This window comes from Electrona antarctica, assembly GCF_951216825.1.
Source record: "Electrona antarctica genome assembly, chromosome: 5".
NCBI classification, from domain to species: Eukaryota; Metazoa; Chordata; class Actinopteri; order Myctophiformes; family Myctophidae; genus Electrona; species Electrona antarctica.
The window spans coordinates 7,619,865-7,763,031 of NC_136810.1; the positions used below are offsets into that span (position 1 = coordinate 7,619,865).

A 143,167-nucleotide genomic window follows, 5' to 3' on the forward strand; every position below is an offset into this window, starting at 1 on the left:
ACACACACACACACACACACACACACACACACACACACACACACACACACACACACTCACTCACTATCTATAAATCTATATACTCATTTTCACGATTTTTCAAAAATAGCAGACCTACAAGCTCGTAGCGCGCCACCGCTTGCGGGTCTGCTATTTTTCTAAAGTATAACATAATGCACCAAAAAGGGTTCCCGTCCAGAATGGGTTAATAAAACCCAAAAGACTGACAGTATAATTGTGTTGACCTCTTGACCTCCGGCCTCTTCACCCCCACCTGAACATCCTCTAATGAAACGGTGGGTCTGATTATTTACAAACACACAACTTGTGTGTTTGTAAACTCAATCGAGTGACTCGCTGAGTGTCTGACCGACTGACTCTCTCTCTGTCTGTCTGTCTGCTCTCTGGGGAAATAAAGAACGGAGGAGACATCATGCAGTGTTGTGTTTTTGGCAGCAAACTCATTTCAGTCCCTTGAATAGTTTTCATTTAGTCACATTTTAGTCACCTGGAATGTTTGAGTGTTTTAATGTGTTTTAGGCAATGCCTCTGTGTGTGTGTGTGTGTGTGTGTGTGTGTGTGTGTGTGTGTGTGTGTGTGTGTATGTATGCTGTCATTCTATGAATGTGTTTAAATGCCAGTGTAGCTGGTTCACACACACACACACACACACACACACACAATGCAGCAGGCATTAGACAACCTGACAGCCACCAACCTGGCAACCCTGAATGAGCCAATCAGCTGCCAGTCTCTGGTGTGTGTGTGTGAGAGAGAGAGTCCTCACAAGTACTGTTAAACCAACTCTACCCTAACGTCACGTGAGGGATCTTTGGTGGAATGCATTGACTTGTATATCTTATATGCATTCATATAAGTAGACATTGATATTTCTAACTAGCTAGTGTGCTGGTTAGATTCCTGCATTTTCCAAAAAAAAACAAGACGATAAATATACCCTCAATCCTTGGCTCAGAGTATTCCACGGTGGCTCAGTGGTTCTGTCAGTCGCTTACAGTGCCACGACACGCTGGTTCGCGACAAGTCAAGATTCGTGACCTCGGACAGAGGATTGAGGATAAATCCAAAATAAATCCACTCTTTACTTTTTAGACAACTATCATATGAATCACTCTTTGCCTGACTCACACGGTCACAACAGATTCGGACCGAGTCTCAGACCTCAGACCAGTATCAGGACCAGTCTTGAGGATAAATCAAAATAAATCACACTTTACCTTTTTGTCAACTAAATGTACAATTGAAATGTATTTAAGACGCGCCGTCCGAGTTACGTCCCGATAGGCAGAGAATAGTATATATTATTAGCCCTTAGTTTATTAGTTTATTAGTTTATTAGTTTATTAGCCCTTAGTTGGAAATGACACGTCCACCAGGGGGAAACCTTGACCAGGCTATGGTGAGTATGCCAGTATGGCCACTATGCATGTACTATGTTGGCAGCAGTGCTCCATTCACGTTTGTTTATTATATTAGTGCTGTCTGCCGTGATACCTGGCTTAATATGGTCAATACTGAATCAGTCTAAAATATGCTTTGGCGCCCCCCCCCCCCCTCCACCTCTTGCTATAGATTGACATGACATGACATGACATGACATGACATGACATGATGTGTGTCAAACAATAGTCACACATGGATGGATGATTATCCTTGTTTATTTATTTATTTCCGGGGGGAATGAATGAATGAATGAATGAATGAATGAATGAATGAATGAATGAATGAATGAATGAATGAATGAATGAATAAATAAATAAATAAATAAATAAATAAATAAATAAATAAATAAATAAATAAATAAATACATACATACATACATACATACATACATACATACATACATACATACATACATACATACATACATACATGGATGGATGGATCATATTTCCGGGGGCATTTCTCTCCAGGTGAGGACAACTCCATCCAGTCAACCAACTATGGATGTCAGAAGATCAGGCATCATTACTTCTACTACTACTACTACTACTACTACTACTACTACACACACACACACACACACACACACACACACACACACACACCTCACATTTTGCTTATGCAAATTAGTGGGCTGCGTCCCACCTGCTTTGTGGGTGTGGTTTTGACTACTTTGTAGTTATACAAATGAAGGGGGTGGTTCAAGCTACTTTGTGGGAGTGCTTATGCAAACGAAGGGGTGTGGTATGCAAATTAAGGGGCATGGTTTCGGCTACTTTGTGGGAGTGGTGTGGTATGCAAATGAAGGGGAGTGGTTTCGGCTACTTTGTGGGAGTGGCGTGGTATGCAAATGAAGGGGTGTGGTTCCGGCTACTTTGTGGGATAGGCTTATGCAAATGAAGAGGAGTGGTATGCAAATGAAGGGCGTGTTTCGACTACTTTGTGGGATTGGCTTATGCAAATGAAGGGGCGTGGTATGCAAATGAAGGGGCGTGGTATGCAAATTAAGAGCGTGTTTCGGCTACTTTGTGGGATTGGCTGTGGGATTGGTTTATGCAAATGAAGGGGTGTGGTATGCAAATTAAGGGGTGTGGTATGCAAATGAAGGGGCGTGGTATGCAAATGAAGGGGCGTGGTATGCAAATGAAGGGCGTGGTTTCGACTACTTTGTGGGAACGGTTTATGCAAATTGGTTCAGACTACTTTGTGGGAGTGGGTTATGCAAATTTGATGGGCGTGGTTTCGACTACTTTGTGGGGGTGGTTCATGCAAATGAAGGGCGTGGTTTCGACTACTTTGTGGGAACGGTTTATGCAAATTTGATGGGCGTGGTTTCGACTACTTTGTGGGGGTGGTTCATGCAAATGAAGGGCGTGGTTTCGACTACTTTGTGGGAACGGTTTATGCAAAATTTGATGGGCGTGGTTTTGACAACTTTGTGGGGGTGGTTCATGCAAATGAAGGGCGTGGTTTCGACTACTTTGTGGGAACGGTTTATGCAAATTTGATGGCCGTGGTTTTGACTACTTTGTGGGGGTGGTTAATGCAAATGAAGGGGAGTGGTTCCGACTACTTTGTGGGAGTGGTTTATGCAAATTTGATGGGCGTGGTTTCGACTACTTTGTGGGAACGGTTTATGCAAATTTGATGGGCGTGGTTTTGACTACTTTGTGGGGGTGGTTCATGCAAATGAAGGGCGTGGTTTCGACTACTTTGTGGGAACGGTTTATGCAAATTTGATGGGCGTGGTTTTGACTACTTTGTGGGGGTGGTTAATGCAAATGAAGGGGAGTGGTTCCGACTACTTTGTGGGAGTGGTTTATGCAAATTTGATGGGCGTGGTTTCGACTACTTTGTGGGAACGGTTTATGCAAATTTGATGGGCGTGGTTTTGACTACTTTGTGGGGGTGGTTAATGCAAATGAAGGGGAGTGGTTCCGACTACTTTGTGGGAGTGGTTTATGCAAATTTGATGGGCGTGGTTTCGACTACTTTGTGGGAACGGTTTATGCAAATTTGATGGGCGTGGTTTCGACTACTTTGTGGGGGTGGTTCATGCAAATGAAGGGCGTGGTTTCGACTACTTTGTGGGAACGGTTTATGCAAATTTGATGGCCGTGGTTTTGACTACTTTGTGGGGGTGGTTCATGCAAATGAAGGGCGTGGTTTCGACTACTTTGTGGGAACGGTTTATGCAAATTTGATGGGCGTGGTTTTGACTACTTTGTGGGGGTGGTTAATGCAAATGAAGGGGAGTGGTTCCGACTACTTTGTGGGAGTGGTTTATGCAAATTTGATGGGCGTGGTTTCGACTACTTTGTGGGAGGGGTTTATGCAAATGAAGGGGAGTGGTTCTGACTACTTTGTGGGGGTGGTTTATGCAAATTAGTGGGCGTGGTTTCGACTACTTTGTGGGGGTGGTTTATGCAAATGCACACCACGCCCCTGCATTTGAATAAACAACTCCCACAAATCAGCCGGGGGAAAAAAGGGGAGGCGGGGCTTAGGTTTGAAAGAGGCGGGTCTTAAAAAATGGGGGAAGGCGGGGCTTAGGTTTGACAGAGGCCTAAGTTAGCGAGAAAAGTCGTGAAAGTCACTTTGACGCGCGACAACGCGCCAACGATAAAACATCACGGTCCGACGTTCGGATATGTCGGAGAGCTAGCCGAGACAAACGGTTCGGTGTCTCGGACGTATGCCTCCGACAGTCGTACAAAACGTCCTTCACTTTGGCTGTGTGCATAGGAGACCTCATAGACACATAGACTCTAACTGCATCCAGGCTGAAAAAGTGAAACGAGACCGCGCCTCCTAGAAAGGTCGCCCGAGGACGTTCTATAGATCCACACGTGCGTCTCCGGGAGCTCTATAACATATCCGAAAATCTGACCGGAAGGCCTCACCGTCGTGGCGTTCTAGTGAAGCAAAGGTTTTACGTACACGCGCGCCTACGCCGACGATCGTAACTCTGTTCGGGATGGGCCGAACACCTCTGCGATCGCGCGACGAGCCGATCGTCGTGATGGTCTGTGTTTTTTTCTGCAACCTCGGGAACCTCAAATCTGACCCGAGGCCTAGCGTTGCAGTGTAGTTCCCTTTATCGGACGCTTGTAAGAGTCCCACAAAATCGAGACCAACTCCATTTTATTCGTCATGTCCTGAATATGGATATTCGGGGGTGTTGGGTATTTTTAAAAATATCCTTCACCCCATTTGTAAGGCATTTGGCCCAAAGGTCAGCGTGGCTGACCTTTGACCTTTGTAAACGTCGTGGAAAGCCCAGACCGGCTCCATTGGATTCGGCACGCTCTAAATATGAAGAGTGTGCGAAGAATAGGGTTAGGGAACATGTTTTAAAGGTTTGTTTTGTGTATTTCACACTTCTGTGGAGAGGAGAGGAGAGGAGGGAGAGGAGAGGCAGTCTTTTGGCGGACCTTTGACCTTTGCAAACGTCGTGGAAAGCCCAGACCGGCGCCATTGGATTCGGCATGCTCTTAATATGAACAATATGTCTAGTGTGTGAAGAATAACATTAATGAACATGTTGTGTTTTGTGTTTGGTCTGTTCAATGAAAAAGAGAGGAGAGCAGAGGAGGGGAGAGGCAGAGGCCTCCATTCATCTCACTGCCCATGTAATATCTATATCTGGCCACAGAGTGGGTGTGGATGGGCTGTGGCGCTGTTCTGAATTTCACTGCCAAATTACTCTGTAGTTCTTCTCTAGTTTCTCTGACTTCCTGTGTGTGTGTGTGTGTGTGTGTGTGTCAGAAGACAGCAACAGAGGCAACAGAGACACAGGAGGAACACACCCATGACTGCCAGTACCACCACTAAAACCTACCCATGCCCCACCTGCAATAAAACATGTAATTCCAGGATTGGACTCTTTAGCCACCAAAGAACTCACCGTTAAGGACATAAGTGGACGTCATCATTGGATTCGATGGACAACCATCAGCAAGTAAGTAAGTAAGTAAGTAAGTAAGTAAGTAAGTAAGTAAGTGTGTGCGTGCGTGCGTGCGTGCGCGTGTTTGTGCGCGTGTGTGTGTGCGTGCGTCTCACAAATCTAAACATATTGTAGACGTGTGCATAAATATGTTTGTGTAGTTCAACATACAGTTTAAAGATGGAGTGCCATGATTTTTTTCCACCCTAAAACATGATCATCGGGTATTATTACAATATAAGGAGGAAGAACTTTTTCCAAAAAGTGTACAGTATTTGTTAAAATCTTGCTTTTATGTGGACACGCCCACCAGTTCATTAAGTTTGCCTCTTGGGTGGTGATGGGTGGTGATCCACCTAAACTGAAGCCACACCCACAGCTGTAGTTGTATGATAAAGGGGGAGGGGTTAGGGGAGGGGCTGATAGTGTGATGTCACTATATTACTGTTTATTTCATTGGCCCGTTTGACTGTCAAGGGTTCAGCCTCCAGGAAGAAACCATTGCACATAAAAACGACTCCAGGGTGTCTAATGAAGTACTGTCACCTCATAGACACGTGAACAACTTGAAAAATACAAAAATTGTGGCACTCCATCTTTAAGGATGCCCTAGCTCTTCCAGCTAAGCGCCTCACTGATACTTTTACTACGTCAGTTAAAGAGAAGTACCAGGTGATTCCACGTGTATAGAAGTAGGCGTGTGCTTTCATTACTATCCCTACTTTAACCCATTCTGGGCGGGAACCCCTTTTGGTGTTTTAACTAAGCATTATGTTATACTTTAGCTTTTGAAAAATAGGCTAGCGGACCTACAAGTGGCACCGAGTGCCGCGCTGTGAACTTGTAGGTCTGCTATTTTTGAAAAACCTCATGTTTCTCTATCAGTGGTTCTCAATATTTCCCGCTTGTAGGTCTGCTATTTTTGAAAAATGGTGAAAATGAAAAACCTCATGTTTCTCTATCAGTGGTTCTCAATATTTCCCGCTTGTAGGTCTGCTATTTTTGAAAAATAGCAGACCTACAAGTGGCACCGAGTGCTATTTTCTACAGAAGCAAAGGTTTGACGTTCGCGCGCGCCTACGTCGACTAGAAAGGTCGCCCGGGGACGTACTACAGTTCCACGCGTGCGTCTAGAGAAGCTCTATAACATATCCGAAGATCAGACCGGAAGGCCTGATTTTCTACGAGCTTGTAGGTCTGCTATTTTTGAAAAATCGTGAAAATATTTATTTCAGAAAACTGGAGGATTTAGAAGATTTTTTTTTAATTTTGAGGTCAGGCCTAAATGGGTTAAAATAACCTTTCCTCCTAGGATCCATCCAAATCTGCGTCCCACTGTGTACTGCAACGCCATTGCAGCAGGGGGCAACAGGTTAGCGCACTTAAACCTAAACCTCTATTTAAGCCTATAAAACTAAGGCCTAACCCTAAAACTAAATCTACCGTAAGCCTAAACCTAGTCTCGGTCTGGCCATGTGGCTCGCATCTTCAAATGCTTCCGGTCATATTGTCATGGATGGTCACGTCCTCCGTTTGTCCATGATTTTCCTGTCTCTCCCAAGCCATGCTCCTCTAACTCTGATTGCCCTGAGTGCCATCACCTGTGGGGACCAGCTGAGCCAGGTTGGGTGATGAGCTCCAGTGACTATTTAAACTCTGCCTTGTGTTTGTTCAGTGCTGGATCTTAAGTTAGTGTCAGGTTTTATGTTCAGTGTATGTACTTCTGTTATCCTATGTAATTTCCCAAGTAAAGTCAAGTTTATGTGATCTTCTTGTCCTGCCTTTGTTTGAGTTTCCTGCACTTGGGTCCTAACACCTGCAAACCGTGACACATATTCATAATATCAATCAAGTCAACAATCTGAGGATCCCATCGGCAAATAACGGGAAAACAGCGATCCTTGAGTCAACAGTCTGTCTTGAGAGACTATCATATACAATATCAGAGTTACAGACCTGTTAGGGCAGTGTTCCCCAATAGGCGGCCCGCGGGCCATTTGCGGCCCGCGGAGCGCCCCCTTGTGGCCCCTGGAAGAATTTCCAAAATAGATATAAATGGCATTAAATGGGGGTCAGTAGCCTATGCATGTCAAACTGGGCACCCCCTCAAGGACCACTGGTGGTCCCCGGACCACTGGTTGAGATTTTTTTTTAATTAATTAATGAAAAAATAAAAAACCCAATTTTCCGCGCGTGCGGACTCGGCCCCCAGCCTGGTTCCCTAGTCAAAATATGGCCCTTGAGGAGAATTAATTGGGGAACGCTGTGTTAGGGTCTATTTGGAACCCCCTCAAGGAACCCAGATTCTCCCACCCCCTGGAGCACCACTATCCTAGATTTGTTTAAAACCCATTCTGGGCGGGAACCCCTTTTGGTGTTAGCATTATGTTATGCTTTAGCTATTGAAAAATAGCAGATCTACAAGCTCATAGCGCGCCACCGAGTGGCGCGCTACGAGCTTGTAGATCTGCTATTTTTGAAAAATCGAAGAACCACTGACATAGAAACATAGCTTTTTCAGAAAGCTGTCAGGATGTAGAAGACATTTTTAGAATCTGATCTCAGGTCAAAATGGGTTAAACTACACACTGGCATCACTGTATCGGTACTCAGTATTGACCAAAGCGCAAGTTATGAGCATCGGAATCGGCATCGGGAAGGAAGGGTTCTTAACTGTGTGAGTGTACGAGTGCATGTCTGACATTGTGCTGCTTGTCTCCTCTCCAGGTATCTGGAGTACACTCTGCAACCAACCATGATCCGCAAGCAGGATGCCACCTCCACCATAGTGTACATCGCCAACAACGTGGTGGGTCAGTCTCTGGCCTGGGACTTTATGAGGGCCCGCTGGGCCTATATCTTTAATGAGTGAGTACAACAACATGGTGGTCTGAATGTACTAACCTAACCTCGCTCCCACTGCATATAGAGCATCGCAGTCCCGCCCTCTTTCATGACGACGCCAGGCCCAGGAAATGAATCCCCGTTCATTTTCCTCATAGACTTTTCAAAAAGTATTTATTTAAAGACCTTTTAAGCGTCGTACGAAGCCAACTCGAGTCGTGACAAATCATGACAACAAACACAATATTTTGGACCAAACAAATAATTACAAAGAAGAAAAACAACAAAAAAAGTGTTGTAACCTGCCGTTTTTTTCTACTTTCTAATTCTTTGTTTGGCCCAAAACATTGTGTTTATTGTCATGATTTGTCACGACAAGAGTTGGCTTTGTCCGCGGCGTAAACGTCTTTAAATAAATACTTTTTGAAAAGTCTATGAGGAAAATGAACGGGGATTTATTTTCCGGGTCTCTCCAGGGGGCGGGACTGCGACGCTCTATATCTATTCTACGTCCGAGCATAGACATGGTAACGCCCCGCCTGCCTCTGATTGGCCTACCGACACTGCCCGTCTTGCCTGTCCACCGAGATGCAAGGGTACTCCGTGGTGGGAAATAATACAAGTACAAGAGAATGGCAACACGCGACAGTAACTTTAATTTCTGTAGAAGAGGCAAACTAATATTGTTTGTGCCGTTTGCTTTGATTGAATAATTGATTGAACACGTAGGCCTATGTACTATGATTTGATTTGGCTGTGTTCTAAATTAAAGTGTTTTAGTGTTGTGTATTAATCTAATTATAGTAAACTAATACTATTATACTAAAAAAGATAAAGATCAAGGGAAAAGAGGCCTTTTTACAGTACAATAATGTTTCAAGTGTACACATGTATACAAATAAACGGCATAAACAATATTAGTTTGCTTCTTCTACAAAAATAAAAGTTACTGTCGCGCGTGCCAAGCTGTCATTGTCTTGTATTATATATGGTACTTGTATTATTTATTTATTTATTTCCCACACGGAGTAACCTCGCGCAGCAGACTATCCAGCATGTATCTTCCACCTCGGAGACACCGGCTGTGTCGGTAGGCCAACAAGGCGTTACCATGTCTATACTCGGACGTAGAAAAGATATACGCGCTCCCTGCACTCTCTCTCTCTGCTGGGCCTTCCTGGTTGGTCCTGCCGCGCCATTGCAGGAGGTCAGTGGGTGTACTAATACACTAGGCCCTTCTCCTTCCATTTAGTGTAGGTCGTGTCAGAAGCGGAAGGTAAAAACAGGTGATTATTACAAATAGGGGTGAGGACTGATGGTGGTTTCAACTCAAAATGTTGTCTAAACTGGTTCCAGTTTGCAGCCCAGTAGTAAAATAGCATATTGGGTGAGGGCGAAGCCGTCGTCTTGTTTGGGTCTCTGAAGGGTCGATATTGGGATCCTAGGTGATTTACCAGCCCAGATGAAAGATGATAAAATAGTATCTAGGGACTTAAAAAAAGATTTGGGCAAAAAAGAGGGAGGGTCTGAAAAAGAAAACGTGGTAGAATGTTCATTTTTTGTTTTCGATGCGACCCACCAGTGAGAGGGGCAACTTATTCCATCTCTGAACATCAGTTTTAATTTTATCAAGAAGATTTCCGTAGTTATCCTTGTGGATTGAGCCAAATGAGTGGGAAATAACAACCCCTAAGTATCTGAAACTCTGGGAGAGTTGAAACGGTAGTGCACCAGGAAGGATGGATTTGGCCAGACTATTGACAGGGAAACACACACTTTTTGGAATGTTCAGTTTGTAACCGGAAAATTCTCCGAAGGTCTTTAACAGATTTACAATACTATGGTATTGTTCTTCTAATGTGTTACTTTTTCATTTTTTCTTTTTAAATGAAAGTAAAACAATACAAAAAAATCATCATACCAGTCTGAAGCGAGTGGTGCAACAGCACCCCCTATTGGTACTCTAAACATAGTAACACAGTCACATAGTCCCATAGGGACAAAGCTGTTCCTTGGAGTGGTTGCACCACTCAAAAGTAATAATAATAACAGTGCCCGGAACTGCCGGTGAGAATTGACACTGTGGGAGTAATCCTAAGGCATATACAGGAGGGAAAGAGATGCACCACCTCCTTCGTAGACACACTGTCTACGTTAGAGTGAGTTGGTGTTGGCTAATATATTTTATAGCCTTGCATAAAAAAACAAGCAAACTATAACCTATATGTTCCGATACAAGTATCGGTATCGGGACATGCCTAGTTATAATATACTAAGTGTATGTTCTACTTTATTGATCTATCTATCTATCTTCCATATAGGTATGGTGGTGGCTCTTTCTCCTTCTCCAACCTTATCAATGGAGTCACCAAGAGGTTTTCTACTGAGTTTGAGCTACAACAGGTTAGTTGTTTGAAATAATGTTGTCAACAATGTTTAGAATTGAGATCACTGCTTTTGATATCCCCACTCTGGTCATTCTCATTCACTTGTATGGCGAAATATCAAATACATTTCACTGCATGTTTATAATATCACAACTTAACAATTTAAGAATGCATGTTGCCAACCACATGAAACCAATTAAAATTGTCAAAATGTGTATTATGAATGTGTAGTATTGCATCGTAGACGCAAGTTTGTAGATCAGTTTATTTTTTACAAATGGAACCCAGTTGTCAGGTGGAAGGAAATGGGGGTAGACAGTGACAGGGACCACAGTTACTCATGAGGGAAATTGTCAATGATGACCATTTTGTGAGAAAGGTAGTATTTTTAGGATGGCCTCCAGAATAGATGAAGTAGTGATTTGTGATCTGTTCTGTTGTTGATAGCTGACACAGTTCAAGGCAGACAACGAGGGCGGAGATGGCTTCGGGTCTGGGACCTTGGCGGTGGAGCAGTCCATCGAGAGAACCAATGCCAACATTAAATGGCTGGCAGAGAACAAACTGGCCGTTCTGGAGTGGTTTGTGGCCGAGGCTAAAGCATAGGGAGGCCTGACTTCAGGTCTGGGTTACAATTTTATTTGACTTCATTGAGGAAGGTTCTACACAGTCCCTTTAAATCCTTAGTTTAACCCATTTTGACCTGAGATCAGATTCTAAAAATGTCTTCTATACATCCTGACAGTTTTCTGAAAAAGCTATGTTTCTATGGCAGTCGTTCTTCAATTTAAAAAAAATAGCAGACCTACAAGCTCATAGCGCGCCACTCGGTGGCGCGCTATGAGCTTGTAGATCTGCTATTTTTCAATAGCTAAAGCATAACATAATGCTAACACCAAAAGGGGTGACAATAAGATTCCATTTTTACATTTTTAGAGTTAACAAAGGATTTTGCTGTGCATAAAAATAAGAGTTCCTGTTTTTGTTTCACTGAGTTGAAAGTAAACTGACCCCCCAGGCCTATTGAAATGGCCTTGACACCTTTCTCCGTCATGCATTCTTAAAACATTGTTTGGGTTTTCATGCTAAAGAGATGCCTAAAGAGAAGTTAATATCTTATTATACGGAGCCCTAATGTAGATTGTTAATATATTACTCTGGATATACTGTTAAACTGTATCCTCGGAAAAGAAATTGTACATAAAATCAATTTTGATACTGCATTATTATTATTATTATTATGGATATGTTTTACATATTTTGGTTTCATAGGAATTGAGGTTTTGAAATCCATTCCCAAATAAATCCAATAATAAAGCTAAATCAATCAATCAAGATGTTTATCAATTTCTGAAAGCGGACCTTTTGGAAATATAATAGTTATATAAAAGTTATTTCTTCTGCTAGCTAGCCTAAAACACATTTAGTATAGGGGTATCAACTATCATACTTATACATACTTGTATATTTATTATTCAGAATGCTACAAAATACGTACATATTCTGGTTTGACCTTTTATTTCTTCTCAAAGTCATACTGAATCATATTTGGTTCTGCCTTTATTTTCTTGAAAGCTAAGTATTTTTATTACGAAGAACTAAGTGAACACAGTACTGTAAATATGAAGGAACCATGGAATGTTTCCTCTTATTCCTGATTTGCATAATTAACGTATTCAGATTGGTCTTAACCCTTGTTGACCGGAGTGACTGCAGGGCTTTGTATTTGGTCCCCTCCCCTGCTTTTTCCTAACCTGACTCCGCCAGATGGGGCAGCAGAGAGTACACTGGGTTCCCCCCAGTGTACTCTCTGCTGCCCCATCTGGCGGAGTCAGGTTAGCTTTTTCCCCCCACACAACAAATCTCTGCCGAAAATAGCAGATCTAGACTACAAGCTCACAACATACGTAGCTTGTTGTAATGCGTTTTGAGCTTGTAGATCTGCTATTTTTGCCTATTATGATATGCCCAGAATATGGCCGATATAGGGTTCATGTGGTTAACCGTACATTTTTGTACCTGTAAAAACAATCTTATTGATTGTCCAATTTGCACCTCTGTGCCCAGTCCTTTATCAGGAATATTTGAATGAATTCTCCTTTTGCATTATTGTCAATAACTTTACCTGCAGTTACTTTACTTTAAGTGATTGTAATTTCAGAAATGTGGTCTCTATTCTTGTAAAATTTTAATAAATAGATTTTGATCATTTGTCATATTACGTCTCTGTCTGGTACAGTATTTTACTGGACTCATTGAGCATTAATAGGCTTATTTTATTTTATTTTGTAATTAAAATATATAGAGAAATAATAGCTACATGTTGGCTGATGTTGATTAGTTCCTCCTAATATTTTTGAGAAGTTAAAAACACATCACAATACAAACCAAATGACAGTTACATCCATAAATACATACATCCACTATCTTTCCCTAGACAATATAATAATGCCACAGGTATGCCGATAACAAATTCATATGAAGTTGAACTCTAACCCTGATCCTTTGTTTGCATATCCTGCAAACCATAATTACATTTATTTAGTCAGGTTCTTAATTAGACTAGTATATAAAGTAAAAGAAGAAAAAAATCAGGGATCAGAACTAGTCTGGCAAATGGAGGAGGAAGTAAGCATATTGCAGTCAATGAGGGCAAGCTGGACCTACTGTAGCCTGGTTAACCACTCCTCCTTGAAAATATTTAATTTCTTTTTGCAGAAAGAAATTCAACGTTTTCAAGGGGGAGTGGTTAACCAGGCTAAGCTGGACCAGTTTATGAACAAACTATTTTTGAACGACTGCATGCAGCCTTTGCCATAATAAACAGTTCAGGAAAATATTGAAGACATATCACAAGTTGTTTTTTGCTCACTTGTTTTTGTGCACAGTGCACACTTATGTAATTTTATTGAGGCGAATCGTTTCAGATTCGGCAGTATCACGAGATTTCCTTGTCAGGCTGTCATTGATTGACAGTGTCGTGATAACAGCCCGTTCTTACTGCAGAGTCAGAAAGGTACTTTGTGCTCTTTAGATGCCTCGAAATGAAACAGCAGAAAACAATGTTTGATGATCTCTTCTTTTATTTTCCTGACTGTACCAATTGGTTTTTCGAAATTGTTCAGAAATAGTGTTTGTTCATGGGCTGGTCCATCCGGCTCTCATTGATTGCATTGATTCCATCGAACTTCTGGCTCCAGTTTCCTCCCCATGATGTGACCTGTGGCTGTGTGACGTACTGTATACAGGCCCCCCGCTACCTCTCTGAACTCATCAAACGCCATGTCCCCCCACCCACTCCCTCAGGTCAAGCACTGCCAATCAACTTGATCCCCACAATTCCAACAAGCGAACTTGTGGAGACAGGGCCTTTGCCGTGGGCGTTGCCCTTCACTGTGGAACTCACTCCCAACTCACATCAGCTTCGAAATGTTCAAAAGCACACTCAAAACCCACCTTTTCAGACTTGCTTTCCCTACATAACCCCCCCCCCCCCCCCCCCCCAAACACACACAGACACACACACACGCACACGCACACACACACCTTTTGTGTCTACCTTTTGGTTTCTAGTTTTTAACCTTTATTAACCCTTTAAACTAGTTTATTTTTCTAATATTTATTTTTATTATTTCCTGTTCTGTAAAGCGACTTTGAGTACCTTGAAAAGCGCTATATAAACTGTATGTATTATTATTATTAGTATCTGCCAGCTGGAAAAGATAGATAGAGAGAATTACAATTTAGATAACCTTTACCTTCTTTTATTTAAAAAATCACACCCGTGTGAACTGAGTGGTGTAAGGTTTTATATAGCATGATCAGCTGTGGTCTGACGTAATGTCTGACGTCCGATGTGAGGTATTATATAAGGTAAGGTATTATATAGCCTGATCAGCTCTGATCTGACGTAATGAAATCACACCCGGATGTGATTTCACAACTGGCTTTTTTTGTGCAGAAAAAATGACCATGGTTGCTACGGTCATCCAGTTCACCCGGGTGTGATTTAATTACGTCAGAAATTATTTTGAACATAGCAACCATGCTCATTTTTTTCTGCACACAAAAGCCAGTTGTAGGAGTGGTTTACACCACTCAAAAAAATACCTTGAGCCCGAGGCTTGGGGCTCCAATTTCGTCTCCGACTTTACCCGCAGCGCGGCCCGCAATTCAGCCGCTGCCCGAAAATTACGAATATAGGAGCTTTCTCTGTCCCTTAATGGTATTTGTCCAGCATCACCCGCTATCTTTTTTGCCGACACCGGTATTTGTGCCTAGAGGTGTGGTCATGGGCGTGTTGGCACTCTTTCCCCTAAATTGCTATTTTGGTCACACACATTTGGGAAAGCGACAGTGGAGTTTAAAACCACCCGGTTTGCGTGCACCCCTCACTTTGAGCACAGAGCACTCTATGGGCATGATAAAAATACTTTTTTCTTTAGTCTGTCTAAAGGAGTCTTCCTTAAAGGACCACTTCACCACTTTTCAACATCTTCATATAATTGGTCCTCACTAATGTTCATGATAAAACACAACCATTTTTTCCTACTCAGTCTGTGTCTCATAGGAGGGCTTTGGGCAGTTCGGACACCCGTCCACCAGTGACATCATCATTAGGCAGATGTTTTTTTTAAACAAGATTTGTTTTAAAATATATTTAGATTTTTATTATCGTGAGATCGATGGCTTCAACTTTTGCATTGCAACTTTTCAGGAAAAGAAAGCCTGCCGTTTCTATTAGCTTGGATTCACCATCGATGATGTCACTGGTGGACGGGTTTCTGAACTGCCCACAGCCTTCCTATGAGACACAGACTGAGTAGGAAAAAATGGTGGTGTTTTATCATGAACATTAGTGAGGACCAATTATAGGAAGAGAAGTTGAAAAGTGGTCCTTTAATACTTTATGCAGAGAGCAAGTCTTTTTCTTCCAGTTTAGGCAATGAGTGAAAACAAAACGCCTGTGGTTCCGAGGCTAGGCAACGAGTAGGTTTTAAGCTATGTGGTTCTGGTGATGTGACAGTAAGTAAGTAAGGGCTCTGACAGACGCACCACAGCCTGTCACCACCTCCATCATGGTTCCTCAAGAACAGTGGCTCTTACAAAGATCATATCCCCTTTTTTCTTCTTTCATTACTCTGGCTGTTGATACCTCTACAAGTCTACAGTATGTATGTCTATATAGAAAAACAGCAGCTTCTGTCACGGTTCGCAGTGAAGGACTGAACCCAAGTGCAAAGACAAACGCAGAATAGTCTTAAATAAACGTATTTATTAAAGCAGAGAAGCAAATAGCCAAAGTAAATAGTCAAATGCAAAATGTAATATAATATATCTGGAAATCCAAAAATGCAATACTTCAGGAGCAACGAGATAAATCTCAGGAAGTCCAAAAATGCAACACCTTCAGAAGCATAAATGCATAAACTCAGAAGTCCAAAAATGCAACACTTACAGAAGCATAAATGCGTAAATTCAGGAAGCCCAAAAGTTATACAAATCCAAGATACCGTTTAGAAGACCAAAAATAGCAAACCAGAAGTCCGAGGCAGATCACTGGAACAACAATGTATGTACTGACAGTGTGTTTGTGGAATGAGTCCAGTCTTATAGGGAGCAGGGTGATTGCAGAAGTGTTCTTGGGCTGAAGAGGGGGTGGAAACAGGTGAGTGACAAGGACTGAGAGAGGGAATGGAGAGTGGGAGTGGCTGACGTGGAGACATGGCCTGTAGAGCGACAGACCATGACAGCTTCTTGTTCACATAATTTACAAACTGGCATTGTAACGCATAATCTGTGGCCCATAAAAGCAGCACTATAGCATTCCAGTTGAATGTACTGTACTCTGGTAGGTGGACGAAACTCCCTTCACCAGGCATAGACTAAATTAGCAGTATTTGTCTCAATCTCTCTCACCAGTCACCATGCAGGGTCTATTTCTATATATTGTGTTAAAATACTCTACCATACATAGTTTAAAATAGAGATAAGATTCAAATAATTATGAGCTTTAATTCCTGAAGAAGAAACTCGCATTGTCATTTCCAGCACAGACACATCCACATAGTCATACACATCCACATAGTCATACACATCCACATAGTCATACACATCCACATAGTCATACACATCCACATAGTCATACACATCCACAAAACAGAAAAAAAGAAGAAGAAGAAGAAAAGATGATGTTAATACCCTTGGCTGTCACTGCTCTGCTAGCATTGCTTGAATATGGGCTTGCTGGAATCCTTTCTATTTTCCTTGCCTCAATTGCAAGCCTTTCCTTCTTTTTTTTCCTACATTTTTATCCCTCGATTTTGTAACCCATTTTTTCACCCCTGTGCCAATTATCTAATGTGATCCTGGGCTCTACACACCCTCTGCCAACCTAGTCCCCATATATGGGGGACATGGGGAGAGCAACGGACTTGAACTCATGCTTCCTTCCTGCCTGAGTGTCCAAGTTGCTCCTTTACACCTGACAGGGGGGAGTTTCCCTGGTTGGACGTAGCGCGTGGAAGGAACACGTTATTCCAACCAGTTCCTTTCCCCTCCATCAGGCGCCCCGGCTGGCCAGGGGGAGGCAGTTTGTTTAGAGACCAGGATTACTGCATGTTTTTGTGAGGGTACCTACCCTAGGGGACACGGGGAGAACGTGTCCCCCTATCCACATCACAGTGTGGGCTTCCTTCCTGGTACAGCTGTCCACTGAGAGTGCGTGGGATTGGGTGTATGATCCCCCATCCACCCCAGATGTTCTCGTATCCTCATCGTCAGCCAGCGCCGTGCGGAACACCCCAGCTATGCTCTGTCTGCACTTGGCCTTCATGTCCACCCCCATAATGAAGAAGAGCAGTGGGTTCACACAGCTATTGAAGTATGCCAACGCCTTTGCCACTTGTAGCCCGATCTTGACCACAAGACTTTTGTTGTCCCTCATACTGACCAACTGTAAGCAGTGGTAGGGCGCCCAGCACAGAAAGAAAGCAATGACCAGCGACGCCAAGATGCGAAGTCGTCGAGGTGTCTTGTCGAGGCCTGTCTTCTCGAGGCCATTGATGCCAATGCCTGTCAGGATGGAGCAGAGAAGGATGACGATGAAAGGCAGCAGGAAGCCACACGAGAAGCGAACTATATTCAACGCTAGAACGATGACTTCGTCTGTGTTGTTTGACCCTTTCACAAGCGCTCTACATTTGGTCACGTTGTTACTCCCCAGGTACACTTCCCGGTAATGGAAGTATGGAGCGCTCAAAGCGGATGCCAACAGCCAGATGCAAGCGCATATCACCCTTGCAGCTCGCACGGTTCCTGGGGATTTCCGATTGGGAGCCAACTTGGGAGCCAACTTGGGAAGCCAGACACACAGCACACGGTCAATGCTCATAACAGCCAGCAGGAAGACGGAGCAGAACATGTTGGCGTACTTGAAGAAGCCGTTGAACTTGCAGCTGATGAGAGAACTTCCCTCGACGAGAGAAAGGGCACGCGTGAAGCAAAAGATCAGGTCAGCCACGGCCAGGTTCACCAGCCACACGTTGTTCACTGTAGGCTGGAGATGAATGAGGAAGCAGGAGATAGACAATATTGTAGAGGAGACTACAGCAAGGGACACTTTAAAGTTATATTTTTGTTCCAAAATCAGATACTGTATGCAATCCCTCAATTGAAAAAGAAGAAGAATAGAAGGTGCATCTGCTTTTAGAAAATAATGCAGTTAATCAGTTAACACAAATCATGGTACTACTTTTCAAAGCACATTTTATTACTAATCTAGATGAATTTCATGAATAGTCTACTTTATTAAAACAGAAGGAAGCGCTGCTTGGGTTCAGTCATAGTGGCTTTCTCAAACAGGTACTCTTCAATTAAACAGGTGGGTAGAAGAAAAAAAGTTCTGCTTGTGGTGAGGCAGACTCATTAGCCTCCCTATACAGTCTGCCTTCACCATAAGCAGAACTTTATTTTGCTTCCTAGTGTATGTTACTGAGACTGAATTAAATGGGTGCCAAAACGTTTTCATCCGTTTTCATCTATACACAACCCTCCTGTGCCAGAACGTGAAAATCTGTTTTTTTATTAAAATTGCAAAAAAACTAAATGTATTTATTTATTTATTTATTTGTTAACACTTTACAATAAGGACATGTTATAAAGCATTTATAAACATTTATAAGCAGTTTGTAGATGAGTAATAATCATGAACTGACTGTTTGACTGTTTGTTGACATCCGTAAATGTTTACCTAAACATTTATAACTATGTGAATAGTTTACTACTTACTAATACCTTATAATAACGTATAAATGATGTTTAAACATAGTTATAAATATTCAGGTGAACATTTACGGATGTCAACAATGATTGTTCATGATTATTACTCATCTATAAACGGCTTATAAATGTTTATAAATGCGTTATAACATGTCGTTATTGTAAAGTGTTACCATTTGTCCTTGTTCTCTGGCACCTGCACAACACTTTCTGTCCACCAGGTGGCACTCATTTTAACCTCAGGAAATTACCATTCCCCAAAGATTCATGAATAGCATTTCTAAAGTGAAGATTTCATATAGGCTACCTTGAGTTTGAAGCTGACAACCCATATCACCAAAGAGTTGCCTGTGATTCCCAGAATAACAGTGAGGGTATAGATGACATTACAGATTGTGTCTACAATGGCATCGATGTCCATCATAGTGTCCTGACTCTCCTTACTTGACAGGAGTTCGAAGAGAGAGATGGATGAGTTGTTGAATGATATTCTTTACCACTGAAGAGAAGAACACACGTTATTTTCTATTATTACAGTATTTGGATTATACCATTGACCACCCATCTTCTGTGCATGCAAGCTAATAAACCTATCTCACAGAATTTCCCCGCCCCCTTAATACGCCCCCTTTCGGGGTTAGTGGTGATAGCGTGACGTCACTCCATAGACGCTACATGTTAACAGAGGTAATTTAAGAAGTCTACAACTTTTGTTTTCTCAAGGTAAGGTTTGTTCTATCTGTTCGAGCTGATTTACCATCTTGTTTGCTTCATAATAATATTGGTCTGTCACATTTTTACATTAGAAAAAGTACTTAGATTCTCCAGAGAAAAAAACGTGTAAATGCTAATGTTAAATTACACCACTATTTACCGGAAGTGGGCGTGGAAAGCGGGCTGTGAGATAGGCCTACTGTCTCCACCAGCCGAAGGCATGGGGAGAATATGTTTTGCATGTGTGTCCGTCCGTCTGCATACAGCTAATCTCCGGCACCGTTGGCCCGGTCGATGCCAAACTCTGCTCACTGGATGCCAACGACGAACCTCTGCCCCAATTTTTCCACAATGACCTGTTATAGCGCCACCATGAGGCCGATTTTGGCAAAACACATTTCTGTACATTACTCATCCATATTTCATCCATGCATCTCGCAAATCGGTATACACCATAGTCAGGTGATCAACACGGACGCTTCCCCATATTCCATCCCCATTGGCTAAGGTTGCCTTCCAAAGTTTGCAGGATTGGTCCGTTATGAACAAAATGCCTCAAATAATGAATGCAGAGTGCAATTTATGTGAAATTATGCACACACACATTCCCACTAGGCATGAACAAATGCCACTTAAAAAACCCACATCAGCCTCATGGTGGTGCTATAACAGGCCAATTCATTTTTTAACCTATACCTGCACCGATCTGTAGACAACTTTATGCGCATTCCCTAGTTCATACTAAATGATGTATGTATCGTTGCTGTCTGGCAGAAAGGATCCTATCTCTATATTTTAACTTTTGGTGATTTTTCGTGAATTAAACGGCCTACAGTACGTGATCATACTGCAGCGTCAAAATAAAGCCTCAAAAGTAGCAGATCCACAGGCTTGCAACACGTTTTGAGCTGAGATCTGCTACCTTTGCTGTTTTTGAATCCTGAAAAGTAACAATTTTGGACATATGAGGTTCCCATCCCACCCAACAGAGACGATATCTAAACCCATTCTGACCTGAGATCAGATTCTAAAAATGTCTTCTACATCCAGACAGTTTTCTGAAAAAGCTATGTTTCTAATGTCAGTCGTTCTTTGATTTTTCAAAAATAGCAGACCTACAAGCTCATAGCGCGCCACTCGGTGGCGCGCTATGAGCTTGTAGATCTGCTATTTTTCAATAGCTAAAGCATAACATAATGCTAACACCAAAAGGGGTTCCCGCCCCCCGAATGGGTTAAATATGCAAACCTAACAATGTCATTCTAATGCCTTTTTCAGAACACTACTACTTACTGAGACACAATAGGGCAGCATATTATGACTGTTATAATGCAGTGATGACCACTTATTGCATATACTGCATAGTGGCATATATATTATATTACATTATATATATTATATTAACCCATTTAGGCCTGACGTCGAAATTTAAAAAAATGTCTTCTAAATCATGACAATTTTCTGAAAGATTAGAGGCACATTTTAACAATTTTTCAAAAATAGCAGACCTACAAGTTCATAGCGCGGCACTCGGTGCCGCGCTATGAGCTTGTAGATCTGCTATTTTTCAATAGCTAAATTATAACATACCGTAATGTATGTAACAACAAAAGGGGTTCCCGCTCGAAATGGATTAATTCTATATTATTACTAGTATTAGGCTACTATTTAGTAACTAACTATACATACAATATGTGTAAAAAATTGTTGACTTTACTTCCTGAACAGTATTAGACTTGACTTGTATTATGAAATGTTTACAAAGCATGTTTAGCTGTTATAACTGTTATTATGCTATAGCCTAACTAATCCTTTGTAGTAGTAGCGGGACCCACACCTGCTGCAGATTGAACTGAAGGATTTACCTGAATTAGCCTGACAAAACAGAAATAAAAAAAGATTGCGCTGGCAGGTTCATCAGGTTTCCTGGTTTCTGAATAGCAATGACTATAGAATGCTCAATGCTTGTAGAAGTTGCCTTTGCAGGAACAATAACGTCGCCTCAGCTGCAGAATACAGAAGTACTGTAAGTCGTGTCACTATTTATACTGGATTTACTGTAAATTTACAAATGTAGAAACCAAAATGAAGTGCTCCTCCTAGTGATACAATTCACTATGACATGCCAGTTATTTCCCTGTTCCTGTTCTGACATTATGAATTAACCATTTGAGCTCCTTTTCAAATATAGTGAATTTGAGCTTCTATTTTCACTATTGATACTTTTAGAAAATAATACAGCGATGCATTGATATTAAAAATAAATGTTGTAAAGGACCGATATGGGGATCTTGGGCAGTGGTGGACAAAGTGCTCAATATTACTATTAAGTGAAGGTTGCTCTGTTAAATTTGTATAGGCTACTTGAGTTAAAGCACTGGAGTAGGCTACTTGCTTTTAAATAAAGCACATTTCTTTTTAATATCAACTAAAAAATACATTGCATGGATGCACCTGGGACGTATCCTCAGTGATGTATCCTGAGGTCAACGGGGTTTCGGGTCTACCAACATCATACCCCTCACTCAGGCGACCCAGCCGGGGTGATCAAGTCCCGACTTACGTCCCAGTAGCTATGCCCTCGATCAGTCCCACTAGGGCAAAACCAGGGCCACACAAACTACTCCAGAACTACAGGGCTGGGAGGTACACTTCTGGCGCATGGACTAGGACTAGGCTCTGTGGGTTGTCTCCTGTCCGGGCCCCTCCTACGTCTCACCAGATCCACTCCTGCTCTCACCAGGCTCATGCAGGACCTGTGCGTTGCACCAGACTCCCAGCACCATTTTAATGCATTGCTGTATTAAAATGTAGACATTTTGCCAACATTTCAAAGATTTTCAAGACATTTTCAAAAAATCACACCTGTGTGAAGTGAGCGGTGTAACTGTACCGTGGGGGTCCCCGGGGGGTACATCCAGACCCCCAGGAACGTGCCATGGGGAGCGGCCCGGTTCCGGCGAGCCGCACCACATCCGAAACCGTCAAGAAATGAAAGAGTTTCAGCTTTCCGTGCTCGGACAGACACAGGGACATGGATTCATACATACATACATACATACATACATACATACATACATACATACATGCGGTCTAGTCTAACTTGGACTCAGGGGGGTGGACGCCTCTGCCTTGCATAGTCCCCAGTGAATAGGCAGGTTGCCCTTCACTGGTAACCTTACTTTGGATTTTAAATATATGAAGGTATTGTAGGCTGGGATTTTACAAAAAAGCCCCCCTTTTAAATACATACATACATACAGACATACTTATAAGGTATGCCATCTGGTGGCTAATGAACCAAACACATTCTCATAAGTTGAAGCAGTTTTAGAGGACCCACTTTTAGGCCAGTGCAACAGAGCATGCTTTTGCCTTTTTTTTAAAACCTTACCCATTTTAACCAAATACATACATACATACATACATACATACATACATACATACATACATACATAGCCTTCATAGCTGTGCCATTTCACACCAGAATGTAGTAGGCCTATTGGATGTCTATGTTTCACAATATAACTTTGAGGCAAAATGGCAGCAGGTGCCCAAGCCCCAAAAGCCACTTGTCTGTTGAGTCGCTTGTTTTTGGCTTGTTTTATAGACCTGCCTGCTGCCTCATGGTTGCTTATTCTCTGGCAAAACTAACAATCCGAACCCCACTTCTGTGAGAAGTGAGAACCAACCAGTGCTGCTGCTGCTGCTGTTTTGGAAAGAAAGATCCATCATCCAGCCGAAGCCGAAAACAAATTGGGGAAACATGGCACAGTTTAAGTGTGTCATGTTTTGGAGCAGCAGCCTGCAGCCCTGCAGCCCCCGAAAGAGAAAGTGTGCATGCCACCGGCCGCTAGCCAAAGTTGAGTAAAACAACAGCGTGCAAAACTCTTTGACTTCATTGCGCCTGCCTGTTACGGTGAGTGTTTTAACTAGGCTACGTGTCTATCTTAACAGCCCAATAAAACGCTGCTGTGGACTGTGGTTAATTCATTACTATCCTTATCTCTTAAACCGACTGTCATCATTAATCTTCTCACCAACGGACCAACCCAACCCATGGGAGATATTCTGCGCCAATACATGATTTACATAGCGCTAGTGATGCGTGTTGTTGTAGCTCAGTGCAGAGATAGGGAAACATAGAGTGAACAGTCAGATTTGAGTAGGCCTACAGGCTACAGTTTATAGTCGTGGCGCACCTGTACTTTCCTGTACTTTCAGTGTTGGACGTTTATAGCAAGTGTTGTTAGAATGTAACTTTTTTAGTTGGTTTATATTTCATGTTTTAGCTATTTTAAACCAAGTGCTTCTTCAGGTGATTGTGTGTGTGTGTACCGTCCTAGCTGTGCCACTGAAACCATGGGAAAACGTAGCTGCCATGTTAACAAATGGTATGTATTCGCTGCCGTTCTAGCCATGGTATCTGTGGCAGTCCTCGTTGGCTTGTGGACTGTTGCCCTCACAGCTGGTCGTCCTGTCGTCAAACCTCCGTGGCAAAGGTAGGACATGGCTATTTCCTTCCATGATTGATTGATTGAAATATTTATTAACAGTTTGCAGAATTACAGTAGGCTACATTTCAAGCACAAACTCAATACAAAGACTGTTAACTGTGAGTGGACGACCCAATTAAGCATTACACTTGTTTACAAGAGGGTCCACCTTGTTCAATTCATCAAAACATTTAGAGACGTACAAATAGACACTTCTATATAGTCAAAGAACAGAACAGGAATTCATCATAAAGGAGGTAAAAAGGGAAAAGAAACATATACAGTGAGGGGAAAAAGGGGAGGGCGGTGTGGAGGGATTCAGATTTTACGAGGGCCAGTTTCGAATTGCAGCCATCCGTAGGTGCCCTTTGAGAGCGGTTTTGAAGGAGTCAAGGGATTCACATGTCTTAATGACTGTTGGTAGGGCGTTCCACATTTTGGTGGCATAGGAGCGAAATTAATTTAGTCCCTTGTTCGTGCCGAATCTGGGTTGTAGCCTACATGGTTTGTTGCACTTCCTCTGGTGTTGGAAAAACTGAAATAAAGGTATCACTACTATACTGTAATGTAGAAAATAGTAAAAGTACTCAATCATGATTGATTGATTGAAAATTGTATTGTATTAATATTTTTTGAATTGCATGGCCACCCATAAGTGGTCATTATGCAGAATGTCCCATTCACAATCACAAGGTATCCAAATGTATTAAAATATTTTGAAAATAGCAGATCTACACTCCCACAACGTGACGTATTGTAATCTTGTATATTTTCTATTTTCAAATAGCCAAAGTTTAAATAGGGCTGAAGTGGTGTGTTTTGTAAGAGTGTGATCTGTTGCTAAAGATCCGTTTACTCAAAACTAGGCCTACTACTTCTGAAAAAATTATAATATATATTGCTATTAGTATTATGTTTACACAGCAAAACAAAACAATAGTCAATATAGCCTACATATAAATAATGAAACTTCTGTCTTCAAAACCTGTCTGTTCTGTCCGGTTCTCCTCAGTTGATCTGAATTTGCATAAAGGCATATGCACCGTCCGACACCCGTTTTTCACTTTTCCAAAATGTAAGCTGTTTATTAGTGTTTTTATATCCCAGTTTGGTTCGGGCTAGGAGAAAAGGAGCCAGCTTAGGTGGTTCGGGCATCAGGTTAGGATGCCTCTCGGGCGTCTCCCTAAAGGCCTATTCATAGTTTGGATTTTCGGTGGTGAGGTGACCACCGCTCCGGTGGTGAGGTGACCACCGCTCCGGTGGTGAGGTGACCACCGCTCCGGTGGTGAGGTGACCACCGCTCCGGTGGTGAGGTGACCACCACTCCGGTGGTGAGGTGACCACCACTCCGGTGGTGAGGTGACCACCGCTCCGGTGGTGAGGTGACCACCGCTCCGGTGGTGAGGTGACCACCGCTCCGGTGGTGAGGTGACCACCACTCCGGTGGTGAGGTGACCACCACTCCGGTGGTGAGGTGACCACCGCTCCGGTGGTGAGGTGATCACCACTCCGGTGGTGAGGTGACCACCGCTCCGGTGGTGAGGTGACCACCGCTCCGGTGGTGAGGTGATCACCGCTCCGGTGGTGAGGTGATCACCGCTCCGGTGGTGAGGTGATCACCACTCCGGTGGTGAGGTGACCACCGCTCCGGTGGTAAGGTGACCACCGGAGCTGTAATAACGTTGAGCGGTGATTAGTAAAAACAGAGAGAAGGGCTGGGGAGAGCGGTGGTTTGCTCTTCACCGCGGCTCAGTGACGTCATGTTGTAGTTCGGTGGTCACCTCACCACCGAAAATATTAGACTATGAATAACGCTTAAGAGGAGACCCCGGGGCAGACCAAGGCACAGATGGAGGGATCACATCGACTCACTGACCTTGGAACGTCTTGGGATCCCCCAGGAGGAAGTTACTAATGTTGATCTGAAGAGGGAAGTCTGGAGATCTCTGGTGGACTACAGATAAGCGCTTTAGATATCATCTTCATAGCACTCGCACGCAGATTCACACAACAAGTGCAATATTCTAATCTAGGTTTGAGAGTGACGGGTCACGGCGGTCGGGTAGATTTAGCTTAACAGTATACATCTTGCCCATACATAACTAAAAGTCTGCAAATTCTTTGACTGCACACATCCCCTCGACCTACCTAAAAATATATATATATATATATCTGAATGGTGCTAATGGTTTCTACGTCTACTTTGTTCATCGATGTTCAACAATACAAATGCAATGCCTGTACAACCAAAAGTCTACAAATGCTTTGAGTGTGTATACATCCCCCCCGCATTTTGTGACATCACACCTCCATATATGGTCACATGTCGTGACATCACGCCTCGTGACACGTCATGCCACCATATATGGCCATCTCCATATATTAAGATCACGACAATGACCTCATCTAACCCTGGATAACCATACATGGAGAAGACTGGATCATCACCTAGATCTGCATTTATGGACCCGGCCAACAACTCTACATCTGACATCAAACCTCAAACCCTTAGATCTCCATAATATGGAGCTGACCTGTTCTGACATTCCATATGTTGATCTGACTTCATCAAACCCTATTACACTCAAGACACGCTCCATATATGGCCAGTACAGAATTCATTCCATACGTTGATCTAACCCCCAATGCAAAGCGCCGGCGCTCGCCCAGCAGTCTGTCGTCACCCAGGCTGTAGCTTTTAATCCATGCTTTATTGATTATGATGAGAGCAGTTTTCGCCCAGAACGCTGTTTGTTTTTCCTTATTTGTACATTTCTCACAGATATCGTCTCCCAACTGCATTGGTCCCACATCACTACAACGTGACCCTGTGGCCTCGCTTGACCCCTCTCCCCACCAGGGTGGTAGGTGAGGAATCAACGGCATTTGTGCACTTTGTACATTTTAGGGGTTTCCAGGATAGAGTATTAAAATAAACAATGAAATCATTGATGCCAGCATCACTGGGTCATCATGCAAGTCTGCATGCTCATATAGCCTCAGAAACCCAGGCGTTTTTATTTCCAGGGAGAAAAAAAAAGTCTGGGTCCGAGTCCACTTCAAATCGGCATAGAGTAGCGCAAACATCTCTCACTCTCTGCTGATTTCTGATCGTCTGCACCTTTGTTAAATTGACACACACGCACACATGTAGCCTACACACACACACAGACCTACAAGCTCGTAGCGCGCCACCGAGTGGCGCGCTACGAGCTTGTAGGTCTGCTATTTTTGAAAAATGACATAGAAACATAGCTTTTTCAGAAAACTGTCAGGATGTAGAAGACATTTTTAGAATCTTATCTCAGGTCAAAATGGGTTAAGAGCAAAAATGCCTAAATTGTAAATTGTAATTGTAAATTGTCTCCTTCGATTGGTCCTGTTCCGGATGCCAACGCTAAGTCCACGCCTGAATGACGTTGTAATACTTTGTTTAACAGCCCTCTGTCTACAGACAGCAGATTATCATCACCATCTGTCTTTACATTAATAACACTGCCATGCATCACAGGTCACTCTACGGTGGAGTTTGAGTGTGTGGAACCCACCGATCTGATTGTAATCCATTCTAACAGGTCACTCTACGGTGGAGTTTGAGTGTGTGGAACCCACCGATCTGATTGTAATCCATTCACAGGTCACTCTACGGTGGAGTTTGAGTGTGTGGAACCCACCGATCTGATTGTAATCCATTCACAGGTCACTCTACGGTGGAGTTTGAGTGTGTGGAACCCACCGATCTGATTGTAATCCATTCTAACAGGTCACTCTACGGTGGAGTTTGAGTGTGTGGAACCCACCGATCTGATTGTAATCCATTCATCACAGGTCACTCTACGGTGGAGTTTGAGTGTGTGGAACCCACCGATCTGATTGTAATCCATTCTAACCATCACAGGTCACTCTACGGTGGAGTTTGAGTGTGTGGAACCCACCGATCTGATTGTAATCCATTCACAGGTCACTCTACGGTGGAGTTTGAGTGTGTGGAACCCACCGATCTGATTGTAATCCATTCACAGGTCACTCTACGGTGGAGTTTGAGTGTGTGGAACCCACCGATCTGATTGTAATCCATTCACAGGTCACTCTACGGTGGAGTTTGAGTGTGTGGAACCCACCGATCTGATTGTAATCCATTCTAACAGGTCACTCTACGGTGGAGTTTGAGTGTGTGGAACCCACCGATCTGATTGTAATCCATTCATCACAGGTCACTCTACGGTGGAGTTTGAGTGTGTGGAACCCACCGATCTGATTGTAATCCATTCTAACCATCACAGGTCACTCTACGGTGGAGTTTGAGTGTGTGGAACCCACCGATCTGATTGTAATCCATTCACAGGTCACTCTACGGTGGAGTTTGAGTGTGTGGAACCCACCGATCTGATTGTAATCCATTCACAGGTCACTCTACGGTGGAGTTTGAGTGTGTGGAACCCACCGATCTGATTGTAATCCATTCATCACAGGTCACTCTACGGTGGAGTTTGAGTGTGTGGAACCCACCGATCTGATTGTAATCCATTCTAACCGGCTGATCTACAACACAGTCAGACTCGCCACTACAGGTACTGTACATACAACATATCTCTGCTGTCGGGCAGAAACCAGCCAAGTCCAAAATATTCACTTTCAGGAAATGAAAAGCAAAACAAAACATGTTTTAGAACAGGGGTGCCCAAAAGGTAGATCGTGATCTACCAGTAGATCACAAAGGCTGCAGGTAGTAACATGACATGCCCTAAAAATACATTATTTAAATGTAAAAATAAATAAATAATCTGCAACTTGTAATACAACGCAATACTTTGTTTTCAAGTATTGTATCACAAACGTTATATGCAAGAAACCCCTACCAATTCAAAATGTTCCCTCTGTATTTCCAATTCCAAGTGCATTAGTCTTATACTGTATGTAAGGCCATCGCCACTATTCCAAAGCCACTCAGGGACATTGTTTAACTATTTTCAGCAATTGGATAATATTTTTTGGGTGGGTAGATCTAGTTGAGCTTGTCATTTTGAAAGTAGCTCTCAAGTCAAAAAAGTGTGGGCATCTCTGTTTTAGAACAACACACTACTACAGTGGTAGGCAACAGGTGGCCCGCCGCCCTTGGGCCAGAACTGACCTGGCAGCGATAATATCTGGCCTGTCAAATTATTTTGTAAATAATTTCCAATAGCTGACTGACTTGAAACTTCTCTCAAGCTGTGTTATACTGTACATGTATGCCTTAAATGATACATTGTTTCTCTCCGTTCTAAGAGACCTTGAACCATGAAAGAGCTCTTGTTCCAAAAGGAGCATGACTCTCTCAGAGGGCAGTATTATGCGTGTCTTAAGTACCAGGTCTTATTACTTAACTTAAGACCTGGAGGCGTGATCAATGCCATTTGGCTATTCTGAGTGGCCAAACAGCATTGACCACGCCTCCAGGTCTTAAGTTAAGTAATAAGACCTGGTACTTAAGACACGCATAATACTGCCCTTCTAGAGTCTGTCTCCAGATAAAAAAAAGACTATATACCAAATTTCCCACCCGTCCACCTCGACTGCCGGACTACATTGATTGTGTTCTGGCTCACCATCTAATGTCTTTGAAAGAGTTTGGCCCAAAGCCAAACTTACTTGCCGACCCCTGGCTGGCATCAAAGTTGGTATGGTGACTTTATACATGGTCAGATACTTGGATGGAGTTAGGAGGTTTATTTAGAAGTGCTTTTTAATACTTTTCATTGGTTCAATATTTGTAAAACCCACACACAGACGTGAATGGTGTTCAATAGCACTGATAATTAAAAAAAAAGTTGAAAATGGAGATACAGGGGGCGTGGTCAGCGAGCTATGGGGTAAGCTGTGTTTCCGTGAGGCTCCGCTCCAATACTAGACATTTACTAAATTAAAAGTTAATACCGTGACTTTTTTCTGCTCAACACTTGCCTTAAATGACGGACAGAAAGCACTCGAAGAGTCAATATCACCTTCGAAACAGAACAAGAGAGAACACCGACGTGGAAGAGGTTTCAACCGACGCTGTTGTTAACGACCGCATGCTAATGGAGGTGCTAACTGGGCCTACCGCCGAGAGCGGCGCAGCTAACAATCCATCTACGGCTGATTTGATGAAAGCGATAGCCGCTCTACAAAAGTCTGTGGATACTAAGCTTACCACCATTTCATCTACTATGAACTCCATGCAAGCTTCCCTGTCGACAGTCACTGGAAAGGTGCGTGAAATTGAAGAAGCTGTATCCAGGCATGATGATCAACTTGTAGCGCAGGAAGCCATCAACAAGTCACTCCAAGAGGGATACAATGAGCTCCGCAAAAAGCTACTACAGGCTGAATTTCGGTCAAGACGACAAAACATAAGAATTGCGGGAATCTTAGAGGGGGAAGAAAGGAACAATCCTTCTGATTTTGTGTCCTCTCTGATTCCGAAGCTGCTCGGAGATGAAAACTTCCCTGCTAAGGTTCTCGTGGACATTGCACATCGCGTGGGGCCTAAATCAGCTAGTGGTGGCTACAATCGTGCTATCATTGCGAAAATACACTACTTGAGTGAGAAGACGCTCATCACAAAGCTGGCTGCACAAAAATCTCCTCTTCAATACAACGGCGTCAAAGTCTCCATTTTCGCTGACCAACCAACGGAGGTGTATCAACAAAGAAAGAAGTTCCAAGATGTCCGGAAGAGATGCAGAGACGCCGGGTTGCTGTCGGGATTCGTGGGAACGTGGCAGACTCGTCTTCGCGTGACCGTGGAGGGAGCTACAAAATACTTCGAGGATCCCGAGGCGGCTGGTGGTTTTCTGGATGACAAACTGGGTACAGTGGTTGCAGATGCAGACGTCGACACAGATGAGGTGGGCCCTTGATTCTTCTGCTTTTCAGTCTAGGCTGTGAAGCTAACGGTATGTTGCACTACACTCACTAAAGATGTGCCTGGCTAGGCACAAATCCTGAGGAGATGCTATTCAACAAGACTTTTATTTTTGTTTATTCTTACTACTACTATTGTTATGAGCACTTGGACTTGAGGTGGCCCACCTCACATTTTATTTTTTATATATATTCGTGTGCTAATCTTGAACTGTGACACTGGAAAGTAAACAAAAGAGCTTATGCTATATATTTTTAAGAAGGTGCTATTTTCATTTTTTTTCCCAGTACTACTTGACAAGATGTGGTTTCTATTTTATTTTTTAAAGGTGGGCTACACTGACTGTTTGTTCATGGACATAGCTGGATGTTTTCGCTCCGCAATTTTTCTTTTATTCGTTTTTTTATTTTAATTTTTTATTTAAAAAAAAAAAAAAAACTTTATTTCCTACTGCCTATTCAACTCAAGGTCTATTCACGACAGTGTTTACTGAATTGTAGAGTGTATAAGTTGAATTGATCTCTTTTATTTTTATGTAACACATTTAATTGATTTATACATTGTGTGTGTGTGTGTGTGTGTGTGTGTGTGTGTGTGTGTGTGTGTGTGTGTGTGCGCGCGCGCGCGTGCGCACATTATGCGTGATTACACATCTTGTTTACATTTTGTCTTTGATTTCCATTATATATATTATTTTTTGCTGCGGAGTGGGTTATTCAGGTTTCTATATACTGCTTGATTGGATTGGGTATGCATCCCCTGACATTGATGCTTTACTATGTTCTTAGTTGATTTCTATTCTACAAAAAAAAAAGGGTTTGTTCTAAAAAGCCAGGCTGGCGAGTGCAAAGGGTTAGACTGATTATCACTGACTGTATACACAATTTAGGACTTCTTATGGTCTATTTACCCTATTTTCACTGTCATACCATACGGTATTAATACTTTAATTTTTTTATATATATTTACGTTCTACGTTGGAGCGGGGTCGTGGGAGGGAACTTTCCTATGCCTTGGATAGTATTAGGGTGGTTAGAGAAGGGCTTCGTTGGGGGAGGTCCCTCTACGTGGGGGGGTGGGGGGGTTGTTTTTCATGTTACATGTTTTGTGTTTTGTCTGGCTGGTGGTGTGTACGTGCTCTTGGGTCGACGGACAGTGTCACTGATTACCAATATACTGGTACATGTTGATGACACATAGGGCAGTGAACAATTTGCCCAACGGGGCTTTAAGGTTTGTTAGCTGGAATGTAAAAGGTCTTGGTAATCCTGTGAAGAGAGCAAAAGTGCTGGCCCATCTTAAATCTTTGCAACCAGATATTATTTTCCTACAAGAAACGCATGCAAAGCACAATGTACAGTCAATTCTACGGGCTAACTGGCTGGGTCAGGCATATCATGCTAATTTTGGTGCTAAGGCTAGAGGTGTGGCAATTTTATTCAGAAAAAATGTTCCATTCACCCATACGACTACAATTGCAGACTCTGATGGCAGATATTTAATTCTTACTGGTCATTTGGCATCCGTGCCTGTGACACTGGTGAATATCTATGGTCCCAACTTTGACTGTCCTGAGTTTTTTCAAAAATTGTTTAATCTAATACCCGACGTACACCGGGCCAATATTTTAATTGCGGGTGATGCTAATTGTGTAATGAATGCAACAGTGGACAAAAGCTCACCTCTTTCATCTCAACAGTCAAAGGCTGGGAGCCTCTTAAATACTTTGTTAAACAGCCTGAATATTGTGGACATTTGGAGACTGGTTAACCCCACTGGGAGAGAGTACTCCTTCTTTAGTCCGGTGCATAAAACCTCAAGTCGCATCGATTACTTCTTCTTGGATTCTAAACTCATACCCGCTGTAATTAACAATACTTATCATCCAATATTGGTGTCGGATCATAGCCCAGTTACTTTAGACTTACAGTTCCAGAATTTGGACAATAGACATAATAGAATATGGCGGTTTGATCCTGCACTCGTGAAAGATGAAACATTTTGTGAAGAAATGGAAGGCCATATTAATTTTTTCTTATCAACAAATGACAATGGTGCGGTTGATGACTCAGTGTTATGGGAGTCCTTTAAGGCTGTCATGAGAGGACACATAATTGCCTATTCCTCAGCCAAGCGTAAGCTACAAGTGCGGTCCCTTAGAGATATTGAGGCCAATCTGTCCCAGCTAGACAGGGACTACCTAGCCTCACCATCTCCTGCACTTTTGGGTAAAATCATAAAGCTGAGGTATGAACATAACACAATTCTCACAAAACAAGTCTGTTCACAGTTACTAAATTATAGACAGAGGATTTTTGAAATAGGTGACAAACCACATAAATTATTAGCCAGACTGTTAAAGAAGTCGCATGCCTCTCAAGCCATCCACTCAATAAAAGATAAAAACGGTGGGCTGGTCACTGTCCCGAAAGAAATAAACAAATGCTTTGAAGAGTTTTACCGTGACTTATACAGTTCTAAAAGTACTTCTAGTCAGGCTACTATTGATGACTTCTTGCGGGGGTGTGACCTCCCTACCTTAGATGATGAAGCAGTGGCAGCCTTGGATGCGGATTTCACCCTGGCTGAAGTCAAATTGGCCATTCAACAGTCCCCTAATAATAAGGCCCCGGGGCCGGACGGCTTTGGGGCTGAATTCTATAAGGCTTATTCCACCTTGTTGGCTCCTCTTATACTTCGGATGTTGAATCATTCCAAAGAATTGGGTTCCTTACCAAAGGCACTCTATCATGGCAAAATTTCACTACTGCTAAAGAAGGAACGCGACGCCACATTAGCTGCCTCGTACAGACCGATTTCTTTACTTCCGGTTGAAACCAAAATATTGAGTAAAATACTAGCCTCTCGCCTTAAAGAACACATAACCAATATCATACATCCAGACCAAACAGGCTTTATGCCCAATCGCCACATTCAGTTCAACATGAGAAGACTGTTTAATATAATGTATAATCCAGCTCGTAGCACAGAGGACGCTGTCGTAATCTCCCTTGACGCTGAAAAAGCCTTCGACCAAATTGAGCATCCTTATATGATGTCTGTTCTGGCTAAATTCGGGTTTGGTGAATCCTTTATCAACTGGATAAAAATAATTTATAATGATCCATATGCAACAGTTGTCACCAATCAAAATGAATCTAAACCGTTCAAGTTGTTTAGGGGCACGCGTCAAGGGGATCCGATTTCGGCATATATCTTTGCGCTAGCGCTCGAGCCATTAGCGTCAAAAATAAGAATGAGTCCACAGATTCACCCGATCCTGCAATACGGTACTTCTCATAAATTTTCGGCTTACGCTGATGATGTGGTTTTATTCATTTCAAAGCCCAGGGCTTCCATTCCTCCCTTACTAGACCTCATAAATAACTTTGGTTCCTTTTCTGGGTATAGGATAAACTGGTCGAAAAGTGAATTGATGCCCTTGTCACAGGTTACAGATAGATCATTCCTGGAATCTACCCCGTTTACAATTGTGCTGGATAAATTTACAAGCTTAGGTATAGTGGTTACGAGTAAATTGAATCAGTTATTGAAATTAAATTGGGATAAAAAGATTAAACAATTGGAGAAAAATATAGAATTCTGGAGCACTTTGCCTATTTCAATGGCTGGGCGCATAAATGCTATAAAAATGGTAACTTTGCCTAGATTTTTATATATATTCCAGTCAATTCCAATAAGTATCCCTCAATACTATTTCAAAAAATTGGACTCTATCATTTCATCCTTTATCTGGTTTGGTAAAACTCCTAGAATAGCTAGGCCACATCTATGCAAAAGTAAGAACGAAGGAGGATTTGGACTTCCTCAATTCCGGTTATACTATATGGCGGCCCATTTAAACTTTTTTTATCTATGGTATGACTGCTATCCTGGATGTAATCTGGAGAATATGCCTTCATGGCTTAGTATCGAGCATTCATCCTGTTCTGGGTCGTGTCTTCCTGCATTACTTAATAGTCCTATTAAGATCAAGAAAAGTACTTATGGACATAACCCCATAATTCAAAATTCTCTGAAAGTATGGTCTCAGATCTTGGCATTGACAAAGGCTCCTAAAATGTATTTGGATTCTCCTATATGTTCCAATCCGGCTTTTCAGCCGGGATTGGCGGACCCGGTTTTTATGTCATGGAAGGGAAAGGGTATTGTGAACTTACGAAATGTATACTTTAATCAAGGTCGTGGTCAAGGTTATCTTGCCTCTTTCCAACAGTTGCGAGAATCCTTCCAGCTCCCATCATCGCATTTCTTCCGTTACTTGCAATTGAGACATTTTCTTAGAACACATATCCCACAGTATGAACAACAACCCAGTCATCCAGTTTTGGACAGTTTCTTCAACATTGAGCCCTTTGAAAAAGGTGCAGTCTCTCAATTTTATGACACCTTGCAGGCCGTGGCTAGCCCATCATCATGCTTGTTTAAGGACAATTGGCAAAGAGAATTGGGTATAGAGATTTCAGATGGAGTATGGGAGGACTGTATCGCCAACATTCACCATAGCTCTATCAATGTTAGGCACGCTCTGATTCAATTTAAGATTGTTCATAGGCTGCACTATTCCCCAACTAAATTAAACAAAATCTTTAAGGATTCTTCTCCCATGTGTGGAAAGTGTTTAACAGAACAAGGGACTCTGTCTCATCAATTTCTTCAATGTCATAAATTGCAAAGTTTCTGGAGTAAAGTTTTTGATTTCTTGGCTAAAGCATATAAAAGAGACTTCCCCCCGGCACCTCTAGTTGCTCTCTTCGGTGTGGTGGAACCAGATCAGGTTCAGAACAAATATGAGGCACGGGCCATTTCGCTCGCTACACTGCTAGCTAGGAAGTTAATACTACAGGCCTGGAAGTCGGATAAACCTCCGACAGTCGATATGTGGCTAAGGGAGCTGGGAGGAGTGCTGCATTTGGAGAAAATTAGATTTACCCTGTCGAAAAGGGAACCCTTGTTTCAAAGAATCTGGTCACCCATTATTGAGATGCTTGTTGTGTTGGACTGAAGGGATTGAAACGATATTGTTCTGCCCCGTAATGTCATCTAATTACTGTAAATGTTTTTTTTAGACTGTGTTGTGATGTTTCTGTCCTCGGAGTGCGGTGTAGTCATCAGCCATGTCGGTTATTATTTTATTGTTTGTCTTTTTCTTTGACTGTTATGTTTTGTCTCTTTTTATTGTAAGTCTTGTCTTGTTTATATGTTTCTGCTATTTTTTTTATACCAATCTGTAACTGTAACTACTGAAATGCCTGTATACAAAAAATTCATAATAAACAGATGTTTAAAAAAAAGAAAATGGAGATACAGTAGCTGGTTTCTGCCCGACAGCGACAATATGAAATATGACCTGTTAGGACTGTTTCATCAGAACATCAGTTAACTTGCACCTTAAATAAAGAGAATGAAAGGAAAATGACATCAAACATGATCACGCATCATCAGTCTTTTCTATAGCCTACAATTTGTACAATTTGTTTACTACTACAGTACTACTACTAATAATAAAGTTTCCGTCTAATTTTTCTTTCCCTCCAGGTGAAGTGTCTGCTCCTGATATTACGTCTGACTGGCTGGAGCCTGCCACTCAGTATCTAGTCGTAGAGTTGAAAGGTAAACTGACTACAGGACAGAGGTACCAACTGTACACTGAGTTCACCGGAGAGCTGTCGGATGACCTGGCTGGCTTGTACCTCAGTGAATATGAAGAAGATGGGGTCAGAAGGTGATGTTAAAGATGTTGTTAAAGGTGTTGTTGTTAAAGGTGTTTTAAGTGTTAAGGGCCGTCTACGCCAAATATGATAACTATATAGAGCGTTGCAGTCCCGCCCCCTTTCATGACAACACCAGGCCCAGGAAATGAATCCCAATGCATTTTTCCCATAGACATTTCAAAACGTATTTATTTAAAGACCTTTTAAGCGTTGTACGAAGCCAACTCTTGTCGTGACAAATCATGACAACACACACAATATTTTGGACCAAACAAATAATTACAAAGAAGAAAAACAACACAAAAAGTGTTGTAACCGGCCCTTTTTTTCTACTTTCTAATTCTTTGTTTGGCCCGAAAAATTGTGTTTGTTGTCATGATTTGTCACGACAAGAGTTGGCTTTGTCCGCGGCGTAAACGTCTTTAAATAAATAGTTTCTGAAAAGTCTATGAGGAAAATGAACAGGGATTTATTTTCCGGGTCTCTCGAGGGGGCGGGACTGCGACGCTCTATAAAGACAACTATAACTAGAAAGGTCGCAATTTTAAAAAATTGCAAAGTGTGGTTGCCGCAGTCGCTTACATCAGGGGTTCTCAACGTTTTTGGCCGGGGACCCCCGGAAATGCCTTGGCAATGTCTCGGGACCCCCGCCCCGCCCCGCCCACTCCCGACCCCCAATATAAATTGACTGCTACAATAACCTTAAACCATTTTGGGCGGGAACCCCTTTTGGTGTTTTAAGCATTGTTATAATTTAGCTATTGAAAAATAGCCACCGAGTGGCGCGCTACGAGCTTGTAGGTCTGCTATTTTTGAATTTTTTTTTTCTTTTTTTTAAAAAATAATTTGGGGACCCCCTAAAATAATTTGTCGCGACCCACGGGTTGAGAACCCCTGGCTTACATAGTCCAACTCAAAAATACTTGAGTTGGACTGTTGGACTGTTGGATGTTAAGTGAATGGGGAAAATGAATTCACTAATTAATTAATATCAATTCAACTATACAACATTTCTCTTAGCAATGAGCAAGCACACCATTCCCGATGAAGTCGTCGATTTGACATATGGCTCAAGTGCGTACAGTCAAAACTGTGGGAGGAGTAGCGTTTCAAAAAAAGTCTTACTCCAGTAAAAATAAAGTGTTACAATTACAATAGTCTGGCAACCACACTAATAATACATAAAGTGTTACAATTACAATAGTCTGGTTGCCCACACTAATGAATGAAAAGAAAAGGTAAGGGGAACAATAGTATGGTTGCCCATAGGCAACCACACTAATAAAGTGTTACAATTACAATAGTCTGGTTGCCCTTTGGGCAACCATAATAATAATAATAATAATAATAAAGTGTTACAATTACAATAGACTGGTTGCACTAACTAGCTTTGGGGATGCGTCAGAGCTGGATTCCTGAATGGGAAATTCTGGGCACAAGCCCTGCAGGGCCCAAAGAGCAGGGTGGCACTGTAGAAAATTAGGCCAATTAAGTCAGAGGCATTCACCCTGGAAATCTTAATTATAGCGGCTCTCATATAATGTTATGTATTGTTACATATACAAATAATAAAGTGGTGAAAGAACATAACCAGCTGATCAGTCAGTCTATCATATGATTCTAAAGTAAAGGGCCCCAGCACGAAAATCTACTATAGTGTACCCGCATACGGCCTGTTTTGAAACCGAATATACAAAAGATATTTTGACACTACTTTTCTTTCACTTAAAGGAGGAAACTGATGACAAAAAGATACAAAAAGAGAGAACTATGACTCATTTCGGCTTCATGTTGACATATCCGTGGTGCAGTAGATCATATCATGAAGATGCGGTCCGGTACGCTCTTAACCCATTTAGACCTGAAGACGTTTCTGCAAATGTCTTCTAAATCCTGACAGTTTTCTGAAAAGCCTATGTTTCTATGTCAGTCGTTCTTAAAGTTTTTCATGTCAAGGACCCCAAAAATATATGTAATTGGCCGCCGACCCCCATCTGAAAATATGTTGTTCCAGGGATCCCCCATGAAGCAAAGATTGAGTTAAAAACGATCGCTCTGACAGAATATATATTCAAAGATTTGCACCACATTTTCTCGATTTTTCAAAAATAGCAGACCTACAAGCTCGTAGCGCGGCACTCGGTGCCGCGCTATGAGCTTGTAGGTCTGCTATTTTTCAATAGCTAAAGTATAACATAATTCTTAAAACACCAAAAGGGGTTCCCGCCCGTCACTACACCATTGGTTCTCAAAGTTGGGGTCTCAGCTAGTCCTTAGAAGGGTAGAAACTAAAATCAGCCAGAGAATGTAGCATTCATATACTGTACAGTACTATGCTGCGTGAATAAACATACAATTTGATAGCATACAGTAGATCACCCAGGTTTTATGGTTTTTCAATCCCCACACGTGTATGTATAAGTGTTGCAACACTTAAAATGCAGAATATGAAATTTTAACGGTAATATCGTATATCGTATCGATATTGCAATATTTGGCATAAATACAGAGATATGAAATTTTGTTCATATCTTTAATCCAGAGCCCATAGAGTATAGACAGAGTTACGACAACTCCGTTCACTTCATGGGGCCAGTCCTCTTCTACATAGACTTCTATTGGCGAATATGGACACCGGAAGTTTACAGAATCTAGTCGATAGGGCTCGCGCGAGTACATGAACCACGTGACCGGGCTGTTTTCTGTCCCCTCAATGTCGCAACTCTGTCTATACTCTATGGCTCTGTTGTAATCCAAACGTACATGCGTGTGGGTATAGGGATAGGGTGGCCTGGCTGGGTGTATGACTTGACTACCGCGGCCTGAATGATTCAGCCCTGCAGCCCTGGTGTGAGATATGATCTGGACAACAGATGTCAATATGAAGTTGAGGATAACATTGACCACTTCTGTGTCTTAGTCATACTTCTCTCTCCTTTCTTTCGTAATCTTTTTTGTCATCAGACGGACAGCTTGGTCATATACTTCTCTCTTTGTTGACGTTTTGTTAACTCATCCTCCTGCCGTTAACCCAGTGGTGGAAAGTAACAAAATACATTTACTCAAATACTGTACTTAAGTACAATTTTGAGGTATTTGTACTTTACTTGACTGTATTCCAATTTCCAATACATTTACATCTACTCCACTACATCTCAGAGCCAACATTTGTACTTTTACTCCACTACAATTATTTGAAAACTTTAGTTACTAGTTAATTTGGAGATTTACATTTTGATTAGAAAAACATACATTACTGTAACCACTTCAACCCTATATACATTTCGACCATTTGAAAATAGCTGATCTACAAGCTCACAATGCGTCGCGATGCGATGCATTGTGTGCGACCTCTCTTTTCTATTCAAATATGAATATAAACTGGAAAGGTTGCCATTTTGAAAAAGTGCAAAGTGTGGTTGCCGCAGTCGCTTTCATAGGCCCCTCCCACTAATATTGCCAGCCAATTACAATGTCGCGTCACCCCTGTGATCATGTGTAAGTAATACGAGGGGATTTATGCCCCAAACGGACAAACGGTTACAATTTTCGCATTTGTGGCGCCCCCTATGGATGAAAATGGAATTGCTTTTGGCTTTTGGTTGATTAAACCACCCACGACATTTGATTCAAATTTGGAGTTGATTAGGCGTTTGGTTCGTGATTTGTGGCATTCTTTGTAAAATAGGCCCCTCCCACTAACTTCGGAAGCCGATTACGGCCGAACGATACGCACTATCAAAATTCCGCCTGTGGTGTTTTCATTGGAACAGTCCAGAGATCATGTGTACCAATTCTTGTGAGATTTGGGCAAAATCTGTAGGAGGAGAAGCAGAAAGTGTGTTTTGGAGAAAATTCTAAATGGCGGAAAATCTATTATGACGCAAATGGGCGTGGCCTATATGGTGAGATGCGTCATGACCCAAGAAAGCCAGGGAAAAAAATAATTTTGAGTTTACGACCTACGGTTCAAGAGTTATAACCCAAAACGTAAAGTGGGCTGTTATAGCGCCACCATGAGGCCGACCGATAACATTATAAGTTGATTAATTTTAATAATTATTATGAACCTACCCTCCAAGTTTTGTAACTATAGTGATTACAGTCTCTGAGGAAAAAATACTTGAATGTGAGAAAATGCGAAAAATCGCATTTTCCCATTCATGTCAATGGGGAAATTTAATTCACCAATAAATTAATATCAATTAAACTATACAACATTTCTCTTAAATAAATACAAGCACCTCCTTCCCGATGAAGCCGGTCAATTTGAGATATGGCTCAAGTGCGTGCTGCCAAAACTGTGGGAGGAGTAGCGTATCAAAAAAAAGGTTACTCTAGTGGAATAAAGAAAGTGTTACAATTGCAATAGTCTGGTTGCCCTTTGGGCAACCACACTAATGATGTGAGCAGCCACACTGATGAACCATAACATTTTGTGAACATGAACCTGTACATTTGGACAGATTTTAATAGGCTGACGTTCATCGCTCTGAAAGTGATCCCGGCGATATTGTTCACCACTAACGCCCTTATAGTTGTGTTGTGAACTTTACTATCCATTTAGTTGTAACTATATATTTTTTTAACATATTTGTAGATATTGTAATATATTTATCATTCTTGGTGTTGACAGCCATTTACAGTCACAAGAGTACCTGCTGACCAGGAGCCAAACATTGAAAAGGTTTAGCTAAAGATAGTTTCTAATTAGATGTTCTCATTTACATAATACATGAATTGTACAAAAATAAATGTGATACTTTAGACTCTGGGCTTAAAATGTGATAGAAACGCCCAAATCCCAATACATTGCGTAACAGTTACGCAATGTATTGGGTGTTTCTATCGTAACTGTATACTATAGTGTATGCAAATGTGATAATAATAAATAGTGACATTTATTCCTTCTACTAAACGCAGTAAACATACAAAACTGTTCTCAATAAACGCCAACTTGTTTTTTTTCTCACCAGTAAAATATGGAAGTAGTTTGAGTGGTAACTGTCTTCACATCATAAATAAATATAAGTAGAAATATAAGTCATAAATATCCTACATGCTACATGGAGTTGGCGAATGTGTAAAACTTTATGGCTGATCGAGTGAACCATATCTTTGACTGGAGTTGTGGAAATGTGTTGTGTAAAGGCACATTCATAGTCTGGATTTTCGGTGGTGGGGTGACCACCGCTCCGGTGGTGAGGTGACCACCGGAGCTGAAATAACGTTGAGGGCTGGGGCGGTGGCGGTGGTTTGCTTTTCACCGCGGCTCGTGACGTCATGTTGTAGTTTGGTGGTCACCTCACCACCGAAAATCCAGACTATGAATGAGCCTTAAGAGTCCTTTGCAGTATGCGACTTGTTTCTGTACTTTTGACGTTTACATTTTACATTTAAACTGAATGCTAGACTTATTTGGTCCTATTGCACCATGGCAGAATATTCTGAATTGTTTTGGCCTGCAGTTCCTGTCAGTATGCAGATGTTCAGCTAAGAATTGAATTGTCAGTGTTAAGTGACGATACTCATTATGTTTTGATCATTCTCAGGGTTGTAATCACTTCTCAGATGCATCCAACGTATGCAAGAAAGACCTTTCCTTGTTTTGATGAGCCAGCTTTGAAAGCCGTTTTCCATATCACTCTTATCCACTCCCCCGGAACTATAGCTCTGTCCAATGGCCTGGAGGCAGGTGAGTGGAACGTGCAATGGCAGTGTGAAAGAACTTAACAAGCTTTGATATACATACTGTAACCCACACCTTTAAAATTCACAGCAAGTAACCATAGCATATTAGAAGCTACAGTATTGTATCTCTGGTACGCAATGCTATTTTAGCCAAACTGATAAGAGTGACATCCTGTCAATGTTATTAAGCCTGCTTGCAATTATGATTTGTCGTTGTGCAACTTCGTGCATTTCCGTGCAAGCTATTTAGATTACTTCTTTGACAATCGAACACATGGGAACAAAAATATCTCATAGAATGGGATATTTTGTGAATTCGGTCAAAAGAGCAGATCAACATTAAAAACTGTTAAATAAACACATTCAGATGAAAATTCATGATGTATCATCATTTTTGAAAATTGCATCCAATGATGTGTTTTTGCCTTCTATCCAGAGGTTGTTAACACAACCATAGATGAAGTGGCAGTGACACGGACAAGGTTTGAGCCCACCGAAAGGATGTCCACTTATTTACTGGCCATCATCGTCTCTGACTATGCCCATCTCAGCTCTAAAGAAGGAGACATACTGGTAACTCTTACTTTATTATGCCCATCTCAGCTCTAAAGAAGGAGACATACTGGTAACTCTTACTTTATTATGCCCATCTCAGCTCTAAAGAAGGAGACATACTGGTAACTCTTACTTTATTATGCCCACCTCTACAGAAGGAGTATTGGTAACTTTTCATTTATTATGCCCACCTCTACTATAGAAGGAGACAAACACACACACACACAACATAAACACACACTAAACCCATGCAGTGGACATGATGTCATAGTCATACCCACATAACGTAACTACATAACGTAGAATAACATGTATCTATTATATGACTAAAGATCACACCTGTGTGAAGTGAGGGGGCACTCTTATCATCGTACATCATCATACATCATCTCATTCCGGCCAATCACAATTTGCGTCCTCACCTCACCTTCGTCATCAATGTTTGTGCTACGCAATGTTTGTGTTTACACAAACACTCAAAATTGTCCATTCATTGTCAATGGCATTCAATGTTTGTGTTCGGACAACATTTGGGTTACACACACCAAAAGCTGGACATAAACATTCAAGTTTATGGTATACTCTATATCAGCATGGCTGCGATTATCTTCTATGACTGAGTCACAGCTGTGCTCATACCATGTACTGTAGTTGTTAGCATTAACTTTGCTTCAATAATTGTTTTCAGATCCGTATCTGGGCTCGGAGGAAGGCCATAGAGGAAGGACAGGGAGACTATGCCCTCAATCTGACTGGACCCATACTGGACTTCTTCCAACAGTACTACAACACCTCCTACCCTCTGTCCAAGTCTGGTGAGTTAGTACTACAACACCTCCTACGTTCTGTCAAAGTCTGGTGAGTTAGTACTACAGCACCTCCTACCCTCTGTCAAAGTCTGGTGAGTTAGTACTACAGCACCTCCTACGCTCTGTCAAAGTCTGGTGAGTTAGTACTACAACACCTCCTACGTTCTGTCAAAGTCTGGTGAGTTAGTACTACAACACATCCTACCCTCTGTCAAAGTCTGGTGAGTTAGTACTACAACACCTCCTACCCTCTGTCAAAGTCTGGTGAGTTCGTACTACAACACCTCCTACCCTCTGTCCAAGTCTGGTGAGTTAGTACTACAGCACCTCCTACCCTCTGTCCAAGTCTGGTGAGTTAGTACTACAACACCTCCTACCCTCTGTCCAAGTCTGGTGAGTTAGTACTACAGCACCTCCTACCCTCTGTCAAAGTCTGGTGAGTTAGTACTACATCACCTCCTACCCTCTGTCAAAGTCTGGTGAGTTAGTACTACATCACCTCCTACCCTCTGTCCAAGTCTGGTGAGTTAGTACTACAACACCTCCTACCCACTGTCAAAGTCTGGTGAGTTAGTACTACAACACCTCCTACCCTCTGTCTGTCAAAGTCTGGTGAGTTAGTACTACAACACCTCCTACCCTCTGTCAAAGTCTGGTGAGTTAGTACTACATCACCTCCTACCCTCTGTCAAAGTCTGGTGAGTTAGTACTACAACACCTCCTACCCTCTGTCAAAGTCTGGTGAGTTAGTACTACATCACCTCCTACCCTCTGTCAAAGTCTGGTGAGTTAGTACTACAACACCTCCTACCCTCTGTCCACGTCTGATGAGTTAGTACTACAACACCTCCTACCCTCTGTCAAAGTCTGGTGAGTTAGTACTACAACACCTCCTACCCTCTGTCCAAGTCTGGTGAGTTAGTACTACAACACCTCCTACCCTCTGTCCAAGTCTGGTGAGTTAGTACTACAACACCTCCTACCCTCTGTCAAAGTCTGGTGAGTTAGTACTACAGCACCTCCTACACTCTGTCAAAGTGGTGAGTTAGTACTACAACAAATCCTATGCCCTGTTCAAGTCTGGTGAGTTAGTACTACAACAACACCTTTTTGTCAAAATGATCTATTACAAGATCTGTAAAATGACCCGTACGGGTCCATTTGGTTCCATTTGTACATTCCCAGAGTTAAAGTTAAAGTGGTTAGACTCCTGCCACAGTGTTGTAGTAAAATAAGTGTCATAGATATTCTGAAGAAAACATTATATTGGTACTGTATGTAAAACAAAAAAATCAAATGTCTACGGACAAGGCCAATATCAAGTACTGTCGCGTATAATAGCAACGTGTCCAAGCTTGCTGAGGCTTGTTTACCACTTCCAGCCTGGTGGCCCCATTTTTTGTCGTTATACTACCGTTAGAGCTTGTAGATCTGCTATTTTCGCCGCATGACACCATCTTTCGAGGAGGTTTAAAATGGGGCTCAAAGGACGACCTCACCCGTTTTCAATCTATCTTCGTATAATTGGTCCTCCCTAATGCTCATGATAATATGGCACAATATTGTTTACTCCGTCTGAGTCTTGTGCCGTAGGAGCCATGGCTGTAGTTCAGAGACCCACCTACAGTAGCAAGCTAATAGAAACTACTGTAGGCTTTCTACTCCTGGAAAGTTAGCATGCTATATTTGAAGCCATTGTTATCACGTTATATATAATACAAATAAAATAAAATAAACCTTCACGATGACATCACTTATAGGCAAGGTTCCGAAGTGTCCGCAGCCCTCCTTTGAGATAACCGAGTAGAAAAACAAATCACACACATGTGAAGTGAGGGGCTCCTTTGGGGAGCACCCACTATATCATTGTAAAAAGTCCATAGATTTGGCTGCCACATGACATCACGGAGGGCACACGCAAAGCCAGGCGTTGGCAAAAATGGTACCATTTTATCATGATCATTAGTGAGGACCGATTATATGAAGATAGGTTGAGAATGGGTGAAGTGGTCCTTTACGTAGTTATCCACTTAATCCCCAGCATCCATATTGTGGGGGAAACATTTGAAGAAAATAGCAGATCTTGAGAGACTCATTGTCAGCTTGTAGATCGGCTATTTTCAGTAAAGATATCAATGTCTGATTTCACATCAAGCATTTCTATCTCCTGTGCAGAGGTCATTCAACTGTCCACTATTAGGCTTGTCCTATACAGTATGTAAAGAGTTAAGTCTTAAAAAGACAAAAGAGTGGCCGATTATTTATTAGGATGCAGAGTAAAAACCAACGTTTCAGCAGTACAACTGCCTTCTTCAGGGTAAAGGTGGCCTTACACTAGCCGATAATCGGGCATTTGAAATCTGACAGCACCACACACTACAGGATAATCGGAGCGGGGCCGAGCAAATATCAAACATTCTTGATGTTGATCGGGCCGATCCCGATCGCGCTCGGGGGGTGCCCGATTGAGTCGGGCACCCCCCGAGCGTAAAAAATGCCCGATTATCGGCTAGTGTAAGGCCACCTTTAGAAGGCATACCCTGAAGAAGGCAGTTGTACTGCCGAAACGTTGTTTTTTACTCTGCATCCTAATAAATAATCGGCTCTTTGGCTATCAGTGTGTGCAGCCACTCTTTTGTCTTTTTAAGACTTAACTCTTTAGATGTTTTGCCGTGAGCTGGCACCACTACTAAGACTCGTGTGCGTTTAGCATCCTACTGCACAGTATTGTCCTATATGTAAACCAGCAATATGTCTCTCCCCTACGGTGTACAATCATAACTAGAAAGGTCGTAATTTTCAAAAATTGCAAAGTGTGGTTGCCGCAGTCGCTTACATAGTCCAACTCAAAAATACTTGAGTTGGACTTTTAGATCTTCCCATGTTAAGTGAATGGGGAAAATGAATTCACTAATTCATTAATATCAATTCAACTATACAACATTTCTCTTAGCAATGAGCAAGCACACCATTCCCGATGAAGTCGTCGATTTGACATATGGCGTACAGTCAAAACTGTGGGAGGAGTAGCGTTTCAAAAAAAGTCTTACTCCAGTAAAAATAAAGTGTTACAATTACAATAGTCTGGCAACCACACTAATAATAAATAAAGTGTTACAATTACAATAGTCTGGTTGCCCACACTAATGAATGAAAAGAAAAGGTAAGGGGAACAATAGTATGGTTGCCCATAGGCCCATAAAGCTCATAGCGCGCCACTCGGTGGCGCGCTATGAGCTTGTAGATCTGCTATTTTTCAATAGCTAAAGTATAACATAATTCTTAAAACACCAAAAGGGGTTCCCGCCCGTCACTACACCATTGCTTCTAAAAGTTGGGGTCTCAGCTAGTCCTTAGAAGGGTAGAAACTAAAATCAGCCAGAGAATGTATCATTCATACTGTACAGTACTATGCTGCGTGAATAAACATACAATTTGATAGCATACAGTAGATCACCCAGGTTTTATGGTTTTTCAATCCCCACACGTGTATGTATAAGTGTTGCAACACTTAAAATGCAGAATATGAAATGCTGGGTGTATGACTTGACTACCGCGGCCTGAATGATTCAGCCCTGCAGCCCTGGTGTGAGATATGATCTGGACAACAGATGTCAATGTGAAGTTGAGGATAACATTGACCACTTCTGTGTCTTAGTCATACTTCTCTCTCCTTTCTTTCGTAATCTTTTTTGTCATCAGACGGACAGCTTGGTCATATACTTCTCTCTTTGTTGACGTTTTGTTAACTCATCCTCCTGCCGTTAACCCAGTGGTGGAAAGTAACTAAGTACATTTACTCAAATACTGTACTTAAGTACAATTTTGAGGTATTTGTACTTTACTTGACTGTATTCCAATTTCCAATACATTTACATCTACTCCACTACATCACAGAGCCAGAACATTTGTACTTTTACTCCACTACAATTATTTGAAAACTTTAGTTACTAGTTACTTTGGAGATTTACATTTTGATTAGAAAAACATACATTACTGTAACCACTTCAACCCTATATACATTTCGACCATTTGAAAATAGCTTATCTACAAGCTCACAATGCGTCGCGATGCGATGCATTGTGTGCGACCTCTCTTTTCTATTCAAATATGAATATAAACTGGAAAATTTTTTGATTTTACGACCTACGGTTCAAGAGTTATAAGCCAAAGCGTAAAGTGGGCTGTTATAGCGCCACCATGAGGCCGACCGATAACATTATAAGTTGATTAATTTTAGTAATTATTATGAACCTACCCTCCAAGTTTTGTAACTATAGTGATTACAGTCTCTGAGGAAAAAATACTTGCATGTCATGTCAATGGGGAAATTTAATTCACCAATAAATTAATATCAATTAAACTATACAACATTTCTCTTAAAAAAATACTTGCCTAGACTGTGATTTTGTGCCTTACAGATCAAATAGCTCTTCCAGACTTCTATTACGGTGCGATGGAGAACTGGGGTTTGGTCACATACAGGGAGACCAATCTGCTCTATGACCCCCTCACCTCCTCCAATAGAAACAAAGAGACCACTGCCACCATTATCGCTCATGAACTGGCCCACATGGTAAGATTATTTGTGTTTAATAATTAGCAGAGAAAAGTAAATAAACACTCGCACACTGAGGGCTCCAATGTGACAGATTTATTGCACCAAAAAAAAAGCTGTGCCATTTCGAGGTCCGAGCTCTTCCTCAGACAGTATGAGGAACAGGAAGAGATTGGTGCAACCACTTCCTTAAGTAGCTTTGTGTGTGCCTGGGTGGCTTGGCTGGCTGGCTGGCTGGCTACCTGTGTCTGAGCACGGAAATTGCATTTGGTTGGTTTTCAAAACCAAGTGTCACTGTTGTGCAGCCTAACACACATACATATTAACTGTATATATGATGATTTCAGGTGTAACAGTACAGTACAGTACAGTACAGTACAGTACAGTACAGTACAGTACAGTACAGTACAGTACAGTACAGTACAGTACAGTACAGTACAGTAGACTGACCCCCACATGGTAACTGTCATTTCTCAACCGTTTCGGACACGGGGCGACTCGCCGGAACCGGCCCGGCCCCCTGGGCGCGTTCCTGCGGGTCTGGAAGTTCCGGTGACCCCCACACGGAGTTGCACCACTTACTTCACACGGATGTGATTTTTCTCTGCTTACTGGCTTTCCGAAATTACGTTGTGGCAGCCACAGTTTTAATGTTTGTTTTGTGCAGTAAATGACAACGCAAGACATCATCTGGCTGATATAAATAATATATCTTGTAATGTGTGTTTCATAAAACAAGCCAGGATGGACAGAGGAAAGAAACGATAAAACTGTAACCAGTGTGGAAAAAGCTTCACAAGAAACAGTACATTAAAACAGAACCAAAGAATTCATAGAAGAAAGCCGTGGCATGGAAATGCCCCCAAAAAGTGTGATTTTGTTTTTCATGTTTAATGATCAGACCTTTTCTTATTGTAGTATACGTCTGTCTGTCTTAATTGATTCATTGTCTGACTGTCATGACCAGTGGTTCGGTAACCTGGTGACTCTGAGGTGGTGGAACGAGGTGTGGCTCAACGAAGGCTTTGCTTCCTATGTTTCCTATCTGGGAGCCGACAAAGCGGAACCACAATGGAACGTGGTATATAAACTAAATTACTAATGTGTGTGCTGTGTGTGTGCGTGTATGTATCTTTGTTTTTCTTTGGGTGAATGCTGTGTGAATAAACTTGACTTGAATTCACATAATATATTGATAAATATGTCAAATAGACACTGACTGCATCTGTTCCATCCAGAAAGACTTGATAGTATTGGATGATGTCCAAAAGGTGTTTGCCGTGGACGCCCTGGCCTCTTCGCACCCTCTGTCCTCCAAGGAAGAAGACATTGTCCTGCCACATCATATCAGTGCGCAGTTTGATACCATCTCATACAGCAAGGTACAAGAAGCACGTTGATAGCATATCTTACAGCAAGGTACAAGAAGCACTTTGATAGCATATCTTACAGCAAGGTACAAGAAGCACTTTGATACCATCTCATACAGCAAGGTACAAGAAGCACTTTGATACCATCTCATACAGCAAGGTACAAGAAGCACTTTGATAGCATATCTTACAGCAAGGTACAAGAAGCACGTTGATAGCATATCTTACAGCAAGGTACAAGAAGCACTTTGATACCATCTCATACAGCAAGGTACAAGAAGCACTTTGATAGCATCTCATACAGCAAGGTACAAGAAGCACTTTGATACCATCTCATACAGCAAGGTACAAGAAGCACTTTGATACCATCTCATACAGCAAGGTACAAGAAGCACTTTGATAGCATATCTTACAGCAAGGTACAAGAAGCACTTTGATAGCATATCTTACAGCAAGGTACAAGAAGCACTTTGATAGCATCTCATACAGCAAGGTACAAGAAGCACTTTGATACCATCTCATACAGCAAGGTACAAGAAGCACTTTGATAGCATATCATACAGCAAGGTACAAGAAGCACTTTGATAGTATATCATACAGCAAGGTAGAAGAAGCACTTTGATACCATCTCATACAGCAAGGTACAAGAAGCACTTTGATACCATCTCATACAGCAAGGTACAAGAAGCACTTTGATACCATCTCATACAGCAAGGTACAAGAAGCACTTTGATAGTATATCATACAGCAAGGTAGAAGAAGCACTTTGATAGCATCTCATACAGCAAGGTACAAGAAGCACTTTGATAGCATCTCATACAGCAAGGTACAAGAAGCACTTTGATACCATCTCATACAGCAAGGTACAAGAAGCACTTTGATAGCATCTCATACAGCAAGGTACAAGAAGCACTTTGATAGCATATCTTACAGCAAGGTACAAGAAGCACTTTGATAGCATATCATACAGCAAGGTACAAGAAGCACTTTGATACCATCTCATAGAGCAAGGTACAAGAAGCACTTTGATAGCATCTCATACAGCAAGGTACAAGAAGCACTTTGATAGCATATCATACAGCAAGGTACAAGAAGCACTTTGATAGCATCTCATACAGCAAGGTACAAGAAGCACTTTGATAGCATATCATACAGCAAGGTACAAGAAGCACTTTGATAGCATCTCATACAGCAAGGTACAAGAAGCACTTTGATAGCATCTCATACAGCAAGGTAGAAGAAGCACTTTGATAGCATATCATACAGCAAGGTACAAGAAGCACTTTGATAGCATATCATACAGCAAGGTACAAGAAGCACTTTGATAGTATATCATACAGCAAGGTAGAAGAAGCACTTTGATAGTATATCATACAGCAAGGTACAAGAAGCACTTTGATAGCATCTCATACAGCAAGGTACAAGAAGCACTTTGATAGCATATCTTACAGCAAGGTACAAGAAGCACTTTGATAGCATCTCATACAGCAAGGTACAAGAAGCACTTTGATACCATCTCATACAGCAAGGTACAAGAAGCACTTTGATAGCATCTCATACAGCAAGGTACAAGAAGCACTTTGATACCATCTCATACAGCAAGGTACAAGAAGCACTTTGATAGCATCTCATACAGCAAGGTACAAGAAGCACTTTGATAGCATCTCATACAGCAAGGTACAATAAACACTTTGATACAGCAAGGTAGAAGAAGCACTTTGATACCATCTCATACAGCAAGGTACAAGAAGCACTTTGATAGCATATCTTACAGCAAGGTACAAGAAGCACTTTGATAGCATCTCATACAGCAAGGTACAAGAAGCACTTTCATGACAAGAAGAAGGGAATATAAATTAGATACAGATTATCACTGCTCATTACCCAGTACCAGTAGCCTTATTTATTTTACATGAAGATGATGAGAAAATAATGTTTAACCCTAAACATGGGTGATTTTCACCCGGACGATTATATTTTTGCAATTTTCATAATGTTGTAGATGTCTGAGGTGGGTGGGTCTTTCAGTACCTTCATGATGCTCAGTGACATCATAATGTTGCAGATGTCTGAGGTGGGTGGGTCTTTCAGTACCTTCATGATGCTCAGTGACATCATAGAAGGTGGGTTCGTTTCCCTGCCCACATCCACATCCACATTTTTTTCTACAGACAGGTGTTCGGGTGAATTTCACCCGTGTTTAGTGATAGTGTGATCCAATACAAAATCCAATACACCCACAATGGATATATATATATATTTTTTATTATTATTTTTTTTTATTCACTGGACCAATCTCACATGTCTTAGGAATGGGTGGACCAAAGGAGAAGTTCCCAACTTCATTTATATTTTTTTAGGAATATTTAAAAAAATAATATGCACGTCCCCCCCCCCTTTTTTTTGTGAAAAGTCATAATGAAATATTAAAGAAGAGTACCTCAAGTTGCCATGTATTGCTGTAATGCAATATATTTTGATGAGAAATATTTTTTATGGAATATTTTGGTAAAATATACCTGTGTTTAGTGATGGTGTAACAAAACATATGTTTAGTGTTCTAGGGTTAATCAACACTTTAACTTATAGCCACATGAACCCTAGCATCACAAGGCACTTGTCACAATAGGCGAAAGTTAATCAAAAATAGCTGATCTACAAGCTCACAACAACACGTTGCCCTCTCGTCATTTGCTCACCACCTCACCCGGGGCCTGTAATACTGTAAAGTAGTGGTTCCCAAACTTTTTCGTGTCAAGGACCCCCAAATCAACATGTATCAGGCCACGGACCCCCCATTTGAAAACATATGCCAGTGACCCCGATAAGGGAGGATTTTTACTGCTCCAGCAGTGATTCCGAAACATATTAATTTCATGGACCCCCAGTTTCACACGCATTATGCCACGGATCCCCGATTTAATGGCATTTCTATCTCTGGTACCCCAATTTATATTGTAAAATCAGTTAATTTAACTCTGAGAGTGTACAAATGGAACCAAATGGACCCATTAGGGTCCATTTGGTTCCATTTGTACACTCTCTGACTTACAGACCCATAAGGGTCCATTTGGTTCCTATCTCTAATTAAGCTAGGTACCCCCTGGAACTCCCTCAAGTACCCCTAGGGGTCCCCGGACCCCACTTTGGGAACCCATGCTGTAAAGGCTGGGCAATGGTAACGGGTCGGGGACCCCTACCAAACTGAGTGTGATTCTGATGTACCCAAACACATTTGGTTACATTTGCAGGCTCTAGAAATGTACAGTTGGGTGCCACCGATATTGTCCCTTATCATTTGACCCATTTAGGCCTGACCTCAAAATTTTAAAAAATCCTTCTAAATCCTCCAGTTTTCTGAAATAAATATTTTCACGATTTTTCAAAAATAGCAGACCTACATGAGCTTGTAGATCTGCTATTTTTCAATAGCTAAATTATAACAATGTTTAAAACACCAAAAGGGGTTCCCGCCCAAAATGGGTTAACTGTCCTTTTGCGCAGATCACGCAAACCTCAGCAAAAAGACAATATCGATGGCCTCCAACTGTATACATGAACTGTGTAACGTTCAGTTCCTTTCTCTTTCTCTTCAGGGTGCAGCAGTGCTGAGGATGTTGTCAGATTTCCTATCAGAACCAGTCTTTGTCCAGGGTCTCAAAGTATGTATTTGTGTTACGTTACTGTATATATATATAGCCTGGCCTAACCAGCGTGTTCTCTGGTCTAGAGGGGCGGGGCGTGGCTGAGACTTGCGCTGGGGTGGCGGTGGCTCAGGGGTAGAGTTTCCGGATGGCAACAGCAAGGTCGCCAGTTCGAACCCGGGCTCCCCCAGAGTTAGTGGCGAAGTGTCCTTGAGCAAGACACTGAACCCCTAATTGCTCCTGATGTGCTGGTTGGTGCCTTGCATGGTTTCTGCCGCCATCAGTGTATGAATGTGTGTGTGAATGGGTGAATGTAATGCACAATCTATGTAAAGCGCCTTGGATAAAGGCGCTATATAAATGCACCATTTACAATTTAGAATATTGGTTCACCGATCTGAGTATACAGTACACTACAGTAGTAGCCTATGTATATTTAGATTGTCTGTATGAATGTGAATGAGGACTTATCACTTCCTGGAAATGAAAGATGGTATATTATTACGGTTATTCACCAGTGATCTCATAATAGCATACTGAGATGTGATGCATTCTTCCCCAGAGCTACCTAAATCATTTTGCCTATGGCAACACGGCAGGCACAGACTTGTGGGACCATCTTCAAATGGTAAGAACTTTAACTTGTTTTGCAAAGTAATCCCTACTACTACATTACATTTACATTTGATTTAATAACCGTCTAATAGGGGAAATATAAATGACCCAGGGGACGTGGGTTTGACATCAGGACGTTGGTACTCTAGCTGGGTTTCTCAAACTTTTCCATGTCAAGGACCAGCAAATGAATATGTATTTGTCCACCTGAAAATATTTTGGGCCAGGGACATACTTGAGAGAAGATGTGTGTGTGTGTGTGTGTGTGTGTGTGTGTGTGTGTGTGTGTGTGTGTGTGTGTGTGTGTGTGTGTGTGTGTGTGTGTGTGTGTGTGTGTGTGTGTGTGTGTGTGTGTGTGTGTGTGTATGTATATATATATATATATATATATATATATATTTGAAGTTTAAAATAGAGTTCAAGTGTTTGAATTATTGCTCAATTCGCTGGGGACCCCCTGGAGTATCCCCCTCAAAGACCCCTGGCGATCCCTGAACCCCACTTTGAGAAGCACTTTTCTAGAGGTGTTGAACACTGAACTTCCACAATAAGCGGATGAAGCAGCAGCTTAATTACCTGGGCTATACTGTGGCCTTAAATCCATTTTGACCTGAGATCAGATTCTAAAAATGTCTTCTACATCCTGACAGTTTTCTGAAAAAGCTATGTTTCTATGTCAGTGGTTCCTCGACTTTTCAAAAATAGCAGACCTACAAGCTCGTAGCGCGCCACTCGGTGGCGCGCTATGAGCTTGTAGATCTGCTATTTTTCAATAGCTAAAGCATAACATAATGCTAACACCAAAATGGGTTCCCGCCCCAAAATGGGTTAAATCCACCTCAAAGTATTATCTTTACATTGGATATCTGCCTGTCATGTTTCCTCCATAGGCGGTAGATGCCAACAACGGTACAGTGACCCTTCCTGCTGGGGTCAATGACATCATGAAAGGCTGGGTCTTTCAAATGGGCTTCCCTGTGGTCACCATAGATACCTCTACTGGAGCATTATCCCAGAGGCACTTTCTACTGGACCCAGAGCCTAATGTCTCATACAAGTAAGACGCAGCTCGTAAATTGCAAAAACAACAATTAGAATAAATTATGTCATTTTTTAAGGTTTTTTTTTAAGTTCTCTTTTTTTTGTGTTTTTTAAGATTTTGTTTTAAGTTAAGTTTTTTTTTAAGTTAAGTTTTTTTTAAAGTTTTTCCTTTTAAAGTTTTTCCTTTTTAAGTTTTTTTTTTAAGTTAAGTTTTTTTTTAAGTTAAGTTTTGTGTGTGTGTGTGTGTGCGTGCGTGCGTGCGTGCGTGCGTGTGTGTGTGTGTGTGTGTGTGCATGTGTGTGTGTTTTTGTGTGTGATACAGCTGCGCCCTCTGGTGGTGGGCGGGTGGTGTTACAGCGTGACACACACAAGGTGCTGCCACACGGTCAAAAGAGCTGCGCACGTTCTCGGCTGCGCGTAGCTTAAAGCTTGAGTTTTTAGACAGCTGGTGGATGGACATTAAGCTCCACCTCCGCCGAATACTTGCGCGACGGCCAGATTCCCGGAAACGCTCTACTCCGCTCAAGTCTTCCGCGGAGGTGGAGCTTAATTTCCATCCACCAGCTGTCTAAAAACTCAAGCTTTAAGCTGCGCGCAGCTTAAGAAGTGCGCAGCTTAAGAAAGTTTTGCGCTCAGGTGTGGAGACGGTGACACAGACACACAGACAGACATGATCTGCTGGGTCTCATAGTAAATGCTCACTGCGTTCGCAAGCAATAAGTATGTCACATGACCACATCATCACACAGCAAAAACACTATTCTTCACACCCGCCGTGAAGTACATTTCTACCTTGCAGTGTTGTTTTTGGCAGCAAATTTTGATTTTAGTTTTAGTCGTAGTCTTTTGAATAGTTGTAATTTAGTTTTAGTCACATTTTAGTCACCTGGAATGTTTTAGTGTTAGTCTAGTTTTAGTCGACTAAAATGTATTTTGGCGGGCCTTGATGCCGTCGTAATGACTGTTTTTACACTTGCTGAAAATGGCAGATCTACAAGCTCAAGCTTGTAGATCTGCTATTTTCAGCATGCAACCAAGTGTAAAAGGACTTATACTGAATCTCTTGTCCACTATAAGTCCCTTCCTAACATTTTAGTCTAGTTTTTATCTGTTATCTGAAATTGTCAATATATTTAGTCTTAGTTTTAGTCATCATAGCTTAGTTTTCATTTAGTTTCCATTTAGTTTTCGTCGGTGAGAAAAGGTAGTCGACGAACATTTTTCGTCTTAGTTTTAGTCAACGAAAACAACATTTCTACCCTGGGATCCAGCCTGGTTCACTTTCTTTTCCTCACAGCGACTGAGAAAAGTGAATCATGCTGGATCCCAGGCTGGTACAGTTGGAGGCCATCGATATTGTCCTTTTCTTTTTGCTGAGGTTTGCGTGATCTGCGCAAAAGGACAGTTAACCCATTTTGGGCGGGAACCCCTTTTGGTGTTTTAAACATTATGTTATAATTTAGCTATTGGAAAATAGCAGATCTACAAGCTCATAGCGCGCCACCGAGTGGCGCGCTACGAGCTTGTAGGTCTGCTATTTTAGAAAAATCGTGAAAATATTTATTTCAGAAAACTGGAGGATTTAGAAGGATTTTTTTTTTATTTTGAGGTCAGGCCTAAATGGGTCAAATGATAAGGGACAATATCGGTGGCACCCAACTGTACATTTTATCTCTTGCTTGATTCATGGGTGCTTAATCACGTCATGTGCGTCACGACGTCATTCTCAGCCAGTGTCGAGTTTGACAGCAAAGTTGTTTTTTAGTCCTAGTTTTTTTAATAAATTCCAAGCAACCAAGCATAAAATGACTTGTCCTTAGTTCTACTGGATATCTTCTCCACTAGTCCCTCCCTATCATTTAGTTTTAATTGTCAATATATTTAGTCATATTAGTTTTAGTCATCATAGCTTAGTTTTGATTTAGTTTTTGTCAGTAAAAAATGGCAGTCGACCAACATTGTTCGTCACAGTTTTAGTTGACAAAATGAACAATGTGAATTTGCATCTATCTTTGCATTGACTTTGTAATCGTGCTGTGATAAAATATAATTATATAAAATATATATCTTTGCATCAGTTGTTGACAAGTGCTTTTAATGTACAATTGGACCATGATCCACATAGAAAATCATGTATTCTTCCCTTTACATCTTCCTTCCCTAGCTCCCTCCTTTTTTCTTTAGTTATTTATTCCTACCACTCATTCATGCTTTCCTGCTAGATCAGGGCTGGGCAACTGGCGGCCCGGGGGCCACATGCGGCCCCCACCTTCACTTAATGTGGCCCTCAGGTTAATGTCATAATACTGATATAATATTGGTTTCAACTGTTTACAATTCCACAACATGCAAACATGACCCGCTTTAATTACTTCAGTCTAAATTAGTAGCTCATTGCGCAACACAAGTATAATTAAAGGCATTTGAAATTACATAAAAATGTAAATTTTCAGGATTCCAATTCAAAAATAGCAAAAATTAATTCAAGATTTCATTTCGAATATAGCAAAAATAGGCGATCTACAAGCTCAAAACGCGTCGCATCACGACGCGTTTTGAGCTTGTAGATCGGCTATTTTTGCTACGACTAATATATGGCCCTAGGGAGTGATTGTGGAAATATAGTGGCCCTCTCCATCGTCAAAGTTGCCCACCCCTGTGCTAGATCATGATGTAGAACCCATTGAATCTCTCTCTCTCAGTCAGTAATTACTCAGACTCACTAATCCTATGTGGGGATTACCTATGAATGAATGATTTACACATACTGTATGTGTTTGTTGTCAGCAATACATGGCTGATTCCTATCAGGTGGATGAAGCCAGGAGAGGTCCAGGGAGACACGTGGCTGATGGAGAAGTCAGGTATGAACCAACCTGTACTGTTGTGGGTCCTTTTAGCAATCAGCAATATAATTATATATCACTTTGCTAATGACAGTAAGTATGTTTGCACTTAGCAGTGATGTAGCTACCATGCTAAGCTGACAATTTACAATTTAGACATTTAGCAGATGCTCTTAGGCCCCATTTACACTGGCAGCCATTTACACATCTGAGCCACATCCAGATTGGAATCTGATTTGTCTAAATGAGTCATGTGACCATTTAAACCAATCGGATTTCAATCTTTATGTGGCTCAGATCTGATTCAGGCTGGATTTGTCTGCCAGTGTAAATGGGGCCTTAGTCCAGAGTGACTTACAGTTGGAGGCCATCGATATTGTCCTTTTCTTTTTGCTGAGGTTTGCGTGATCTGCGCAAAAGGACAGTAAACCCATTTTGGGCGGGAACCCCTTTTGGTGTTTTAAACATTATGTTATAATTTAGCTATTGAAAAATAGCAGATCTACAAGCTCGTAGCGCGCCACCGAGTGGCGCGCTACAAGCTTGTAGGTCTGCTATTTTTGAAAAATCGTGAAAATATTTATTTCAGAAAACTGGAGGATTTAGAAGGATTTTTTAAAATTTTGAGGTCAGGCCTTAAATGGGTCAAATGATAAGGGACAATATCGGTGGCACCCAACTGTACAGTAGCAAGGAAAACGTGTGGTAATACATCAAATAATTTAGGATCATACAGTAGGTAAACCAAGAACCTATCATCAGTCTACTCTAAACAGTGTAATACATATGCATTATACGGTAACAAACATCTATCATCTGTACTTTGAGACTATATATACACTATAGGATGCCATGTGTACAAATGACCTGGCATCTGTCTATCTAAATTACATTTTAGCCTTTGCATAAGCCTGCAAGGTCATCTAAAAAACTGATTTCTTCTTTATTTTTATTTTTTTTAATAAAATCAGGTTGTATAATTTTCTGAGACAGTATGTTTTGGACATTAACTTACAAGCAGATTTGGAATTAACCCATTTTGAAAGAATATAATATTCAAAGATGTGTGCCGCATTTTTACGATTTTTCAAAAATAGCAGACCTACAAGCTCATAGCGCGCCACTCGGTGGCGCGCTATGAGCTTGTAGATCTGCTATTTTTCAATAGCTAAAGTATAACATAATGCTTAGTTAAAACACCAAAAGGGGTCCCCGCCCAGAATGGGTTAATCTGAAACAGGCTGACACATAGGCATACAGTACAATGTAACACAATGCATAATGCAGTGCCTCAGCGTTGCTGCATGCACTGCTGTTTTCTGCAACACAATGTGCAGCATGTGCACATGGGACATTATCGACGTTATCTGTCTATGTTTACATTATCTTGCTCTCTTCACAGTTCAGTGAGTTGACACTATCTTTATTTCTCTTCCAGGGGTGAACAGCGAGATGAAGAGTGGTGGTGATTGGGTTCTGGCCAACATCAATGTGACAGGTTATTATAGAGTCAACTATGATCTTGGCAACTGGGAAAGACTCCTCACACAACTCAACACAGACCACCAGGTGCACAACTATTTAATGTCAAACCACAGATCAAGAACTATTGACATCATCTTCAGACATAGCCACCCTGTAATACCATTATGTTTTAACCCATTTTTGACCTGATATCAGATTCTAAAAATGTCTTTTACATCCTGACAGTTTTCTGAAAAAGCTATGTTTCTATGTCAGTGGTTCTTTGATTTTTCAAAAATAGCAGATCTACAAGCTCATAGCGCGCCACCGAGTGGCGAGTAGCTTGTAGATCTGCTATTTTTCAATAGCTAAATTATAACATAATGCTAACACCAAAAGGGATTCCCGCCCAAAATGGGTTAATTCATACAATTGGTAATTTCACCCTGCTGTTCATGTTCCACATTATAAACATTTATGTTGCCACTAACCGTTTGATCAACTAGAGAATGTTTTGCAGGTTGTACCAGTGATCAACAGGGCACAACTGGTGGATGATGCTTTCAATCTGGCCAGGCAAGTTTCAGTGTCCACTACTGTCCACCTTAAACTAACGGCATTGTGAGTCATTGATTGGCAAACCAAACACAATGGCAGTGCTCATAAAACCCTCCTTTACGAGACATTGATTGATCTAGGGCAGTGTGTGTGTGTGTGTGTGTGTGTGTGTGTGTGTGTGTGTGTGTGTGTGTGTGTGTGTGTGTGTGTGTGTGTGTGTGTGTGTGTGTGTGTGTGTGTGTGTGTGCGCGCGCGCGCGCGTCTGTCTATTTGCCTGGAGTTAATCTCGCAAACCACGCTGGACTGATGGCCACATATGTTGTGCGCGCTGCCAGTAGGCCAACTTAGTCGTCTTCAGGGGCGGTGGTGGATCAGGGGTAGAGTGGCTGGATGGTAACCGTGAGGTTGCCAGTTCGAACCCGGGCTCCCCCAGAGTTACTGTCGAAGTGTCCTTGAGCAAGACACTGAACCCCAAATTGCTCCCGATGTGCTAGTTGGTGGCTTGCATGGTTTCCGCTGCCATCGGTGTATGAATGTGTGTGTGATTGTAATGCATAATCTCTGTAAAGTGCCTTGGATAAAGGCACCATTTAACATTTACTTCATGACTTAGTTTCCTCATTGATGATCATGAAAGTAATATGAATCTCCATCTCCATGACTGTTCCTCCAGGGCCTCTTTGCTTCACACGACTCTCGCCCTGAGGACGACCCTCTATCTAGAAGGAGAGACACAATACATGCCCTGGCAGTCTGCGCTGAACAACATGCACTATTACTACCGAATGTTGGACCGCACTGAGGTGTATGGGCCTCTGCAGGTATAATATCTGAGTCTCTCTCTTATTCATAATGTCTTTCTGTGTGTTGGTGTAAGTGCCTGCATGTCTGCATGAATACAAGAACACTCGCTGCAAAACACGCTCGCCCCAGCTCTGATCTGGTGACCTCAGAACGTTAAGGTTAGGAAAAAATATGAATAACGTAACTTCAGTAAAACTATGTAATGCAAGAACCACTGGGGGAGAGTTTTGTGTGTGTGTGTGTGTGTGTGTGTGTGTGTGTGTGTGTGTGTGTGTGTGTGTGTGTGTGTGTGTGTGTGTGTGTGTGATAACAGAAGTGAACAGCAACAATACATACACAAGCACATTAAGATGACCCAACCTGCAGTGGTGAGAAGTAACTAAGTACATTTACTCAAGTACTGTAGTTTTGAGGTATTTTTTACTTTCAATTTTCTGTACCAATTTACTAGTTACTTTGCAGATTTTGATTATTATCATAATAAAAAAATAATCACCACCCCTACCAACCAGCGGCTGTGATTGTCGGTCTCTTCCACAAGGTGGCACTATTATGGCATTTTTCTTTCTCAGGACCTGCAGGTCAACTTCTTGTATTGAGAGGATGAACTTAAAAACTTTTATAACCAGTTTATAACCTGATGCAAACCTGATGCACAGTTACTTGAATAACTAGAACAGCATCAAATCTTTACATTTCTAGGACTACATGAAGAAGCTGGTGACTCCTCTCTTCCTGTACTTCAAGAACGAGACGTCAGAATGGACGCAGGTTCCACCTGGACACACTGACCAGTAAGTGGTCTGGATATATACTTCATGCCAGTAGTTCTCAAACTGTTTCATGTCAAGGACCCCCAGATTTATATTGTATTTGGCCGCGGACCACCATATCAAAATGTTTTGTGGCAGGGTCACCCAGAAGAGAAGATTTTATGTTAACCCGTTTAGGCCTGACCTCAAAATTTAAAAAAAATCTTCTAAATCCTCCAGTTTTCTGAAATATTTTCACGATTTTTCAAAAATAGCAGACCTACAAGCTCGTAGCGCGCCACTTGGTGGCGCGCTATGAGCTTGTAGATCTGCTATTTTTCAATAGCTAAATTATAACATAATGCGGGGTTCCCACACAAAATGGGTTAAACATTTTCAAAATGTTTAACATGTCGTGATATTGTTTATGATGGTAGGTAAAGTCATTGAGATTGGAACACAGTCTTACAACTTGGTAATGCTAGCATGTTCTCTACGCTGATATTTCCAAAGCAGTATTTTACACAAAGCTAACTGGTTCAATGAAGCATAGGCTACTGTAGGGTAGGCACTAATTAACATCTCTTGGGAGTCAGTATAGTGTTAATCATGTGTGTCTCTCCCCTACTGCAGATACAACCAGGTGAATGCTATTGATATGGCCTGCAAAACAGGAGTGGCAGAATGCCAGACTTTAACCACCACATGGTTCAAACAATGGATGGACACTCATCACAATACGTTAGTACTACACCCACTTGTAACCTTCCATCTCTGCCTCTGTTGTGTGTCTATGTACCTCGCTGGGTGGTTGTCTGACTGACCTCATGTCAGTACTGTTGTGTCAAAATGCTGGAAAACGCCTTTGACGAGGTACAAGTACGGTTGCCAACTTTGAACTACCTCTGAAATCCAATTAAGGGACACGAGTGGGACAACCTTATATCTGTGACAGAAGAATATAAAACTGTCACTATATATATTGTACAGTTTTTGTATTTTATATTAATCACTTCATATTCCATATTCAAAAATAGCCGATCTACAGGCTCTCAGCATGTCGCAACGTGACTTGTGAGCTTGTAAATACATTTGGGGTAGACAAGAGAAAAAAGTACTGAGACAACTCGGGTCCAGTTCACTAAGTTCAGAGGGTTTGTTGTCACTGTTTACAACCTGTGTTCTTATAGTGTATCGTATATGAGCTGTTTGAAATCATAAGACTTGTGTCATTGATTGATTCCCCAAAATAAGGAACACAGTGTCCCTTAATCATTTCAATAAGGGACACGTCTAATTAGTTTTCAAATGAGGGATTTCACAGGATGGTTGGCAACCCAAGGTACAAGTGGTATTGATTGATCATGTATTTTACTGTGCTGTGCCAGTTAACTCACTCCATGCCACATGATGCCTTATGACGCCTATACCTAAGGCTTCACTCACACCTATACATCTAGCATACAACATTGATGCATGCTAGATCTAAACAAAGGGTTTGTTTACATCTTGCCCCAATGCATTTCCAATGGAAGTCACATGGTTTGATACAACATTTTTGCCTACAAGCTGATGTATGTATGTTGTATGTGTTTCGACTGCCCCCCTCCCCCTCATACAACACGTTTGTCTCTTCAAACCACGTGACTCCCATTGGAAATGAATTGCGAGCTTGCAACAGTCAACAAGTCTCATGCATCAGCTATACAACATTCGGTTGTGACAGTGTGAGTGAAGCCTTAATGATAAGCTAATCCTATTGTGTTGCCAGGATTCATCCCAACCTGCGTTCGTCGGTGTACTGCAGAGCCATGGCAGCAGGGGGCGAGGCAGAGTGGAAGTTTGGCTGGGACCAATTTAAGAACGCTACACTTGCCAGTGAAGCTAGCAAACTGATGCACGCTCTTGCGTGTACCAACGACACACAACTCTTGAAAAGGTGTGTGTGTGTGTGTGTGTGTGTGTGTGTGTGTGTGTGTGTGTGTGTGTGTGTGTGTGTGTGTGTGTGTGTGTGTGTGTGTGTGTGTGTGTGTGTGTGTGTGTGTGTGTGTGTGTGTGTGTGTGTGTGCATCACACAGTTGATCTATTTGGAGGAGAATGTGCTTCTGCACCCATAATCTTTTCCGGTGTTTGTAATTTGACAGAAACGTATAACCTATGATGACTGTGAATACGGTCGTTCATGTGTGTTGTTTTTCTGTACATTATGAAAGTGTTTGGATTCAGTCACTGAGACACATGTTTTTTAAAGATATTTTTTGGGCTTTTTACTCACCTTTATTGAGTAAGTGGAGACAGACAGGAATGAAGAGAGAGAGACAGGGAGTGACATACAGCAAAGTTAGTCAGGATTGGGACTCAAACCCGCAATGCGCTGTCATTAGGAACCTACTGGTGCCCGGACCGCTAGGTCCGGGCACGTGTGCGTGTGCGTGTGCGTGTGCGTGTGCGCATGTGTCACTCCGTCTCTTCTGCCCTTCCAGGTATCTCTCCTATACCTTAGAGCCCAATATGATCCGGAGGCAGGATGCCACTTCAGTCATCGTCTCCATTGCCGGTAACAGAGAGGGGCAAGACCTGGCCTGGGACTTTGTCAGGACAAACTGGGAATACATGTTTACATAGTGAGTGTTATACAGTAATGCACTGTCAATAGATAGAATAAAGATGTGTGTGTGTGAGAGAAAGAGACGATGATTTCTTCAGTTACATTTGCAGTAACAGTGTTCAACTGTGAGTGCATTAAGAAATGAGCAAATTGAAAGGAACTGGTTATAGTATTGAATAATAAAGAATTCAATAATTAATCAAAGTCAGAGATAATGAACCCCACTGTGTCACCCGAGTGCCTGCGTTTCCATTTTGATACCCACATCCACATGGATTTCAGCCTTGAACCGTTTTGTTGTGTTTCAGCTATGGAAAAGACTCCTTCAACTTTGCCAACTTGATCAGTGGAGTCACTGAGAGATTCTCTACTGAAGCTGAACTGCAGCAGGTTTGTGGTGGAATAATCAACATCACTTAGTACCTAACCTATGTACAAGAATGAACCATTTTCTATTAACCCTTTGAAATCGAGAAAGCAATCTGTGTAATTTTTATTTTATTTTAACCACTTTTACCATTATTTTATTCCTTCCTTGGCTATTGAAAAATAGCAGATCTACAAGCTCATAGTGCGTCACAAATATGAGCTTGTAGATCTGCTGTCTTTGAGAAATCATGAAAATGTGTGCAAATCTTTGAATATATATACCTATATTTTTAAAGCGAACATTCTTTTTCTGGGGGGCCCCTGGAACAAAATATTTTGAGATGGGGGGGGGTGGGGTCTACAAGCAGGTAGCAGATCTACAAGCAGATTTTCAAGCTCAAAGCATGTCACTTCATGCCAGACAGTGGCCTTGTGGTTAGTGTCCGCCCTGAAACTGGGAGGTCGGGGTTCGATCCCCGCCCGGGTCATACCAAAGACTGTAAAAATGGGACCCAATGCCTCCCTGCTTGGCTCTCAGCATCAAAGGGTTAATCCAACCCTTTGATCAAAGGGGTCAAATCTACTAATCAAATGATTCCCGAGTGCGGCACGACTGCAGTTCACCGCTCCTTGGCTGCGGCTCGCTGCTCCAAGAGAGTCAAATGCAGAGAACACATTTCACTGCGGTAACGTGTGTGACAAATCGTATGACTTTGACTTGACACACTGCTAGCTTGTACATCTGCTATTTTTGAAGAACATTGAAAACATATCAGAAAAAGTTTGAATAATCTTTAATTACAAAATAATGTGAGGGAACCACTGATTTAGAAGGTATTTATAGAATCGGCCCGGGTCTTATTGACTGTACATCCATGTCTGTGTCCCTGTAGCTTAAGGCCTTTGAAGAGGAGAACGGTGACTTCGGCTCAGCCACGCTGGCTCTGACACAGGCCTATGAGAGGACCACCGCCAACATCAACTGGCTACAAGAGAACAAACAAGACATCTTGGACTGGTTCAACAAGCAGAATATTGTGAGAGAGAGAGAGCGTGAGCTCTAAATAATAGTGTAGATTGTAGAACAAAAAGGGTAATTATATACATTTGATTGATTGGATACTGTATTAACACGTTTGAAAATGGCACAAAGAAGAAAAAGAAAACACAGTGCTAGTAAAAGGATAAAACAAAAATCCCTGGTGGTGGGGTCTGTTTCCATTTTGGTCCATTGTACCATGATGTTTAGAGTGAGTGACTGCCTCAGCCCCTGTCCATTGAGTTCAATGGACAGGTGGTGCCATCTTGAGAGCTTTTCAGCTATTACTTTCAATGGTGTTTGATTGATTGATTGAAATATTTATTAACAGTTTGCAGAATTACAGTACATTTCAAGCACAAACTCAATACAAAGACTGTTAACTGTGAGTGGACGACCCAATTAAGCATTACACTTGTTTACAAGAGGGTCCACCATGTTCAATTCATCAAAATGTGTGATGTCACGTTCCCTTTCTAAATCTAAATAAAGTTGTCTATAAGACTATACACTACAGCTTTAAGCGCATACAGTTAGTGGATGCGCTCACACACACGCACACACGCATGTTTTTTTGTCGTGTCTTATGTTTGAATTGATTATAAGTTTTTAACGTACTGCTTGTTTATTAGTGAACATCTTGTATGAGCTCTATAAAGGTTTTCTTTCTCACCTGCACTTATTTCTGTCTTAATAATTGTAATTTGTTACCATATGTACTGTTTTTATTGTGAACAATTGCTGATTGTTGAGCGATGAAGCAACTACAAACAAACAAACATATTAGATTGATATACTGTACAACATATTTGATATACTGTATTTATATATACAGTAGGTAGCAGCATTGGCTTTGGTGCTGCAATATGTTTAGGCAACTGATAATTGTCTTTTTAGGTAGGCTACAATACATGTAATGGCCAATTTCTTATAGCAGATTTAAAACAAGCACCTTACATTGTTGACCCCTCTCATAGGCCCCTCCCGCGTTGAAACATGGGGGTGGTTGAAACTCGTGCGCATGCTCTCCCTGGGTGTAGAGTAGGAGAGTAGCGACATGCTTTTAATTCGAGTTCCAAACATTGCTCCTATGGCTGGAACTATCCCATTGAGATAGAATGAGCACTTCCACATTCCATTACAATGGGAGTCAACGCTAGTGTCGCCACTCTTACTAGCACCATGGATAGCGCCTGTGTCAGCCAGTCTCCTGGAGGTAGAAAATACCAGTCTGTTTTTGACGTGTTTTATTTGTTAGCTAGTTACAACTTCGGGAAAATGGCTAAATCCTTCGTATATAAAAATAATAATAATTACCATTTAAACTTTGTGTGACCGTTACCGCAAATGTGTAGGCTACAGAGAGTTGTTAACTTTAGCAATAACAGAAGTTTACCAGATGACATGGCGCTGTTCTGCTTTCCATGGCTTGTGTTTGTGTGGGAGGGGAGACAGTCGTCATGGGACCATTAATCTAGTAAGTATTATTAGCCTATACCTAGCCTAAACATTTAGACTCTCGTAGAGTTTTTTTTGTCGATTCTGACGAGAGATTCGTCAGAATCGAAAAAAAAACTACGAGAGTCTAAATGTTTGGGCTAGCCTATACCTAGGCTGGACTCCTCATGTCTGTCTTCCAGTGTTGACTCTTTTGTGATACATGAGTGGGCAGCAGCATAGCTCTGGTCCATAGCCCTAATGCGGTTGCTGCCGTTGCATTAGAGCTATGGAACAGTAGCCTGGCGCGGCCAGGCTGGCCAAGCCAGGCTAATGGAACAGAGCTAGAGTGGGCAGTTGTCTGGAGGTTGGTTAAGGATTTCTGTCTTATTTATTCATCCCGACCTTGTCTAGCAAAACTCCAGTCCAGAGACCAGCTATGGGTCCTGCAGTGTGAGCTGGACTCTTTCCACTGTGTAGTTGTGCAGGAATCAGATGTGTTCAAGCTCTCAGCTTCTCTGGCTAATTATGTTGAGGATATGTCTTATTTGTTCAGACCCTGAGTCGTATATTCTCTTTTTCAACTCTTCCTCCATCATGCACCCAAGTTCAGAATATGGGACTTGAGTGTTTTGTTGCAAAGGGTCACTTCATTTACCAGTGTTTATTGTCCAGGTTTGGCATGTTTTTATGGGCAAACAAACAAAGGAAACTCACTGCAATGATGGATTCAGTCCATTTGTTTAATTTGTCACAGCCACAGAAACATACAGTAACCAAACAGAAAGAATAAATCAAATTAAACGTTACAACATTCTACACATACATAATAACCTTCAGCTTTTCCACAAACCGACAGACAAATATAAAAACTAAGGACAAATTATGGCTTTTTATTTGTTTTACATTAATGCCAGACACAGAATTTAAATCAAAAATAAATAAATGGTTACATGAATGGAAAAAAAGACACATTGTATTCATAATAAGCCATTTCACTGTTATACAAATGGAGCGGTGTGGTACCAGAATATCGACAAACACAAACTTTTAGGACATGCTTTGCACTAATAGATCTTGACCTTGATATTCAGCTTCACTTTGGCAATCCAACTAAAATTCTGAGAGTTTTAGTGAATACGTACAAGTCAAAAATAAATTAATACAAATAATTTTACTCCTCTGAAATGTGTGTGACAAATCTGGCAGAGAAACATGATTTTCCTCTCTGAGCATCTGAACGAGAAAAGAGAAAATAAATAAGAAAAAATAACTAACCTCTGAACTTTAACACAGTTCAGAGGTCATCTGAGCCTGGGACCTGCATACCGACAGGACTGTAAGGATCAAATTAATTAGTACAATTATTACTATAAAGACATAATAATAATACAATACAACGCATTGAACATAATGTGGTTGTTATCCTTTATGGCAGTTGTTCTCAACCATTTCAGGCTGGGACCCCCCCCCAAAAATAATCCTATTTGAACTGGGGACCCCCCCCCCCCCACTCTTCCACACTTGGAATGTAGGGGTTGAGGGCTAGGCATTCAATTTTTGGTTCCACAAGATAAAAATTGTGAAAATAGCAGATCTACAAGCTAAATGATGTGGGGAACCCCATGGGGATCCCAGCCCACAGGTTGAGTACCACTGCCTTATGGTACAATATAAAAGTAAAGATTCACTACATTTTAAATACTCAACATTGCTTCCACATCGAAGCTGTTCCATGGGACTAATGATGAACTGTGAAATTATGAGTGAGTGCATTTAGCATGTTGTTTTATCCAGTCTGCTAAAGAAGCTTGATTCTATTGAGCAGCTGTCGTTGACATTGCATATTATGTGGTAACATGTCTTGCTCTGCACACTGAGAGAATACAACAGACATGGGCAACACATTTAATCAGTGAAGATGAGAAAAGCTAGAGACCAATATTTGGGACACCAGCCATTATTTGACTTTTTTTGACACCATTATCAGCAATTTGTCCTGATTTCTAGCCTGGCATCCCTATTTTGTTTTTGCCAAAATAGTCGTTCTACAAGTTAAGTTGAAGGCAACATTTTTTTTAAATCTTGAATAGGGCATAAAATATTTTTATCTTTTCAACATTATCGGGATCGGCATCGGACACAAATCTGGCATTCTTAGGGCTCTATAAAAAAAGCAATGTTCTCGGTCTCTATGACCTGAAATAGTTGCCCTTGTCCCTGTTTAGTACACATTACAAGACATGATGAAACAACTTATGACGAATCTGTATCCAACTGGTGATGGTAGTGGTGGTGGTAGCAGTTACTTGAAAGCCAGAATGGGCTACAATATAGCAACATTTTTATTATATTTTTCGTTCTTACAGTGAGTCAGTAAACATTATCCAAGGACCGGTTTCATGTAGACCATTGAATTCCATCATATGTCAGATTTTACCCAAAGCAAACTACAGCTGATTATGGTTAAAAAGACAGGTTAACGAAGTCAGGTGTCTGACTAATCATCACTAATCAATCAGTCTGACTTCATCTGAACTGTAACAGCAGTGTTCAGTACGGGATACATATTTAAAATGTCGTCTTTCTGGGACAGTGAAATGATATCGGTCATTTAAGCAATATTACACGAGAGGGTGTGGGTTAATGTCTAGTGCTGATACTAGGCCTAACTCAGATTCCATGTGTTTTCTTACCAACAACCATAGGACAGATCTATGCCACAAAGAGTTGGAAACAAATGTATTTTGGTACATGTGTGAAATTGTGAATCCAGCTGTCGATGCATTTGGGAAATGGGTCATGCCTAATTTATACCTTGTCATACGACGGTGTTGCATGGCGAAGAATGCAGACATAGAACGTGTCGTACGACAAAAGTATAAATCAGGCTTAGCAAAGGGCACTATGATTTCAAAGGAAACCGGTCCAAGATATTTAAAAACGAGTCAACAACACACACCATGTCAAAAGACACATTGATTGAAACATTAAGCCCATAACAGAAAAATAACACACAAACATGCAGTCAGTCAGTCGAACAGTCGTAAATAACAACACACAGACAGGAATGTGCGCATCAGTGATGCAACTAGAGCATTTCCCCATACCTTATTACTTTATATATATATTTGTTCTCATAGACTTTCTCATATCTATACAATAAGGTTTCTTAAACGGAAAACTAAACGTGAAGCCTTTTTGAGGGGTTAAAATGTAAAATGTGCGTGTGTGAAGTTTTGTTCGAAAGAATACTGTGGAAAGCGTCCAGTGCATGGTGTAAAAAATGCACGATTTATGGGCAAGTTAAATGTAATGGAGAGTATGCACATGCATCACTTTTCTACCGGGACATGCCCCCCTCATATAGATTGAGTGGTAAAACATTGAGCAGCATGGAGCGTTTGAGTTTGGAAACTAGCTCATACCATGTCTATGTTGAATGTTTATGAAACAAACTTTGCAGATAGAAAAAGGATAGTTCAAGCTTTCCGTACATCTGTAATGTTGGTGAGTTTAATGTTTAATACAATCAGATTGCATGGGCTGTCAAGGCCAGAAAGTATTTCTTTTGCCACTTTTTTGCCACTCCCACATAATTTCCGGTGTCACGCGCATAGCCTCCATGTGTGTGTGTGTGTGTGTGTGTGTGTGATAACTTGTGAGACAGAAGTGAACAGCAACAATACATACACAAGCACATTAAGATGACCCAACCTGCAGTGGTGAGAAGTAACTAAGTACATTTACTCAAGTACTGTAGTTTTGAGGTATTTTTTACTTTCAATTTTCTGTACCAATTTACTAGTTTCTTTGTAGATTTTGATTATCATAATAAAAAAAATCACCACCACTGCCAACCAGCGGCTGTGATTGTCGGTCTCTTCCACAAGGTGGCACTACTATGGCATTTTTCTTTCTCAGGACCTGCAGGTCAACTTCTTGTATTGAGAGGATGAACTTAAAAAACTTACAGCTACACGTTTATAAGAGAAAGGGAAAAGAATAGATGAGATAAATAAAACGGATACATTGAAGATCCGGAGGTAATGTAGTAGGGAGATGAGAGAAAATTATGGTTTAGGGATTTTGACAGGAGGACATTAGAGGATAAAAATCTTACAACATCATCTTGGTGTATGAAAATACCCCATTGTACCCCACAAGTGCAGCATAAGACAGTGTAAACTATTAATCTATTCGAAATGGCAACATATTGAAAGATGTTGGTCTCTTTGCGCAGTATACGCAAACAAAAAAACAACGTTTGTTACCATTATTTTGAGTGCCTTGTGAGGGGGCTTCAGATGAATTATTTGTCATTGAAAATTATTGAATGAATTCATTTCTTGAACAGATGCATTTAAATTACTGTTCTGTTGATTGTCTACTCTACACTTTGTGGTACATGTGTAAGTATTGTATTTGTCCTCTGTGACAAACCCATTTTCAATCTCTTACTTACGAATGCTGTAACCCAGGCATGGTTTGTGGATGATATTATGTTCCGACTAGATCTGTGCCTCAGTAGTTCACCAAAAATGACTTATTTTCTATCGATTCAAAATCAACACCCCATGAAGCTCAGGACTTAAAAAAGAAAATAGCAGATCTACAAGCTCATAGCGCGGCACTCATTTCAACAGCTAATGTTTAAAATAATGGTTAAAGTGGTTATAAGGTGACACAGATGCGTCCTCGGGTATAAAGCCAATAATTTGATGACCGGCGGATCTCCGGTAGCCGGTAGGAGAACCAAAGTCATCAATATTGTTTTTGTTTGTTTGTTTGTTTGGGGGGGGAGGGGGGTGAACTACTCCTTTAAAACTGTCAAATACATTTGACTTGAAACGGAAATGCATAGCTTAAAATTTAATAAACTGCTGGGGATATATTTTGCACTTAGTAAAAAAAAAAAAACGGGGCCCTATGTATCATAATTGTTTGCAAGTCACAACGTAGTTGATAAAGACATAGCAACTTAGCAAGGGAATGTTATCTGTTCAGGTCTCCACAACAAGAGAATCGTTAAAACGCAACAGAACTAACTTCAAACAACCAGAAGCAGACATCTTCTATTTATACTGTATACACATAATGGTTACAAGACAATTGAACCATTTTTGGTCACATCATTTTATGGCCATAGATTTGATGGGGGATGTTCAAAGTGTCTGGTATCGAGATATACAGTTTGGCAGAATTGAAATCAACAACATGGAAACTTGTTTCAAACTGGATTCACTTACTTTCATTACTTTCATCATTCTACTCATCAACCTGTAATACATGACATGTATTACATGTTGTCCACACACCTAAACCAACCGCCATTATGACCATACGTCAGGGGTCTTCAACGTTTTTCAGGCCAAGGACCCCTTAGCTGAGAGAGATGTAGCCCCACTACATATTGTATAAAATTGTGTTGCAGATTAAACGTTTCATATGTTTTATAGATTGCTTCATACTGCATAGACTTGTTTGAAGACTCTGCCATCAATGTATGTTGGACATTTAACCACTTAAACAGTCACTCTGTACTTGGTCTGCTCTTTTTTCCCTCTGCCTGAAATAGCAGATCTACAAGCTCAGCTTGCAGATCTGCTATTTTCGGCTAATGTTCCCCTCAGAATAGGCATGCTACGATTCAAGTGGTTATTAAAAAAAAAGTTCTTCTCACACAAAGATTTGGCGGACCCCCCTGTAGTAACTCTGAGGACCCCCTGTTGATTCTGTTGAAGACCCCTGCTTTACGTAAACAGCATCCCTTCCCCCTCTCTCGACACCCGCGCAAAACCTGCGACGAAAATGTTTCAAATACTTGAAATAAAACAAACCAGCTGAATTCTACTATAAACGATAATGCAAGCTAAGCTGCCCATGTTATACTGTCTGGTCGAGTGCTGGCCGGTGAAGTCAGTTATATGGCATCATTAAAGCAGTATTCAAATGTTTGAAACACTTTGCAAGATTGGGGTGTTACTTTTGCTGTATAGCTCTAACATGTCTGATCCCACCCCTCATCCCAACATGACCTTGGCTTTGACCTTTGAACCCTCACTGCAGGATCTTCTCTCGGGTGTCGGGCAGCTTGAGCGCCACTAGGCCGCCACAGACCAAGGCGGTGAACGACAGCAGGATGGGCACAGCCTTGGTGACGCCCACAAAGCTGGCGAAGATGGAGCTGCCCAGCACGGCCGCCAGTTTACACAGAGCGTTCAGCACTCCGAACGCAGTTGCCCTGAGAGAGGGAGAAGATTCACAGAGGAAGAAAATGAGAGAGGTAACTTATGCTCAAGAATGTTAAAAGGAGAACTTCAACTTTTTCTGTGGATGGATGTGCAGTCATTACTGATGGTCAGTGTAGTCCATTGAAATGATCAAAGAAATGAAATACTCAATGCACACTACTATATTGATGGAGAAATTTGGAACAGAACGGTCACCAACAGCTATTCCTAAATGTAACCTCAGTAAAACTATGCCTAAACCTAACCTTGTTCCTAATCTTAACCTCAGTAAAACTATACCTAACCCTATTCCTATACGTAACCTCAGTAAAACAAGTTTGATTGATTGATTGATTGATTGAAATATTTATTAACAGTTTGCAGAATTACAGTACATTTCAAGCACAAACTCAATACAAAGGCTGTTAACTGTGAGTGGACGACCCAATTAAGCATTACACTTGTTTACAAGAGGGTCCACCATGTTCAATTCATCAAAACATTTAGAGACGTACAAATAGACACTTCTATATAGACAAAGAACAGAACAGGAATTCATCATAATGGAGGTAAAAAGTCTACAAGAACCGCTGGGGGTGAGTGGTCCGTGGGAAAAAGTGTGGGTGAGATGGTAACCATTCCGGTTCTGGTTACCATCCTGCCTACAGAGTGCATGTGCCAAAAATACATTGCATTGCAATGGTTTGTCATTTGCAGAGGCATTATGTTCAGCTGCATTGCTTACAGCGCAGTTTTTAACATAATATTAGCCCTAGAGGAAAATAAACTACAAGATCAGCCTAGGGTTTCATTCCTTCTTAAAGACAAGACACGCTTGCCACCGCTCTGACTAATGAGTGGAAATATGGCTGAAATTCAGAAACAGCTGGAATTTCACAATGAGATCCTTGTATATACTGTACCTTTTGGAGCACGGGTACAGTTCCACGGTGACCACCTGTATGCCGTTCCAGGCAGCCACGCTCACACCACAGAACAGACACTGCAGGGCGATGAGCGCTGACTGACTGAAACCCAGGAATAGGAAGAAGGTACAGCCTGCCGAGATCAACATGGAGCCACCTGTCATGTAGGAGGAGAGGGAGACGTAGGGAGAGACATAGGAAGTGACCGACTGTGTTGCTTCCCCAGCCAAACAACAATATTTTCATACAGGCTGCCACTGCACCACATAATGATTTTATAATCATATGAACAAGGCATATGCCTCTAAATAAATATTAAAAAGCTCATGTCTGGTGAAGAGCCGGTGGGCTCGAAACGTCACGTCCAATGGTGTAAAGGAACCAAACAATTTGTTTAACCCATTTTGACCTGAGATCAGATTCTAAAAATGTCTTCTACATCCTGACAGTTTTCTGAAAAAGCTATGTTTCTATGTCAGTCGTTCTTCGAATTTTCAAAAATAGCAGATCTACAAGCTCGTAGCGCGCCACTCGGTGGCGCGCTATGAGCTTGTAGATCTGCTATTTTTCAATAGCTAAAGCATAACATAATGCTAACACCAAAAGGGGTTCTCGCCCAGAATGGGTGTTAACCCAGTGTGCAGACTTTATTCTTTGTGGATTCTGACCTCAGCTCAGAACATGGTTTTCAGTGAGTGGATGTGTGCTTTATTTTATTTCTCTATATACCTCTAAATAAACATTGAAAAGCTCAAAGGCATTATAATTAAGCATCAATACATGCAAAAAAGTAGTACAAAAAATGGAAACTCATAACTTGGTGCAGAATCCTTTCACAACCAATTTAAAAAGTGTTCTCTCCCCTGTGCTGATGTCTAAAATAAAGACCCCCACTCAAAGAAACCTTCAACAAACTGAAAACTTAAAAAGAACAATCACCTATGATCTTAATCCTGCCAATTTTCTCCATGAAGAGGGCAGAGATGATGTTGCCAGGCAACACCGCCAGGCTCCCCAGGAAGCTGACCAAATAAATGAGAACATCGTTGTCGTCTAGAGTGTCCAGGTGGCAGCCGTGTTTGTTGTGGCTGAAGGATGAGTTCTCCATCCTACAATCGATGAATTTCTCCTTCCATAGATCTGCAGAAAACAACGCAATTAAGTAAACGGCATGCTTGCTCACACACTCTTTGTGAGCATGCTGTGAGTGTACAAAAGTAGAATCTGGTGCGCCTGCGGCGTGCTCGCGTCTAACGCCATGCCGCCCGTGTTGTTGTTTCTCTGTGTATATCGTGTGTTACTGACCCTGTTGTTGTTTTGAGAGAGAGAGAGAGAGAGAGATAATCCTAGTGTGTCCGTGTTGTTGTTGTTTCACCACAGTTGTGGGAAAGCCCCGTGGTGACCGTCTTTTGTCCGTGCTGGGTACCTTTCCCTTGTTCGAGTAATGTAGGAAGCCGCTCTGTGATTGGCCAGTAATCGCAGACCCCACAACGCTGGGTTGAAGACGCAGAGGCCTTCAACGTATCACAGCGAGAAAGCACAGGCGTGAACGGCACTTCCGCATACGCATACATCACGGTGTATAGGTGCTGCCAGACTTACTAAAGAGCCGCGCACGTTCTCGGCTGTGCGCAGCTTCTTTTTCCGGGTTTTTAGACAGCTGGTGGATGGAAATTAAGCTCCACCTCCACGGACGACTTGCGCGATGGCCAGATTCCCGGAAACGCTCTCCTCCACGCAAGTCGCCCGCGGAGGTGGAGCTTAATTTCCATCCACCAGCTGTCTAAAAACTCGGAAAATAAGCTGCGGACAGTGTAAGACGTGCGCTGCTGTCGGCCGTTTTGCGATTAGGTGTGGAAACACTGTATGACTTGGCCACCTGAACTGGCGCACAAAGTTGTGCACTCCATAGGCACAAATATGGGGGCGTGAAATTCTCCCACATGTAATGCATTTGTACACTTTCAGAGTTGCATGTCTTTAAAGCAGTGTTACTTTTGACAGCAAATTCTGATTTAGTTATTCTTTTGAAGAACTATTTTAGTCATCTGAAATTGTTTACTCTTAGTCTAGTCTTAGTTGACTACATATCAAAATCTTTTGGCTCATACATAGTCTGGATTTTCGGTGGTTAGGTGACCACCGAACTACAACATGACGTCACGAGCCACGGTGAAGAGCAAACCACCGCCACTGCTAGGGGTGTAAATAGCTTACAGGATTTTCACATGCTTCTGCCAGCTTTTATTCAATGCCCTCATATATAAATAAGTGTTATCCACTGTGTAGCATTGTGTTTCCGCTATAGAGGGTATGCGCATGCTTAAAGTGAATGGCATCGAGTGGCAAAGCAACAGGCAAAGTTTAATTGTTTAATGTTGTTTAATGCAATCAGATAGGACTTTTCTGTTTGGATGTATGGGCTGTCAAGGCCAGAAAGTAGTTTTTTGCCACTCAGTAGGCATTCCTGCATAACTTCCGGGTTTGATGATGATGTCACGCGCATACTCTCTATATGGAAGTCGCATTTATTTGGTCCCCAAATAAATCTCTTTTAAATAAATGTTTTTAGAGGTGTTGGATTTAAATAATATTTACCCATTTCAACAACGTAAGAAAGTTTGTGTAATCAACAACTTAATAATAACCACATAGGGGTGTCACAAAAAAGGAAGAGAAATAAATCAATCAATCGAAATTACAGAAAATCAAATTAAATCTGTGACTTTAAATCAAAAGTGAAATTACTATCAAGCGCTTGAATGGCATGTGCATTTATGTAAAAGAAGATCGAGCCACTATGGAACCTTTCAACAGCTTGAGTTAGAACTAGAACATTTTAAATTTACAATGAAATTCAATCGTGACCTTAAAATCGAAAGCCAGATCGAGGTGTGGATTTGGAGAATCGTGACACTCCTAAAACCACAGCAAATTGCTGTTTAGTTTTTTCACATGCAAAGAAAGCAAGCCACGTGCAGATAGCGGAAAAGCACAGCACCCTACTGTATGGCTACAGTAGAGCCTACTGTACATTGTTACAGTAGAACCAGTACTATTGTATACTTTACGGTACTACTGTATATGGTTTGCATTAGAGCCAGTAGCTGAGCTACTCGACAATGTACTGTGTATCAAGTACATGTATTGTGGCTTTGCAATGCAGTCCAGTTTCAATATGCTTTATAAGTGAAACATAATGTAGTCAAATGACAGTGACAAATGTCCATCATGTTTCAATCATATTGAACAGGACTTGATTTTTGAAATTGCGATGCTTGTTTGACCTACCTGATTTGTGTCCAGATGGGTTTTTTTTATTTGTTTTTTTGGATGATTTAATACATGAAAAATGAAATGTTTGGCTGTTACTCCCTGCGATACTGTCATGGTGCCAAACATGAATCTTAATTCTAAATTCTGTCCTCTGAGCTAATCTAATAGTGATTGCTCGATGCCTGGCTTCTAACCCCTTGTTCTCAGTAATGTTGTAGGTACTGTAGGAGACAACAGATTGGGTATTTGGTCTGTTCTCAAACAACAAACTTTAGCTATTATTAAGCCCTTTATATCCACCTGCTTAACCTATCCGTATCCACTGACCTGTATGGGTTGGTTTTTCACTCTGAATTAACTAACGCTCAGGAGTTTACAGTGTGCAAGATCTAAACCTCTTGATCTGTACTTGATCTACAAGTACAGATCTACAAGCTTGCAGTGTGTCATAATGTGACACATTGCATGCTTGTAGATCAACTGTTTTCGCTAGCCAAAGAGGTTGACGTAGAACTTCCTGCATGTACATGACACCTACCTGTGTTGTAGAACTCAGTGGACCGGATGGTACAGTTCACAAATACTGTATCTGTTGACCTGATATCCTCAAAATAACAATCTTCAAACAGTGAGTCCTCAAACTTCACTGACTTCATCTCTAGCTTGATGAACCTACAGGGGTGGGGATGGCACACATACACAGACACACACACACAAACAAACCAACACACAAAGATAACATGGAGACCGCGCTTCTATGGCTTTGACAACCACAGCACCAAAATGGATGAGGTATACTGTGGCTCTTCCGGATGCATCATGACAACCTCCTTGGGTAATTGTAAAATGTCTGCATACAGCATTGAGGTTGAAATGCAGGGCAGCTATGGCTGAGTGGGTAGAGGCTAATCAGAAGGTCCCCGTGACCCATTTGACAGCCAACCCGCCCATGTCTGCCCAGTGTCCCTGAAAGGGCGACTTCGCCCATTTTCAACCCATTCTCATATAATTGGTCCTAATGCTCATGATAAAATGTTTTTTTCCCCTACTTCCTACTTTTAAACATAATCTTAAGACACACCTTTTTAGCATTAGCCTTAGATTGTTTCATGACTTTTCCTGTTTTACTTTTACTCATTTCTTTTTTCTTTCTGTGAAGCACTTGAACTATAACCTGACTCCGCCAGATGGGGCAGCAGAGAGTACACTGGGTTCCCCCCTCCTGCTCCCATCTGGGAACTCTCAGGCAGACTTGATGCCCGGCCACAAAACGGCCTGGCCAATCATTGGCCGGGCCAATACTCACTGCTGCCCCATCTGGCGGAGTCAGGTTACTTGAACTATACAATTGTTGTCTGAATTATGCTCTATAAATAAAGCTTAATTAATTGATTGATTCATTGATAGGGCTGTGGACACTCCAGAAACTCGCCTACCAGTGACATTGTTGCGAGTCAGGAAACAGGATTGAAAAAAAATATATAGATTTAGATCTTTTTTTATTAACGTGAGAATGCCTTCCATTTTATAGCATTCTGACATTCCAGGAATAGAAAGCCTACAGTTTCTATTAACTTGGGAATCCCCATTAGTGATGTCACTGGTAGGCATGTTTCTGAACTGTCTACAGCCTTCTTCTGAGACACAGACCATAAGTAGACAAATTATTGAGGACCAATTATGAAGATTGAGGACTAATTATGTAGATGGGTTGGAAATAAGTGAAGTGGTCCATTAGCAGCTCCTTTGTCTGGCCACATTAGCCTGGTCTAACTAGGGCATGGGTTCCCAAAGTGGGGTCCGGGGACCCCTAGGGGTACTTGAGGGAGTTCCAGGGGGTACCTATAGCTCAGATAGTTAGGAACCAAATGGACCCTTATGGGTCTGTAACTCAGAGAGTGTACAAATGGAACCAAATGGACCCTAACGGGTCCATTTGGTTCCATTTGTACACTCTCTGAGTTAAATTAACAGTGGTTTTACAATATAAATTGGAGGTCCCAGAGATAGAAATACCATTAAATCGGGGATCCGTAGCATAATGCGTGTGAAACTGGGGGTCCATGAAATTAATGTGTTTCGGAATCACTGCTAGAGCCGTAAAAATCCTCCCTTATCGGAGTCACTGGCATATGTTTTCAAAAGGGGGTCCGTGGCCTAATAAATGTTGATTTGGGGGTCCTTGACACGAAAAGGTTTGGGAACCCCTGAACTAGGGGATCCCATCTTGTTAAACACTCTGTGGTTGGCCAGAAGACTAGTTGGAAAGGTTCCATTCTGCTACAGGAAGGCCCATTACATCCATTTTGAATCTGTGTATTTGGCATAGAAGTTTCAGTAGTATACCGTGTTGTATACTGTATAGGCTGCAGTGGTGGAAAGTAACTAAGTACTTTTACTTAAGTACTGTACTTAAGTACAATTTTGAGGAATTTGTACTTTACTTGAGTATTTCCAATTTCCAATACTTTTTACTTCTACTCTACTACATCTCAGAGACAAAATTTGTACTTTTACTTCACTACAATTATTTGAAAACTTTAGTTACTAGTTACTTTGGCGATTTTGATTAGAAAACATACATTAACCACTTCAACCCTATACATTTCGGCCTTTTGAAAATAGCTGATCTACAAGCTCACAATGCGTCGCGTTGCGACGCATTGTGAGCTTGTAGATCGGCTATTTTCAAAAGATTTTGTACACATTTTGAACTTGTGAAATGGCACATTCTGCACAATGAGTACTTTTACTTTTAGTACTTTAAGTACATTTTGATGCCGATACTTTTGTACTTTTACTCAAGTACATTTTCAATTCCATACTTTTACTTGTAACGAAGTAGTTCTAAATTGCAGTATTGGTACTTTTACTTAAGTAAAACAATTGAGTACTTTTTCCACCACTGATAGGCTGCATGTACTGACAGTTGTATTCAGAAGGGGAAGCATTTCTTAAACCCACTCAAGGGTTTACCGACTTCACCCACATCATGATAAGTGAATTTAAAAGCGGCGTACAGTAAGTGATATTGTGTGTGTGTGTGTGTGTATTCCCCAGATAATAACCATTGCTATAGTGTTTGTTCAGTAACAGGGCTCTCTCTCCGCCTCCCCCATCACTCCAGCTCTTTAGTAATATACATGTCAGGTCGAGATACACTTGTTATCCAACCAGGGGAAATATTGCTCAAAATGAGAAGATACATTTTGAATTGGAACACTTAACATTTTTAGCCAGTACTGTAAATGGTAAATGGTGCATTTATATAACGCTTTTATCCAAGGCGCTTTACATAGATTGTGCATTACATTCACCCCTTCCCGCACACTTTCATACACCGATGGCGGCAGAAACCATGCAAGGGCAAGGCACATACCCACCTGCTCATCGGGATCAAATAGTGGTTCAGAGTCTTGCTCAAGGACACTTCGACACTAACTCTGGGGGAGCCCGGGTTCGAACTGGGAACCATCCGGCCACTCTACCCCTGATAAACCCCCCGCCCCCCCCTGTAAATTATATTTGTGTGGCTCTTCCGCCTGCATTTGGTATGCAGTTGGTACTAGGGCATTCACTTCTAGTCATTTTTACTAGTTGACTAGTTGCCTAGTTTACTAGTCGACTAGTTATGTTTTTTTTTTTAAATAAATATTTGTACATTTAAATTCTATGTACATTTACATTCTATAATCTACCTGATCTTGAGGCCTACAAAATCGGGAAAAAAATAAAAAAATAACTTTTTCTTATCAACTAGTCAACTAGTACCAACATGGTCGACTAGTGGATTTACTAGTCGACTAGTTGCTTAATGCCCTAGTTGGTACTGTAGGCTGGAGAGATGGGAAGACTCCTGTCACTGAACAAACACTCATAGCAATGATTACTATCGGAATTTAGAACACAAACATGATCGCTCACTGTACACTCCCTTTAAGTATTGCATGACTGCATACAATATACTGTATTAGTACCGTATATAGCATCAGAATGAAGTGATAACATTAACAAACATGAAGCATAAACCACTTGAGGTTTATTTCCTTCAATGTATCGTGATTAGGTTAATCTGATGCTTATTATTCAGATAATTCCCATATCGGTGAATAATTGCCTATACCACCACTTAGCTAATTGTAAATGTTTCACACCGTGACACCAGAGTAGCATGCTGCTGTGTGACAACAGAAATGAGAATGCATTATGGCTTTCAGACACCTGTCTTTACTGTAACAAGGTGCTGTACTGGTCCTAATCATAAACATAAAACATATGATACTTGTTGCGACCGCAGATCGCATTTACTATGAAAACCGTCGGTTGGTTGGTTGGTCCATCACATCGTGACATCACGTGACATCATCAGGGATGGAGATCCCTGATGTCATCAATATTAAGCCCATATATGGAGATCCCTGATGTCCTCAGTGTGTTGGCCTGCAACTCTATATATAATCTGACATCAAACCCTTAGATCTCCATATATGGAGCTGACCTGTTCTGACATTCCATATGTTGATCCTTCCCCATCCATCCTTCCTCTTCGATGTCTCCCTTTTGACTGATACATGTCCATTTAAACTCTAGACGGGTCTGCCCCAAACTTTTATTGGTGCAGCTGTGCCCGGCAGCCCGGCGAAAACTAGAGTTCTCAACAGGCCCGAAAATTAAGGCCCGGCCCTACCTGGGCCCTCATCAAACCCTGTACAATCAAGACGGGATGGAGCTTGTTAATTTTTATTGATAACGAGTACCTTATCGATCAGGCTTGTAACTGAGATCTCCTATACTTGCAGAGGCTCTCAGTAGGATGTGTTGGAAAGGCCTTGTGGCCTTGTGGTTTAGGGGATTTGTATCTTGCCTTAGGCACTAGGGGGAGGGAGCTGTGAACTAGTCAGTAGCTTGAGCCCAGTGATATCTAGGTACGTCCTTGATATATGATTCTAAATACTTACTCGCAATATGAGATACTTAGTAGTATGAGATATTTACCTGTAGTATTATTGTTCAATGCTTCTGTGCGCCATACTTTATACTTTATAGGGTGACGTGACGTTGTGGCCTAACGTCACGCCATCGACCGTGACAACAAGGCTTAACGAGCCGGGTTCTTATCGAGACTACTATCGAGCATTTTCTATTATTTAGTGGAAAGACGGGAGACAATAAATTCTGAACAGACCAGTATCTTTTACTAGGGACTTCAAATTCAGACGGAAGGCAATTGACCTTTTTACGAATAAAATAATATTAAAGAAACTGTTAACTGGAGTCATTTTGTTTACCCAGACAGCACTGGTTGGCAGGTATCAATACACTTTTAGACCGACATGTTTGTGCCAGCATGGATGATTACATTTATATGACGTCATGGGCCGCTATGCTCAATAACAGACTTGATCAGCCGGGTACTCAATAAGCTTGTTATCGGAATTCTTCGGGTATCCGTTATCGAGCTCCATCCCTACTCAAGACACTGCCCCCGCTCCCACACTAGAGTTCTTTCTCATCAGGCCAGAAAATGAAGGCCTGGCCCTACCTGGGCCCTCATCAAACCCTGTACACTCACCCTTAGATCTCCATATATGGAGCTGACCTGTTCTGACATTCCATATGTTGATCTGACCACATCAAACCCGGTACACTCAAAAGTCACACTCCATATATGGCCAGTACTGAATTTATTCCATATGTTGATCTGACCCCCCATGCCAAAGCACCCAGCAGTCTGCTGTCACCTGCGGATGCGTGCACGCATCCGCCTTACAGGGACGAGGTCGCTTCTTGCCCTCAGGTGTCTTACTGGTTACTGTAAGGAAGTAGTAAGACTTGCAGAGCCGTGAGGCCTATAGGTCAGCCCCGGTCTGGAACCTATCTCCTGTTTCTGTAGTGTGAGGCAACTTGATGTACTGTATACCCCCTGGACTTGACGCAAGACTTACCCCCAATCCAACCCTTGATGCTGAGTGCTGAGCAGGGAGGCATGGTATGACCCAGCCAGGGATCAAACCCTGACCTCCCAGTCTCAGGGGCCACTCGAACCAGAAGGCCACTGAGCTGATTGTTACTGTAAAGTTAACACTATACTATAAATGTCATTGTGGTATCAAACAAGACTGCTACAAGAATATCTGACTATATCCTAGTTTTTGCAGGTGCAAGACGGGCTGTGTGCCCAATAATACACGTCTTTTTGTGGGCTTGTTTTCTGCTCGCCACGTTGCTAATAATAGAAGAGGACACACTGGTTGTGTCTTCCAGAGAACACTGAGAGCTGTGCATGTTTCAAGCACTCAGCATGCCCAGGCACTAAATCACAACTCAGTTCAACTTTAGCCAAACGTCAACTCACAGTATTCACAGTATACTCACAGTATCCGGAATAGTTTTCATTGCAGTGAACAGAACTACAGCTAAGCCCTTTCTGTGAACAGAACTACAGCTAAGCCCTTTCTTAGCCAGAAAGTGGAAACCGGTGGTGTTTGTTGTTCATTCTTTCTCACACATTCAGTGTTAAATGAGCATAAGGTAGAAAATCAATAGATGCAATTCATTTTTTTATTCAATCGATCCATAATGGTGAATGAATGAATTGCACCTTCAGATTCAGGGCACTCCAATTAAACATAAATGTATGATTAAACATACATAAATGTATGATTAATTGGAGTGCCCTGAATGAAAGGCCCTGCAGTAAATCTATGTCACATGGCGGTGCTGAGGTGTGCATACTTGTCTCTGATGTACTCTCCTTCTCTGTGGATCTGGTTCTCCAAGGAGAAGTTGAAATGGAAGCCCTCCACTCGCTCTCTGTGGAATATCTGGATAAAGATGTTCAGACAAGACAGAGGGACATGGACAGGGACAAGACAAAGGGACATGGACAGGGACAAGACAGAGGGACATGGACAAGCATTAGTAGAACTAACTGAGCTTGTAGATCGACTATCGACCACCAAGTATAAATCAGGTGTAGTTTTAATGCTTTAGTTGCTTCGAATTTAGATGCATGAATTAGTTCACTTTGTTCGGTTGAACTGGTTGGCCTGTGGATGTTGTATGGTTAAGGTAAGGTAGATGCTGGCAGGTTAGTTACTTTACAGAAGATGGTGGGTATGTGTAACTACTACCTAGCCTGGTAAACATTTCATTTCATTCATAGTTACCTTTGTATTTACCTTGACTTTGGCCTCATACTCCTCATACTGAAGGTGCCTCACCATGTCAGGGAACCACACAGACAGGCCATAGTAACTGGAACACACAGGGGTAGTACAGTGGAGACCACAATAAACATTTTATACCAGGGGTGGGCCACTATATTTCCACTCCAGAGGGCCACATTTCATACTGTATATACTGTCAGGCAGAAACCGCTTATCTATTAGTATTTTAACCTCTTTTGTAATTAATTAATGCCCTATTTTTGTATTGCAATTCTGAAGTGTGCCACTTTTTGCTATTGGAAAAGTGAAAAGCAACATTTGTATTTACTTTCAAATGCATTAAGTTATATGTATGTTAACTTTAGAAACCTAAATACAAATATATTGGACAAATTGAAAAACAGCAGTAATTTCGTACCACTACCTACTGTCTGTATTTTCATTAACATTGTGTATTGTATTTGGTTTAAGTTATACTTTAGTTAACTTTAGAAACCTAAATACAAATATATTGGACAAATTGGCTACAACAGCAGTCATTTCGTACCACTACCTACTGTCTGTATTTTCATTAACATTGTGTATTGTATTAGGTTTAATGCAATACATAATGGTAATTCATACAGTATACTGTAGGTACAAAAGAAACAGTACTTTGATAACCCGTTCCATAAACCAACCTGAACGCCATGCAGAACCAGATGATGGCCATGAAGAGAGTAGCAAACCGCAGCTCAGCGGACAGAAGGGACGCAACATTCTTTAATACCTGGGAAAGATACCTCAGAGTTAAATTAACATTGATTTTTACAATATAAATTGGGGTCCCAGAGATAGAAATGCTATTAAATGGGGGTTCCGTAGCCTAAAAGCATGTCAAATTGGGGGTCCTTGAAATTAAGCAGGTTGAGAATCACTGCTAGAGCCGTAGAAATCTTCTCTTATGGAGGGGTCCCTGGCATATCTTTTCAAATGGGGGTCCGCAGGCTGATTAGTGTCAATGTGGGGGTCCTTGACATGAAAAAGTTTGGGAACCACTGCCCTAGAGGTCCACTTTTCTGTTGCGGACTGTTAGAGGGATCTTTACTAATCCTAAAGGATACCCACCATAATCTCTACTGATATCTAACGGCCTGAAAAGGTTGAGAAGCACCACTGCTGTAGTAGTACAGTACATACCAGTTTGCAGAGTGTCAGTGAGCGCACTGCCCATCGCTGGACAGACGTTCCAGTAGCAGTTTGAATCTCTATGAACTCATCCTCTGCTGTCTTAGGAGCCTTGATGTGGGTGACCTGAAATAACACAACATAAAGCACCACTACTGCAACACTTCAACATGTCTTAGGAGCCTTGATGTGGGTGACCTGAAATAACACAACATAAAGCACCACTACTGCAACACTTCAACATGTCTTAGGAGCCTTGATGTGGGTGACCTGAAATAACACAACATAAGCACCACTACTGCAACATCATGTGGGCTTCAACATGTACATACTTAATGTGGGTGACCTGAAATAAAACAACATAATAAGCACCACTACTGCAACATGTGGACGTCAACATGTACATACTTAATGTGGGTGACCTGAAATAACATCGTGTGGTGGTGTGGTTATTCACTATTAGTTGGCCTGCTCCAAACAAGCATGTTTAAAGGTGGTTTAAGTGATATTTCTTCATTGAAAAAAAAGTTTATTTTGTTCAAAAATAAATATATTCTATATGATCTATATATCTACAGTACATTCTGATATAATCATTGCTATGTGTGTCTTTTAAAAAAAAAAATATTTTACCTTGTAAGCTATCCTGTTTAAGCTATCCTGTTCTCTCTCCTAGTTGGATCTAATTAGTATCCTGACCTGGTGAGACCTCTGTTACAGAATAAACACTGCAGAATGGGTTAAAATACCAGTAGTAACCATTTCTAGACGGGAATTAACCCCTTTTGGTGTTAGCATTATGTTATGCTTTAGCTATTGAAAAATAGCAGATCTACAAGCTCATAGCGCGCCACCGAGTGGCGCGCTATGAGCTTGTAGGTCTGCTATTTTTTTTAAATCGAAGAACGACTGACATAGAAATTTTCAAACAGACATTTTTAGAATCTGATCTCAGGTCAAAATGGGTTAATATATGTTTAACAATTATTTTTGCAAAGATATATCACTTACAGCACCTTAAGTATCCATATAGAGAGTGAGCACTTAGCCCACAAAGTTATGCATTGGTACCATAGAATGTAAAAAAATATTTGGTACACCGCTCAGGCTACTGCTGTTATTTTATTTTCTGCCACCAGGAGGCACAAGAACTAATATGCACCAAGCATTACACACACTGAATCTGATCACGATTTGAGTTCAAAATGTTCACTTTAAAAATATATATTCAAAGATTTTCACAGATTTTCACGATTTTTCAAAAACAGCCAAAGTTATAAAACAGTCTGTTAAAAGTGGTTAAACGTATTGTGCTCCTAATGTCACAGATGCTTTCCTGGATTTAATGGGTTAACCCACTTTGGGCAGGAACCCCTTTTGGTGTTTTAAACATTGTTATAATTTAGCTATTGAAAAATAGCAGATCTACAAGCTCGTAGCGCGCCACCGAGTGGCGCGCTACGAGCTTGTAGGTCTGCTATTTTTGAAAAATCGTGAAAATATTTATTTCAGAAAACTGGAGGATTTAGAAGATATTTTTTTTAAATTTCGAGGTCAGGCCTAAATGGGTTAATATAGCTACTGTATATTACTGTAACCTCTACTGTACATGTACTCACAGTGAAGACCTTCTCTGGCTGTCCCTTGGCCCTCCAGTTAGTGTCATGCACCTGTTTCAGAATCATCCAAGCCTCGTCATGCTTGGCATTCTGCTCCACACATGGGCACGCACACACACACACACACACACACACACGCACGCACGCAGTCGCGCACATACAAAAAGTGAAAATGTTAATTCACTTTTTTGTTAATGCATTATGCCATGTAATTCTGAGACAGACAAAATGTCAGAATGAAGTAATGATGTTCCAACATCATCATCCACATCATCCACCTATCTTTGAACAGTTTACTTGGACATCTTCAAATGTATATTATTTATAATTTTTCAATTTTAAGCATTTAGCAGAGCGACTTACAGTAAACAAGATAAACATGAGGTAATACAAATCTAGGACCATAGGTAAACCAACAACCTATAATCAGTCTAAACGGTAATACCGTTTAGATCAAACTAATCTCTACATTGAAACTATACGCGCCGCCTAACCTGGCATATGTCTACAGTACATAACATGCTATCTAAATTACATGAAAGCTTTGTGCATAAGCCTGCAGTGCAACGTCGTCAAGGCTACTGTATGTTTAAGGATTGGATCTTTCAGCCAAACAAAAATGATATATGCACGCGAGCACACACACACACACACACACACACACTTATTTTCTTTTTCTTTTTATCAATCAATGCACAATAGGCATCAGAGCAGTGTTTTTGCAGGAGGAATCAATATGTGTTGCATCAGGCCGCCACACCAAGGGTTTCCTGCTCCACGCCACAGTGGTCTCTCACCTCCAGGAGGAAGCGAGGGCTCTCAGGCATGAACATGAGGCCCACCAGGGAGCCGATGGCAGGGAGCGCTGCTACCAGCACGAACACACGCCAGCTATGGAACTGGAACTCTGTACCCATGCTGAAGCCCCAGCCTGGAACATAGAGACATGCACACACTAGTGTTAGTTTCTTTGATGAATTGAACATGGTGGACCCTGTTGTAAACAAGTGTAATGCTTAATTGGGTCGTCCACTCACAGTTAACAGCCTTTGTATTGAGTTTGTGCTTGAAATGTACTGTATTCTGCAAACTGTTAATAAAATTTTCAATCAATCAATCAATCAAAGTTTAGTTTTAGTCATAGTCTTTTGAGTAACATTTTATTTAGTTTTCTGTAGTCATCTGAAATGCTTTAGTCTCGTTTTAGTCGACTAAATCTACAGTTGATTTTGTCAACAAAAAATGTGTTTTTACAGGCTTTGATGTTGTCGTTGATTTTACACTTGGTTGCACTCTGAAAATAGCGCTGCGGCTCATTGTGAGCTTGTAGATCGGCTATTTTCAGAGTGCATCCAAACATAAAATTACATCTCTTTTAGTTTTCTTGTCCACTAGTAAACATTTCAGTTTAGTTTTTATTTGCATATGCAACACATTTTTCAGATTTTTTTTTCCTATCAATTAAGATGACTATGCCTGTTGGTCCAACCATCACTTTGGTCCCAAGCAGCATATCTCATGTATTCATAGGCCAAAATAGCCACTAGCTTGCACACATTTGACTCCCAAACAAGATTATATCAAAAGCTATTGGCTGGATTTCCATGGCATTTACTGTGCACCGTCATGTTCCCAAAAGGATGGAGCCTATTGATCTTGGTGACTCAGTGGCCTTTGCTCAGCAGTCGGCAAACAATTTATCAGAAACTCTAATGGCCATATTGCCATGAAACGCAATGCGTGCAGCAAGGATGAACCCTACTGATTTTGGTGACCCAATGTTCCAAAGCCCCCCCCCCCCCTCCCCTAATATATTTTTCGTGGTTAGATCTTGTTGAGCTGGTCATTTTGAAAGTAGCTCTCAGTACAGGTCAGAAAAGTGTGGGCAACCCTGGTGTAGAGGGAGTCAGGGACTAATTACAGAGTGAAAGGTCGAGTTTATACATATTGACGGTTTAAGTGGTTAAATGTCTGAAGATACACATAAACATGAATCCAACATACAGTACAGTGTTGTCACTATCATCAAGTCTATGAAGCTATTAATGAAATCTATCTATGAAAAAGTTTAAATTGCAACATCATTTTATACAATATGTAGTGCTTCATCTCTCTCCCAGCTAAGAGGTCACTTGGCCTGAAAGAAAAATTGAAGACCCCTGCTCAATATAAATGGTCTCTCTGTATTCCCCGGGCCACAAAGCCTTTACCGTATCGTGGTATGATTCCCCAGGCTGTGAACGAGGCGTATATCCCTCCAATCATCCAAAACATGCACAGCCAGGAAAGATGCTCTCCTCTCTTGTCCATCCGAAGGAACTCTGAGAAGTATGAGTAGACGATCGGTATGGTGCCTCCAACACTGAGAGAGAGAGAGAGAGAGATGTATGGTCAGACATCTACATGGTTTGCTGGAGATGCCCTAATTGTTCCGATACCAGTATCGGAAAAGCTGCCATTTTGATGCCACATAATTTGTCACATGATATTTTATATTTTGATTGCCTGCATGACCGTTTTATACTTTTACCGTAGTATTTACCTTATGATTTAACACATTAACAATTATTAATGGAATTCTTATTTGTTCCTAGATCATCAGTGGTTCTCAAACCTTATCATGGCCATCTCATATTGACTATATTTGTAAGAGGATACAGCAGCGTATGTACTCCCTACGCCGACTTAGATCGTTTGGTGCTAGCAGTCAGATCTTGTCTCTTTTCTATACGTCTGTTGTTCAAACTGTGATGTTGTACTGTAGCACGGCCTGGTTTAACAGCTTATCAATGGTATATAAGAACAAACTGTATAGCCAAATTAAGATATGCGCTAAAATTGTTGGTAGGCCAGTCGAGGTTGTGTTGCGTTCCTTTAAAGAAGCCCAGACCAATAGCATGCTTAGACTGGCGAAGAGCATCTCCTCTGACCCCTTAAATGTTTTAAATGATGAATATCAACTATTGCCCTCCATGAGGCGGTTTAGAGTCCCAAAATATAAGAAAACAGGCTAAAGAACTCTTTTGTACACCAGTCTGTTCTGCTTTTAAACCAAAATCGGTAAACCAAGACAGGAACAAGAACAATAGAACATATCGTTCTATTGTTCTTGTTCCTGTCTGCTTCTGTGAGTTGTGTCCTGTAATGTACCTTGTGTATTGTATTGTGTATGTCTTGTCTGTATCTTGAACGGTGACGTCATGGACGCAAAGCAAATTTCAGTGAAAGCTGACAATAAAGTTGTATCGTATTTCAAGGACCCCCATAACTGAGAGTGTAAGGGTACATTTGTACACTCAGAGTTACAGACCTGTAAGGGTCCATTTGGAACAAGGAACCCAGATGGTCCCTCGACCCCACTTTGAGAGCCACTGTCCGATACCGAAATAATTGCATCAGTCCATCTCTAGCCCTAATACGGAACAACTGATCAGCACATCTCTAGCCCTGATACGGAACAACTGATCAGTACATCTCTAGCCCTGATACGGAACAACATGATCAGTACATCTCTAGCCCTGATACGGAACAACTGATCAGTACATCTCTAGCCCTGATACGGAACAACATGATCAGTACATCTCTAGCCCTGATACGGAACAACTGATCAGCACTCATCATCATTAACTAGTAAGTTAATGATGATGCCAGTAAATGAGAAGAGATTTGTACTTGAATGTCATAATCCCTCGCAGTGTCATCATACGCTATCTGTGTGTATTGCTGCCGCCGGCTAAACTGCCTGTAGGTAAAACCTTTGAGAATGAATTATGTTGGCATATGGGACATAATATCGTTTAGATGTACTGTGATGTGCCCCCTTCAAGAAGCTCTACCACTCCTGTGGTCACATCACATAAAATATCCAGGAGGATTCCACTCCCAGGTGAGTTGGGCTACGCTACATACTCTTCCAAAGGCCACACAGTCTTAGCAAACCCACCGTACAGACAAGCTACGCATACCAATTCACACGTCTGCTGAAAGAGATTCAGCCAATACAAATGTAATAGATCTTCCTGAGGGTTTTTCCATTTCTCTGATGCAGACTGCAGAGGAGAGAACATAATTGCTTTTGTTTGCTTGGTGAGTTTTACTCGTGGAACATCAAACTGAACATCAAACTGTGTTACAGTGTTATAGGTGTTGGATTCCAAATTCACTGCAGTCTGTCTGCAGTATATGACCTGGTTTCTCCTTAGGTATGCGTGTGCATCCCTGTGGACTGGCTATTCTAGGGTGTTACACTGCAGTATACTGTATATATACTGTCTGCATGTTTCTCTCCCTCTATTCGTTCCCCTACAGTAGGGTCTTTCAACGTTTTTTCAGCCCAAGGACCCCTTGTGAGAGGGAGAGAGAGAAGCAGAGACCCCCAATACATATAGTTTAAAACTCTGTTGCAGATCACACTTTTTCATAGATTTCATAGATGGCTTCATAGACTTGTTTGACTTGGTGTACATTATCTTTTCTATTAATATGTCAGATTCATTTTAATGTGACAGTTAGTTAACCTTTTAAACCCTCTACACCAACTCTCCGTAAATAGCTCATCTACAAGTATTTTCTGCTATCCCACACATATTTTTCATCTATCCCCATCGCATAAATATTGGATGCTCTCGGGATATACTGCCTCCAGTACAGTATCTGTACTAGTATCTGATAGATATACTGCCTATAGTACAGTATCTGTACTAGTATCTGTCTGTCTCTGATATACTGCCTCCAGTACAGTATCTGTACTAGTATCTGTCTGTCTCTTCTGCTGTTTGACTATCTGCCTCTCTTCCTCTTACTCTTATCTCACTCCCTTTCTTATCTCCTTTCTGCCGTTTTGTGTGTGTGCGTCTGCATTTGTGAGACAGAGACTGAGTGTGTCTGTGTGTGTTTTGTATATTTTCAACCCAATAACACCCAGATAACCGATATCTGTCATCCTCCTTCTTACCCGATGCCAGAGAAGAGTCTGAAGAAGAGGAAGAAGCCATAGCCCTGAGCGAACGAGGACAGGAAGGTGAAGACGCAGTTGATGCCCAACGCCACGATCAGACAGCGTCTACGGCCGACCTTGTCTGCCAGGCCGCCCCATACGAACGCTCCAACCGCCATCCCCAGAAAGACTATTAGGCCTGGATGGAGAGGAAGAAACGGTAAGGAAGCATGTGAGAAGATAAAGTTAGGTGTGTGTGTGTGTGTGTGTGTGTGTGTGTGTGTGTGTGTGTGTGTGTGTGCGTGTGCGTGTGCGTGCGCGTGCGCACACACATGTCATTGGCGCGCCATTAAAATATTCAATTTAGACTCCTCAGCTCAGGATTGACCATAACCATTTATTGCAAAACTATTGCATTTCGTTTGGCGGTGTGGCTCTGCTCATGTGATATCACAGATTACCTGTGCACCGAGACACAACATCTGATATCAACAACAACCCCCAGAGCAGAGCATAAGATAAAGACATAAACATAACTTTCAATGCATGCCATAAATATACCACATGGATACATATCACATGATCATAGTACAATCCGTAAATCACATTATAATCACAGAATCACCCATAACAGAACTAAATGCCACAGGGAGGAGGCCGGGGGAGGTGGAGGGAATTTAAACTCTGACATCTGAACAACCACTGTTGTCAGCTAGCATAGAGTGAACACTGAGTAGTGACTGCTTAAAAGGACCACCTGGTTGTATTGTGGTTGTGGGCGTGAGGGAGTTAGCTTACAGTGAATGAGAAACAGACAGACTGATTAGTGGGAGTATATATGAATTAACTACTAGCGAATGAATGGGGGGAGTCCGGGGAGAGATAATTAGAAATAACCTCCTGCCTTCCATGTCCTAATGAGCCGTCGCTGCGCTGGATTACCTGCTTCAAGGTATCAGTAGGCTAAGCCCCTTTCCCACATTGAATACATAACATTGCTGGATGAAAACTATCAAGTTGATAGTTACTCACGCTATTACGCTATATTGTCCTTTTTCAATTAATCAAATGACAGAGAAGCGCATAAAAATACCCAACTTAAGCACTATTTTATAGTTTGTAATACAAATGTAATTGTCCCACCAAAATCAATTATTTTAATAAAATCGATTACACTGTCACTGATTAGTTGGAGTATCCATTGCACCACTAATATTAGCCTCCTTACAGGAGATGTTCCATATGATCTCTGTACAGTATACAGTGTGTACTGTTACTGTAATGCATACTCAAGAATACAAGGCACACTATTCCTTCATCCTGGGGATGATATAAAATATGTATTTGGAATGAACAGAAATCCTCCCCACCCAGTCAGTATGCAGTCTGTCTGGATGAAGAGGTTATTCTTTTCCCCCCACTTGGAAAATGTCAACTGAGATGACTGTCGTTGCACATAATGTCACCGTTGTCTGCTCTGAGTGCTCAGTCTGCTCACTGCACTGGTGTCTTTCTTGTCTTGGAAATGTCAACTCGTGAAAGATAGTGTGTAGTAGTTGATAATCTGCACATGTAAATAATATATGTATTAATTCAGTGAATGTCTTTTCTTTAGAAGTAATTATGTTATTCTTGTTGTAAAGATTAAAACAAGACGTGGCATTACTTCCGTGTGGATCTCAGATGGCATGTGACCAATCTATGGCATTCAGTAGGCCTATAAAATAATTGGAGCTTTTTGTAAAATATTGTAAAAACGTATCAGGAAAAGAATATTCAGGAATTCTTGGCCTACTGGCAGCGTGCATGTGGCAGGGGTCATCAATATGTTCGTACACTGACTAATTTGTCCATTATATGCAACATATTGTAATGTTCTTATTTTGATCATAAGACCCTGAATGTGAAGTCTCCAAGTTTTTTTCAGAATATGTATGACAATGACACCGATTTACTACGACACTATTAACCCATTTTGGACGGGAACCCCTTTTGGTGTTAGCATTATGTTGTGCTTTAGCTATTGAAAAATAGCAGATCTACAAGCTCATAGCGCGCCACCGAGTGGCGCGCTACGAGCTTGTAGGTCTGCTATTTTTGAAAAATCGAAGAACCACTGACATAGAAACATAGCTTTTTCAGAAAACTGTCAGGATGTAGAAGACATTTTTAGAATCTGATCTCAGGTTTAAGAGTCCACTAGTAATAGTGGTTCTCAAATATTTTATTTTCAAGGATCCGCTTAACTCTGAGAGTGTACAAACACTGAGTTACTCTGAGAGTGTACAAACACTGAGAGTTACTCTGAGAGTGTACAAACACTGAGAGTTACTCTGAGAGTGTACAAACAATGAGTTACTCTGAGAGTGTACAAACACTGAGTTACTCTGAGAGTGTACAAACAATGAGTTACTCTGAGAGTGTACAAACACTGAGAGTTACTCTGAGAGTGTACAAACACTGAGTTACTCTGAGAGTGTACAAACAATGAGTTACTCTGAGAGTGTACAAACACTGAGAGTTACTCTGAGAGTGTACAAACACTGAGAGTTACTCTGAGAGTGTACAAACACTGAGAGTTACTCTGAGAGTGTACAAACACTGAGTTACTCTGAGAGTGTACAAACACTGAGTTACTCTGAGAGTGTACAAACACTGAGAGTTACTCTGAGAGTGTACAAACACTGAGTTACTCTGAGAGTGTACAAACACTGAGTTACTCTGAGAGTGTACAAACACTGAGTTACTCTGAGAGTGTACAAACACTGAGAGTTACTCTGAGAGTGTACAAACACTGAGTTACTCTGAGAGTGTACAAACACTGAGAGTTACTCTGAGAGTGTACAATCACTGAGAGTTACTCTGAGAGTGTACAAACACTGAGAGTTACTCTGAGAGTGTACAAACACTGAGAGTTACTCTGAGAGTGTACAAACACTGAGAGTTACTCTGAGAGTGTACAAACACTGAGAGTTACTCTGAGAGTGTACAAACACAGAGTTACTCTGAGAGTGTACAAACACTGAGAGTTACTCTGAGAGTACAAACACTGAGAGTAACTCTGAGAGTACAAACACTGAGTTACTCTGAGAGTACAAACACTGAGAGTTACTCTGAGAGTGTACAAACACAGAGTTACTCTGAGAGTGTACAAACACTGAGAGTTACTCTGAGAGTACAAACACTGAGAGTAACTCTGAGAGTACAAACACTGAGTTACTCTGAGAGTACAAACACTGAGAGTGTACAAACACTGAGAGTAACTCTGAGAGTGTACAAACACTGAGAGTTACTCTGAGAGTGTACAAACACTGAGTTACTCTGAGAGTGTACAAACACTGAGTTACTCTGAGAGTGTACAAACACTGAGAGTGTACAAACACTGAGAGTGTACAAACACTGAGAGTGTACAAACACTGAGAGTGTACAAACACTGAGAGTGTACAAACACTGAGAGTGTACAAACACTGAGAGTGTACAAACACTGAGAGTGTACAAACACTGAGAGTGTACAAACACTGAGAGTGTACAAACACTGAGAGTGTACAAACACTGAGAGTTAACTCTGAGAGTGTACAAACACTGAGAGTTAACTCTGAGAGTGTACAAACACTGAGAGTTACTCTGAGAGTGTACAAACTCTGAGAGTTACAGACCTGTTATGGTCATTCAGTGCTAGCCCTTTATTTGTTTCTCTTTTTTTTAATATATATATAATTCAAATTTGTATTTGTTTTTCAAACTTGTACAAGATCTAGGTTCAGTACAAAGCAGCATCAACAATATAAGCCTTACAAATATGCATATGTACCGTATGTCCGTGGCAAAAACATTCTTTTGACAAATTGTCCACCACAAGCCAGCATTGCGATGTCCCCATCCGCTAAATGCTTGGTCAGCATGTCATCGGGTGAATTAACTACGTATGTGGATAAAGGCACTACACACTAGAAATGCAGACCATAGTTTGCCAACGACTCACACATACGTACAGTACGTCCACAGCCTCGCATCCCTGCAGTAGGAACAATGCCTGAGCAGATGGTAGTACCACAGGGGGTGAGTTGAGGAGTTAACGTGGGAGTTTGGCTCTGTGTGCTTGTGCTGTGCCCATTTGTACTGAAACAACACTCACACAGCACAGCACACCGCTCAGGCTGCCTCCCACTCCTCGTCCTCCATCAGCCTTTTTTGACTAATCCTTCTTGACCTGCACCATTTGACAGTTTTACCAGGACGTGATTTGGTGTAGACTAGAGGGACAAAATGAGGGGGCTGAGACATAGTGAGGACCCCCAGGGGAGTGCTGCAGGTAATGAAGTGTATAGGGTTTAAGTGCTTAATTGAGTCACAAAAAGAGAGTGGAAGAGAGAGAGGGGAGAAAACATAGACGATTGCTGAAAAGAGAAAGTTATGTGGGCAATGATAAGGAGTGCTGATGTTGGCTTTGTTCCTCAGTGTAAACTAGTAACACAGTGAGCATTCAGGGAGCAATTCGTTTTTTTTTAAAATCATTTTTATCCCACGATTGTGTAACCCATTTTTCACCCCTGTGTCAATTATCTAATGTGATCCTCTGCTCTATACACCCTCCGCCAACCTAGTCCCCATGGGGAGAGCAACAGACTTGAACTCATGCTTCCTTCATGCCTGAGTGTCCAAGTTGCTCCTTTACACCTGACAGGGGGTTTGACGTAGCGTGTGGAGGGAACACGTTATTCCAACCAGTTCCTTTCCCCTCCATCAGGCACCCCGGCTGGCCAGGGGGAGGCAGTTCAGAGACCAGGATTACTGCATGTTTTTTTGTGAGGGTACCTACCCTAGGGGACACGGGGAGAACATGCAAACTCCACACAGAAAGGCCCTTTCGGCAACCCCGCCTCAGGTATGGGCACTGATGACGCGGAGGAGGAAACACGCCGCCAGCACCCACAGCGCCCCGAGCGGGAATCGAACCCAGGACCTTCTAGCTGTGAGGTGACAGCACTACCAACTGTGCCACCGTGCCCTCAGGGAGCAATTAGGGGTTAAGTCTTGCTCAGACAGGGACACACATCAACACATTGCTGGCATGACCTGGAATCGTACCTCGGATAATGTTCATATAGGTCCTCACTAATGCCTCAATATGGTAAAGTTTTTGTCTACCCCGTCTGTGTCTCAGAGGAGGGCTGTGCACAGTTCAGAAACCCACCTACCAGTGACATCATCAATGGGGAATCTAAGCTAAGAGAAACTGCTGGGCTTTCTATTCCTGGAAATTAGCATGCTATAATGTCAGCCATGTTTTATCTTGTACCCATTTTGACCTGAGATCAGATTCTAAAAATGTCTTCTACATCCTGACAGTTTTCTATGTCAGTGGTTCTTCGATTTTTCAAAAATAGCAGACCTACAAGCTCGTAGCGCGCCACCGAGTGGCGCGCTATGAGCTTGTAGATCTGCTATTTTTCAATAGCTAAAGCATAACATAATGCTAACACCAAAAGGGGTTCCCGTCCAAAATGGGTTAAAAAAAATAATGAGCATTTTGTAAGGACTTTGTAAGGACCAAACTTATGGAGATTGTTGAAAATAGATTGAATACACAGGAAATAGTTTGAAAACACAGGACCACAATGAACACAAGCCATTGGGGCTTTTTTGTGTTATCCTTTTAGCCCCATTGTACAATCATAGCACTGTACTATTTGCAAACTGTTAAAGTTTTCAATCGCCAAGTCTGTCCCACTTAAGCGTTATTCATAGTCTGGATTTTCGGTGGTGAGGTGACCACCGAACTACAACATGACGTCACGAGCCGCGGTGAAGAGCAAACCACCGCCACCGCTCCAGCCCTTCTCTCTGTTTTTACTCACCACCGCTCAACGTTATTTCAGCTCCGGTGGTCACCCCACCACCGAAAATCCAGACTATGAATGAGCCTTAAGAGTCCCCTCACAAAAAACATGCAGTAATCCTGGTCTCTAAACTGCCTCCCCCTGGCCAGCCGGGGCACCTGATGGAGGGGAAATGAACTGGTTGGAATAACGTGTTCCTTCCACGCGCTACGTCCAACCAGGGAAACTCCCCCCTGTCAGGTGTAAAGGAGCAACTTGGACACTCAGGCATGAAGGAAGCATGAGTTCAAGTCCGTTGCTCTCTCCATACCCCATATATGGGGACTAGGTTGGTGGAGGGTGTGTAGAGCCCAGGATCACATTAAATAATTGACACGGGTGAAAAATGGGTTACAAAATCGTGGGATAAAAAAACGAGACCCAGAGCGATGCAGTTCATTCCTCCTCGTTGCAGTCTGTGCGTATCCTTGTGGGAGCAATTATATCTGGACGGCGAAATACAGTAGAAAAATGAGTTGATTCAGAGTAAAAAAAAAGAAGCCATAATCAGCGTCATGTTGACACACACACACACACACACACACACACACACACACACACACACACACACACACACACACACACAGGTAGCCTGTGTGTTCTAACCATTTATCTTCATAAAGAATCAGGTGCAGTTGTCTGGCCTACATTTTGCAATTTGCGTGGAACTCTGGGACAGTGCCGAGGGAGTGGCAGACCGGTGTGGTGGGCACTGCTCCCACTTTTCAAAAAGGGGGATCAGAGGGGGTGTGCCAAATACAGAGGTGTCACATTACTCAGCCTCCCTGGGAAAGTTTACAACAAAGTACTGGAAAGGACAATCACCCTAACAGACATATTGTCAAATGTGCTGATGACTCTGTGAGTCTAGCATCAAGAAAGACAAAATGGTGCATTTAAAATGGTGCATTTATATAGCGCCTTTATCCAAGGTGCTTTACAGAGATTGTGCATTACATTCACCCATTCACGCACACATTCATACACTGATGGCAGCGGAAACCATGCAAGGCACCAACCAACACATCGGGAGCAATTAGGGGTTCAGAGTCTTGCTCAAGGACACTTTGACAGTAACTCTGGGGGAGCCCGGGTTCGAACTGGCAACCTTGCGGTTACCATCCAGCCACTCTACCCCTGAACCACCGCCGCCCCAAAAAAAACCCAAGCAGAAGAAGCAGCAGCTCAACACAACATGAAGGAACTTATGACGTCACACGGAAATTGGCTGACATGCAAAACCCCAGACAAACCAATACTACAGTACTGTAGATAAAGATGGGAAAACACTAACAAAGCAAGAGGACCCGTTGAAAAGATGGGCTGAACACTCCAACTGAACTACCCATTGCAACTTTGCTCCCTCTGTACAATAAATAAAAACAATAAAACACCAGGACCTGACGGAATACCCCCAGAAGTCTTTGGACAGATCTGGGAAGAAGAAAAGGTGCCAAGCGATTGGGCAGAAGGATACCTTGTGAAACTCCCCAAAAAAAAGACAACCTGAATGACTATAACAACTACAGGCGTATCATGCTGATATCTGTGCCAGGGAAGATATTAATTCATCCTGGAAAGACAATCAAAAGAGCTAGACAAACTACTCAGAGAGCAACAAGCAGGTTTCCGACAAGACGGATCATGTCCACCCTTCGCATCAAGCAGACACTGGAATGATTTCCACAAAGCATTCAACAGTTGGACAGAGACACTCTATGGAAACTCATGATCCATTATAGTATTCCAAAGAAGTTCATAACCATCACACAACAGCTATATAATCCTCCTGCAGAGTAATACACAAGGGACAGCCAGACAGCTTCACGGTAGAGACTGACACTGACAGGGCTATTTACTGCCTCCCTTTCTCTTCCTCTTGGCAATCGACAATTTTACCCATTTGTGCGCAGTGCACGTTGAAGCAGTAGGTATAGGCGAAGGCGATCAGTGAGACTGCGCACTGCTGTGATAAGTGCTGTGGGTGAGTGATGCCTGCATGAGAGATAGCATGTCGTCAAGGCAGTCATAATCAACGTTTATGGAGTGATTGATGAATGAATCATAAACATATGTATGAGGCGTGGCATGTGTGCTGGTATGTGCTGGCGACGCCCGCCGCGGTCCCGTCCTCCCGACTCCCGAAAATGATCTCGCTTTTATCTGAATGACTGTCAAAGCACTTATTTAAATTGGTGAATGATTAAGCCCCTTACGCCTATAGCCTACAATTGCAAATAGGCAAGCTATATGCTTGCCATTGTCACTTGGAAATAAAGGCGTGCAGTCCATTTATGCCTAAATATATTTTTTCAATATCTCGGGGATTATAGGCATCTGATGTCACGCTGCGCTCCTGAATCATCTCACAAGTGCGCTCGCATATTAACAAGGCCAGTAAAGCACTGTTTGATTAAGCATAAACATTGTAAACATGTTATATATATACAGTTTTATATTAACATTTTAGGAGTGAATACATATGTTTAGATGCCTGTCAGCTAGTCAGACAATGCTGCTCCGCTTTTCTACGACAGAAAAACAGGTGAGGACAAAGCCTACGACAGCTCCCGACCTGACGTGATATTTGGCCGGGCGCACGTTCAAGGTCATGCGGGAATAATAAATGCCGAATATTGTGGTGATTCTGGTGTACACCCATATTTGGGCGTATGCCGCGTTGATAAATGAGAGCCTATATATCTCCAAAATGTTCTGGGAACGCCTCAGGGTCCCCCAGAATGAAGGTACTAATGCTGCTCTGGAGAGGGAAGTCTGGAGCTTTTTTTCTATTTTAAAATACAAGACACACAAGGAACACTAGTACACACAACAAAAAACAAAATACAACAACACGTATACCCAATACCCATTACCCACCCACCCACCCACCAGCCCTGAGGGGGTGAGCCTTACACCTCATGCCCACACACATGGATCAGAAAACACTCCCCTCCCAAATGTCGCCCATACTGTTTAGGTTCAATAATATTATCCCCCGTGACCTTAGATAAATCCATTTACAATGGATGCCTTGTTATTCACAGTATGATAATAATCTGGAAACAAATCAAAACATATTTTAGAAACAACTCACTATCTTTTCTGCTCCCTATAGCTGATAACCCCTCATTTCCACAGTGGTTTGCACAGTACTGGAAGGGTTTGGGTATACGCACAATTGGTGACTTATATATAGGTGAAACTTTTGCCTCATTTGCTCAACTGCAGGAAAAATATAGACTCCCTAGGAGTAACTTTTTTAGGTTTCTACAGGTTAGGAACTACATCCGTAACTTTTCTCCCACTTTTGAGAGAGCTACACCTTCATCCCTAGATAAGTTCCTTCTTAATAATATAGTACCAGACGTGAGGGTGTCACATCTTTATGAATCATTTCAAGTGGCAAACCTACCTACTACATCAGCTATTAACTCTTAGCCTGCCGCCATTAATTAATCCCTCGATTGCGTATTGCCATGGTTTAATCACGCGTGACACTTACTTTGAAGAGCCAAATATCCGTATCGCATTTTACTATGAAACCATTCCGTGTGTGTTGACGAAGCTGGTGCTCGTTCTCTCGGTCGGTGGTGGAAAAAGTGGACCGCGAGTATCACAGCGCCTGCTACAGGCCGTTGAAAACGCTTGTCTGGGACAAAGCGTCCTCTGCAATGTCGCTTCTGTGAGATAAAGCCGTCTGAAAACAGAGCCGGCAATGTTAGTGGATGCGCGCGCATTTTCAAAATGGCCGCGCCCATTGTGTCAGAAGCATAACAAAGCTAACGGACGGTAGATTTCGATACGATCGTATTAAAACATGCATTAATGAATACATCGCTGTTAAAACGGCTTTTCCGTTTGTGGCAGGCTACAAGATTCTACGTGTTAATATTCCTATGTTCCTGGCGGGTAAACGATTAAGTTGGCATGGGACAATGAGCTGGGGACTTCAATTTCAGACGAGCTCTGGGAAGACAGCCTTGAAGAAATTAATGTGTGCTCTATCAATTCCAGACATTGCCTTATCCAGTTTCGAGTCATACATAGACTCCATTATTCCAAATTAAAATTACATAACATATTCCCAGATATTTCTTCGCACTGTGACAAATGTAATGCAATAGATGCAAATCTTCTTCACAGCTTTGCCCTTTGCCCTCGGATACAAAGATATTGGATTAAGATATTTGAGACACTCTCTGATATTTTGAGTATTCATATTGACCCCGATCCTGTACTAATTATTCTGGGTTTGTCAGACTCCATGCCTAGGTTGACGAGAGCACAGAAACAACTCTTCTCATATGGTCTGATTACAGCAAAAAAACTAATTTTGACGCACTGGAAAAAGGAGGAGGCTCCTGCATTCAAGCATTGGCTAAATGAAATGACTAGTACGCTTTATCTTGAGAGAATAAGGTATTTCCTGAGAAACAGGGAGAAACAATTTGATAAGGTTTGGCTGCCCCTTGTCCATTACTTGAGTAGAAACAATTCATAGACAGGATACCACTGATGTGGTTGACCACGACATTTTCTTTCAGATGTTTTCCATTTTTCAAATTACTATTTTATTCTATAGTATGCGGTGTCACTCATAGATATATATCTATGGTGTCACTGAGCAGTATGGGTGGGAGGGTTGAGGGTTTTCTTTCTCTTTTTTGTCCTTTAATCTACAACAATTTATAATCTGTTCTCAATAAAAACCTATTTGACAAAAAAAAAGAAAACACTCCCCTCCCTACGACACCCTGTCCAAGCAACCTACAGTAGACTCTTGTTTCTCCTGGCTCCCAAGTTGTGGAATGACAAACCCCCCCCACCCCCAGTCAGGACTGCGCACTCTGCACCACAGTTTGAAAACTCACCTCTCCAGACTTCAACCTCTAGCACTCCTTGTTCGATGACAACCTGCTTTCTTAAGTTTGCAGCTTTTTTCCCCATAGTTCTCAACCACTGAGGTGCATCTGATCTGGTACTTTGTAAGTCCCTCTGGATAACGGTGTCTGCCAAGTGTCAGACACTGCCAAACAGTGTCTGGCAAAATAGCTCTATACCTCCTAACCCTGACACACTCAAAAACACAAACACGCAATTCAACTACCATAGACTGAAATACTATGGCTGAAATACTAGTTAGCTGTGTGTGTGTGTGTGTGTGTGTGTGTGTGTGTGTGTGTGTGTGTGTGTGTGTGTGTGTGTGTGTGTGTGTGTGTGTGTGTGTGTGTGTGTGTGTGTGTGTGTGTGTGTGTGTGTGTGTGTGTGTGTGTGTGTGTGTGTGTGTGTGTGTGTGTGTGTGTGTGGGCGGCTGTGGCTGAGGAGGTAGAGCAGGTCGTCCAATGATCCATGGGTCGGCGGTTCGAATCCCGGCTCCTCCTGTCTACATGTCGAAGTGTCCTTGGGCAAGACACTGAACCCCAAATTGCTCCCGATGTGCTAGTTGGTGCCTTGCATGGCTCCCGCCGCAATCGGTGTATGAATGTGTGTGTGAATGGGTGAATGTAATGCACAATCTATGTAAAGCGACTTGGATAAAGGCGCTATATAAATGCACCATTTACCATTTACCAGTGTGTGTGTGTGTGTGTGTGTGTCTTCTGTTCCCAAGGTCAGGACAAAAAATGTATCGATCTGACAAACTGGCCACCTGCTGGTCTGCCTCTCTCTTTGTGCTGACTCAGCGCGCGTGCAAGTACTCGCATACACACAGTATGCACCTACACACTACAGACTCAGTGACAGATGGAGGGAGAGAGTGAGAAGGAGAAAATGTGCAACATCATTGGACTATTTCATTTATTCGCCATTATCGCCGCTAAAAATAGCAGATCTTCAAGCACATGCGGTGTGTGGCATCTGCTATCTTCTGGTGTAAAAACACTGTACGACACTGTTTAAACCAGGCGTATCGTTGTGTGGAGGTATAGCCTCTGGCTCTAGACTGAGCTGTTGACATTGCTCTCGGCCCTTATGTTTCTATGTATGTAACTGTATTTCCTTTTTTTGTCCTGTGTTATGTCAAATGTGTGTACCTATATGTGTTGCATACAAGGCCGCTGGGTCGCAAAACAAATTTCAGTGCAAACTGACAATAAAGTACTATCGTATCATATCATATCATGAAGGAGAGCTCTCTTCAGCAGGGCTGTTGTCCACTCTGCCACTGAAGCACTTGACAAACAAACCTTGCAGACATTGTTGTGCGCCGCCTGGGATGTTGTATTTGTGTGTGATTGACTGTGAAAGCATCTTCCTCTGGGAAAATGCAGTCTAAATCTAAAATCAAATATTTCTTGTTAACTTTAATTGCCCGGGGTTATTTAATCCATTACATTAATGCGCCCATTCGATTTATAAACACGGACCCCTTTTCCGGACGGACCGGCGGAAGTTGTTGATGTGTGTGTAGCAGCTAACAATAGCCACACCACTCTAGAGTCGATCGACAACAACGGGAGACAAGAATAAATCTATCGAGACTAGCGACTGGACCGCGGAGCGCCGTCTAACACAGGATCTTTTTTTCAGAAAAAGACGGGATGATTTAGATCGCGAGTTATGAACGTTTTAAGATTTTCGTTTTCATCAGCTAAACAGAGGAGGGAGTTTTTCGATGACGTCTCACTCTTGCGCGTCACAGAGGATTGCCCAGGAGGCGCGCCTGGGCTATAGAGCCATGCGATCCGTTCTCGTATCAATAATCTTTGTCTTTTGGACAATACTTCGTCCTGGGCGTCGGACGTTACTAATAGAAAGGACAAAGTACTCCGTCCTGGGCGTTGGGAGTGTTAAAAAAAATGTGGCTGTGCATTTTTACGTCACCGATATTGGATATTAACTCTGCAAAGCACAGGTCAGCTATTTTCTCAGTATATTTTCTGTATGTCGCATCATATGAATTTTCATAGGGCTGGCATGATGAAACGAGAGAGAGAGAGGTACAGTGAGTACATTGCCAAGCTCTATCCATTAGTGTAATCATTGCAGTGTTACAGATCCATGGCTTCTTTCAGCCAATACCCACGTTCAGCCACTCCAAGGAGTGGCTGAACGTCAAATGCCATTAAATGGGGGTCCCTGTCTACCTCCCTGTCTACCTGTTGTCCCTCTGTCTCCCCCCCTCTCTTCTTTTTTCATCTCTGCTCCTCTTTTAAACCCCCTCCTCTGCTCATTCCCTCTACTGTCATCTCTCTGTCCATCATTCTTTCAAAAGGAAGGGAGACCCTCCCACCAATCTGATGTCTGCTTTAGTACAGTGCAGTGCCATACTGTACAGTACAGTGCCATACTGTATAACCCATTTTGACCTGAGATCAGATTCTAAAAATGTCTTCTACATCCTGACAATTTTCTGAAAAAGCTATGTTTCTATGTCAGTGGTTCTTTGATTTTTCAAAAATAGCAGACCTACAAGCTTGTAGCGCACCACTCGGTGGCGCGCTATGAGCTTGTAGATCTGCTATTTTTCAATAGCTAAAGCATAACATAATGCTAACACCAAAAGGGGTTCCCGCCCAAAATGGGATAATATAGTACAGTACAGTGTGTGTGTGTGTGTCCGTAGACCACTGTCTAGGACAGGCTTCAGACACGCCTCCTCAGGAGACTTGGCTCAGATATGAACCCATGTGATTTGGTGTTAGGAACCCGTTGTGACAGCATGCCCTTGATGACGTCGAACCCAGGCAGGGTTCGAACCCACGACCTTCCACACGAAAGGTGTGTGCTCCAACCGCTACACAGTAACATACAGTACAATATAGTACAGTACAGTACAGTACAGTACAGTACAGTACAGTACAGTACAGTACAGTACAGTACAGTACAGTACAGTACAGTACAGTACAGTACAGAACTACTGTATATTATAGTACACTTGTTAATTTGTGTGTGTGTGATCGATCAATTGACGATACACATTCAATATGCAAACCACTTAAGCAAATTTTCACTGTGCCGCCTCTCCACACACACACACACACACACACACACACACACACACACACACACACACAGAGAGAGAGAGAGAGAAGCTGATTCATTTCTGCTTCCATAGTTCCCATTAGCTAATTAGGCAGCAGGTCTAATTTGGTGATTTACTGAACACTCTTAAGAAGCTTCGGGAAAGTATTGACGTATTGGCACTGGTTTGGCGTTTCCCACTCCGTCTTGTCCTGGATGGATTCCCTGTGAGGTCTATAGCACTGCTGTATCACCTCATATTATATTGAACAGATGGCTACTCGGATCATGTGAATTGTCTGGTTGCTGGCAAAATGATTTGACTATTATGTCATTTAAACTAAGTGGTCAGATGATACAGTATTAGTGGTGAGCTTGAAAAACTCAGTGGATCATATGGGAAAAGATGTTTGCGCGTGCAAATCTTTGAATAGATTAGAGGGAGGGTCCCTGGAACGAAATATTTTGACACTGCGGGTCTGTGGCCAAATATATGTCATTTTGGGAGGTCTGTGGCCAAATACATGTCATTTTGGGAGGTCTGTGGCCAAATACATGTCATTTTGGGTCTGTGGCCAAATACATGTCATTTTGGGTCTGTGGCCAAATACATGTCATTTTGGGAGGTCCTTGACATGATAACGTTTTAGTCCCACTAGCAACATAGGTTTTTCAGAAAACTGTTTGTAGAATTGGCCTGCAAGTCTTAATGGGTTAAATACAAGTATAGATTTACCGTCATATGTGAATGAGCATGTTCAGGTTTTATTACCCAGAAGCATCGGCTGTGTTTGTTTTTTTCCCTCCCTCCCTCTCTCTCTCCCTCTCCCTCCCTCCCTCCCTCCCTCCCTCTCTCCCTCTCTCCCTCCCTCCCTCCCTCCCTCCCTCTCCCTCCCTCCCCTCCCCTCCCTCCCTCCCTCCCTCCCTCCCTCTCTGCCTCCCTCCCTCCCTCTCTCTCTCCCTCCCTCCCTCCCTCTCTCCCTCTCTCAAGACAAAGCTTACCCAGCATTCCCTTCTCGGCGTTGGATAGACATAAATCCTTCTCGGCGGAGGGGAGAACGAACGCCACCACGAAGCACTCCACGCCGTCGGCCATCAGTGCCAGTCCCAGCACGATGAACAGAGTCCACTGGAACCTGCCGTGACCACAGTCCTCCATGATGTCCTCGTACTGCTCAGAGAGCTCCTCCAACTCAGAGATGGCACTGCCTGCTGCCCTGGATTTGGTCCTGGATGAGATAGATGGATGGGTGGATGGATGGATGGATGGAGGGGAATGAGCAAGAGAGTTATACCCAAAAGATGTCAGGCCAAGGAATTAGCTGGAAGCAAGAGACCCCCACTAAATACTATGAATTGCATTTTTATAGCGCTTTTCCAAGTGCTCAAAGCGCTTTACAATGGTTCATTCATTCATACATTGGGAGGTGAAGCGGCGAACAGTCGACGCCAGCGACACACTTCGACATGTGGACAGGAGGAGCCGGGATTCGAACCGCCGACCCAGGGATCATTGGACGACCTGCTCTACCTCCTGAGCCACAGTCGCCCCGACTATACCACTGTATTACAATGGTCTTCAACAGAGGGTTCAGAGATAAGAGAGGGGGCCACCAAATGTTTGTGTGATAGGAACTTTGTTTTCCCTCCAATGTCTGGCTTTCAGACATGACATCATGTGGCAGCCAATTATATGGACTTGTAACACCCTTGGCGCTAGCCAGCGCCATAACCCGCGGCACCGCAGGTTATGTCATGCGTCAGCCAAGTCTACTTTTAATGTTTGCTTTAAGCAGTGATGTTGTGGCAGTTCACTGTGCCACTGACACTGAATTGAACTTTATATATATAGTATATGCTTGATTCAAGTTGATTGATAATTGGTTGACTCCATTGCAGGGAGCAACTATCAGCTGTGGGGTGTGGGGAACATACCAACAGTATGAGGGTTTGTTTAGAGTTTATCATTGTGTATATAATGTGTGGAATATTATGTAACACTTTACATGTGTGTATATGAAATGTGATGTCTCTGGACATTGAGTAACTGGGGAAATTGTGGAATCAATTTAGGGTTGGTATGGTCCGTGGGAGGGGCTTAGCCTATATAAGTAGGGAGACTTCCCACTGCCAGTCAGTCAATGAAGGACTGCAGAGGTGTAAGGACCTAGGGCCAACCTGCCCAGTTGCTATGTAAATACCTTCGTTCAGTTTTGATGCTCTGTGAAAAGGTGAATAAAGAACCGACTTCTCTGCATCCAAGGTCTCTGTCTGACAGTTTTCTCCAACTTTTGGCTGTTCTTCCTACATGGCCTTTATATTTTCGGCAAACACTACCCACACTATAGGGCAAAGTGTGACAGATGTCATGTGGCAGCCAAGTCTATGGAGTTTTTAATGCCCCCCGTGACGTTATGTGGCAGCTACAAAAGCAAACTCACACGAGTGTGATTTTTACATTAACCACTTGCATCCTAGAAATCCTTTTCTGGAGGGAATATTAGCCAAAGAAAGCAGATCTGGTCTCAATGGTTTAACAGTTTGTCTTTAGAGAAACAGAGCCAGCGAGCGTACGGCGGTACCTCTTGCCACCTGTTCCTTGGCTCAGAGAGCCATCACAAAAACAAAACCAGATGGTGAAACGGTTGGTCGCGAGCGTAATACAGTCATAACACATTTCCTGACACCCACCTCGCCGCTCTCTGTGCGGCCTTGACTTCGTCAGGATGTGGGATGCCCTGATACTCCCCTTCGTACATCTGATCCTCGTCGTCATGGCCTTCTGTGGCGTCGCTAGCAGCGTCCTCTTCCTGGGGTGGGTAGTCTGCCTGGTAGCCGTATCCGTCCTGGCCGCCCCCTTCTCCGTACGTTCCATACGCATCGCCGCCGCCGCCACCGCCCTGCTGGTACACGTTGTTCTGGTACGGGTCGGCCATTTATAGCCTAATTTAGCTGAATTACACTTAATCGTCTTGTTCAACAATACTAAGGATGTTGTTATTTTTCAGGCAGCCAAGTATAGCTGTGTGGCCTAGGCTGTCATTTGATTTGAGTCACTTAAATGAGTGCTTTGTAATGTTGGTTAGGTTACACATAGCAAGTTAACAAGGATAATGTTGCTGACATGCCAGACTGCCAGTCATTCAACTGTGAATGAGCTTTGCGGAGAAGACTTGCTCTGCTAATTATGTCTAATATGTTTCCTTGTTTCTTCTTCTTGTAGTATATATATTTTTGAGTTGACTGAGAATTGTAGTGATGAGTTCAATGTAGTCCTTGATCAAAGTTGTCAAGTTGTCAATATGTACAAGCGTTGTATCCAATGGTGGGCGGGGGGATTTGTTCCCCACACTCAGTCCTCTTCTGTTGAAGACGCTGCTGGTTCACGTAGCCTGGAATTGGAGATGATTCCTGGATTTTCAGCTCTTCACCATGATTCTCTTCTCGCCTAAAACAGGAATGAGAGAAGAATTAGTACCGGTTATTTTTGTTTTGATTATGATAGAGCAGGGGTTCTCAACCCGTGGGTCGCGACCCCTCAGGGGGGCCGCCAAATTATTTTGGGGGGTCCCCAAGTTATTTTCTTTTATTTTTTTGCAACTGAATGGCTGGAAAAAGGAAATTACATAGTACACATAGTGCATGCATAAACTTTCCTTAACCCAGTCGATGCCAAACTTTGCACACACACTCCCGAGATGCCAACGATGAACCTCTGCCCCAAATTTTCCAGAACGGCCTGTTATAGCGCCACCAGGAGGCCGACTTTTGTAAAACAAATTTTTTGATATTACTCCTCCATATTTTGTCCAAAAATCCTGCAAATCACGAGACATGGCCAAAGCATTTCCAGGGGTCCCCAGCCAAAAACATTGAGAACCCCTGTGATAGAGCATGGATTTATCATGAATTGAATCTGTATAGATTGTCTATATTCAATTGTGTGTGTGTGTGTGTGTGTGTGTGTGTGTGTGTGTGTGTGTGTGTGTGTGTGTGTGTGTGTGTGTGTGTGTGTGTGTGTGTGTGTGTGTGTGTGTGTGTGTGTGTGTGTGTGTGTGTGTGTGTGTGTGTGTGTGTGCGCGTGTGTGTGTGTGTGTGTGACATAATGGGATTTGTAGTTCAACTTAGGCCCTCCCCAACTCACGACGACGCTTAGGATGCGTGACATCCTAAGCTGACACCTTTAATATTGGCTTTTATATTATGATGGAAGACAGACAGACACGTAGGCGCGAACCACACACACACACACACACACACACACACACACACACACACACACACACACACACACACACACACACACACACAGCGACGGCCCCAGCACCTGCTTGTAATGCTGTAAATGAGATTTGCCTCGCCTTGCCCTCCGAGGTGACACTGCAGTCTGTTAACACTCTTATTCTCCCACTGCCTTGTCAACTTTCTTCTTCCCACCCTCTCCTCTCCTCTCCATTCATCTCCTATGCTTTCCTCACCACCTCCCTTCCCACCCTCTCCTCTCCTCTCCTCTCCTCACCACCTCCCTGTCTTCCCTCTCCTCTCCTCTCCTCTCCTCTCCTCTCCTCTCCTCTCCTCTCCTCTCCTCTCCTCACCACCTCCCTGTCTTCACACCCTCCTCTCTCACCTATAGGAGCCTATCATTTATCGTCTCAAATGATGCCACTTCCGTCGTTCTCTTCCCTTTTTCTCTGCCATCGCTTTTTCTGCTCCTTTCACCTTGTCCCTCGTCTCTCGTCTTTCACCTTGTCCCTCGTCTCTCGTCTTTCACCTTGTCCCTCGTCTCTCGTCTTTCACCTTGTCCCTCATCTCTCGTCTTTCACCTTGTCCCTCGTCTCTCGTCTTTCACCTTGTCCCTCGTCTCTCGTCTTTCACCTTGTCCCTCGTCTCTCGTCTTTCACCTTGTCCCTCGTCTCTCGTCTTTCACCTTGTCCCTCGTCTCTCGTCTTTCACCTTGTCCCTCGTCTCTCGTCTTTCACCTTGTCCCTCGTCTCTCGTCTTTCACCTTGTCCCTCGTCTCTCGTCTTTCACCTTGTCCCTCGTCTCTCGTCTTTCACCTTGTCCCTCGTCTCTCGTCTTTCACCTTGTCCCTCGTCTCTCGTCTTTCACCTTGTCCCTCGTCTCTCGTCTTTCACCTTGTCCCTCGTCTCTCGTCTTTCACCTTGTCCCTCGTCTCTCGTCTTTCACCTTGTCCCTCGTCTCTCGTCTTTCACCTTGTCCCTCGTCTCTCGTCTTTCACCTTGTCCCTCGTCTCTCGTCTTTCACCTTGTCCCTCGTCTCTCGTCTTTCACCTTGTCCCTCGTCTCTCGTCTTTCACCTTGTCCCTCGTCTCTCGTCTTTCACCTTGTCCCTCGTCTCTCGTCTTTCACCTTGTCCCTCGTCTCTCGTCTTTCACCTTGTCCCTCGTCTCTCGTCTTTCACCTTGTCCCTCGTCTTTCAGGGTTCAGAGATAAGAGAGGGGGCCACCAAATGTTTGTGTGATGGGAACTTTGTTTTCCCTCCATTGTCTGGCTTTCAGACAATTATATGGACTTTTAACACCCTTGGCGCTAGCCAGCGCCATAACCTGCGGCACCGCAGGCTAAACAAGACATACAAGTCTATAGTCTAATTAGCTCCCCCATGCCAAAGGATAGGGGCAGAGTGTGTGTGTGTGTGTGTGTGTGTGTGTGTGTGTGTGTGTGTGTGTGTGTGTGTGTGAGAGAGATTCAAGAGCTTGATCTGCTCTGCCAGCCTATAAGTCTACACGTTTCACATATAATCATGTACTTTAAGTAGGATTCAGGTAGTGGCTCTGTACTTGGTCTGCTCTATTTACCTTCTACGTCAAACCTCTTAGATCTACAAGCTCACAGAGCTTGTAGATCTGCTATTTCCGTCTAATGTTCCCTGTAGAATAGGGACGCTAGGGTGGAGGTGGTTAGTTTAAGAAAAGTTTCTCACACAATGTTTTGGTAGCCCCTCTGTAGTAACTCTGAGGACCCCTAGAGCAGGGGTTCTCAACGTTTTTGTCCGGGGACTCCCGTAAATGCTTCGGCCATGTCTCGTGACACATGCCCCGCCCCCCTCCCCAGCCCCCAATACAAATTAACCGCTACAATCTATCGGTAACTATAAATGCACCAAGTCTCTGTACATCTGTACGTCAAATTCGGCACACGCGTTCCACACCCCCACAGGGAGTGCAGTGCCCGGTGTCGAGTCGGTCAGACCCACGGTTGTCCAGAACCGCCACAAAAGGCCTCTGCTTGGGCCAGACGCCATATTTGGGCATGCCCTGGTTTCGAGCCTGATTCGCTGGACTCCGTGAACCTGTTCCGTCACTTCGAAGTGACAACATAACAAAGTCATAAAGCCAAACGACAGTTGCAAGCCAATACTTTGTTGTTGTTGTTGTTGTTGTTGTTGTTGTTGTTGTCCCGTTAGCCACAGCTAAAGCTATTGGCATGCTAATCATTAATCAACATGACAACCTATCGTTGCATATCAGGTGACAGGTCTACAGAGGAGGAGTAGGAGGAATAGAAACCAAGATGATGATGATGATGATAATAAAAATAATAGCTTGGATTTATATAGCGCCTTTCATGAACCGAAGGTCGCTTTACAAACAATTTTGATCTCAAAGTGCACCAGATTGAAAGCCGGGGGGACTAGTAAGCTATTTATGGACTGCACTACAGAGTGCAGTTCTAGTTGTGTACTGTAATGCTGTGTTCACACTGGCAGCTATAAATACAAAGCGACATGGCATATCGTCTACTCTATGCGTCACCGTTCAAGTGTCGTGAAACACGCATGACGTGTCCGACGGGAGAGAAAAACATAAAGGAAAATATAAAGCCTATAGGTTTAAAAAGAACACAAAACTAGCTGACGGAAATAATTTGTTTCCTCCCAGGGCCATTACAAGCAGGAATTGTGTGAAGAGAGAAGGTGAGAAAATGTAAATGGTTATAGCAACACTGTGTAGCTGCAGTTGACGCCAGCTCAACTTGGATTGTAACTTTGTAGCTGCAGTTGACGCCAGCTCAACTTGGATTGTAACTTTGTAGCTGCAGTTGACGCCAGCTCAACTTGGATTGTAACTTTGTAGCTGCAGTTGACGCCAGCTCAACTTGGATTGTAACTTTGTAGCTGCAGTTGACGCCAGCTCAACTTGGATTGTAACTTTGTAGCTGCAGTTGACGCCAGCTCAACTTGGATTGTAACTTTGTAGCTGCAGTTGACGCCAGCTCAACTTGGATTGTAACTTTGTAGCTGCAGTTGACGCCAGCTCAACTTGGATTGTAACTTTGTAGCTGCAGTTGACGCCAGCTCAACTTGGATTGTAACTTTGTAGCTGCAGTTGACGCCAGCTCAACTTGGATTGTAACTTTGTAGCTGCAGTTGACGCCAGCTCAACTTGGATTGTAACTTTGTAGCTGCAGTTGACGCCAGCTCAACTTGGATTGTAACTTTGTAGCTGCAGTTGACGCCAGCTCAACTTGGATTGTAACTTTGTAGCTGCAGTTGACGCCAGCTCAACTTGGATTGTAACTTTGTAGCTGGAGTTGACGCCAGCTCAACTTGGATTGTAACTTTGTAGTTTTTTTTGTAGCAGCTACAAATGTCAGGTGTCGCTTCGTATGTTCCTGCTACTGTCTTACGTTGACAATGAATGGTTCAATGTAGCGTTGTATATCTGCCACTCTGAATGCAGCATCAGCCTCCTCCTGTGTGATTGGCACTTTTGTATTTACTCGTCTGTGCACTATAATGTTGTCGTGATGATGCCATTAAAATATGCACACACACATCTGCGCCACTGGATAGATGGATGGGTGGATGGGTGGGTGGATGGATGGATCGATGGATGTGCCAGAAATAAACAAATCACCCCAGAGATTTTACTCGTATAGATATGATTATGAAGCATCAGCTGACAGTGTAAAAGTACTAATTTATTCAAAATAGTATATATTATAGCCTATATATATATATATATATATATATATATATATATATATATATTTTTTTTTTAACACGGTTCTTACATGACGTGATCTAAGGTTTGCCATGTGAGATTTCCAATACGAAAAAATAACGTGACCCATTTTTTCTTTCTAGATATATATACCCTGCACTGATTGTGTCATTCTGCACTGAGGAAGGCACAACCCCAAGACACACGCTGGGTGACATGAGGATGCTACGATTCGTCGATTCTCATCAGGAGTGACAAGGATTGCCAGCATCAGAAATGACTAAATTAGAGGTTTAGTTAGGTTAGAAGGTTTGGGGTTAAGACAAGGGAGGTGAATAGGTAGGGAGGTGAATAGGTAGAATAGCTAAATGCCTAAATTGTAAATTGTGGACATTCTGCATGAAAGGCAAACATTCATTGAAAATAGCCTATTTAGAGCAGCTATTTTTTACCAAAGAGATTTGGTGTTGATGGGAAAAAGGAGCGGTCTGCCAAGGACATAGCCCTGTAAAACGTAACCGTAAAATATTTAGCACCGAAAACTTCTTTAGTCTTTTCTGGTATACAGTACAGTCCCACTTTAATGTGCATGTGAGTGTGATTACATTTCTTATTATGGAGAGTCGCATGGATAATATTGAGAGGGAGACAGTGGATTCGGTGTACAGTAGACCGGTAAATCACACAGCCTGCAGTAATGTGAAAGCTGAGACAGATTGCAGGGCTGTAGTGTCTTTGACACTGTGACACAACTCAACGCACACACACACTGCTGTAAGCCACTGTTTACCAAACTCATTTTATGGTCTGTGAGCACATAATTGACCGGGTCTGGCAAATAGGCCCTCATCTCGACCAGAGTAATTTTTCAGTTTTTTACAGATTATTAAAGTACCGAATGTAAGCTTTCATATGATGTATCATTCAATGAAATTGGAAAATATAATATATAAGGAGATATGACCATTTTAAATTGTGCCGTTTTACCCAAAGCTGAGAAAATCCCCTTTGAATGTTCACAACATTTCAACACCTAGAGCTGGCTAGCCTACTTTGACTTATAAATGTATACATTTAATTTGCCCAAATCAATAATCTGTTGGAATGAAAACCTTCTTCAACATTCAAGCTGTGTTAATATGAAAAAACGAAAATCACAACAAAAAACGTTCCACATTTTGGTGGCATAGGAGCGAAAAGAATTTAGTCCCTTGTTTGTGCCGAATCTGGGTTGTACATGGTTCGTTGCACTCCCTCTGGTGTTGTGGTTGTGGACTTCATTAACATTAAGGAAGTATCTAGACAGGTACATGGGTATCTTGGTGGTGTATCGAATCTTGTGGACCAGACCCATTGCAAGATGCTGTACTCTGTCGTCGACCCTAAGCCATTCCAGCCTGTCAAAGTGGGCAGGGGTGAGGTGGTGTTAGAGCCATTTTCTATCTATGATTATTTGTATTTATTCTGATTATTATTGCCTGCTTTATGAATTGTATGTTTTGGCGGTCATCTAATTATTATTATTATGCTATGAATTCGATGTGCTGAATGGAGGTTTCCCCTCCCCTTTTGAGAAGGCATATGTAGGTGCAGGGCACCTGATGACAGACAGGTGACTCCCTGCTGGGAGATAGAATGTGACACAGACGGGGAAGCGTCACAGTTTGTTGACCGTGCTCATGCAGGCTCTTTTTGTTTTATTTGAATACAAGTTTAAGCTATGGGACGGAGAAATAAATGTTTTGATGCAACTGAATTATCCGATCTCCGTGAGTTAATTTGTATCTACAAGAAGAGAGGCGACGCGAGTTATACAGCAACAATAGACTGCACCACCCCGACCCAGTGGCCTTATTTGTTTGGAAAGAAAGGCCACGATAGGTGGGTTCGGGGGGTGAGGCCTACATTGCCTCCAATGAGTTGGTCGGTGTGAGCTTGCCACCATTGGTGTGTGAATGTGGGAAGTGAGGACGCTGGCGTCGACTGTTCGCCGCTTCACCTCCCAATGTATGAATGAATGAACCATTGTAAAGCGCTTTGAGCACTTGGAAAAGCGCTATAAATTCATTATTATAGCGCTAGCAATTGCGCTAGCAATTCATTATTATTATTATTATTATTATTAAGTAGGAGCCTGACCAGTTTATTTTGGGAAGTCTGGAGCCTAGTTTTAAGGGTGCTGTGGTACCAGGAGGTGCATGCATAGTCAAAGAAACCTTGTACGAGGGCTCCTGTTAAGGTCTTCAAGGTGTTTTTGTTGACCAGTGAGGAGATCCTGTAAAGGAATCTTGTTCTATGGTTGACTTTTTTGATTACGTTGGTGGCCATTTTATCACCGGAAAGATTAGCCTCCAGGATGGAACCTAGGTAGGTAATTTCATCTTTACGTGTGATAACATTGTCACCCACTCCAACCAAGAAGCCATCTGCCTTGCTGAGATTACTATTAGATCCAAAGAGAATGGATTCAGTTTTTCCCAGGTGTAAAGATAGTTTGTTATCAGCGAGCCAGGTGCAGATTCTACCGAGTTCAGAGCTGAGGGCCTTTTCAACCTGCAGTTTGTTCCTGTCCAAGACTAGCAGTGCAGAGTCATCTGCGAACAGGAACAAGTTGCAGTCACAAGCTGATGTCATGTCGTTTACATATATTAAGAACAGTAAAGCCCCTAATAATATGCTTCCTTGTGGAACGCAAAATGGGTACCCAAAATGGGTACCAAATGTTCATTATACAGTGTGCTCTCTCTCTCTCTCTCTCGTTCCAGGTTGCAGCTGGAAGCGTACAAATAACTACTTTTAAGATCTAAAATGAATAAATAAATTTGGCAGGTGAACTAAATGGACCCACCTGCCACATGTATTCATTATATTTATTTTCTTTGGCTAGTCCTGTGCATTTAAAAAACAAAGCCTATTAAATCTGCAGATGATTCTGCCTGAGGCCCTGAGGCCTATCTCTCTCTCTCTCGCTATCTCTCTCATTATCTTCCAACCAGTGCATTTCTGTCTCTCTGTTTTCTGTCGATCTGTCTCTAGTCTCCACCCTCCTCGACTCTTCTCTTCGTTCCCCCCCCCATTGGCCAGTTGTCTGAGTGAAATAAACACCATTCTGGATCAATAGCACCTATAGCCAGCCAATCTATAGTTCTGGAGAAATACTGCACGCACGCACGCACGCAAGCTAGGGCATTAACCCATTTTGGTGTTAGCATTATGCTATGCTTTAGCTATTGAAAAATAGCAGATCTACAAGCTCGTAGCGCGCCACTCGGTGGTGCGCTACAAGCTTGTAGGTCTGCTATTTTTGAAAAATCGAAGAACGACTGACATAGAAACATAGCTTTTTCAGAACATTTTTTGAAATCTGATCTCAGGTCAAAATGGGTTAAGCAACTAGTCGACTAGTTTACTAGTCGACTAGTAAATCCACTAGTCGACCTTGATCAGGTAGATTATAGTTATAGTCACCAATGTACACAGTTTTTAAATGTACAAATATTTATTTAAAAAAAAAAGGGGGGGGGGGGGGGGGGGGGGTTCGTTGTTTTTTAAACATAATAGGTGGTTAAACAACTAGTCGACTAGTAAACTAGGCAACTAGTAAAAATGACTAGAAGTGAATGCCCTACGCACGCACGCACACACAGTACCTGTAAGTTAATGTGGACAGACTAATGTGGACACTGACACAAAATACTTTGTGATTGCGCATCATTAAGCACTGCATTTCAGTTTTCCATTAACACCTTGACCTTGATGGAAAGTACCAAATGTTCATTATACAGGCTACAAAAAAATCATCATATCAGAGAAGGGGATCGTCGTGCTGGCTGGATACTAAGTAAACCATTCCGTGTTTACATGCCTTCTAAATCACTGGTTCTCCTTTTCCTGCCAAGGACCCCCAAAATGATTCGTATTTGGCCGTGTCGACAGAAAATGTTCTGTGCCAGGGAGGACAGCTTGTATATCTGCTATTTTTAGTCTTTTCTGAAAAAACATGTTGCTACATAGCCAAAAATGACACAGATCATGCATTGCTTTCCCGGTTGTAATGGGGTAAAGAAGATTGCTCTATGGTGCACACAAAAAAAGCAAGGCATATACAAGATATAATACCTTGATTTAAATTGGCATTTTCAAGGTTGAACGCTGATGCCTTTTACAGTACATAACATTAGTCAGAGCTACAGTTCCCATTCCAGATCACTGTTGATGATGGAGTATGTTGCATCTGTATCTATGCTACCTTATACAGTCAGTAATATTGGACAGGTTACAATTCCCGCTCCACCTCCCAACATACTGTAACAACGACAATTAATATGAATTTTAAATCCATATATCTACATTCAGTCAAGCATGATAACTAAAATGCACACGTTCTGCCAAGAGCTAATTTCCTCTCTCTGCTGCTGCTGCCTGTATTTCCATCTCATTTACACGTTTCTGTTTCTATCACACAATATATTACTTTTCACATTATTTTTCTTTGCTTGTTTCTAACCACTTCATTGTTGAGAGAAGACAGAGAGAGGGAGGGGGGGGAGGGAGAGGGCTGGGGTCTGTTATGTAACTAACTGCTTTCTCTGCCAGAAAGTAAATCTGCCAAGGTACTGTACACCTTACTCCCAGCTCGCCTCGAGAAAAACAGGGACTGTAGCATATAAAGCATCCTCAATATGCAGCCCAAATAACACATTCGCTTCAAAATTGAAATGGCTGGATTACCATGAAACTTGCGGAGCACCTTCATACTCCCCAGAGCAGTATAGGGGCTCCATTTTTGTCACCGCTAAACCCCTTATCCCTAAACTTCTTTGCCTTTTTTTTTACTATTTTGAAAAACATTTTTGAATAGTTCAACTAGCCAATCTACATTAACACGTTGTGAGCTTGTAGACTGAGAGCTTGTAACTATTCAAAAATGTTTTGCAAAATAGTAAAAAAAGGCAAAGAAGTTTAGGGATAAGGGGTTTAGCGGTGACGAAAATGGAGCCCTAGGTCTCAAACATTTGAAGATCTGAAATGAGGCCATTTGTGGCGGTTTTGGACAACCGTGGGTCCGACCGACTCCATGTCTGTGTCTCTTTTATGCCCATATATGGAGTTCTTTGTCAAGCATGCCCAAATATACTATGTAGACGTCAGAATGATGTCAGAACAGGCCAGCTCCATATATGGACGCTGGGCAGGGGCCCTGTCCAGAGCCCGGGCAGAGGCCTTTTTGAGGCCAACTTTGCATGTGTCCCCTGAGTGCTTCTGATACGCCCATACAGTATAGAGCACTGAAGTCTGACATCACTGCCGCTAGAGGGCGCTATCACCCTGGGTCACAGCATATGTTTTTCTCTTGAAAGTCCCATAGGGGGATCTTACTGTATATGGTAGCCTGGCAGAGCCAGACTCATACTGTATATGGTAGCCTGGCAGAGCCAGACTCTTACTGTATATGGTAGCCTGGCAGAGCCAGACTCTTACTGTATATGGTAGCCTGGCAGAGCCAGACTCTTACTGTATATGGTAGCCTGGCAGAGCCAGACTCATACTGTATATGGTAGCCTGGCAGAGCCAGAATCATACTGTATATGGTAGCCTGGCAGAGCCAGACTCATATATGGTGGATTCACTGACGCTTCCTCACAGTTTATTTGTGGAACACAGTTCTTATATAAGACTCAATCTAAGACATGGGAAAAAATAAGCCGTGACCCAGGGGTAGTAGGAGTGACATCTGTACTCCTTCTGTACTCTATATATGGCCATATCTGTTGGTGCGACGAGTAAGAGCCACGTAGCCCAAAGTAGCGAATGTACAAACTCCCAAGAAGCAGCTCAGTGGCCTTGTGGTTGTCCGTCCCAGCTGGGACTGCAGGTCGGGGTTCATTCTCCAGCCGAGTCATACCAGAGACTCTGAGAAATGGAACCAATGCCTCCCTGCTTGCCGCTCAGCATCAAATCCACAGCTGTGCAAACTGACATGCATACACAGTCACACACGCACGCAGACACGCTCACGCACACACACACATGCACACACACACACACACACACACACACACACACACACACACACACACACACACACTAATCCAGTGGTAGATATTCACCTCATGTATCGATGTGATAAGATGTCAAGATTCTCTTCCATAATCAGCTGTTCAAGTCATAAATCTTGTATGGATCAGCCCTGCGACAGGTCACAGTACCAGACTGCTAATGGTTCTCTCTAGAGAGGAACCATTTCTCACCAAAGTGCTTTTTAGGAAATGGAACATGTTCTATAATTAGGTCCAACCTGCTACATGTACTAACAGCATTTCTCAAATGAGAATTTCTGTCCTTCATTCTTAAATGTGTTACTTCCTGAGTTTCACACCTTTAAGCGAACACTACATGGAGATGCATTACTTTTGGCGAGATTTCTTTCAGACAGTCAGTGGGTGTAGTGCTACTTTTAGAAATAGGGGAGCACATCTACGGTATACCACCTTTTTTCCCTCTACACCTTCCCCTCTTCGCCAAAAATAGCTGATCTACAAGCTCTCACATTGTGAGCTTGTAAAGACAGGGCTCTAGAGGGTCCTGTCAAAATACATTCCGGTCCTTTTTAATGCAAAACCATCTGAGGGTGTTCAAACTGTATTCTTTTAGCTACAGTGATGTCATGTCCTATACAGTATGTGCCAATAGACGAAGGGAATCAAAGTCACATGAGTGTGTTGAAGGTGCAAACAAAGCTTATTGGTAAAAATAAAATAAAAAATCACACCTGTGTGAACCCCTCTCTCTCTCATTAGCAGGCAACAGTGCAGCACTATCTCTCTCTCTCTCTCTCTGTTTCTGGCACAACAGCGCCACTTTTGGTACTCATTGGTACTGGTGCTCATAGTCACACACAAACACGGTTGAACACACGGTTGAACACACGGTTGAACACACGGTTAACACGGACATTGCTGTTCCTTGGAGTGGTTGCACTCAAAAAAGTGCTTGCACTCAAAAAATACCCAGATGTGTCTCTCAAAAAATGAAACCCGCAACCTTCCAAGTTCTACTGGCTGCCATTTTGTGGATATCATCTGGGAGTGCACTCATAACGTTAGAGTGTACCAATGGAACCATCAGTGTTAATCTAGAGTAAAGAGTGTACAGTACAAATAGAAGCAAATGGACCCCATCATTCCATTTAACACTCTTAAACGAATACAGGATCTTACTCTTTAGGCCTGAGTGAAAGCTACCTCTACTTACACGGCACTGTTCAATACTTTAGTAGTACTCCAGTCTCCTTTTAGCCCTTTTCCTTGGTATGCTTTGCACGGTATGAATCTTAAACGGGTCTGGGTCCATTTCATGTCAGGATTTGTGTTTTTAACATAATGTGTATAGCCATCACAGCTGGTCCTCAAAATATTGGATTATGACTGAAGTCTCCATGGGCTGAGTAATTGATCGAGGGATGACTTCCGCACACCCGGTTCAATTTTATAGCAGGTGCGTATAGGTCCTGGCAGAACAGCAAACGTTTGAGGAAGGAGGAGAGACCCGCACACCGCCACTTGCTGGTTCAAGAAGTTTATTTTAAGAGTCGTAGCAACGTTTCGGCCTTTCATGCCTGAAGAAGGCCGAAAGGCCGAAATGTTGCTACGACTCTTAAAATAAACTTCTTGAACCAGCTAGTGGCGGTGTGCGGGTCTCTCCTCCTTCCTTAAAAGGTTTGCTAAGTAATTGATCGAAAAAGCTTATTTTGGGGTGAACTATCCATTTAAGTTCTTCCTCTCCAACAGTCTCACATATTAGTCCAATAAATTCAGTGAATTACAGAATATATTATAATAATAATAACAGTATTACAGAATGTAAGGTCTTTCAGTAGGAATCAGGATTGATTTTCAAAGTAATGGTCATAGGTTTGTTAGCAGTCATTCTTGCTGCCCATACATTGAATTTAGATTTCACTGTTTGTGTGAAGCAACTATAGAGATTTACCTAAGTGCTGTGCTTAAGGCCAATTGTGAGGTATTCGTACTTTACTTGAGTATTTCCAATTGTCAGTACTTTTACTTAGTTACTTAGTGGTTACTTTGTAGATTTTGATTATTACAAAACATACATTAAACACTTCAGCCATATACATTTCAGCCATTTGAAAATGTACAATCTACACTTGCTATATTCAAACGATTTGTATACATTTGAAAAGTTGTGAAATAAGACATTCTGCATAATGAGTACTACATTTTGATACCAATACTTCTGTACTTTTGCTCAAGTACATTTTGAATTCCGGATTTTCACTTATACAGAGTATTTCTACATTGCAGTAATGATACTTTTACTTACTGTAAGTAAATTGAGTACTGTTTCCATCACTGAGATTTTGATGGGTAGATATACCCCCAATGCCAGCAGACTGTGTTATCCCCCAGTACAGTCAGTGTGTGCATGTACTGTATGTCACTTGTTGTTGTGTTCAAAACCTCACCCCACTAATCCCAGCTCTCTCGGATTAAAACTCAAACCTCTCTCTCTCTCTCTCTCTCTCTCTCTTTGTGTGTGTGTGTGTGCATCACTGATGCTCTATATTTTCAGAACAAATAGACATAATGGTAAATGGTGCATTTATATAGCGCCTTTATCCAAGGCGCTTTACATAGATTGTGCATTACATTCACCCATTCACACACATTCATACACCGATGGCGGCAGAAACCATGCAAGGCGCCAACCAGCACATCAGGAGCAATTAGGGGTTCAGTGTCTTGCTCAAGGACACTTCGACACTAACTCTGGGGGAGCCCGGGTTCGAACTGGCAACCTTGCGGTTGCCATCCAGCCACTCTACCCCTGAGCCACCGCCACCCCATAATGGCCATGATGCCCTTACCAATTAAGAGGAATCATATGACTTTTCATATTAAAGTTGCATTATAACTTTACGTTGTAGGCTACTAGAATTTCGCGGGCCTTCGGCCCGCTCATCCCAGAGTTGCGTTGCCCCGCGTTGCGATACAGAAGTCCACAGATACAGAAGTGCACAGTGACACGCGTTGTATGCAGCTGTTTTGTGTTGCAGCGCGCGTGTAGTGTTGTTATCCATATATGCGCCTCGGTTCGTCCCGTTTGTTCCACGCCAGGTGTCGACGCAGTCGTTGGCGCAAATGTCTTATTATTTTAACTGTGTATGTAATCGCGGCTAGTAGCACACATTTTTTTTTTAGGAGCACGATGAAAAGTTATGAAATAATGTGTTTGAGGGCCCTCCTATATACAGCTTTAGTCCCCACACGTCTCAATATTTGCCATTGACAAAGAACAGAGAAATTAGGTCGAAATGCCGCTAAATATGACGTAAATTAAAATGTATTATATATATATTTTTTTTTAATTGAATGTAAATACTTTACTTATAAAAAAACCTGGCAACCCGCACCCCGCGGTCATTTGCCGCTAACCGGAGCGGTGCTCCCTAGCCTGCTGGAGGGGTTCACATCATCCCATGCAGCCTCGAGAGGAAAAAGAAGGAAAATAAATGCAGCCTTGAGGCTACCTACCAATGTGGTGTTGTGGAGCTTGATCACCTCCTCCTCCTCCTTTTCTCCCCAAATTGCCAATCCCAATAAATGCAAAAGTTGCCTAGTGTGAATACTTCCACAGCCTAAGTAGTAAAGGATAAACTATCAGTCTTCTCCGAAATCGGTCAATGTTTGTCAACTCAGCACGTGTTGACAACGCATAGTAAACAGAAGCCGTATGTGTGTCACACCAAAAGTGGTGACCTATAGAATCCTGTACATAGAAGCATCACGCAATCGTCTCCCTCCCTGTGTGGGTCACGTGGTGGGCTCTGAGCAAATGGGAGAGGGAATGTAGTGTTGCCAGGTCCGCGTATTGTAAGCGAGTGGTAGTGTGTGTAAGTAGCGTGTTGAATGGCATAGACGTACGGTTGCCCTGGGTGCAGCCATAACTGAGGGGTACCATTTAAGCGCAGCTTGACACCTCGGTATTGATTGCCTACACCTGGCCTACAGGGCAAGGCTTAGGAAACTAAGAACACAGCAGGTCTGGAGTCGGAATTTTGCCGGAGATATTGCAATGATGTGGTCGACATACAGTGGAGTAGACACACTACTACTACTACCAAACTCAGAGATGGTTTGATTTGACACCTGACAAATGCTGCTGGGTTCAGCAGATGTACTGTATCTGTTCTTCTGTGTCTCAGTTGTGTAGGTTTAGTACTACAGTATACTACTGTGAGTGTAGGTTTAGTACTATACTACTGTAAGTGTAGGTTTAGTACTATACTACTGTAAGTGTAGGTTTAGTACTATACTACTGTGAGTGTAGGTTTAGTACTATACTACTGTAAGTGTAGGTTTAGTACTATACTACTGTGAGTGTAGGTTTAGTACTATACTACTGTAAGTGTAGGTTTAGTACTATACTACTGTGAGTGTAGGTTTAGTACTATACTACTGTAAGTGTAGGTTTAGTACTATACTACTGTGAGTGTAGGTTTAGTACTATACTACTGTAAGTGTAGGTTTAGTACTATACTACTGTGAGTGTAGGTTTAGTACTATACTACTGTAAGTGTAGGTTTAGTACTATACTACTGTAAGTGTAGGTTTAGTACTATACTACTGTAAGTGTAGGTTTAGTACTATACTACTGTGAGTGTAGGTTTAGTACTATACTACTGTAAGTGTAGGTTTAGTACTATACTACTGTGAGTGTAGGTTTAGTACTATACTACTGTAAGTGTAGGTTTAGTACTATACTACTGTAAGTGTAGGTTTAGTACTATACTACTGTGAGTGTAGGTTTAGTACTATACTACTGTAAGTGTAGGTTTAGTACTATACTACTGTAAGTGTAGGTTTAGTACTATACTACTGTAAGTGTAGGTTTAGTACTATACTACTGTAAGTGTAGGTTTAGTACTATACTACTGTAAGTGTAGGTTTAGTACTATACTACTGTAAGTGTAACCATACATGTGAAGCTCAACGTTGTTTATTTATGATGTGAATGAACAAAGTGTTTCTCTGTACACTTAAAGCTCATGTGCACCATTGCTCCATTACCATTATGCTAAGAGCAATATGTCATTACGTAGGTGGGTTTTACAATGCATTACCCTACACTGTAGTTCATTGTCTCCACCAGCCGAAGGCATGGGGAGAGTATGTTTTGCACTGTGTGTGTGTGTGTGTGTGTGTGTGTGTGTGTGTGTGTGTGTGTGTGTGTGTGTGTGTGTGTGTGTGTGTGTGTGTGTGTGTGTGTGTGTGTGTGTGTGTGTGTGTGTGTGTGTGTGTGTGTGTGAATAACGGCCTGTTATAGAGCCAACATGAGGCCGATTTTGGCTAAATACATTTCTGTAGATTACTCGTACACATTTTATCCATACATCATGCAATTCGGTATACACTATCCATAGTCATGTGATCAACACGGGTCTGCTTCCCCATATTCCATCCCCATTGACTAAGATTGCCTTCCAAAGTTTGCAGGATTGGTTCATTTTTAACAAAATGCCTCAAATCTACTCGCACACTCGCACAGATTTTATCCATACATCATGCAAATGGATATACACTATCTCTGTAGTCATGTGTTCAACACAGATCTGTTAGATTTTTCATATTACTCCTACACATTTTGTCCAAACATCACAAATACTATTATCCTGGTGGAGACCTGTGCCCCAAGGGGCACTTTTTCTAGTTCTACATAATTCTGATTCGTTTTTCTCTACTTTCTTAACTCTTTCTACACTATACCAGTTTGTATTCTACTTCTAATTGATTCTACTATTGTTGACAATATCATCTTTATTCAGTAGCATACAGTACCTTCAGTCCCCAAGCCTCTAGCCTAGCTTTAGCCATACTGCTAAGTAACGTGGATTCACTCTTGCTTCCACCCCGATATCACAGCGACAACTTTGCAATGTTCGCACGTCACTCGATATCACTTCAAACCAAACGCAGGTGAAACTGCCATGTCAAAACCAACTCTGGGGCGTGTGTGTGCGTGCGTCTCTGCGTGCGTGTCTCGGCCACACAGAGACGTATTTATAGTCCCAGGAAATGGTATACACGGACCCCGCCCCCAGGGAATGCTCCGCAGACCACTTGCCTAATAATATTAACTTTGTGCCCTTCCAAAGCTTTAACAATTCCCTCCCAATCAATAATGTGATCTACTACGTACATCACATTACCCACACTCTAATTTGGTGTTCATATTAGAACGGGTATAAGGACTAGTACTAGTACTAATACTTGGCATATAATAAATATAATGAGGGTGAAATTGTACAAATGGATAAGAATCATCTCATTGAGCTTTGACAATGTACACGGTTTAATCCATTTTGACCTGATTCTAAAAATGTCTTCTATACATCCTGACAGTTTTCTGAAAAAGCTATGTTTCTATGTCAGTCGTTCTTCGATTTCTTTCAAAAATAGCAGACCTACAAGCTCGTAGCGCGCCACTCGGTGGCGCGCTATGAGCTTGTAGATCTGCTATTTTTCAATAGCTAAAGCATAACATAACGCTAACACCAAAAGGGGTTCCCGCCCAAAATGGTTTAATATGTGACTGCCAGTGAAGTGTTTCACATCGTAAACATAAAGCTAGAAAGAACCAAAGAAAGAGAGAAACGCATTTTCTGTGACGTGACTCAGCATTTCCCTTTGACTGATAGCTGACTGCTGATTGGTAGCCTCCTGCACGCTTCTTATCTGATAGGCCCCGCCCGTTATTGATAATATGGCCAACAGGAAATTAAAACCTGCGCTCACCCAGCTACTCTAGGGTCTTGTTGGCTCAGATTCAGCACAGGACCATGCTGTGAATATTGGTCTGTCTGTCTGTCTGTCTGTCTGAAATGGTAAATGGTGCATTTATATAGCGCCTTTATCCAAGGCGCTTTACATAGATTGTGCATTACATTCACCCATTCACACATACATTCATACACCGATTGCGGCAGAAGCCATGCAAGGTACCAACCAACACATCGGGAGCAATTTGGGGTTCAGTGTCTTGCCAAGGACACTTCGACATGTAGACACGAGGAGCCGGGATTCGAACCTCCGACCCATGGATCATTGGACGACCTGCTCTACCTCCTGAGCCACAGTCGCCCCACTCACAGTCTGTCTCAATCTCTCTCAATCTCTCTCTTTCTCTCAATATTTACAGTATCTATCTCTCCATCGCTCTCTCAATAAATCATGTATAATTAAAGTGACAGAGCTAGCATGGGGCCTGCAAGATTCAGCAAGGTGAATCTTGCAGGTTAAAGTTTGGCTTCATGGATCCATGGCTTGAAACCAATTATTCTGCATCAAGAAGACAACTGCGGAAATGTTCCATTCCAAGTGAGAACTGCATCTTGGCTCAGCATTGCTGAAAGATGATGTCTGATTTATAATTGCTTGTTGCAATTCTTTTGGTGTTAGCATTATGTTATGCTTTAGCTATTGAAAAATAGCAGATCTACAAGCTCATAGCGCGCCACCGAGTGGCGCGCTACGAGCTTGTAGGTCTGCTATTTTTGAAAAATCGAAGAACGACTGACATAGAAACATAGCTTTTTCAGAAAACTGTCAGGATGTAGAAGACATTTTTAGAATCTGATCTCAGGTCAAAATGGGTCAAGGTAAATCTAAATGCAATGCAATGAAACGGTTTCCTGTGTCAGTACTGTGTCCATAATGACACAGTGGTCATGCTCTGATAACAGCCAAAGACAGTGTTGTTAGTAATATGAGATAGATGAAAGACACTGCCTGACAGGACCATTCATTCTCCTCCATCTTTCCTCTCTCCTTCAGTCTATTCTCCTTATTTATCTGTCCCTCCTCCTCTCTCATACTGCTCCCTCCGTTCAACCACCATCTATTTCATCCTTAATTAAGTCTGGCCTGCATACCTGACGTGTGTGTGTGTGTGTGTGTGTGTGTGTGTGTGTGTGTGTGTGTGTGTGTGTGTGCGTGTGCGTGCGTGCGTGTGTGTGCCTGGGTGTGTGTGTGTGTGTGTACGGCGAGCATGTGTTTATTGTGTGTGCCTGTGTGTGGGTGTATACACGTGAGTGTGTTAATTAGAAGCGGAGCGGTCTGAGACAGATGCTTTGTCAGATTGGGATGTGATGGTTGAGTAGTTTAATATGGGCTATAGCGACACACGGTGTGTTACAATGTTCTCACCCTGCTCTGGATGTAATGGTTGAGTAGTTTAATACTAGGCTATAGGGACACAAGGTGTGTTACAATGTTCTGACCCGTCTCTGGTGCCAACATTTGCTGATAATAATAGCAGATCTGGCCTGGGCCGTGGCTCAGTGGTCCAGGCACCTTGGCTGGTAATCCAGTCTGGCAGTGTGCCGCAGGTTCGACTCCCGATCCCGACGGCCTTTATGTAACCCCCCCATCTCTCTCCCCATTTCCTGTCAGCCTACTGTCTGTCCCTCTATAAAAAAATATAAAATAAAGGCGGAAGCAGCAAAAAAAAAACATTAAAAAATAAATAAAAGAAAAATAGCAGATCTACAAGCTCACAGCACGATGCGTTGTGAGCTGTTTTGGGCGAATGGATTTGATGTAGAGCAAAAATATAAAAAAGAGTAGAACAAGCCCTGGGAGGACAACTAAAAGGTTTAAGTGGTTAAGCCTGAGAGTGTTCAAACTTAACCCAATTTGGTTAAGTTTGTACATTTGCAGACTTCCATCCTATAAATGGATACATCAACACTGAGGGTTTCATTGTGTTTAATATGCAGGCTAGTCCAGCGAGCGCACAAAATGTGCCGTCCTCTTAAATGCTGCAGGTGTTTCATGAATATTCGATAGAACTTTAATTTCCTGATGGCAGTAATTCACAGTCTGTACTCTGTGCTGCTACCAGGGCTGAAACCAGCCACACGCACAGCAGACTGCAGCTTAGGATGTACATTCTTTCCCCATTTCTAACACTGAGAAATATTGTAAGATTTGTACAGTAAATAATTGATAACAAATGTCTTACTAGCAAATCAATTTCATGGTCTGTTTGTTGTTCTCTAAGGAAAGGTCATGGAACTTTTTGTGTGCTTTCGCTCTCCTCTGTCCTCTGAGAATGAACCCTAACCATTCCATGTGACCCAATGACCTTTTCTTTAGGACCATCGTCCACAGGCTAAAAATAATAATGCTCACAACGTGTTCTTTTAAAGAAAGACGTGTGTGACGTTTTGTTGAAACTACAATGCCCAAAATAGGAATTGATTGCTAAGCGATTATTTTATCTGCCAGAACAAGAAGTACAGACAAGAACAGATATTGAGATTTGAGAAACTGATTCTGCACCCCGCCGCTAAAGTGCCTGCCCACCACCACGGAGGTCGTTGGCTTTGTCGAGTGTCTACACGAACAGTGTTCGGGGGAGAGAAGCCGGGCGGGGAGGGTGTCACTGCGAGTAAAGGCTCATACATAGTCTGGATTTTCGGTGGTGAGGTGACCACCGAACTACAACATGACGTCACGAGCCGCGGTGAAGAGCAAACCACCGCCACCGCTCCAGCCCTTCTCTCTGTTTTTACTCACCACCGCTCAACGTTATTTCAGCTCCGGTGGTCACCTCACCACCGAAAATCCAGACTATGAATAGGCCTTAAGATGCTACGGATTGTGGTGGCGCCTGTCAACAGGGAGTGTTGGTTCTACGTCCTCCCGTGGGGGCTCCGCACTGGTAGGTGCACGAGTCAGTACAACAGCAGTGCCAACACAGAAATGTGCGGGGAGGAATCAATAATGGCATAATGACTAAATTGGGGAGAAAAGGGGTAAACAATCTAAAAAAGAGACAAACTAATTCTTGCTCTAGCTATGGTCATGAGATCATAGTAAAAGTAATAGCATAGTAAAAAAGTGTACATATATGTACACATGTACTGTATATAACGACGCAATGTGACATACTGTAGCTCTGTTTACAAAATGCTGTACCCCCTAGGGCATTCACTTCTAGTCATTTTTACTAGTTGACTAGTTGCCTAGTTTACTAGTCGACTAGTTGTTTAACTACCTATTATGTATGTATGTATGTATTTTTATCAACTAGTCAACTAATACCAACAAGGTCAACTAGTGGATTTACTAGTCGACTAGTAAACTAGTCGACTAGTTGCTTAATGCCCTCCAACTGTATATACTTTCCCCGTTTTCAACTGTTTCTATTATATTGATACTTGCTTTGGCATGTTTTCTCATGCCAATAAAGCTCCTTTGAATTGAACTGAGTCCTGCTTTACATAATGATCCCATCCATTAGTGTGACATAAGTAATAGAGCTGCTGCTGCTGCCGACAGTGGAAAGAACTACAGGCGCTGCGGTCCATCAAGCCTGTCCCTGCAGCTGGAAGATGGAGTGCACCATGGGAACTGTAGTTAAAAGCCCCGGCGTCGTCGTAAGTCACAGTCGTAAGTCACAGTCGTTAAATATTAAAGAAATCACTGGAGGCACCTCGTCTATCCAACCAGGCATGCAGGTTTTCTGTACAGTCAGCTGTGTGGTGACAAGACGGAGAATTTAATATAGCAGACGGTATTACTGGAGCCTGTAAATACCAAAGAACATTGTAAATCAGCACAGGCTGCCTCGGAGAGAGCCACTGGTTTTACTTTTCACCAGGTTGTTCCCCTTCTTTCTTTAAGTAATTATTGATGTCTAGACAATAGACGTGTGTAACAATAGTCAGGAGGGATTTTAAAAAAATGCCTTCTATAACAGTGGTTCTCAAACTTTTTCATGTCAAGGACCCCAATGAAAGCAATAAGGTACACCCGCACACTGTGTATCTGCTCGGCACAAGAGTATTGTCTTATTTAATGAAGCAACGTTTCGGTCACTAGGGACCTTCCTCAGGCACCATGCCTGAGGAAGGTCCCTAGTGTCCACTGGCCTACGCACCTGTGCATACGCCTGATTGCTAGGTGTGCGATAGTTTTCTCCTACATGTCAAGGACCCCTAAAATTATGCTCATTTGAAAATGTATGCCAAGGACGGACCCCCATAAGAGAAGATCTTTACGGCTTTGTCAACCCGTTTAATTTCAAGGACCCCCGGTTTGACCTGAATTATAGGCTACGGACCCGTTGGGGTCCATTTGGTTCCATTTGTACACTCTCTGAGTTACAGACCCATAAGGGTCGATTTGGTTCCCAACTATCATTTAGCTGGGGACCCCCTGGAACTCCCTCAAGGACCCCTGGTGGTCCCCGGACCCCACTTTGGGAACCACTGCTGTAAAGGAGGTTAGAGGCATTCTGGGGTAAAAGTAGGGAACCAGGCCATAGTTATAGTACATCCTTCAAGCGTGCTGGTTCCCAAGAGAATGTTTACGTTTTACCTTCAAAATGGCTGCCGAATTGCCAATTTTGTATTATATTTCTTCAACTGACAAATAAAGTGCCCATATTTTCTGAGGGTCAGACAACATTTTTTATGTAATTAATTAGTGGTAAGCATACTCCTAAATATGCAAATTAGTGGCCACCATTAGAGAAAACGGTTCTCAAGGGCGTCCACACACTGCCCTTATTTGTCTTTTATTTTATTTGTTCTACTTATCTGTAAATTTGGCATCCCTACCACATCTAAAATACAAATGTATACGATCTCAGTCCCGACTACTTTACCTGGGTAAAGTATCCATTTGGCCCCTGGTGATATTAATTCAGGCATTTAGCATTTAGGAGTAGTTTACCAAAAATAATTACCAATTACACACCCCACAAAGCCTTGAATTCATGGAGATTAGATTGTCAATACTTTCTCCAGTAGGAGACTTGAAGATTGGTCAATAGGAGACTTGAAGAGTCTCCTACTGAGTCGGACTATTGACTGATGGCTATAAAGGAATTATTGGCTTAGGAATGCAACAAAAACAAAAAACAAATCACCATGACTTCAAGGCTTCATATGGGTGTGTAATTGATTGAAAATAAGTCATGTTTGGGGTGAACTACTCCTTTAACTACTTCGTACGACAAATAGGGGGTAATAGCCCAATACACGCTGTATAGATATAACGTCTACAAAGTAACTAGTAGCTAAAGTTTTCAAATAATTTGAGTCGAGTAAAAGTATATTATTTGCCTCTGAGATGTGGTGTAAAAGTATTGAAAAACCACTGCAAAGCAATGAACACATTTATACGATGCACACAGTAGACACAATGTCAAGCAAACAAGAGTTTCAGGAATGGTCGGACAGACAACCTTCTGATGACTTTGCCGGTACTGTCTTGACTCTGATGCCAAATGTAACGGCGAGCCGTTTATTGTTATTGTTATTTTTTGGTAATGTTATTTACTTTGTGGTTATGGTTGGATAAATATATATATGTACGTACTTGTCGCTATTTCCATATATATATTTATACAATTTTATACTAACGAACTATTGGTCATATACAGTTATGGAGCTAATGTTATTGTATCCATATGTGTATGTGTCTTGATTACGCTGCACTTGCCATGAGGCACCACTATGGCTATTGTTGCTGTTCTGTTTACTGTGCTTACCCCCCCAGCTACCCCCCCCCAGCTACAGACTGTGATGTCCCTTCTGTTGTGTTTACTGTCCTTACCCCAGCTACAGACTGATGTCCCTTCTCTTACCCCAGCAACAGACTGGGATGTCCTTCTGTTTACTGTGCTTACCCCAGCAACAGACTGGGATGTCCTTCTGTTTACTGTGCTTACCCCAGCAACAGACTGGGATGTCCTTCTGTTTACTGTGCTTACCCCAGCAACAGACTGGGATGTCCTTCTGTTTACTGTGCTTACCCCAGCAACAGACTGGGATGTCCTTCTGTTTACTGTGCTTACCCCAGCAACAGACTGGGATGTCCTTCTGTTTACTGTGCTTACCCCAGCGACAGACTGATGTCCCTTCTGTTGTGTTTACTGTGCTTACCCCAGCAACAGACTGATGTCCCTTCTGTTGTGTTTACTGTGCTTACCCCAGCTACAGACTGATGTCCCTTCTGTTGTGTTTACTGTCCTTACCCCAGCTACAGACTGATGTCCCTTCTGTTGTGTTTACTGTCCTTACCCCAGCTACAGACTGATGTCCCTTCTGTTGTGTTTACTGTCCTTACCCCAGCTACAGACTGATGTCCCTTCTGTTGTGTTTACTGTCCTTACCCCAGCTACAGACTGTGATGTCCCTTCTGTTGTGTTTACTGTGCTTACCCCAGCTACAGACTGATGTCCCTTCTGTTGTGTTTACTGTGCTTACCCCAGCTACAGACTGATGTCCCTTCTGGTGTGTTTACTGTCCTTACCCCAGCTACAGACTGATGTCCCTTCTGTTGTGTTTACTGTCCTTACCCCAGCTACAGACTGTGATGTCCCTTCTGTTGTGTTTACTGTGCTACCCCAGCTACAGACTGTGATGTCCCTTCTGTTGTGTTTACTGTGCTTACCCCAGCTACAGACTGATGTCCCTTCTGTTGTGTTCACTGTGCTTACCCCAGCTACAGACTGTGATGTCCCTTCTGTTGTGTTTACTGTGCTTACCCCAGCTACAGACTGATGTCCCTTCTGTTGTGTTTACTGTCCTTACCCCAGCTACAGACTGATGTCCCTTCTGTTGTGTTCACTGTGCTTACCCCAGCTACAGACTGTGATGTCCCTTCTGTTGTGTTTACTGTGCTTACCCCAGCTACAGACTGATGTCCCTTCTGTTGTGTTTACTGTGCTAACCCCAGCTACAGACTGTGATGTCCCTTCTGTTGTGTTTACTGTGTTTACCCCAGCTACAGACTGTGATGTCCCTTCTGTTGTGTTTACTGTGTTTACCCCAGCTACAGACTGTGATGTCCCTTCTGTTGTGTTTACTGTGCTTACCCCAGCTACAGACTGTGATGTCCCTTCTGTTGTGTTTACTGTGTTTACCCCAGCTACAGACTGTGATGTCCCTTCTGTTGTGTTTACTGTGCTTACCCCCCCAGCTACAGACTGATGTCCCTTCTGTTGTGTTTACTGTGCTTACCCCAGCTACAGACTGATGTCCCTTCTGTTGTGTTCACTGTGCTTACCCCAGCTACAGACTGTGATGTCCCTTCTGTTGTGTTTACTGTGTTTACCCCAGCTACAGACTGATGTCCCTTCTGTTGTGTTTACTGTGCTACCCCAGCTACAGACTGATGTCCCTTCTGTTGTGTTTACTGTGCTAACCCCAGCTACAGACTGATGTCCTTCTGTTGTGTTTACTGTGCTACCCCAGCTACAGACTGATGTCCCTTCTGTTGTGTTTACTGTGCTAACCCAGCTACAGACTGTGATGTCCCTTCTGTTGTGTTTACTGTGCTAACCCCAGCTACAGACTGATGTCCCTTCTGTTGTGTTTACTGTGCTAACCCAGCTACAGACTGTGATGTCCCTTCTGTTGTGTTTACTGTGCTAACCCAGCTACAGACTGTGATGTCCCTTCTGTTGTGTTTACTGTGCTAACCCCAGCTACAGACTGATGTCCCTTCTGTTGTGTTTACTGTGCTAACCCCAGCTACAGACTGATGTCCCTTCTGTTGTGTTTACTGTGCTTACCCCAGCTACAGACTGATGTCCCTTCTGTTGTGTTTACTGTGCTTACCCCAGCTACAGACTGTGATGTCCCTTCTCGCTTGCCATCTCTCGTGAGAACCGGTTTGCTCTAATATCTTTCTCTATAACTGATACTGCGTATTAGTTACTCTTATTATAAATGACAGCCAATGTACTTGAAAGTCGATTAACTTCCATCGTGTATTTATTGAGCCATTTGTACTGGAACAACTACTTTGGTAACTTTGTAACCTTAATCTACAAGTGCAAGTAAAAGCATTTTCGAATGTGCAGTTGGTTTCCTGTCCGTTTTATATGTTATGTGCACATTAGCCCCTAGACGTATTGGGCCGTAACACAAACAAGAAGTGCACTGCAGTACGATAAACAGGAGCAGGATTCACAAGGTGCAGCATGGGGAGAGCTTTGGATTCACACGAGAGTCCTGAGAGCTTTGGATTCACACGAGAGTCCTGAGAGCTTTGGATTCACACGAGAGTCCTGAGAGCTTTGGATTCACAAGAGAGTCCTGAGAGCTTTGGATTCACACGAGAGTCCTGAGAGCTTTGGATTCACAAGAGAGTCCTGAGAGCTTTGGATTCACACGAGAGTCCTGAGAGCTTTGGATTCACACGAGAGTCCTGAGAGCTTTGGATTCACACGAGAGTCCTGAGAGCTTTGTGAACATGTGGGTTGAAAACAAGAACAGACGCAGAGCTTTGTGTACCACACAAAGTTGTGAAATGCCTTTAACCACAGCTGCTTCCCTGTTTGGGGGCAAACGTTCAGCGGAAAATGCACGTTGACTACAACAAGCTACCCCCGAGGACCCCTGGGGGACCCCACGTACATTTGAGAAGCAGTGGAATATACAATCCTCTGTTCATCAGAGAGAGAGAGAGAGAGAGAGAGAGAGAGAGAGAGAGGTACTGTATGTCCTATACTAGTGGTCTATTAAAGATTCATATTATGGGATGTGCTCTTTACTTTACCCTGTCTCCCTGTATCTCCTTTACTGGCTGTTCTTTCTCTCTTTTGGTTTTCTATTCCATCTCTCTCTCCCTTTTGCTCTCCCACTCTCCTTCTCCATGTGCCCCACCCACCAGTGAACACTTTCTCCATGTGCCCCACCCACCAGTGAACACTTTCTCCATGTGCCCCACCCACCAGTGAACCCTTTCTCCATGTGCCCCACGCACCAGTGAACTCTTTCTCCATGTGCCCCACCCACCAGTGAACACTTTCTCCATGTGCCCCACCCACCAGTGAACACTTTCTCCATGTGCCCCACCCACCAGTGAACACTTTCTCCATGTGCCCCACCCACCAGTGAACACTTTCTCCATGTGCCCCACCCACCAGTGAACACTTTCTCCATGTGCCCCACCCACCAGTGAACACTTTCTCCATGTGCCCCACCCACCAGTGAACACTTTCTCCATGTGCCCCACCCACCAGTGAACACTTTCTCCATGTGCCCCACCCACCAGTGAACACTTTCTCCATGTGCCCCACCCACCAGTGAACACTTTCTCCATGTGCCCCACCCACCAGTGAACACTTTCTCCATGTGCCCCACCCACCAGTGAACACCTTCTCCATGTGCCCCACCCACCAGTGAACACCTTCTCCATGTGCCCCACCCACCAGTGAACACCTTCTCCATGTGCCCCACCCACCAGTGAACCCTTTCTCCATGTGCCCCACCCACCAGTGAACACACCCACCCACCAGTGAACACACCCACCCACCAGTGAACCCTTTCTCCATGTGCCCCACCCACCAGTGAACCCTTTCTCCATGTGCCCCACCCACCAGTGAACCCTTTCTCCATGTGCCCCACCCACCAGTGAACCCTTTCTCCATGTGCCCCACCCACCAGTGAACCCTTTCTCCATGTGCCCCACCCACCAGTGAACCCTTTCTCCATGTGCCCCACCCACCAGTGAACCCTTTCTCCATGTGCCCCACCCACCAGTGAACCCTTTCTCCATGTGCCCCACCCACCAGTGAACCCTTTCTCCATGTGCCCCACCCACCAGTGAACCCTTTCTCCATGTGCCCCACCCACCAGTGAACACACCCACCCACCAGTGAACACACCCACCCACCAGTGAACCCTTTCTCCATGTGCCCCACCCACCAGTGAACCCTTTCTCCATGTGCCCCACCCACCAGTGAACACACCCACCCACCAGTGAACCCTTTCTCCATGTGCCCCACCCACCAGTGAACCCTTTCTCCATGTGCCCCACCCACCAGTGAACAATTTCTCCATGTGCCCCACCCACCAGTGAACCCTTTCTCCATGTGCCCCACCCACCAGTGAACACTTTCTCCATGTGCCCCACCCACCAGTGAACACTTTCTCCATGTGCCCCACCCACCAGTGAACCCTTTCTCCATGTGCCCCACCCACCAGTGAACACTTTCTCCATGTGCCCCACCCACCAGTGAACCCTTTCTCCATGTGCCCCACCCACCAGTGAACACTTTCTCCATGTGCCCCACCCACCAGTGAACACTTTCTCCATGTGCCCCACCCACCAGTGAACACACCCACCCACCAGTGAACACACCCACCCACCAGTGAACCCTTTCTCCATGTGCCCCACCCACCAGTGAACCCTTTCTCCATGTGCCCCACCCACCAGTGAACCCTTTCTCCATGTGCCCCACCCACCAGTGAACCCTTTCTCCATGTGCCCCACCCACCAGTGAACCCTTTCTCCATGTGCCCCACCCACCAGTGAACCCTTTCTCCATGTGCCCCACCCACCAGTGAACCCTTTCTCCATGTGCCCCACCCACCAGTGAACACACCCACCCACCAGTGAACACACCCACCCACCAGTGAACCCTTTCTCCATGTGCCCCACCCACCAGTGAACCCTTTCTCCATGTGCCCCACCCACCAGTGAACACACCCACCCACCAGTGAACCCTTTCTCCATGTGCCCCACCCACCAGTGAACCCTTTCTCCATGTGCCCCACCCACCAGTGAACCCTTTCTCCATGTGCCCCACCCACCAGTGAACACTTTCTCCATGTGCCCCACCCACCAGTGAACCCTTTCTCCATGTGCCCCACCCACCAGTGAACACTTTCTCCATGTGCCCCACCCACCAGTGAACCCTTTCTCCATGTGCCCCACCCACCAGTGAACACTTTCTCCATGTGCCCCACCCACCAGTGAACCCTTTCTCCATGTGCCCCACCCACCAGTGAACACTTTCTCCATGTGCCCCACCCACCAGTGAACACTTTCTCCATGTGCCCCACCCACCAGTGAACACCTTCTCCATGTGCCCCACCCACCAGTGAACACTTTCTCCATGTGCCCCACCCACCAGTGAACCCTTTCTCCATGTGCCCCACCCACCAGTGAACACTTTCTCCATGTGCCCCACCCACCAGTGAACACTTTCTCCATGTGCCCCACCCACCAGTGAACACCTTCTCCATGTGCCCCACCCACCAGTGAACACACCCACACACCATACATCATCGTACAGAACGCTATTCACAATGGACTCTTAAGTAATCAGCATTTGGAAGAAAGGTTGACATGGAGTGATGGTTGGATCGCTCTCAACAAGCCTCTTTAAGACGTCAGGCCTACACACACACACACGAGCATACACACACGCACGCACGCACGCACGCACGCACGCACGCACGCACGCACCACTCTCCTGCCTCAGACTGAAGGCGGGGCCAGTCTGAGGCAGGAGAGGGGTGCATGCGTGTGTGCACATTAATTTAATGAATTGATGAAGATTCAGCATCTCTCAGACTTTTTACACCGTCAGTACTTCTGTGAACCAGCAGGTCGACGGCTCTCTCTCTTCTCTCTCTTTCTCTCTCTCTCTCTCTCTCTCTCTCTCTCTCTCTCTAAAGTGTTGTTGATACAATGTCTGTCATTCATGAAGCTACTTAATGGAACAGGAAGAAGTATTAATAGCATATATACTACTATCTGTGCACCTGCCAGTGATGATCACATGATGTATTCTACTTCAACAATAAATGGATCTATTTTATTTCTGCAGGAAATGAGCTGCTGTCGCGTAGAGACCTCGTATAGCTCTCTCCATATTGCAACTTTCTTTTCTGTTTTTCTAAATTAACGCCTTACTTTGTGGTGTTTTATGAATAGTGCTTGGCCATCTAATGACGTCTGTGCAGTTGATATATACGAGCATGCACCTGTTGTTGTTGTTGTTGTTGTTGTCCTAATAATACGTCATGTTCCTTATTGACGCAAGATGTTAGATTCTGAATATCATGTTCCTTATTCTTATCGTATTACGTTCTTTAGTTCTTTTCACATCTCTCATCTTCTGCTCACGTCGTATGTCCAACAAACCCCATATTCTCTGTCAGGTGGACTCTGTGTGCAGCTGTTCAGGATTCAAGCTTGGTGATTGGCTGTTTTTGCCTAATGTTCCCTTCCCAGAACAGGGATGCTGGTGATTAAAGGGATAATTGATGTGTTGGACGAGGGGAATAGCCTAAATGAGTCCTGTGAGATGAAGATCTTCTAGATAATAGCTCGGAAAAGCATTGGAAATGCCTCAAAAGTATAACCAAATGTTTGTATATGCAGTATAGTATGCGAAGAGGGGAATACTGGAGAGACTGCTAGCATCAGCAGTCATTTTGACCAGATTAATAATGCATCGCATTTCTATCTATGGCAGTAAGAGCGTTCAAACGCGCGCACGGGGCGTGCGTGTGCGAGCGCGTCGGGTACAGGGCCTTCTTCTGCAGTATCAAAGTGGAGCAGATGAAACGTGCACCGCCAGATCCGTTCTGGGCTCATTTTAACCCATTAGACCTGAGCTCCATTCTACAAAATGTCTATTCTATTTTTAAGTTGTGCAACCACTTCCTTAAGTGACTATGTGTGTGGGTGGGTGGCTGGCTGGCTGGGTGGGTGGCTGCCTGGCTGGCTGGCTGGGTGAGTCTGAGCACGAAAACAGCATGGTTGTTTTTCACCACCTGTGCGCAACCTAACACACAAACACACGCACATATTAACTGTATATATGGGGATTTCGGGTGTGCCAGTACAGTACAGTACAGTGACAGTACAGTACATTGGAGGGTACAGTAGAGGGACCTCATCATTTCTCAACCGTTTTGGACGCGGGCCGGCACCCTGGGTGCGTTCCTGTGGGTCTACAGCCACACATAAAACATCAATGACAGACAAAAATACATTACAGAGGAAGACACAACATTACACAATTGCACACATGATGTGGATAATCTAGCCTCACACAGTTACTGCTGTTTCAGAGCCTCGTTCAACATCTTAGTTGATGCTGGTACAAACGATTTTTTAAATCTGAAGTACTTCCACTTAGGTTCTTTGTATCTTCTCCCAGAGGGCAGAAGTACAAACTCGCCATTTAAAACATGGGTAACATCACTGACGATTTTTTTAGCTTGTTTTAATGTAGCCTGCTCATAAATAGACTGCAGAGAGGGGAGTTGTCTTACCCCTATGATCTTCCCTGCAGTCTGCACCAATCTGAACAATTTGGACCTCAGTTGCACTGAGAGATTACCGAACCAAACTGTGATGCCAAACCTGACCAGGCTTTCCAAGACTGCTCGATAGAACACTAACATAAATCACACCATGAACCCTGAGACGCCGAAGGAAGTGCAGTCTTTGCTGTAGTTTACTACAGAGACTGTCAACATGTGTATTCCAAGTTTGTGAGTTGTCAATACAGATCCCCAAGTATTTATATGAGGAGACCTGTGAGATGGTGGAGTCATGGATGACCACAGGCCTGTGATCACCAATACTCTTTTATATGAGGAGACCTGTGAGATGGTCGAGTCATGGATGACCACAGGCCTGTGATCACCAATACTCTGTGAGATGGTCGAGTCATGGATGACCACAGGCCTGTGATCACCAATACTCTGTGAGATGGTCGAGTCATGGATGACCACAGGCCTGTGATCACCAATACTCTTGGTGTAATTGTGCATGCATGATCACATCATGTTTCTCAAATGTTGTCTCTTTTCTTTACATTTTGGACAAATAATCAAGGTGCCCACTCTTCTTGTATCCCTCCCTCAAAGTGTCTTAATGATTTCTCACAGACAGAAATGACACAGATATACTACCTGTATAAATGTACATCCATTACTCTCCATGGCCACATTCAAATATGTGGGCCTTCAAAATCTGTGTGACACACAGATTTAGGATAGCCAAATGTATAGAATAATTTAGCAACTGTCGGTTGCTCTCGTGGAGTAAGGATACACTGTATGCAGCAGAACATGGGGTTCCTATAACTAAGACTACACGCGAGACGCGAGACATGGCCAAAGCATTTTCGTGGGTCCCCAGCCAAAAACGTTGAGAACCCCTCTCCTATTGACCAATTACTCGGTCAATCAAATTATTGGCTCAGGAATGTGAAGAAATCTCCATGAATTCAAGCCTGCATAGTGTTTGTAATTGATATAAAATAAGTAATTATTTGGGTGAACTACTATACTCCAAGTGTTTAGACAGTTTTTTGTTCACTCCCTTAACACATTCAATTCACCTTTCGGCTACCGTATGCTACGCTCTGCACTCATGTTAGCTTTCCGTTGACTTGGCTCTCCTAATCCAGGGCGCTCTCCGTGGTTTTGAACTGATCGATATACTAGCACTTCATTTCTGCTCCTCATCCGTCTCTCCCACAAAATATGAATGCTTTTTGGATCATATATCGTATAAATTACAACGATAGCAAGCAATGTAAGCTAGCAATGTAAAGCAAACTTTTTTTAGCGGATTGTTTCCGGGTCGTGGGGTTCAGACTAGTAAAAGCGGCCATGTCTTTCCGGCACCCCAGACTCTGGGGTGCCGGAAAGACATGGCCGCTTTTACCAGAGCTCCTATTTTGAAGGAATCCCGGCAACGGTTAAGTTAATAATACACATGACTGCAAGTAGGCTATATGCCGTATGTATAACATGATGGATGTGTAGTGCTCTTCAGGTCATGGCTATTTCATTATACGATCATATCAAATGTCCTTTTTACAGGCAATGACCCCATAATGCATCATGATGCGTTCAGCACATTCACCATGTCAATAGAATTAGTAACGCTACACCAGCCCATTCAACGCAAAGGAGACGTGTGCATGTTTCAAAAGGAATTGCTCTTATTCGTTATATGTGTAATATGTATGCTTTTTTATGTCGTTTGTTTGACTCAATATAAATCCCTATATACTTTGTTGGCCGGGGTCCCCCAGGGGTCCAGGCATGGTCCCCCAGGGGTCCAGGCATGGTCCCCCAGGGGTCCAGGCGGGGTCCCCCAGGGGTCCAGGCGGGGTCCCCCAGGGGTCCAGACATGGGCGGGGTCCCCCAGGGGTCCAGACATGGCCGGGGTCCCCCAGGGGTCCAGGCATGGTCCCCCAGGGGTCCAGGCGGGGTCCCCCAGGGGTCCAGGCATGGTCCCCCAGGGGTCCAGGCATGGTCCCCCAGGGGTCCAGGCGGGGTCCCCCAGGGGTCCAGGCATGGTCCCCCAGGGGTCCAGGCATGGTCCCCCAGGGGTCCAGGCATGGTCCCTTCTGGCCGGGGTCCCCCAGGGGTCCAGGCATGGTCCCCCAGGGGTCCAGGCGGGGTCCCCCAGGGGTCCAGGCATGGTCCCCCAGGGGTCCAGGCATGGTCCCCCAGGGGTCCCCCAGGGGTCCAGGCATGGTCCCTTCTGGCCGGGGTCCCCCAGGGGTCCAGGCATGGTCCCCCAGGGGTCCAGGCGGGGTCCCCCAGGGGTCCAGGCATGGTCCCCCAGGGGTCCAGGCATGGTCCCTTCCTTTTTTTCCCCACTCCACACCAGTGGTTCTTCTCAACCTTTTCAGGCCGTGACCCCCCAAAAATATTATTATCGAGGCATTACATTTAGTTTGACTCTGTTCCACAGATACATATTGTGACCCCTGTGGGGTCCCCGACCCACAGGTTGAGAACCCACTGCTCTACACCTCCTCTTCAAGGAATAAAGCTGATCCATATATAAGCTCCCAATGCGTCGCTGAAGCTCAACCTGGAATAGGGACCTTTTTATAGGGTTCATATGGTTAATCCACACGAACATAATAGTCTCTTTAGTCTCTAACAGTAGGCCTACTGTGGAAAATATCAACTTCCAAAATGAACCCAATGTCAAAATCAAAACAGAAGTACAATGTGTTATTCAGATCACTCTCTTTTTAAAGAATACTGTGTGTGTGTGTGTGTGTGTGTGTGTGTGTGTGTGTGTGTGTGTGTGTGTGTGTGTGTGTGTGTGTGTGTGTGTGTGTGTGTGTGTGTGTGTGTGTGTGTGTGTGTGTGTGTGTGTGTGTGTGTGTGTGTGTGTGTATTGATTACATAATGTCGCCAGTAAACCATCTCTTCTGAGTAGGAGCTTTTGCTCTTTGCGTGTTCAAAATCCACCATCATGCTCTGCCTCACATGTTCTGCCTCATCATTTAC

General features: G+C 42.7%; 4 protein-coding genes and 1 long non-coding RNA gene across 5 annotated transcripts; 2 read left to right on the top strand and 3 right to left on the bottom strand.

The window, feature by feature from the left end:
• Positions 1-5,372: 5,372 nt before the first annotated feature.
• LOC306922809 (aminopeptidase N-like) lies at positions 5,373-11,431 on the top strand. Its single transcript, XM_079500647.1, has 4 exons — positions 5,373-5,425; positions 8,138-8,278; positions 10,576-10,657; positions 11,089-11,431. The coding sequence occupies exons 2-4, from the start codon at positions 8,166-8,168 to the stop codon at positions 11,245-11,247; spliced, it is 354 nt and encodes a 117-aa protein (XP_079356773.1). The 5' UTR covers positions 5,373-5,425; positions 8,138-8,165; the 3' UTR covers positions 11,248-11,431.
• Positions 11,432-16,251: 4,820 nt separating this feature from the next.
• LOC306923253 (C3a anaphylatoxin chemotactic receptor-like) lies at positions 16,252-19,345 on the bottom strand (the record flags this gene model as incomplete). The annotated part of the gene is made up of 3 exons (XM_079501286.1): positions 16,252-16,323; positions 17,282-18,199; positions 19,229-19,345. The coding sequence occupies 3 exons, from the start codon at positions 19,343-19,345 to the stop codon at positions 16,252-16,254; spliced, it is 1,107 nt and encodes a 368-aa protein (XP_079357412.1).
• Positions 19,346-23,175: 3,830 nt separating this feature from the next.
• Positions 23,176-67,392, top strand: LOC306923254 (aminopeptidase N-like; the record flags this gene model as incomplete). The annotated part of the gene is made up of 24 exons (XM_079501287.1): positions 23,176-23,185; positions 28,500-28,603; positions 30,578-30,962; positions 36,577-36,763; positions 42,305-42,447; positions 42,880-43,016; positions 43,687-43,813; positions 48,229-48,383; positions 49,333-49,446; positions 49,604-49,747; positions 53,332-53,397; positions 53,942-54,007; positions 54,885-55,051; positions 57,823-57,899; positions 59,320-59,450; positions 59,866-59,921; positions 60,577-60,724; positions 61,410-61,501; positions 62,093-62,200; positions 63,231-63,398; positions 63,943-64,083; positions 64,376-64,457; positions 65,330-65,473; positions 67,327-67,392. 24 exons carry the CDS (start codon positions 23,176-23,178, stop codon positions 67,390-67,392), a joined length of 3,018 nt encoding a protein of 1,005 aa, XP_079357413.1.
• Positions 67,393-67,629: 237 nt separating this feature from the next.
• Positions 67,630-70,155, bottom strand: LOC306923369. Its single transcript, XR_013790051.1, has 2 exons — positions 69,858-70,155; positions 67,630-68,192 (listed from the first exon to the last, which is right to left on the bottom strand). It is a non-coding gene; the product is annotated as an uncharacterized lncRNA (long non-coding RNA).
• A 2,603-nt stretch (positions 70,156-72,758) lies between these two features.
• On the bottom strand, positions 72,759-109,021 carry sv2bb (synaptic vesicle glycoprotein 2Bb; the record flags this gene model as incomplete). The annotated part of the gene is made up of 14 exons (XM_079500642.1): positions 72,759-73,156; positions 74,069-74,228; positions 75,011-75,211; positions 77,886-78,019; positions 84,083-84,171; positions 84,529-84,604; positions 85,197-85,285; positions 85,696-85,809; positions 87,303-87,392; positions 88,100-88,233; positions 89,513-89,664; positions 92,257-92,437; positions 107,088-107,314; positions 108,777-109,021. The coding sequence occupies 14 exons, from the start codon at positions 109,019-109,021 to the stop codon at positions 72,973-72,975; spliced, it is 2,076 nt and encodes a 691-aa protein (XP_079356768.1). The 3' UTR covers positions 72,759-72,972.
• Between the last annotated feature and the right edge of the window lie 34,146 nt (positions 109,022-143,167).

Excerpts from the sequence above, each read along its gene's own strand:
- LOC306922809 (XM_079500647.1), top strand. The coding sequence starts at position 8,166 with ATGATCCGCAAGCAGGATGCCACCTCCACCATAGTGTACATCGCCAAC. Across the intron at positions 8,279-10,575 it reads TGGGCCTATATCTTTAATGA|GTATGGTGGTGGCTCTTTCT; the intron begins GTGAGTACAACA and ends TCTTCCATATAG. Across the intron at positions 10,658-11,088 it reads CTGAGTTTGAGCTACAACAG|CTGACACAGTTCAAGGCAGA; the intron begins GTTAGTTGTTTG and ends TGTTGTTGATAG.